The sequence below is a fragment of the Podarcis tiliguerta genome, assembly GCF_965153285.1.
Source record: "Podarcis tiliguerta genome assembly, chromosome: 16".
In the NCBI taxonomy this organism is placed as follows: Eukaryota; Metazoa; Chordata; class Lepidosauria; order Squamata; family Lacertidae; genus Podarcis; species Podarcis tiliguerta.
Genome location: NC_139549.1, coordinates 8675175 through 8815854, shown reverse-complemented (window position 1 = coordinate 8815854; position 140680 = coordinate 8675175). Strand labels below are relative to the sequence as shown.

At 48.7% G+C, this 140680-nt stretch overlaps 4 protein-coding genes and 1 long non-coding RNA gene across 23 annotated transcripts in view; 4 read left to right on the top strand and 1 right to left on the bottom strand.

Annotated features, from left to right (window-relative positions):
- TPM3 (tropomyosin 3) overlaps positions 1-57837 on the top strand; it is a gene marked incomplete at its 3' end in the record, with an annotated part of 76426 nt that extends 18589 nt beyond the window's left edge. For 2 of the 18 annotated variants that reach the window (XR_014505776.1, XR_014505780.1), the window contains 9 exons: positions 24278-24411; positions 25373-25490; positions 27583-27653; positions 32616-32691; positions 39549-39611; positions 39983-40052; positions 46508-46586; positions 53139-54397; positions 56324-57837. Coding sequence is in view for 10 of the 18 variants with exons in the window: in XM_083416790.1 (XP_083272916.1) it covers positions 24278-24411; positions 25373-25490; positions 27583-27653; positions 35066-35141; positions 39549-39611; positions 39983-40052; positions 46508-46586; positions 56324-56327 (615 nt within the window). Of the gene's footprint in view, positions 1-24277; positions 24412-25372; positions 25491-27582; positions 27654-32615; positions 32692-35065; positions 35142-39548; positions 39612-39982; positions 40053-46507; positions 46591-48483; positions 49033-53138; positions 54398-56323 lie in introns of those variants that run through there. The other 16 variants (XR_014505778.1, XR_014505782.1, XR_014505775.1 and 13 more) reach the window with 9 other exon arrangements.
- Positions 57838-60095: 2258 nt separating this feature from the next.
- Positions 60096-114446, top strand: NUP210L (nucleoporin 210 like). Of its 2 annotated transcripts, none has more exons than XM_083416409.1 (40): positions 60096-60343; positions 61623-61759; positions 62037-62168; positions 62930-63023; positions 63474-63624; positions 64504-64636; positions 66334-66489; positions 67939-68007; positions 69221-69327; positions 70704-70844; positions 71391-71528; positions 73931-74086; positions 75302-75500; positions 76384-76529; positions 77779-78000; positions 78858-79031; positions 79950-80142; positions 82343-82431; positions 86340-86444; positions 86654-86755; positions 87516-87644; positions 89796-89923; positions 91031-91163; positions 91545-91607; positions 94470-94649; positions 97554-97634; positions 98893-99024; positions 99908-100066; positions 100207-100298; positions 101464-101638; positions 102484-102659; positions 104189-104409; positions 108730-108866; positions 109179-109305; positions 110114-110263; positions 111680-111930; positions 112905-113109; positions 113225-113329; positions 113837-113911; positions 114296-114446. In XM_083416409.1, the coding sequence occupies exons 1-40, from the start codon at positions 60171-60173 to the stop codon at positions 114382-114384; spliced, it is 5625 nt and encodes a 1874-aa protein (XP_083272535.1). In that variant the 5' UTR covers positions 60096-60170; the 3' UTR covers positions 114385-114446. The 2 variants fall into 2 exon arrangements, with proteins under 2 accessions (XP_083272535.1, XP_083272536.1); XM_083416410.1 differs by lacking the exon at positions 60096-60343 and adding an exon at positions 60438-60545.
- Positions 71535-73040, top strand: LOC310666279. Its single transcript, XR_014505843.1, has 2 exons — positions 71535-72302; positions 72743-73040. It is a non-coding gene; the product is annotated as an uncharacterized lncRNA (long non-coding RNA).
- A 310-nt stretch (positions 114447-114756) lies between the features above and the next one.
- RPS27 (ribosomal protein S27) lies at positions 114757-119276 on the bottom strand. The gene is made up of 4 exons (XM_083416925.1): positions 119126-119276; positions 116925-117033; positions 115666-115776; positions 114757-115031 (listed from the first exon to the last, which is right to left on the bottom strand). The coding sequence occupies exons 1-4, from the start codon at positions 119129-119131 to the stop codon at positions 115003-115005; spliced, it is 255 nt and encodes an 84-aa protein (XP_083273051.1). The 5' UTR covers positions 119132-119276; the 3' UTR covers positions 114757-115002.
- Positions 119277-128718: 9442 nt separating this feature from the next.
- Positions 128719-140173, top strand: RAB13 (RAB13, member RAS oncogene family). Its single transcript, XM_083416843.1, has 9 exons — positions 128719-128872; positions 129002-129167; positions 132996-133056; positions 134079-134139; positions 134917-134994; positions 136157-136246; positions 137151-137216; positions 138303-138353; positions 139752-140173. Exons 2-9 carry the CDS (start codon positions 129044-129046, stop codon positions 139821-139823), a joined length of 603 nt encoding a protein of 200 aa, XP_083272969.1. The 5' UTR covers positions 128719-128872; positions 129002-129043; the 3' UTR covers positions 139824-140173.
- The last annotated feature ends 507 nt before the right edge of the window (positions 140174-140680 follow it).

Here is a 140680-nt window from a genome sequence, read left to right as displayed (position 1 = left end):
CACAAATGAATGGTGAAGGTGATGGCAACCGCCGCCCCCCCACATTGCTCATTTTCAGCCTTTTGGTGTTCGGAAATAAACTGCTTTTGAGCTTGGAGGTTCTGTATGGAGCTGTCCTGCCTCTTTCTTCCGGAAGAACCGTACTGGGTTAGGCCGAGGCTCCGTCCTGCCCAGCGTCTCGTTTCCTGCGATGGACGCTGGATAGATCCCTCCAGGCAATCCAGAGAAGGCCGCTGCCTTCCTTTTGTTTTGTTCCTGGTGCCTGATATTCAGGGGTAGACTGCCTCTGCACCTGGAGGTTCTGTTTTGCTGTAGGGCAGCTCTTTCCTCTCTGTCGCTCTGATGTATAGTGCAAAGGTATACTAGGAAGCCCCAAAGCAGGGCGTGGCAACAACATCCCCCTCTCATTCCCCCAAGCAAGGAACAATGAGCGCTCTTTTATTAAAAAGCTTGCGATATTACATCTTGTTGTGAACCCCGTGCCTTTTAATTATATCGTGCGTGAAGATCAGAGGCTGCAAAATGCCTAGGTTTGCAGGGGAGGAGTTGGGTGCTCTCGGCCAGATGGACAGAGCAGCTCCAGGAGAGAAGTGTGGGTGAATTCAGGCCAATGGTGCCCAGCGTCAACCTTGCTGAGCATAAGGGTGGGCCCACAACTTGGCAGCAGAGCTCTTGCTTTGCTCTTCCTCCATGGTATCTGAATACCAATTTCTGGAAACCACAAGAACGGGGAGGGCCCTTGTGCTCTGGTCTTGGCTGCAGGTTTCCCCACAAGCATCTAGGCAGCGTCTGCAAGAACAGGATGCTGAACTCAATGGGGCTTTGGCCCTGATCCAGCGGGCTCTTATGTGGTTGGAATCCTGGCGTTTCCAGTTGAAAAGCACTAGGTAGCAGAGGCTGGGGAAGACTTTGAGTGCGGGAAACCCCAGAGTGCTGTTGCAAGGCACCCAGTTCTATATAAGGCAGAGACTTTGAAACAAGAACATAAAGTCACCCCGTCCTTTCTTATTCTGGGAGCCTTGAATGGGCAGTAGATTATGGATGAGGAACCTCTGGCCTGTCCTCTTGGTGCTCCAGTGCCACGCCCCTGTCCAGTCTGATCTGGTGACCCTCCCTGGCTGCTTTGCCCTGCTGAAAATGTGTCCTTAAATGGCGATCGTTCTTATTGGCTTGGTTGGAGAGAGATGCATAGGTGCGTGTTTAGAAACCTCTCAATTTTGTGTGCAAAGCTGCCCATTTTGACCCGTTGCCCTGGCCACTACTGGTGTGTGGTCCCTGGAAGATCACCCATGTGGGGATATGGCCCTTGGGCTCAGAAATGCACCCCCCCTGCAAATAGGAACCAGAAGAGACCGCAAGTCCTATCCTTAGTGGGGCATAGGTTTGGTGGGGAATAATGTGTGGTGCAAACCAGTGAGGAATTCTGGGTAGATGCTGGGGTGTGTCTGTGTTTTTCCCATAGTGTGTGATCTTTCTTTTTGAGTGCCTAAATGCATTACTCGAGGTAGCTATCAATAATAGAATACAAGAAAGTACACCCCCCCCAAAAAACCCCTCAATTATTATCAGAGGGCTGTAGACCTATTGGAAAGAATGAGCTCTAGGTAGTCATGTTCATTCACTTGAATGGGTCTACTCTTAGTAGGGTTGGCATGGAATACAATCCATGGACACGTGGGGCAGATAAAAGGCCTCCCGTCTTTTTTCCTTCTTTAAACACCTTCCTGTTTATGCAGACATTTGATTTTAAGTTGGGTTTTTTTTAATCAAGCAACCCACACTACCCATAAATGGATATGAAAATACAGAGTGGAAAGAGACAAGCCGTTGCTTAGAGGCTTACACAGCAATGTCGAGGGATAGTCTTTGTTAAGTTCTGTATCAATATTTGCTTTCCTTCCCCATTCCTGAGTTTGCCTGCAGGGCAGAACATCAGTAGCCAGTTTGGGGGCGGGGAGGCAGGGGGTTGCAGGGGGAAATACTAGGGCTGGCCTAGGGCAAGGCTTCCTGATGGCACGATGTGGGAGGGTGGGCTGTAAATCAGGGCTGCTCCCCTTTTGTGCTTCAGCTCCGTGAGTCTTGGATAAAGGGCCTCTGAGAGTGAGGCCAAGGGGTCTCTCCACCATAGATCTCCTTTGAAAGGCGTTTCCCGGAAAGCCGCCTCCAAGAGGGATCTCCTGGACGCAGTGGGGTGGCCCTTCTGCTTCCTGCTCAGGAAATGAGGCAGTTTAGGCTGGTGCGGGGAGAGGCAGGCTTCGCCCACGGCCTGCCCTGCTGGAGGGAATTGTGATCGCTGGTAAAAGCTGGGCAGTGCGCGGGATATTGCAGAGATAGCTTATCCAGATCTGCGCCACCGCCCCGCCCCCTGCTCTGACATAGATTGATCCAGTCGCAGAACTCCCCCGTGGTGTGTAGTTCAGCCCTTCACCCAGCCTGGCACCCCTCCAGGCATTGTGGACTCCAACTCCCAGCAGCCCCAGCAGCAGCCATTATGGGCAGGGATGGCCAGAGCCATGGCTGATTCTTTTCTTCAGTTTCCTTGGATGCAAACCCTGCTAGGTTCAGTGGGTGCAGCCTGCTGCACCTCTAGATGTTTTGGACTTTGCCCTGGCCAGCATGGCTGTGCTGGCTGGGGCTGATGGGACTTGTAGTCCAAAACATGACAAGGGGCGTTAGGTTGGTGAAAGCTGCCATAATAGGCGGCTGAAGAATCAGGTTGCTTTTCTGGAGTGGGGTGCTTCTAGAACACAATATCAAGGCTGACCAGCTTTGTGTCCCTTGAATCCAAAAGCAAGGGGTCATCTTCCCCAGGCAATCTCTGCTTTGCCATTGTGATGGTGGGTGGAGGCTGCAATGGGTGAGTATTCTCTAGGGGGTCCCTCCACACTCAGGGGTGTGTGTATTGTGCAACTTGTCGTCGATGCTGCAGTAGTGCAATAGTGGTGGATTTACACTGAACCTCCCCAGAAGTCATTCTGCTGTATTGGTGGTCCTGCAATGCTTCCCCAATGTTGCCGTGTTCTTGTCATCTGGAGGGGTGCAAGAAAAGTGGGAATCTCCCCCCCCCGCAAAAAAAGTAATAGAATTGTAGAGTTGGAAGGGGTGTCTAGTCCAACGCCCCACAATCCCTGGAGCAGTCAGAATTTAGAGTTCAACGGATCATGACGCTCATTCAGTTCTTTGCAATGCAGGAATATTTAGCCCGATGTGGGGCTCGAACCCATGAGCCATACTAACAGAGCTATCCCAGTCCCAGCTGTGGCATGAAAAGTTATAGGGTTTCAGCAGGAAGCCATGGTACGTGTTCCGATTGGACATGAAGCAGTGCGTCTGCCCCTGAATTTTTGCGCATGCAAAACAGTATTGAAAGGCCCCTAGATATTTCATTGGGAGAAGAGGGGCTACAAACCCGACCCTAACTTAACTTGACCTGAGAAGCGAAAGAAGGCTCTGTGGGAGCTTCTGGTGGCTTTCCTTCCCTCTCCCCCTTTTTCTTGAGAATGTAGCTCACCCAAAGACGCAGATATTGGCTTGTCGGGATGAACTCGAGATAAATCATTGGGTGATCTGTGTAGTTTTGCACCACAGGCCGGGGAGCCTTGGTTTTGCTCTGGGCCACAGCTGGCTGCTTTTGTTGGCTGATAGGGCAGCAAATGGCTGTGCTGGCTGGTACCAAGGCCTGCCTTGTCTCTTTGTCAGGGCTGCTGTTCAGGAAACCAGATACTGCTCACAGCTGGTTTCTAACACCAGATTATCTTCAAGGGTGCTTAGGTATTGGATCTAAAGTGCATCTGTCTTGTAGCATGAGACTCTCTTAATTGCCTGCCCATCCCCTTTATCACAGGCAATAATTTTTCTTCATGCTGGCTGCTTCCCTGTTGAATTTATTCGTTCTTGCTTGCATGCTCACTTCCCTTTTTTTTAATAAGCTCAGATAAGTGCGAATGTATTTTGCAGAACCCAGTTTCCGCCTGCCTGGGAGCAATAAGGAAACAGATAGGGAACTGAATCTTTATCACTCTACTGTAAAAAAACTCCTTCTGAGGCATCGCTGGTCTGGCTTCAAAACACTGAGGGCAAGGAGCCTTGAGTTTAAAAAGTACCAATCTTGGTAGCTGATGGAATTCAGTCAGTGTATGCTTAGTGTGAAGAAATCTTTCTCTAGCTGACCCTTGTGACAAGAGGATGTCCTCCGTTTTGAAAATGTCGAAAGTCAGGCAAGGTCGGACATTTGTTGGCATGGGAGATAAGGTGATCTGTTAAGTGCTGCCATTGAAATGAACAGGCCCAGGTTAGTCACGTCCATCAGTTTCAATGGATCTGCTTGGAGTGTAATGCCGGACATGCAACCATGTCTTTAATAAAATCAACTCTAGTGACTGTTGCTATAGAAGGATATGCAGATGTTTATAGACAGCTGGATCTTAGTAACTCAAGACTCCAAGAAAGAGCTTAGGATCTCTGAAAGGAATTGACTGTATTTCTGTTGCCTGGAAGTGGCTCCTTTAGAGCATGCTTGGGTTGTATTTTAAATATTTTAATATCCCTAAATTGGGTGACACAAATGCTTTTCAAATTAGAATTGATAAAAGAATCCATTTCCGATTTGTGATATTAACATCTCAGCCCCTTTTCGCAGATAACTGTGTAGTGTATGTTGTTGTTGTTGTTTAGTCGTTTAGTCGTGTCCGACTCTTCGTAACGCCCTGGACCAGAGCACGCCAGGCACCTCTGTCCTCCACTGCCTCCCGCAGTTTGATCAAACTCATGCTGGTAACCTCGAAAACACTGTCCCACCATCTCGTCCTCTGTCGTCCCCTTCTCCTTGTGCCCTCCATCTTTCCCAACATCAGGGTCTTCTCCAGGGAGTCTTCTCTTCTCATGAGGTGGCCAAAGTACTGGAGCCTCAGCTTCACGATCTGTCCTTCCAGTGAGCACTCAGGGCTGATTTCCTTCAGGTGTAGTGTATATTGACGTGCAAATAAAAATCTGGGGTTTTTGGTGGGTTTTTAAAGGCTATCAATAGCTACTAGTCACGATGAATGTTTGCTGCTTCCAGGATTAAAGGCAGCATGACTCCAAATACCAGTTGCTGGGAAACGAAGGCAGGGGGGGGTTATTGCCTTTATATCCTGCTTTGTGGACTTCCTGAATAAATCAGGCCGCTCTGGGGGAGCCAGGATGCTGGAATAGATGGGCTTCCTGCCTCATTCCGAAGGGCCCCTTCCTATGTACTTCACATTCTTATGCGCCTTGGAACAGAAAGAATGAGGTTCTCAGGCTTGGTCCATTTTTTAAGGTAATAGAATATGGTCCCATCTGCACTGTACATTTAATTTATTTTGTAAAATCTATATACCACTTAATTGTAAAACAAAAAACAAAAACACCCTTAAAGCTATGCATTTTAAGCAGGATGATACCACTTTGAGCAGTCATGGCTTTCCCCAAAGAATGCAGGGAGTTTTGTAGTTTAAGGATGCTGAGAGTTGCTAGGAAAGGCTCCTTATTCCCCTCCCAGAGCTGCAATTCCCAGAGTGGTTTAACAGCCAAACCCTCTTCCCAGGGACTATGGGAAGTGTAGTTCTGTGATGTGAGCAGGGGGGATCCCCTATCAACTCTCAGCACACTTAAACTACGGTTCCCAGGATTCTTGGGGGGAAGCCACGGCCGTTTTAAAGCAGTATCACGCCACTTTATCGGGGCAGATGGAGTCTACGTCAGCAAGCTCAGTAAACATCTCGAGTCTTGCGTTGGCACCTTAGGCAAAATCCTGGGAGGTGGATGAGTAGCCACTTTTGAAATAAAAACGCGGCTGTTAGGTGGAGACTCCCGTTGACTTTCAGAAGCCCTTCGCTTCTCTAGTCGCTTTTCTGAGCCTCACGTGAAAACTCTTCCAAGTGCCCATAGGGACTAGAAACCTTAAAAAAAAAGTTTAAGTAGCGGCTGAGCTCATTTGGCATATTCTGCCCCTCTGTATATTTTTAGTGTTTCTGGGTGTGGGGTAGGTGGCAGCTGGAAACCAGATACCTTGCAAATGGATGCCGGGGCTTGGCTTTTCACCCAGGGCTACCTTAGAAACTGCTGCAGTAAGGCTGTTGTTGTTTTGGAATTGCAAGTCCCCTTTCCAGTTTGGAACAGGACTCTCAAGTTTCAAGCTCCTGCTTCAGTTGCTGTAACTGCAGCTTGTGTCGGCTGAGGCTTATAGGACTTGCAGTCCATAACATCTTATTTTTTGGGTGGGGGTGGCACCAGGCTGTCCAAGGCTGAGCTTCCGCCCTAAAATCTCCATCTCACCATCTGCTTGTATCCATGCGATGCCTCGTTAATCGACTCTTGATCCTTGGCTTGCTGGCTAATTCATTGCAAGGATTGCTGAGCTAACTGGTCTGGATTAACATCCGAGGCTTTAATACCCTTAAGAAAAAATCCTCCCTATAAGTTTTTTTACCTCCAAGTTCTTAACTTGCTGAAGCTGGCACAGAGGCCTTTCTGTTCTTAAGTTGACTTCCCTCTTAGCGGATAAAAGTGTGAAATCCCCCCCAAAAGGTAGCTTTTAAACCACTTGGCACCCTCCAAAAAAAACACTAGGTAGTAAATGCATATAATCCATCTCTTTTTCTCTTTCCCCCCACCTCCCACTGGCATCCTGGTCTGGGATGAGTCGCCTTGCTGGAAAAGTAACTTGTCAGCAGGTCTGTAGCCAAGAGTGAAGATTTATGGCATCTGAACAAGGGAGACAGCTAGTCTGGGGAAGGAGGCAGCTATTTGGCCATTTGAACCCCCACCCCCAGCCTTCCTTTCAAGCTAGCTGAGAGCAGCCGGGTTGCACAGCAGCCTGGTCACCGGGAGATGCCTAACTTTGGTGAAATGACCACAGGGAGAGCCAAGATTTGGCAGAAGAGCACATAAATCTCCCGCGGGGTACGATACGGCCTTGTTTATGAGTCTCCCCTTGTTTGTGGCTGCCAGTTCTGTTTGCAGGCCCAATTCAAGGTGCCCAATGTTAGTGTCTGGGGCCCCAAATATGTTAAGCTCTGCAAAGGGAACCCTCTTGGCGTTTCCGTGAACCTCAGAAGTTTGGGTGGTGGTGGTACAGTAGAGGGCCTTCACCGTGGCGGTCCCTAAGTTGTGGAATTCCCTCTTCCCTGTGGAACCAACTTTTGGCGAATGCTGAAGACGTACCTCTTTATCCTCATGTCTGAGATGTGTTTTCAGGGCCTTCCTGTGACTGTACTATGCTTTTAATTCAGTTTTTTAACTTTTTAAAAATGTGATTTTTAAATTGTTATAGCATGCCCTGGGACAGCTTGGTGAAGGGCAGGTAATAAATTTGATGATGATAGCACTCCAGAGCTGCAGAGGGAGTGGGGCATCCCTGACAGAACGTGGCAAGAACCCTGATGAATCAAAGCCACGGGTCCTTCTAGTCTCATATCCTCTGTTTCCAGGCCATCAGTGTTCGAAATTAGTCAGGCGCATTTTGCACCTAGCTATCCGCAACTTGCGACCAAGTGAAGATGCCTGGGCAGCAGAATGGCACCTGACATCTCCCCCATCTGGAGGTGCATCCCTGGGAATCACTGGATCTTGACTGTTTTTGCATGCTAGTAACACATCCTGCAGAATTCTATCAGTTATATTTTATTTGCACAATCAGAATGAATTTCAGGAACCAAAATGCTTTTTCTGTGCAGCCTAAGCAGGAGCAGTGAACAACCTAATCGTTAATTGTTGTCGCTTGTCTTCACCCCTCTGCCCTGCTTACGGTTGTGAAGAATATCCCTACGTTATGAATGGTCCGTGTCACCATTAAGAAAAAGAGGTCGGAATAGGCCTATATATTTGTGGACTGTCCCTGGGTCAAGGGGCTTTTCTTCTTCTAGTTCTCTAAGCTCTTAACCTAGCTCAAGGAGGTCATCTGAACTAGCCAGATGTTTAGCTGAGAATCAATCACAGTCAGTCAGTCATCTGAAGAACAAGGCTTTAGAGCCGTCTTACCCCAAAAATGGCAACTAGACACTCCATTTTGGCGACTGTAACCCTGGTTTAAGGAGCCATTTGGCACCAAGCTTATATATCTGAGTTTCTAACACTGCAGGCCTTCCATTCATGCTTTAAGAAAGGCCACAAACAGACCCAATAGCTTCCTATCATTCAGTGGTACACTTCCTTCTTCTGTGGAGGTTTTGTTTTGCTGTTGTGGCAGGCAAGCCATTCATGAGCTGGCCCGGTTCCCTCTTTGGAGAGGCAGCATCTCTCTCCATATCTTGCGACAGCGAACCAGTAACTTAGGTCTGCAAATGTGCTTATAGCTAGATCTATTTCCTTTGAATTTTATGCAGAACAGAAACTCAGATACATAAGATAATCTCCAAATGACACCTTAAACTTGGGTTACATGCACCACAACAGAATGTCCAGGCGCCATTTTATTTTTAAATGGAATTTAATATTATTTTTCATTTCTATACTGCTTTCTATTTTACTTCTCTAAGTGAGAAGTATGGGGTTCCCTAATCCTCCAGAGCGTCGATAAAAATCTCAAAGAAACGCTTGCCAAATAACGCTGTGCACACCCTCTTAATTGACCGCCAAGGAAGAGGAATCCTTTGAGGTGGGCGAGTGAGCAGAGGGGGCTGCTAGGTGACCCAGCTTTGTGGTGGATCCCAGATGGAAGCTGATGGGGTTTTTTTGGAGGGGGGGGGACCATGGAGTAGAGGGGGACAGCACATCGATGTGGGTGGGAAACTCTCAAGAATTTCCTTTGGCCCACCCAGATCACCCACGTTGTCGTTCCTCGGAGTTTCTGGCCTTCAGACGCAGCTGGGCGTCAGAGAGGCATCTGGTCTTGCGGCACTTGAAAGCTCTTCTGAATCTGATCGCAGGCAGTCCTGTTCTCAAGCAATCAGGTCCCGGGTTCTGCCTTCTCGCCCCCTCCTGCGTCGCTGAGGCTCGTGGGCATTGCACTGACCTGTGGCTGCATGCAGGCTTGTTGCGATAATAATCTGAAGAGCCCCAAGGCAGAACTGTCCTGTGTCTCCATTCTGGCCACTTGAAGCAAGCGCAGGGTGGTGCACAGATGTTGTGTGCTGGAAACTCAATAGCTGGGGCTGTTGCCCAAATGCTGAACTTTTGTTTTTTTAAACAATCTAAATTCCACAACTTAGGCTGCATACACTCCATAGAATGATTCTCCAATAGAATCCTGGGAACTGTAGTTCTTGGAGGATTCTGGGAATTGCAACCCTGTGAGGAGTAAACTACACTTCCCAAGATTCTTCAGAAGCACCCTGTGCCCTAAACATTTGATGTGTATGCAGCCCTGATTAAACCTAAGCTGCCTTTCATGAATGATCAGGTTTTTGCAAGGCCTCTCCCATAACCCGTTAGTTCAGCCTTTCTCAACCTGTGGGTCCCCAGATGTTGTTGAACTACAACTCCCATCACCCCTAGCTAGCAAGGCCAGAGCTCAGGGATGATGGGAGTTGTAGTCCAACAACATCTGGGGACCCACAGGTTGAGAACCGCTGCGTTAGTTGCTTTTATTCAACCTCCCTCTTGAACTGAGCACTTACTCCTTGAATATTTCCCCCACAGAATGTATCTGTGGTGCTGAGGGCTAGAAGCTCAATTACTGAAAACAGCCGCCGCTAACTTAAGTTCTGACACTCATGATAAGGCAGCCACATACCGTATTTTTCGCCCTATAGGACGCACTTTTCCCCCTCCAAAAATGAAGGGGAAATGCATGTGCGTCCTATGGGGCGAATGCAGGCTTTCGCTGAAGGCTTTCAGGAGAGCCGCAGCGCCAGCCCCACAAGATCGGGGGACAGAGGGAGGCGGAACGCTGCCATCCTACTGTCTCCCGATGTGGTTTGGAGGCTGACAGCGGGGAGACGCGTGCTTCTCCCCGCCGCCAACCCCGCAAGCTCCGGGGACAGCGGGGAGGCGCAGCGCGTCTTCCCGTTGTCCCCGGACCTGGTCTGCAGGCGGGAGGCGGGGAGAAGAGCGCTTCTCCCCACCGCCTGCCCCGCAAGCTCCGGGGACAGCTGGGAGGCTCAGCGCGTCTTCCCGTTGTCCCCTGACCTGGTCTGCAGGCGGGCGGTGGGGAGAAGAGCGCTTCTCCCCGCTGCCTGCCCTGCAAGCTCCGGGAACAGCGGGGAGGAGAGCGCTTCTCCCCACTGCCGGCCCCACAAGCGCCTGGGGGGGAAAATAATTTCCCCCCCTTTATTTCCCCCCCAAAAAACTTGGTGCGTCCTATGGGCCGGTGCGTCCTATGGGGCGAAAAATACGGTATGTCTAGGATGGGATTGAGAAACCTCAGCATCCCTGACAATTGGCCATTCTGGTTGAGGTGAGTTGAAGTTTCCCTTGGAGTGTGAAGCCCGGGCGGTACCCTAATCCTCCAGAGTCCATAAAGGAAGACCTCAAAGAAACGTTTCCCAAATAATGTTGTGCACTGCGCTCCTTGGTGACTGGAGGGCACATATAATTGACCGCCAGCAAAGAGGCAATCAGCAAGTCTTTCTTTATACTTCGGGATCTTGTCCTGGTCGCTTGCCTTTTGGGGCTGGGGATAGTGGGGAAGGGGGAGTCTTTATCTTGGTTTGATAACCACACTGCTATTGAGCACCCACAGACTGAGCTCGCTTTCTGCCTTGTGCGGTGAGCGAAACCGAGTGCAGTGCAGACATGTGGTGGAAGAGGCCTGAGTGGTGGAGGGTGAGAAAGTCAAAGCAGATCCCAGGGAGGGGGGTGGCATCGGAAGAGAACCCCCGAGTGACACAGCCCTGTGTCTGTGACTGGCACCCTGGTACAGAAGCGCTCGGGTGGACTGTGGGGCCCTGTTCGAACATCTGTGCCACTTTAAGTTCCTCCATGACCTCAGCTCAAAGCTATGTGCACCAAAATGGAGTCTCCTCGTCTAGGATTGAGATGTGGTTTGCACACCCTCTCTCCCACTGCTCTCTCTCCCGCTGCTCTCCCTTTCGCTTTGGTCTGTGACGCTCTGGGTTTTGTGGACACAGCCCGTCCATGTTAATCTCTCAAAACTCCTCCAGGCTACTCCATCTGAGGACACTCTGAAGATGAAAGCCTTTGGGTGAAGCCTGGGGAGAGGAGCACTCCTATGCACGGATATGCCGAGTGAACATATAGCAAATTTGCTGTGTGGATTGTGGGGGAAAACATTTCTTTCGTTGACTTTGCTGTTTGGGTTGCATTTTTGGGGGGTGGGGCGGGGGAAGAGAAGTTTTAACTTTGGTACCGAGAGTCCAGGGGTGTATAAATAGAACGCCATCTGCCGTTCCAAAATAGGGAGCGATCCGATTGATGGCAAATTAACGCTCCGAAACAAAGCAGGCATTCTGATCCAAGCTAGGGCTGTTGGGATGGTCGCCTGGGGCGCTCCTGCAAAATCTCTAGGCGACTACCTAAGGGAGTCCCCCCCTCCATTCCTGAAATTGGGGGCGCTTCTCTTTCAAGTCTGCAGATGCTTAGTACTTGTGTGTGTTTCTTCGCAATCATCCCCAAAACTATTAGGGAATGCAGGGGGTGGGGAATTTCGGGGCCTGGAGGCCAAATCTTCCCCTCCAGACTAGGACTGGGCAATATGTGGTTTTCAGCATCACGATATATCACCAGCTGAACATTACACTGATACATAACGATGTCAGAAATAAGGATGGATCTATGTAGAGGTGTTGGCTGGCTTTACAGTTTTTCCCACATTGTAATTTTTGCATAGCTCACATCCTGATTCACGCAATGTTGCCAGGTCAAAAACTATGTGACCAATACCGTGATATGGACAGTTTTGGACAATATATGGATATATCGCCCAGCCCTACTCCAGATCTCTGTCCCGTAGGACTCTCTCTCAGGCCACACCCCTTGCCAGCTCTGCTATGCAACTTTCTTGAGTATTTTTACCTTCCTGGAATGTGTCCCTGAGTGCTGATAATGCCTCTTCCTTTCCTGGATGGAGAATGAGAAAGGGGCGGGCGTAGAAGCCAGCCAGCTGTAGAAAGCTAAAGCCTTGGTTCCACTGCCCATGTTGGCCTCTGGCCTGGTTCACATGGCCCCTGGAAGGTGGCCTAGGACAGAATGTGGCCCTCGGTAAATGGATCCCCCAATTTGATCCCTTCCAGGTATTTATGGACTCCCAACTCCCCATCGCCTCTCACCTCAGCCGGCTCTGATGGGCCTTTTCCAGCATCATTTGGAGAACTCCAGAGTTTGGAGAGTTGTCTCCCTCTTGCCGTATGTCTTCCATTGATAACCCTACTTTTGTGAGTTGCCCTGGGCAGTGTACATGGTCTTCCCCTTCCATTTCATCTTCACAGTAGCCCTGTGGTGTAAGCCAGGCTGAGAGAGATCAGCTCCCCCAGCGAGATGTTTGTAGCAGAGTTTGGATTTTAATCCCTCCTAGGTTTGACATGGGACGCGGGTGGCGCTGTGGGTTAAACCACAGAGCCTAGGGCTTGCCAATCAGAAGGTTAGCGGTTCGAATCCCCGCGATGGTCCCTGCTCCTGCCAACCTAGCAGTTCGAAAGCACATCAAAGTGCAAGTAGATAAATAGGTACCATTCTGGCGGGAAGGTAAAACGGCGTTTCCGTGCACTGCTCTGGTTCGCCAGAAGCGGCTTAGTCATGCTGGCCGCATGACCCGGAAGCTGTATGCCGGCTCCCTCAGCCAATAAAGAGAGATGAGTGTGGCAACCCCAGAGTCGTCCGTGACTGGACCTAATGGTCAGGGGTCCCTTTACCTTTGGGTTTGACACTTTTTTAAAAAATGCTCCACAGTGCAAGGGAGGTTGGAGAGGATAATTGGGGAAGGGTCCTCTTGTCCTCAGGCACTGGACAAGACCACCCTGTCAAAACCTGGGGGAATGAGGATTGCATGGCGATGCAGCGGGAGGGATGGTGAAGAAGAGCAAGGCGTGGAGTCAAGCATTCCCCTCCCTGGCTCCGCAAACAGAAGGCCGCAGGGCATGAGCCTGCTTTCCTTTGTGCTGACAAGGGCTTGTTTGGCAGAAGGAGTTAGCTTTTCCTGATCTCTTGGCGCTGGGCCTCCTTGAGTGCCTTAAGCTCTCCTCCCCCTTTCTTGTTTGGCTCCAGGGCAGCCCTGGCCCTGTTCCCACGCCTGCCTGGCTGCCCAGGACACTTCTCTTCCCATCAGCTTCTTAATCTTCTGTCTGGCTCTTGTCCCCGGGATCCCGGGGGGGGGGGGCACTTGACAAAGGGGGCCTGGACGGGTCTGCAGGAAGTGACATCGCAGTTGCTGGCAGTGGGGGAGCTCCGTGGAGAATTCCTAGGTTTCCCGTCCAGCCCGCAAGGAGTGGTCCTAAATGCTGCCAGTACAGCATTGATTGTGGCTGCCCAATGCCTGGTGCATTGGGCTTGACGCCAGAGAGACGGGGCTCTTTAGTTTTGTGAAGAAGCGCTGGAAGAGCATGGTAGGGATATGCAAAAGAGAAGCTTTCCTCCCTCTGCCCCAATAAATTTGATAAATAATAAGATAAATAGTAATGCAGGCAACTCCCGATTTATATGGGGGTTATGTACTGAGGCCTCGGGCATTTAAGCGAAATTGCGTATGCAGTGGTACCTCTGGTTGCGAACGGGATCTGTTCCAGAGGCCCATTCGCAACCCGAAAAGAATGCAACCCACGTGCGTGGGTCATAGAATCATAGAACCATAGAATCATAGAGTTGGAAGAGACCACAAGGGCCATCGAGTCCAACCCCCTGCCAAGCAGGAACCACCATCAGAGCACTCCTGACATGTGGTTGTCAAGCCTCTGCTTAAAGACCTCCAAAGAAGGAGACTCCACCACACTCCTTGGCGGCAAATTCCACTGTCAAACAGCTCTTACTGTCAGGAAGTTCTTCCTAATGTTTAGGTGGAATCTTCTTTCTTGTAGTTTTGATCCATTGTCACGATTCGTCGCTTCTGCGTATGTGCATGACTTCATTTTGTGCGCCTGCGCATGTGCGAGCGGTGATACTCAGAAGTAACCCTTTCCGGTACTTCTGGGTCGCAACCTAAAAACGTGCAACCTGAAGCAAACGTAACGTGAGGTATGACTGTATTGAAACACTGTTGGAGAAGTCTGCAAATACCCTCTTAAACCTCCGGAAATCCTTGAAAACCCCTATTAAAAAACCTGCAGCACTTACCAGACCCCAAACTCCAACAGAGTCTTCCCCTCTCGGCCCCCTTCCTCAGACTCCAGCTTTCCACAGGCCTCAGTGGTTGGCGCAAGGGCTTCTGGGATTGCACTTGCAACGGCTCGCAGGATTGCCTTTTTGCCCTCCCTGTGCTCTTTTTGCTATTTTTAAAAGTCACTTAGGGTTTGGCGCGTGGTTGCGTTTCAATGGGAACGTGCGTAAATTAGTCGTTGCCTGCGCTAGAACTTGAGGTCATTCAAAGAAGCCGAACTCTGGAAGATTTGGGGACAGACAAAAAAGGAAGCATTTCTTTGCAGCGTGCTACGGGATTCCCTCGCGCAAGAGGTAGCAATCGCTGCCAACTTGGACAGCTTTTGAAAGAGGCTTAGATGAAATTCATGGCTGCCACGATGGCCTTGTTGAAAGCATTAAGCCTCTGAATACCAGTAGCTGGGAATCGCAAGCAGGGAAGTCGCTGCTGTTTTCAGGTCTGGTTTGGGGGAGGCTTCCTACAGATGGCAGGTTGGCCACGGTGAGAACATGATGCTGGCAAGGGGGTTGGGCTAGATGACCCTTCCGGGCCCCTTCCAACTCTACAATTCTATTATTCTATGACTAAGTGGGACAATGGTCTGAACCAGCAGGGCTCCTCTTATGTGCTTGTGGCAGCAGTAGAACGGCACTTGTGACGTTGCGCATAGGCTCAGGTCCAGTGGGGGACCAGCGGTGGTGCAGGGGTTAGGATAGGGGTCAGCAAACTTTTTCAGCAGGGGGCTGATCCACTGTGCCTCAGACCTTGTGGGGGGCGGACTATATTTTGGGGGGAAAAAATGAATGAATTCCTAGGCCCCACAAATAACCCAGAGGTGCATTTTAAATAGAAGCACACAGTCTACTCATGTAAAAACACGCTGATTCCGAGACTATCCACAGGCCGGATTTAGAAAGCGAATGGGCTGGATCCGGCCCCCGAGCCTTAGTTTGCCTACCCATGGGTTAGGAGCTGGGAGAGACAAGGGTTCAAATCCCCGCCTGGCTATGAAACTTTCTGGGTGACCTTGGGCCAGTCCCTCACTTCCAGCCTGATCTACCTCAACAGGGTTGTTACAAGGATCAAATGAGGAGGAAGAAAACTACATAGATTTCTTCTTACATACATTCTTACTTACATTCTTCATAGAATTGTAGGGCTGGAAGGGACCCTGAGGGCTGTCTGGTCCAACTTTCCCTGCCCCCCACCATTCAGCAATCTCGACTATAAAGCATTCATAACAGATGGTCATCCGACCTTGATCTTCTTGGAGAAAAGGCACCATATAAATGTGATACTTGAATAAGTGGCAGCCTGTTTAGTTCTGAGGACCAGTATTTCAGACTCCTGTCTTCCACTGCCAACTGCGGGTGGCAGTGGAAGACAGGAGTGCCTGGCATGCTCTGGTCCATGGGGTCACGAAGAGTCGGACATGACTGAACGACTAAACAACATTTCAGACCCTTTTCCTTTTGTGCTCCGCATCCCAAATCCCGACGGACCTGGCAAGTGAGAAAAAGCAAAGAGTCTCTTCGTTTATGTATTTTTGCAAAGTCAGGCATGTGCATTCTTGCTGCCAGATGCCTAGAATTCTTCAGTTCTGGAATAAGTTGTCAACGATGCAAACTTTGATAATTTTGACCGAGATAAGAAGAATGCCAGATATCCTTTGCTTGCAGATAAGGTCTTATTTTGCAGCACACAGTGACATTGCTGGATCTCCCTGGCCATCTCGCCTGTTCTGCCACCGCCCCTTGGATGAGACGTATAAGAACTTGGGAAGCTGCCTTATTTCGAGTCAGACTATATTAGCTCAGTATTACTACACTCCAGGACATTCCCAGCCCTACCTGTCCTGGAGATGTTGGGGATCAAACCAGGGGCTTTCTGTGACCTTTCCCCAGAGCAGCCAGGAAAGGCAGCTGCTGCCCAGATAAGCTCCTGCCATCTTGGTGGCCTTAACCCAGAGATTTCCAAACTTTCCATGTTGGTGACCCACTTTTTAGACATGCATCATTTCGCGACACAGTCACTCAGTTTTACTAGAAAACCGGAGGTTAAACTACCCCTTTGCAGCCCCGGGAGGAGCGTTCACGCAACACACCTACACACCGTAGCTGGAACACTAGCGTGTCTGCTTTAACCCTTGCCACAGACACACACACAAACACACAGACACTTAAATTAAGGTTACCAGATTTTTTTCAATGAATCCGGGGAGACTTTAAATCAATCAATAAATACTACACATTTGGGACGTTGATGCTGCAGCGATGGCGGTGGCAGAGGGGCAGCCTCCGCCTTGACCTTATCCGCCACGTTTCCCCTTCCTCCGAAGCCTCTATCTCCTTTCTCCATGAGCCTGGGCAGCCCCTGAGTTGTTGGTTCTTCAGTGGTGGTGGGGAAGCGGTGCGCGGTGGGTCAGGCATGGAAGGCGGAGAAGGAGGGCCGAGAGCGGTGGCTGCGGTGAGGCTTGGGCAGCGCGATGCCTCCCTTCCCATCGGAGCAGCCCCAATCCCGTTCCTACTTGCATTCAAGCAGGAGGGGGCAGGGATCCCTCAGCTGGGAAGAGAGGCTTCCTGTTGCCTAACTGAGAGATCCCTGCCCCCTCCTGCTTGCATGCAAGCTCTGATAGGCAGTGTGAAGCCTCCCTTCACAGCTGAGAGATCCCCACCCCATCCTGCTTGCACACAAGTAGGAGTTGGGAGGCTGCTCCGATAGGCAGCATGAAGCCTCCCTTCACAGCTTAGTTGCTGGGGTCAGGGAAGGTGGAGGCAGCCCGGAAGCTGCATCTTAGAGCCCCTGCACTACCATCATATGGGGACTTCCGAGTAGCTCCTGAAGCCAGCCAGAGCCAACTGCTCTGGGCTGCTGGGACTGCCGCTGCTGCGTTTCCCGGGGACATTAGATGAAATCCAGGGACGGAATTTGTCCGGGGACTTATTCGCAAACCCAGGGACTGTCCCTGGGAAATGGGGACGTCTGGTAACCCTAACTTACACCCCATTGGAAAAGGTGATTCCAAGCCTTTCTTGGATTAATGTCACACCTGTGGCGACAGATTGTCATGTAAGTTGCGGCGGCATGTTCTTTTTAAAGCTCCATATGGCATGGCATGATGCGTTGTCCTGCAGCTTGGATGAAGGGGTGATGCTTTCAGCTTTCTGTTGAGATGGAGCTGCGTGAGGAACGGGCGGGGTTCCCCTGGGCTCCCTTGCATTTGTGGAAGGGCTTTTTCTGTCCAGCGGCGTCCCTGGAGGTCTTTGCTGGGTGCTTACAAAGCCCCAACGCATTCACTACCCCCTTGGCCATGAAGCGATGCGGACAGTTGCCTCTAAAAAGGACGTAGAGCTGAAGCAGGAAGTTGGAAAGAGCGGCATAATTTCCCCACTTCCTATCTCAGGTCTGTGTTGTTTTTTGAGGCTCAGATCTGACTTTGACTCGAGTTCCTTGAAAAAAGCAGCCTTTGCCCAGATCCCTTGGATAAGTGACTTGTGTCTCTGTGGGGGGGGCTTTTTTACTGTCTTTGGGGTATAGTAAAGGTAAAGGGAACCCTGACCATTAGGTCCAGTCCTGGCTGACTGGGGTTGCGGCACTCATCTTGCTTTATTGGCCGAGGGAGCTGGTGTACAGCTTCCAGGTCATGTGGCCAGCATGACTAAGCCGCTTCTGGTAAACCAGAGCAGCGCACGGAAACGCCGTTTACCTTCCCGCCGGAGTGGTACCTATTTATCTACTTGCACTTTGACGTGCTTTCGAACTGCTAGGTTGGCAGGAGCTGGGACCGAGCAATGGGAGCTCACCCCGTTGCGGGGATTCGAACTGCCGACCTTCTGATCGGCAAGCCCTGGGCTCTGTGGTTTAACCCACAGCGCCACCCGCATCCCTCCTTTGGGGTATGGGGCGATGCTAATCTAGGTAATGGGGAGGAAAGTGAGTGTCGGACGTCAGCGGCACTTGCACAAGCCTCCAACTTCACCTATGGTCCTAAAATGGTTGGAGACCCCCTATGCTAACGGAAGAGGAGGGGGCGGCAATCTTTTTCCATTTCCCCTTTGCTTCTCACCTCTGCACGACTCCTTGGGATCTATTCTGGGCAAGACTTGCAGAGAGCCAGCAGTGTGTGTTCCTCAGGTCAGCATTCCCTATGGGGCTCCCTACCGCGGTGACGAGACGTTAATCTTGTATTGTCGCAGACTCCTCTAAAGAGGGATTAAGCCAGTTCACGAAAGAGGCTGATCTGACCTCTCTCTCCTGAGACTCGAACTTCCATGTCCGGAAGCAGTCTGCCCCAGAGCTCCAGGCTCCAGGGACAAACAGCAAAAGAACGGGAAGAGGGAGCTGGCTGATAGAGAGCCCATCTAGCGCAATGCCAGGGACAGCCAGTGTGGCACCCGGCTGTCGGACTCCAACTCCCGTCAGCCCCAACAGATAGCCAGCGGTCAGGGATGCTTGGAGTCATAGTCTACAGCCTTTGGAGGCTCACGCATATACTGGCTTGCTCTGGTCAGTGCTGGCCAGCCCCGGCTCCTCCGGGCTTTTTGCCTCTCATTGCCCTTGCTGTGACACTCCCTCTGGTTGTTTTTTTCTCTCGGAAGTTATATTTACAACATAACAAAAAAAAACCCCAATACAGAAATCCACCCTCATTAAAAGTGAACTTAACATACAATAAGCATAACATACAACAATACAAACAACCAAATAAAAAACTTCCTTTATCCTGTATCTGGCCTCCTTATTTACTTTTTATAAGCTGTTTCCTTTATGAATAATTATTAAGATTTTTCTAATTATAACTTAAACATCCACAAAGTCTCCTGCAGACATTAATCGAAACAAGTCCAAGTATGTATTTTAGGGCACTGTTTTGTGACGTATTCTCAGCATTTCCCCCATGCTTTTTGAAACTCTTGACTAGTGTGATCTCTAGTCAGTTCAATATACTCTATAACGGTTTGTCTTGCCATTCCCTTTTTGTTGGCACAATTTCTTTTTCCCAGTTTTTAGCAATTAGGATCCTTGCCGCTCCTGTGGCATAGAGGAATATTTTCTGATCTTCTCTTGCTATACCTGTGTCCGTTATCCCTAGTAGAAAAGCTTCGGTATTTTTCATAAAGTTAAACTTAAACATTGTTTTAAGCTCGTCATATACTATATTCCAGAAGCTTTTGATTTTTGCAGTGACACTCCCTCTGATGCAGCTGTGTCCAAGGCAGGGTGAGTCAGTGGCTCCCCCCACCCCTCTCTGGAGGCTGACTTCTGACCAGGGCGGAGCGTGCTGCTTTCCTCGCCGGTCCTCTTAAACCCTGGCAAGCACCCTGCTTTCCAAGCTTTTCCTACCTTATAATTTTGGGTCCTGCTTCCTCCTTTCGTCCCACTGCTACCGACCCTGCGTTTTGCAGTGGCTGGTCGAGGAGCGGTTGGCCCGTTCTGGTGGGCTGCGGTGGGTGGGTGGGTGTCAGGACAGGCTACACAAAGAAGGAGGGACCGCAACTGTGTGGGCAACAGGCTGAACCGGGTCAGGAGCATAAGAGCTGGTTGGTTCAGGGCCCATCAAGTTCAGCATCCTGAACTAAACCCGGACACTCCTTGCAGAGACAGGAATTGCATCCGAAATATGAAGGAGATCTGGGTGGTGGCTAAACCGTGTTTCCCAGTGCCTTGGGGCATTCCAGTGTTTTCATAGAATCATAGAGTTGGAAGAGACCACAAGGGCCATCGAGTCCAACCCCCTGCCAAGCAGGAAACACCATCAGAGCACTCCTGACATATGGTTGTCAAGCCTCTGCTTAAAGACCTCCAAAGAAGGAGACTCCACCACACTCCTTGGCAGCAAATTCCACTGTCAAACAGCTCTTACTGTCAGGAAGTTCTTCCTAATGTTTAGGTGGAATCTTCTTTCTTGTGGTTTGGATCCATTGCTCCGTGTCCGCTTCTCTGGAGCAGCAGAAAACAACCTTTCTCCCTCCTCTGTGTGACATCCTTTTATATATTTGAACATGGCTATCATATCACCCCTTAACCTCCTCTTCTCCAGGCTAAACATGCCCAGCTCCCTTAGCCGTTCCTCATAAGGCATCGTTTCCAGGCCTTTGACCATTTTGGTTGCCCTCCTCTGGACACGTTCCAGTTTGTCAGTGTCCTTCTTGAATTGTGGTGCCCAGAACTGGACACAGTACTCCAGGTGAGGTCTGACCAGAGCAGAATACAGTGGCACTATTACTTCCCTTGATCTAGATGCTATACTCCTATTGATGCAGCCCAGAATTGATGCAGTTTTGCGGTTGCTGCATCTTTCATGGAGAAAGGCTGTGGCTTTCTTAACTGCTACTTGGCAGGCAGAAATGGACTCAGCGTTGCCTTGCCCTAGCCACATCTCCCTGCTTGAAAACGACCTCTCAACAGAGATTTTTTCCTCCATGGAAACCCTCTCTCTAAATTGGGTTGACATCTGTGCATCACGTTGACTTGCTTTTTCCAGGAGCTAAAAGCAATTTGATTGAAGCATGGCGTTTTGGGGGAGAGGCGGGAACCTGAAAGTGTGGTTTAAACATTGCATTCATTCACAGGAAATTATGGGCTTAGGTTTAAAGTACTAAGTTGTACTCAAGAGTACACCCATGTAAATTAACAAGACTTTTAGACGGCTTCATCCATTAAATTCAACAGGTCTGCTCTTCGGTAAGAAGGCATGGCAGCTGAATAGCAATTTAAACGTTTGCTTTGGGTTTTTTGTGAAGTACTTAGAGGTTCGTTTCACAGCCAGGCGGTATACAGATTTCATTAAATAAAAACACCCTTCTGTACATGTCTTTTTTTTTTTAATGGGGGGCATGGAGAGGCAGCAGTAAACTTTTTTCTGGGGGTGTCCTGTCTATTTGGATTTGATATCCCGCTTTATCACTACCCGAAGGAGTCTCAAGGCGGCTACCATTCTCCTTTCCCTTCCTCCCCCACAACAAACACTCTGTGAGGTGAGTGGGGCTGAGAGACTTCAGAGAAGTGGGACTGGCCCAAAGTCACCCAGCAGCTGCAGGTGGAGGAGCAGGGAAGCGAACCCGGTTCACCAGATTACGAGTCCACCGCTCTTAACCACTATACCACACTGGCTCCCTTATTGCATTTTTATCCCACCTTTTTCTCTCCAAGGAAGCTCAAGGTGGCGTGCACTCTTCTCCCCCCCCTCATGTAATCCCACAACAACCCTGTGAGGTAGGCTAGGCTGCAAAGGCATTGACTGGCTTCCAGGTTCGCACCCAGTGAGCTTTGCTGCTGAACTGTGGTCTCCCAGGTCGCAGCTTGATGAGTCATAGGTGGGGATATAGGCGTGAATACAAATACCTGCATTTGCATCCTTCCTTTTATTTGTTTTGGCTGAGTAGTAAGTGATTGAATTTGGCGAGGTATTATACCAAGGCAGGAAATGTGGGTTATTTTATAACGCTTACTCAGAATTTTGTCGCTGGTCTGAGTCTGCCTGTGATCCTTGAGGAAAACTATATCTTACTGTGTATTTCGTACATGTTAATGCTTCCTTGCGTCAGTCACTAAAGAAAGCTAACTGCAACTTGAAGTGTTAGGTGAACTGAAGAAGGATTAGATGAATTGAGAAAAATGAAATTTGGATCGAATTAGTGGAGTCATTTGTTTTAATTATAGGTTATACTGCAGTGGTCAGCAAACTTTTTCAGCAGGGGGCCGGTCCACTGTCCCTCAGACCTTGTCGGGGGCTGGACTATATTTTGAAGAAAAAATTATGAACGAATTCCTGTGCCCCACAAATAACCCAGAGATGCATTTTAAATAAAAGCACACATGCTACTCATGTAAAAACACACTGATTCCTGGACCTCCCGCGGGCCGGATTTAGAAGGCGATTGGGCCAGATCTGGCCCCCGGGCCTTAGTTTGCCTACCCATGGGTTATAGAAAAAAATGTACAGGAAAAACTAATGTTAGATATTATAGTAGATCCAGTGTCTTGTTAAATAGGAGATTATTACCAGTAATCCTACTTGTGGAATGTCTTGTGTTTTAAAAGAAATGTAATCTGAATCCTGAAATACTCTTTTTGGGGGGAGAAATCTATGTTTATGCTTAAATGCATACCCTAATCAGTATTATTTTTGTAATGCAGTTTGGTTTGGAAAATAAAAACATGTTTTTAAAAAAACGTTATAAGCGACAACTTTGTGGAATGGCCACTTGGGCTGGCTTCATTGTTGATTTAATAAAAATAGGTAACGGTTCTGTCTTTGCTTTTTAAGCAGCAGCAGAAAATATCCTATTATGGAAAAGTTCTGCTGCAAGTCACTTCCTGCTGGAAAGCTTGCCTGTCTTGGGACTGTCAGCGGCGCTGAGCCTCTCAGTCCGCAAGAGCAGTGATAACCTTAAGCAATAGCAAGCCGTTTCACAGCAAAAATAAGAGCCTACTGGATTTTTGGACAAGGACAATGGGAGTTGTAGTCCAGCAGCATCTGGGTGGCCAGCAGTTCCCCACACCTGTCATTAAAAAAAACCACAGGTTGCAATATGCCATATATTCTGGCCGCATCCTAAAAATCAGAAAATTTTGGGAAGATGCAGCAAGGGAAATTACATTAGTAACAGGGTAAACTTTGCCTGCAAGACAGAACAGTTCCACCAGGCCTTTGGCCAGGGCACAGCCTGACTCCCTCCCTCGGCAATCTTCTTGGAGCTCTGGCCCAATGGTTGCCAGTGGCTTGAATTAATTAATTTTATAATGAATGATTTTAGAGTGTTGTTTGTGCTGTACATTTGTACTGTTTTATTGTTGTTAGCCGCCCTGAGCCCGGCTTCGGCTGGGGAGGGCGGGATATAAATAAAATTTATTATTATTATTATTATTATTATTATTATTATTATTATTATTATTGCCTACAGGGCCTCTTTACTTTCTGGATATGTTAAAGAAGCTGTACTACCAGAGGACAGGGAATTAATAACACCACATCCCTATCTGTCTGTGTGTGTTGGGGGGGGGGGATTAGAACACTATGCATGAGAGAATGGGTAACTAAGACCTGGGTCATAAAATGCAAATTTTAAGCTCGCACACATTTGGTTAGAACTGGAGAGGGTAGACAGCAAGAGAATCTACTCATGGAGAAAGGGGAGTCTTTTTTATAATGTGGTACAGGAACACGTAGGGACGCGGGTGGCGCTGTGGGTTAAACCACAGAGCCTAGGACTTGCCAATCAGAAGGTCGGCGGTTCGAATCCCCGCGACGGGGTGAGCTCCCGTTGCTCGGTCCCTGCTCCTGCCAACCTAGCAGCTCGAAAGCACATCAAAGTGCAAGTAGATAAATAGGTACCGCTCCAGCGGGAAGATAAACGGCATTTCCGTGCGCTGCTCTGGTTCGCCAGAAGCGGCTTAGTCATGCTGGCCGCATGACCCGGAAGCTGTACGCCGGCTCCCTCGGCCAATAAAGCGAGATGAGCGCCGCAACCCCAGAGTCGGCCACGACTGGACCTAATGGTCAGGGGTCCCTTTACCTTTACAGAAACACGTAAGCCTATTTCTGCTACTTGGAAGCCTGTAATATCAATCTGTTGTACTCGGTTTTGGTATGGAAATTTGTCCTGCTGTGATCACTACTATGTTCACTTCTAGAGATCCTTTTTTCCTCTTTTATATTTTTGGTGTGTGTTATTTTGTTAAGTTCCGTTAAAAATTATATTTAAAAAAAAAGATTGCAAGTGAAATGGGGGTGGGGAGATGTCTCTGCCTGGAGAGATGTTGCTGGTTGGATGTAGACAGTTCTGACTATAGCAGTGCAAAAGGTAGGTGCCTCCATCCCTACCACGCCCACTTTCGCACATGGCCCTGCCCGCCGCTATTGGAAGATTGCCTTCAGGCTGAAATTGGTTCTCCCAACCCTTGTCTTAAGCCCTATCGCTAAACACTGCATCTTAAGAAAGCCAGAGATGGTTTGAATGAGGTTCCAGCCGGCACAGCATTCTTAAGGGCTAGAAACTTGTGTTTGCTTAAATATATATTCCGATATATTCCAATGCCCACATTGGTGTTTTCCCCCTTCCTCTCCAGGCCGAGGCAGAAGTAGCATCCTTGAACCGCCGCATTCAGCTAGTGGAAGAGGAGCTGGACCGGGCCCAGGAGCGCCTTGCGACAGCCTTGCAGAAGTTGGAGGAAGCTGAGAAAGCTGCTGATGAGAGTGAAAGGTAGGTGGGCGCATTTGCAGGAGGAAGGGGCTCCTTAGAGCAGGCATTGCCAAACTCAGCCCTCCAGACGTTTTGGGACTACAACTCCCATCATCCCTAGCTAACAGGACCAGTGGTCAGGGATGATGGGAATTGTAGTCCCAAAACATCTTGAGGGCTGAGTTTGGGGGTGCATGCCTTAGAGCTTGTTCGCACTGAGCAAAGCTATGTATAAACTCTGTGTGGGTGGGTGGGTGTCATATACCGTATTTTTCGCTCCATAAGATGCACTTTTCCCCTCCTAAAAAGTAAGGGGAAATGTGTGTGCGTCTTATGGAGCGAATGCAGGGGGGAGGCAGGCAGGAAAAGCCCCCAAGAGCCGCACACAAGCTCCGCGCGGCTCTTGAGGGCTTTTCCCCAGGAGGGAGAAGGGACTGACGCGGCCAGTCAGTCCCTTCTTCCTCCTCGTAGAAAAGCCGGCAGGAGCCGCACGCTCCTTAAAGGGTGCATGGCTCCTGTGGGCTTTTGCGGGAGGTGGGGGTATTGCCATAGCCGCGCGCGGGTAAAGAGGAAGCTAAGACAGTGAGCGGGATCGATCCCGCTAGCTGTCTCTGGTTTTGCCATAGCTGCGTGCAGCCTCTCCCGGCTGAAGAGGTTGCACGTGGCTAAAGGGGAAGCCAAGACAGTGAGCTGTAGCCGTAAGATTTTTTTTCTTGATTTCCCCCTCTAAAAACTAGGTGCGCCTTATGGTCCGGTGCACCTTATGGAGCGAAAAATACGGTAACTGAATCACACCCCCTGGTGTGTGTAACCAGGCAGAAGGTTAGGCCTTTCTCTGGCGTTGCTATCCTTCTGTGTGCCAAAGATGTTCTTGTTTTGGAGAGGCCACATGTGTCCCCAAGCCCTTTCTGTGGACTGGGAGAGCAGAGGAATGTCGCGTCTTGGAGGCTGACGGTCCCTTCTCCCCCCCGTTCTCCCTCAGAGGCATGAAGGTAATTGAGAACAGAGCCCTGAAAGATGAAGAGAAGATGGAGCTGCAGGAGATCCAGCTGAAGGAGGCCAAGCACATCGCTGAGGAGGCCGACAGGAAGTACGAGGAGGTGAGAAGCCGCAGCGGATGCGCCTTGACCAAGCAGGGTTAAATTCCTCCCTCGTGACACACAGGGAGTTCAGTCCTGCTTTCTGCGGCTGCGCCACTCCCTGATCCACATTTGATTTCATATGCAGGCAACCCTGCCATTTTAATATTTTATTGGAAGCCGCCCAGAGTGGCTGGGGAAGCCCAGCTAGATGGGCGGGGTATAAATAAATTATTATTTTATTTACGTGCGTGCAGTATGCGCGCAGGCGTTTTCAATGGTGTTTTAAATACAGTGGTACCTTGGGTTACAAACACTTCGGGTTACAGACTCCGCTAACCCCGAAGTAGTACATCGGTTTAATAACTTTACCTCAGGATGAGAACAAATTGTGCGTCAGCTGCAGCAGGAGACCCCATTAGCTAAAGTGGTACCTCAGGTTAAGAATGGTTTCAGGTTAAGAACGGACCTCCAGAACGAATTAAGTTTGTAACCAGAGGTCCCACTGTATACTCAGTTTCACTTAAACATGCAGTGCTTCGAAACATAACTCCCACCTAAATTGAGGAGTTACCTGTATGATGTCATGTGTGGGGCAGGTGGTTTTGGGGGGAAACTGCTTTGTGGGCCGAATGTGGAAGCCTGGTGGTCTGACCAGGTTGGAGGGTTCCCCACCTTCTTTTTATTGATTTCAAATTACTGCTATTATTTATTAAATTCATTGCTTGCTTCTTCTTTTTTTAAGCAAGGTAACTTGAAGTAACTAACACTATATAAAAAACACTATATAAACAGACACATCCAGTAAAAATGGCATAAAAGAAATATATATATGTGTGTGTGTGTGTGTGTATATATATATATATATATATATATATGTGCTTTCGTAGATTTTCACGGGTACAGGAATGCAGGTTTTGGTGTCCTCGGGTGTCTTCCCGTGTAAAAGTTGGGGTGTCTAGGCGACGTTTCGACGAGGTCTCACTCGTCATCTTCAGGCTGGTGCTTTCGGCTTCTTGTTACTGGAACAGAGCAGGATCTCAGTGTTTGAGTTCCTATACATACTGTTGAGGAGGTGTGGTGTATAGCCTCCAATGTTCTGGGCAGAGAGGAGGTTCCCAGGCTAGTGTGCCTTTTCTTCTTTTGTTCCTTAATTACTTGAGGGATATCTTGAGTGATTTCTTGATATATATATGTGTGTATATATATATGTGTGTGTGTGTATACACACACACACACACACACAGTGGTGCCTCGCAAGACGAAAAGAACCCATTCCGCGAGTCTCTTCGTCTAGCAGTTTTTTCGTCTTGCGAAGCAAGCCCATTAGCGGATTAGCGCTATTAGCGGTTTAGCGGCTATTAGCGGCTATTAAAGGCTTAAGGGATTAGCGGATTAGCTGCTAAAAGGCTATTAGCAGCTTAGTGCCTTAGAAAAAGGGGGTGGGGAGCGAAAAAAAACGCAGGAACTCGCAAGACATTTTCGTCTTGCGAAGCAAGCCCATAGGAAATTCGTCCTGCGAAGCACCTCCAAAGCCCAAAACGGAAAACCCTTTCGTCTAGCGGGTTTTCCGTCTTGCGAGGCATTCGTCTTGCGGGGCACCACTGTATATATATATGAGAGAGAGAGAACCCTGCTTTTTAAAAGGCATGTTTAAGACATCTCACTCACTCAATGGGCCACCGATGATTCAGAACCAAAGGCCTGGCACAAAAGAACAATCGCAGGGTGTGGGTCGGTTTATATGGGAAGAGGCGGCCATTGAGGTATTGGTGTCCTGAGACATATAAATGATTTTAATCTTGTGCTTTTAAATGGTTGGAAACCTGCCCTGGGATCACGGTTAACGCTATTAGGTTCGTCAGCTGCCCTCCATCAGAAGGTCCCAGGGCAGGTTGCAGTAATATGAAATACAGCATTAAAAACTGTATAAAACAGCTAGAGTGAGCCCAGAGGCCAATTTACAGAGGCATAACTTCAGTGTACGATGATAAGCTGTGCAGTGAAGGTGCCAGGCGCACCTCTTTGGGGAGAGGAAATCCACCAATTCATGGCGAAGGGCAGGTAGCAAATCCAATTGACAATAATTTCTTCTTCCTCCTTTTCCTCCCAGGTTGCCCGGAAATTGGTCATCATCGAAGGTGATCTGGAGCGTACAGAGGAGAGAGCTGAGCTGGCAGAGTCGTGAGTGTTTTCTTCTTCTTCTCTCTCTCTCTCTCTCTTTCTCTCTTTGCATGAGGCACCCTGCTGCATGGAAGCTTTTAACACGAGCGAGCTCACCTTAAAACTCCCTGTTAGGCAAGACCCAGAGTGTGGGGCGAAGGTTAGAGGCAGCCGCTGCTGGCTAGAAGGAATTGTGGCTCTCCACTTTCCCATTCTCGCTCTCTTTTTAGTGGGAAATCTTAACTGGGTTTTTTGGCAGGGGAATATGGTATACAGACCAGTGGCTTTTAAAAAAACACACCTGTAGATTCTTTCCTGTGTAGAGAGGTGAGCATCTGTTAGTCCCTCTGCAGGGCGGTACTTAGGTTGACGGAGTTAGGCCTTCATTGCGGCCACATTCACACCATACATTGAAAGCAGTCCCATACCTCTTTGAGCAGTCATGGCTTCCTCCAAAAGAATTCCAGGAGCCGAGTTGTTAGGAGACCTCTGTATTCTTTGTGGAGAGCTACAGTTCCCAGATGGGACGCGGGTGGCGCTGTGGGTTAAACCACAGAGCTTAGGACTTGCCAGTCAGAAGGTCGGCGGTTCGAATCCCCGCGACGGGGTGAGCTCCCGTTGCTCGGTCCCTGCTCCTGCCAACTTAGCAGTCTGAAAGCACACCAGTGCAAGTAGATAAATAGGTACCACTCCGGCGGGAAGGTAAACGGCGTTTCCGTGTGTTGCTCTGGTTCGCCAGAGGCGGCTTAGTCATGCTGGCCACATGACCCGGAAGCTGTACGCCGGCTCCCTCGGCCAATAAAGCGAGATGAGCGCCGCAACCCCAGAGTCAGCCACGACTGGACCTAATGGTCAGGGTTCCCTTTACCTTTACAGTTCCCAGAGTTCCCTGAGAAGAGGGATTGATTGTTAAACCACTCTGGAAATTGTAGCTCTATGAGGGGAATGGGGAGGGGGGTTATTCTCCTAACAACTCCCAGGACCCTTAGCAGTCATGGCTTTCCTCTGCAAAACCCTGGGAACTATCGTATGATAAGTGTATGAAGGGTTGTTAGGAGAGTTCTCCCCTGCCCCGAGCTACAACAGAGATTAAAAATACATTAAAACACCAGTCATTAAACAACTTCCCTAAACAGGGCTGCCTTCAGATGTCTTCTAAACATCAGTTAGTTGTTTTTCTCTTTGACATCTGATGGGAGGGCATTCCACAGGGTGGTCGCCACTACCGAGAAGGCCCTCTGCCTAGTTCCCAGTAACTTGGCTTCTCGCAGTGAGGGAACCGCCAGAAGGCTGTCGGCGCTGGATCTCAGTGTCCGGGTAGGACAATGGGGGTAGAGATGCTCCTTCAGGTATACCTTAGCAAATGACAGCTCCCAGAATCCTTTGGGAGAAGCCCTGAGTGTTCAAAGTGGTATTGTAGCACTTTCAGTGTGTAGCGCGATTGTGGCCCGTGTTAGGAAAAAGTGGAACAAAGGTGATTTCATCATATTGGTGTGAGATACACACTCTGGCTCACAGTGAGATTAAAGAAAGGAAATAACAATAATTTAAAAGCAGCTTGGTGTCAGTCATGTCGGGCGCCATACCCAAGGTTAGCACAGAAGCACCAAAAATCCTGCGGCAAATACAGAACGCCAGACAGATCTCCCGCAGTAGGACATTCCAGTGTCGGGTCACAATAACAGGCCTTGTTCCTTTCCCCCCCACCGCACATATCTCTGAAACAGACAAGACTTGTGATGAGCCCACCCCCTGGTCCACTTGTTTAAGATCATTTGGGGTTCATTCATTGTATTCGAACATGGCTGGGCCACCCTGTTGCAGTCTTCCAGATGTGTGTCTGGGGCTCCATCTCATCTGCTTCACATCTGGGGTGCTGATGTGATGGATGGAGTGGCGGGGGGGCTAAGAGGAGGAAACGAGACAGTCTGCAAAAAATGCCAAGCATGCTTCTAGGTCCTGGCAAGGCCACATTTTGGGGGGAAAACACACATTGTGATACTCCCTGCCTCCAACAAGAGTTTTGCCCCTTGCCAAAAATGAGCGAATCTTCCGCAACTGCCTGATAAGGACAGGCCTGTCGTTTTTGCAAGACGACTGAAATATGTTCCCTGCAAGCTCTATTAATACCATATGTTGTTTTCCTTTGTCCCACAGTCCCTTAAAAAATATTAATTGGGAATCTGAGATCCCACTTCACAAGTTAGCTTCGGAGTGAATGTTGTTGTGGTAACTGTAAACCATTTACTTCAGAACTTGTGCTCTGCCTTTCTGTGAGGTGAAGTTCCCGCCAGTAGGTTTCCCCCTCTAAAATATAAACACACTGGGTGCACATCTAATGCCGTAAGATGGTATCTGCGACTAGTTTCCGTTGTTTCTTCTCACGGAAAGCTGTGTGTTTCTACGTCCCCATTTGCACCGCGCATTTAAAGCTCTTGAAGCAGCCCTGACTTCCCTCAAAGGATTCTGGGAACTCTAGTTGGTTAAGGGTGCCGAGCGTCGTTGCCCCTCGCAATTCCCAGAATTCCCTGGGAAGAAGAGGGATTGAACGCTAAACCTCTCTGGGAATTGGGGAGGGGTGTCTCTTAACAGCTCTCAGAACCCTTAACAAAACTACAGCTCCCAGAATCCTCTCCCAATTCCTGGCACCTTTTGCTGAACCAGAATTCCCAGCATCCTTTTATTGGGCCGAACTGACGCTAGTTTTGCCATATAGACGTGCACTCAGGGCTACACTCACTAAGTGTTGCACGCTTGTTCTTGCTGTGTGTAGATCTCTTGCACGGGGCCTGCACACCAGCCCTCTCCTCCTTTTCCTCACCGCCACCCCCCGGCCCACCCTCTCACTGTGGTTCTCACATCTTCGTTGCTGTGGGCCAGCCAGCCTGCCTTTCTCTCCTTCACCGACTACAGTTATGCAGAAGATCTTACACAGCTTCCCCATGTGGTTCCTGGTAGCAAGGGTGGGGAGGTTGTCCTCATCTTTATGGTTGAGCCCATCGCCATCGCCCTTCTCCAGCTGTGGCGCATGAGAAGCAGATGGGCTGGAGACGCATGGAAACAGCCTCCCCACGGAGCTAAAATGGGCTTCTGCATCAAGGTGGGGGGCCCTGTGGCCCAGATGTTAGTGGCCTCCTCCGCCTTCCATCATCCCAAGCCATTGGGCCATGCTGGCTGGGTGCTGATGGGAGTTGTAGTCCAGCAACACCCGGAGGACTACAATTCTATCCCCGCCCCCTGCAAAAAAACCCCTGCTCTACATTGTGAGCTTTTCATTAACTCCGGTGCAATTCCTGGCTGGAAATAATCCCCTCTCAGTTGGGACTGTGTGTATCCCACCTTAAAAAAACAAAACCAACCACCTAAAACTGCAAAATGCAAAACTATCTGAATTTGAAACCACATGCAACCCCCCCCCCCAAAAAAAACCCACACCAAGGTAGTGTGTGTCAGCATCACCCTTGAGCCAGTGCCACTAACTGGACTCATCCACTTCAGCCCCGACTGGGCTAGGCGAGCTGGGTAGCACTTCCAGAGACCACCTTCTGATAGGGAACAGGTCAAAGTGCTGTGGACTCACAGCTTAGAGTTGTGAGCACCGGATTCACTTCCACAAGTAGACAGGTGTCGCACAGCAGAGTACAGCAGAGTCTAGCAGAGTATATAAACAACTCGGAGAGCAGCTCTGTAGAATATTCTCTTTATTCTATAACTACAACTATTATACAACTATATACAGAGCTAAATAGGTCTAAGCATAAAGAATGCTGAACCGCACTGAGTGCCTGCAGCTGCTCTTAGCAGCAACCTTATCTATACACACGATCTCTAACACTCAGTCTCTCTCTCCAGACACACTGACTCACTCACTCACTGACCGACTCTTTGATGTGGTGCTGGAGCAGAATAAGTAGAGAGCAGAACACGCCTCCTCCTCTCTGCAGAATCAGCAGACTCCTCAGGAGATTCTTGGATATGGGAGGGGTGAAATCTCCTCAGTGTGTGTTTTTTTTTCTTGTGCAAAATGTTTGCATTTTGCCAGCTATGCAGGCTCCATACAGCCTTGTCTGGAACACAACGGAATATTATTTTGGGTGCTCTTGTGAAACCTCACACGTCATCATTTTCCCCTCTTACACCTGAGTTTCTCTGCAGCCTTAAGGGCAATAGGTTTTGATATTTAAGTTGTTTTCGCCCCTGTTGTGGCCTGGTAAGAACCGGCCTGCGCTCTCGCAGACCCCCTTGGCATGCACAGTTCCTGTCATTGGAAGGGAAGAGAGGGCCATTTGGGGCCCTTCTATGGGGCCTGCCTTATTATTATTAAATACTTATACCCACCCATCTGGCTGTGTTTGAGCCAGTTGCCCTCCTCCCTTTCAGCAGCTGGCAGCTGTCTTGTTCGCAGTCCCCTCACACAGAACCACTCCTTGCGCAGGAGCATAGCTGTCAACCTTCCCCTTTTTTGTGGGAAATTCCCATATTCCAGCGCCGTTTCCCGCTGCTTCCCGTTTCTATCCCGGGTTGTTAGATATCCCGTAGACTGTCCCCGGGACAGGTGAGGCCGCTGATCCCTTATTTTCGAGGCTGCTGATCCCTTATTTTCAAATCTGAAAGTTGACAGCTATGCGCAGGGACCTCAACCGACACTCGGAGGGCTGTCTGCGGAGGTGGCCAGGCTACCGCTTTATAACCTCACTTCACCATCACACTTCTGGGCCTGGTCTAACAGGTCTTCTCAGGAAATATTCCCTGCCTGGCATGAGGCCTGTAGAATTGTGCCATCTCTCTCTCCCCCTTTGTAAAACCTCTTTCCTTACCCCGCCAAGCCTGCATGTTGTGACAGACTTTTTTTTTTCTTCTCCCCCCCCCCTTTTTTATGGCTCTGCTTTGTGTGTGTGTGTCCTTTCCGTTGCTGCTCCTTTTGCCCCCAACCCAACCCAACACCCCGTCCGAACTTGTGCCTGCCGACGCCTTTCTAAACAGCCGTTGCCGGGACTTGGATGAGCAGATCCGGTTGATGGACCAAAACTTGAAGTTCCTTGCTCAGGCTGAAGAAAAGGTACTAACCCTTCCTGCCCGCCCCCTCCCAACCTCCGGCTCCATCGAACGCCCGTGCTGCTCCCCATTTCTTTCCCCCTGAAAAGAAAAGAAGAAAGTTCCTTTGAGCGCATTTCTCCCCTCGCTTCCTCAATACGCTTTGCTTGCTCTCTCTGTATTTTCTCTCTCTGTCTCTGACTTCAAGTGGTTTCATTTTACTTTTCCTGCCGAGCAGGTTGCGGCTGCTGGGGCCCTGCTCCGTGGCACAGCGGCTTCCTTCAGGATGGCAGTGAGGCCTAATGGATTCCAGGCAAGGTTTCCACCCTGGACCCAGAGCCTACGAGGCAGCTTTTCGCTGCAGCTTGCGGGCTGTGTAGTCGTGCTTGTGTGTGTGTGTGTGTATGCAAAAATCCCCGTTGTGCTAATGCTCCTGACGTTTTATGTACTGAACTTATTAGTAATACAGTGGTACCTCTGGATGCGAATGGGATCCGTTCCGGAGCCCCATTTGCATCCTGAGTAGAACGTAACATGCGACTGTGCATTCGCGGGTCGCGTTTTGCCGCTTCCGTGCATACACGTGACGTCATTTTGAGCGTCTGCGCTTGCGCGAGCGGCGAAACCCAAAAGTAACGCTTCCGTTACTTCTGGGTCGCCGCGGAGTGTAACCTGAAAACACTCAACCTGAAGCATATTTAACCCAAGGTAGGACCGTATTCTTTTACTGAACTTATTAGTTGCTTAAAAAAGAAAAAGTAACTCAAAGTATCTTAGAATGAACACATACATGAAAACCAGCATAAAAAAATCTGTAGGAAAATCTAAAACATATTCATAGTAGGGTTTTTTTAAAAGGCAAGATTTACCTCACATGCCCAAGGAAGCCACAGATAGTTAAAAGCCAGAGGCCTGGTAGAAAACAAACATTTTGGAAGGTGCCCAAAGCTGTTCAGTTGATGGCGCCAGTCGAGCCTCTCAGGGGAGAGCGTTCCGCCAGCAGGGAGCCACCACCGAAAAGCCCCTGTTCTCTTGTTGCCTCCCTCCAGACCTCCTGGTGGGAGTGAGAGCATGGAGGAGGGCCTTAGGTGGCCCCGGGGGTTGTGGACAATGGGTGTTGTAGTGCCGATTCATTCCATTCAATAATTTGTTATGTTTCTATGCCAATTTTCACTCACACAAGTCACAAAGCAGCTCACAAATAATAAATAACAACAATAGAATATCACAGTTGTAGAATAATTAACTAATCATCAGTCAATGACTTCTGGACTTCATGGACGATAGGTATTGTAGGCCCAATGACTGGCTACTCCGTTTTTTAAAAAAAGGCTTTACAGTGGACGCTCGGGTTGCGAACATGATCCGTGCGGGAGGCACGTTCGCAACCCGCAGCGCTGTACCTGTGCATGCGTGATCTGGAGGCACCATTAGGTGAAAATCCACCTAAATCTGTGGGGCAGAGACCTATTGCAACAACTAGACGCTACCATTCAATTAAATGAGTAAGCTTGCACTTCCCCTTAACTGGACATCCACCACCCCTGTGTGGGTGGAACAATGGCCCATAACCGGGGGAAAGCTGCTTGCTTTAAAGCAATTGGTGAATGAACAATTATTGGCAGACCATATAGAATTTTCAGCTAGCCCCTATAATACACCCATCTTCGTTATAAAAAAGAAGAGTGGGAAATGGAGATTTCTGCAGGATTTAAGGAAAATTAATGAAATCCTTGAACCCATGGGGCCTTTGCAGTGTGGTCTGCCCAATCCAAATATGATCCCACATTCCTATCAATTGGCTATTATAGATTTGCAAGATTGTTTCTTCTCCATCCCCTTACAGGAGAAGGATCGTAAATTCTTTGCTTTTACTGTTCTCGCTCATGTGTGAGCGCCCCAGAAGTAACCCGTTCTGGTACTTCCGGGTTTCGGCGCACCCGTAACCCGAAAACGCGCAACCTGAAGCGTCTTGAACCTCTGAGGTATGACTGTATAGGTCAGAGACAACACATTAAAACGTGCCCAAATCTGAAGTGGAAACCGGCACAGATGTCGCAAACAAAACACAAGAGCAGTTCACAAAGTGCAGTCGCCAGACTTCAAGCCTATAATACACACACACACAGAATTCCTACATGACCCGATTTACAGAGCCTGCAAGGTGCTGTGTCTGGCCGGTGCCTGGGTCCTCAAAACCTTTTGTCTCCCGTGGATGGGGAGCCATTGTTGGCCTTGTTAGGCCCCTCTCCTGAAGTCTCTTCGACCCATGGATTCACTCTCTTCTCTTTCTCTCCTGTCCTCCTTTTTCTCCCTTTCCCATCCATTATTTCCTCTCTCTCTCTCTCTGGCTTCCTCTCTTACTCCCTTCCCCGCCCTCCTCGGCAAACACACTGCAGCAAATGTTCGGAGCTGGAAGAGGAGCTGAAGAATGTCACCAACAACCTCAAGTCCCTTGAGGCTCAGGCTGAGAAGGTAGGGCTGGAGGAATAGTCTTCCCCTCCCACCCACCCCCTGATAATCCTTCCGTGTTTACTCAGTTGAAGCCTGGAAAGTATACAATGAAGACGTCAAGAGGCCCTGTATAGAATCGTAGAATTGAAAGGTGGGACCCCATAGGGTCATCTAGTCAAACCCCCTGCAATCACACCTGAAGCATCCATGACAGATGACCATCTGGGCTTGTACATGAGCCATTGGCCTGAACCAGCAGGGGCCAGTTTAAAACACTCACTTTATGGAAGTTCCTTACTTTTGAAGATAAGCCATTTACAGTTCAAAGTCTCCTGAATTCACTAGTAACACCATAATATACAGTGGTACCTCGGGTTAAGTACTTAATTCGTTCCGGAGGTCAGTTCTTAACCTGAAGCTGTTCTTAAGCTGAGGTACCACTTTAGCTAATGGGGCCTCGCGCTGCCGGAGCACGATTTCTGTTCTCATCCTGAAGCAAAGTTCTTAACCTGAAGCGCAATTTCTGGGTTAGCGGAGTTTGTAACCTGAAGCGTACGTAACTTGAAGCGTACGTAACCTGAGGTACCGCTGTATTTACTTCGTAGGGAGAGCTGGTGGTTCAAACTGGGCAGCGATCTGGGGGGTACGCAGCAGGGCAGAATCTCTCCTTTTCTGACTCGAGCAATGATCAGCTCTCCTGCTGGAAGGATATTAGATAAAGAAAGCTGCGTCAAGTGTCTCAAGGTCCCTCCAGCAGGGATAAGGTCCCTGCAATGGTCACTTTTTCATGGTGGTGTTTAAAAATAACTTTGTACAAAGACACTACTTTTTTGGACAGTGGAATTTGCTGCCAAGGAGTGTGGTGGAGTCTCCTTCTTTGGAGGTCTTTAAGCAGAGGCTTGACAACCATATGTCAGGAGTGCTCTGATGGTGTTTCCTGCTTGGCAGGGGGTTGGACTCGATGGCCCTTGTGGTCTCTTCCAACTCTATGATTCTATGAAAATTAAAATGGCTTGAAGCCCTGGAAAAAACAAAACAAAAACTGAAACACTCACAAGCGGCAGCAGGAAGCCGCAGTGAATGGCAATATTCCTGTTGTGTGCTGGCTGCTGAAACAAATGGCAAGCAGGCACCCCATTAAAATGTCTCTGGGGCTCCTCCTCCTCCTGAGAAAGCCTGGTCCTAGTAACCCGTCTGCCCGAGCCCAGGGCGGTCTGTGCAGAGCGACTCCTTCGTGGGCCAGGAGGCAGAGAAGCGCCAGCAGCGGAAGAAGAATCAGATCAGTGGAAGGCGTTGCTCGCAGAAGGGTCTTGGGTTCGATCCCCGGCTCCTCCAGTTAAAGGATCAAGTCACGGTGGTGGGGCAGTGACCCTAGGGAGCTGCTGCCAGTTGAGTAGAGATGGTACTGGGTTGGTGGGGGCAAGAGTTCTGGCTATAAGGCTGCTCCCTGTGTTCTGGAATCGAGGCATGTGGCTCTTTTGTGGGGTGTATTATTAAGCTATTGCTTTTATTTTTATTTTATATACTGTGATCTTTTTATGTGAACTGCCCTTAGACCTCCGGGTATAGGGCGGTGTATATAAATTCAATTAATAATAATAATAATAATAATAATAATAATAATAATAATAATAATAATACTTTATTATTTATACCCCGCCCATCTGGCCGAGTTTCCGCAGCCACTCTGGGCGGCTCCCAATCGAGTGTTAAAAACAATACAGCATTAAATATTAAAAACTTCCCTAGACAGGGCTGCCTTCAGATGTCTTTTAAAGATAAGATAGCTCCCTATTTCCTTGACATCTGATGGGAGGGCGTTCCACAGGGCGGGTGCCACTGCTGAGAAGGCCCTCTGCCTGGTTCCCTGTAACCTCACTTCTCGCAATGAGGGAACCGCCAGAAGGCCCTCGGCGCTGGACCTCAGCATCCGGGCAGAACAATGGGGGTGGAGACGCTCCTTCAGGTATATAGGACCGAGGCCGTTTAGGGCTTTAAAGGTCAGCACCAACACTTTGAATAAAATCTTAATAAAATAAAATAGTGTTGGGAAGTGGGCACTGCAAAGCCCCCTTGCATGTCTCTGCCACCCTTGGGCATTTAGCATATCACATAGAATCGGCCCCACAAGACTCTCTTAGTTAAACTATGGAACTGTCTGCCACAGGAGGCACTGATGACCACCAAGCTAGATAGCTTTAAAAGAGAATTGGGAGCAGATCCACGGAGGAGAGGTTTATCAATGGCTACTTGACACGGTGGCCGTGCTCTGGTCTCCACGGTCGGAGGAAGCAATGCTTCTGAATGCCAGTCGCTAGAAGCGGGGGGGGGGGGGAGTGCTCTTGTGCTCGGATCCTGCTTGCCAGTTTTCTGCAGGGATCTGGTGGGCCATTGTGAGAACAGGAAGCTGGAATGGATGGGACATTGGCTTGGTTCAGCAGACTCTTCTTACTTGGTAGTGGTGGTAATAATAATTATAATTATAATAATAATAATACATTTTATTTATACCCCGCCCTCCCTGGCCAGAGCCGGGCTCAGGGCGGCTAACACCAAAAATCAACTTGCTGTTGAAATGGAATACTCAGGATGAAACAGTTAAATCTGCTATGATTAAATGGGCACAAGATGTTGGACATAACATAATGATGGCTGAGTGGGAACAGTTATGGACCACTGGTATGAAATTCACGGCATGTAATGCCTTAAGAGAGAATATTATGAAAATGATATACAGATGGTACATGACACCAGTCAAGCTAGCAAAAATCTATAATTTGCCCGATAATAAATGTTGGAAGTGTAAAGAAACTGAAGGCACATTTTTTCACCTTTGGTGGACGTGCCCAAGGATTAAAACATAATGGGGGGTGGATTTAAAATACAGATTAAAATGCAAGTTAAAATGCAGCCTCATTTTAAAAGTAGCCGATAGCTCAAGACCATAAGGGGAGGGAAACATAAGGGTCAGACTGAGTCCAAACCAAAGGCCAGACGGAACAGCTCTGTCTTGCAGGCCCTGTGGAAAGATGTCAAGTCCTGCAGGGCCCTGGTCTCTTGGGACAGAGCGTTCCACCAGGTTGGGGCCAGTACTGAAAAGGCCCTGATCCTAGTTGAGACCAATCTAACCACTTTGCGACCTGGGACCTCCAAAATGTTAAGAGAGCAGTTGGGACCACAGCCACATTCCTCCCAGTAAGCGGCCACAACATTTCTGGGTGGAGCAGGGGAAGCTGTTCTGCGTACAGTCCTTTGCGATTGTGGAAATGGGGTTGGAATATAACTCAGAGGTAGGGAACCCCTGTCCGCCCAGCAGTTACAACTCCCCGTCCAGTGACCCTAGTGGCTGAGGCTGATGGGAGTTGTAGTGCAGCAACGCCTGGAAGGGCACACAGATTTTTTCACTTAGCCCTGGCACAACTTGCTTATTCTAGCCTCACCTCTTATAAATGGAACGAACGAATCGCTTCCTGTAAAATATACTTGTTAATATTTAACAAAGCAGTTTCATGTGCAAAGAGAAATAGACTTGGTTAAAAACCTCTGCTTTAAAGAACATGACCCTTTTGGCATTAGTATTATATCTAGAAGGGACGCGGGTGGCGCTCTGGGTAAAACCTCAGCGCCTAGGACTTGCCGATCGCATGGTCGGCGGTTCGAATCCCCGCGGTGGGGTGCGCTCCCGTCGTTCGGTCCCAGCGCCTGCCAACCTAGCAGTTCGAAAGCACCTCCAGGTGCAAGTAGATAAATAGGGACCACTTACCAGTGGGAAGGTAAACGGCGTTTCCGTGTGTGCTGCGCTGGCTCGCCAGATGCAGCTTTGTCACACTGGCCACGTGACCCAGAAGTGTCTGCGGACAGCGCTGGCCCCCGGCCTCTTGAGTGAGATGAGCGCACAACCCTAGAGTCTGGCAAGACTGGCCCGTACGGGCAGGGGTACCTTTACCTTTATTATATCTAGGAATGTCTTGGCTAACGATTATTCAAGATGTGGGTCCCTGGAAGCCCTAAGCAGTGCAAGTAGAATAAAAACCCTGTCTTAGGGCTGCTCTCCTCCTCTCCGTCTAAGAGCTGGAGGCATCTTCCTATCCTTACCCCTACTTATCCTCACAACAACCTTGTGGGGTAGGGCAGTCTGAAAGCCAGCGGCTGACCCAAACTCTCCCAGTAAGCTTAGTGGCCAAGCTGGGATTGAAGGCCTGGTTTCTCTCCCAGAATGAACGCAATGCTCTTAACAATTTCACCACGTTGGCTGTCATTTCTATTCTGCCTTCGCCCTCTCTATGGCAGGGGAAGGTCTGTTTCTTTAAGTTTTCCATTAAGCTTAAAGAAAGCTGTTGAGAGTGGGATCTGGCCTTTGCAGTGGGGTGCTGGTAGTGAGTCGCCTTGCTATGTCTGGACCCTGAGTTGTGTCTTCTCTCCCCCCAGTACTCTCAAAAAGAGGATAAATATGAAGAGGAGATCAAGATCTTGACCGACAAACTCAAGGAGGTGAGCGATGCCTTATGCAAAGGGTCAAGGTGGGTGGGTGTCCTTTCTTGGGCCGCTCCTTGGCAACATGGGGCAAAATGTTGCTGAACTACAACTCCCATCATCCCTGGCCATCAGCCTTGCTGGCCGGGGCTGATGGGAATTGTAGTCCCAACAACACCACACTGTCTGCCTTTGTAATAGACTTGACTAGTGTCCCCGGAGGCATGGCACATTGGGAAGAGTTTGGACATAATCAATGTGCAGCCCTGCTTGTAATGTAAACCCCGCTCCCCCCCCCCCCGCCAGGGGACAGACCAATGGAGGCAGGAGATCGAATAGATCAGACCTCCCCTTTCTGGACTGACAGTGATTCTTTCTCCCTTTCCCAGGCTGAGACCCGTGCCGAGTTTGCTGAGCGGTCAGTAGCCAAGCTGGAGAAGACCATTGATGACTTGGAAGGTAGGTGTGGGCAGGAAGGTGGCGCAGTTGGATAGGGCGAATCCAGCTAAACGGGAGCTTCTTCCTTGATAACGGCACATAGCATGCCGTGATTTTGTTGCAGATTCTTAACTCCCATCAGCCCCTGCTGGTGCTGGTCAAGGGGATGTTGGGAGTTGTAGGCCAGTGGCATCATATCAGCAACAGGGTTAGCAATCCTCTGCCTTTATTTCTCTCTCTTTTACCTTGACGTCAGGTGTGGTGTTTTGTACCTGTACACGCAGCTCTTGATTATTCTGGTCCTGTGTCTAGGAGCCCTAGAATACGTTTGTGTGTCAGTAGAATATGTGGCCTGTCTGTCTGTCTGCAGTGCAGTGTGGACTTTGAAAACTGCTTGGGGTGAGGCTAGGGGGAGTTAAGACCCCCTTCGACCCTGCTTTTTGTTTTGTTTGCCCTCCAGTGGTCTCTGCTTCTTGAAGGCCGGAGGGAGCCTAAGCCCAGCATTCTCCAACCTTGGGCCCCCAATATGATGTAGGACTACAACTCCCATCAGCCCCAGCTGGCATTGTCCCAGTGGTTGGGTGATGGGAGATGTAGTCCAAGCAACCTGAAGCCATCATTTACCTTCCCCCCCTCTGCTCCCCCATTTGTCCATTCTGGCAACTTCATTCTTTTTAAAGCCTTGTTCCCCACTGCAAGGTGGATGCATGAAATTGACCTTAAGTGTCTCTTTCCTGGTACATTTTGCACCTAGCTTGAGACAAGGCTTTTCCAAACTTGCGGACTCGTTGACCCCCTTTGCCAGCTTCTAAAAGTGCCATCGACTGCGACTCCAAATCCTTAGGAATGTAAATGAAAGGAAGTCAAGGAACATCAGTATAAAATCATCACTTGTTAATCATCCATCACCATTACCAGGAATCATAAAATGTAAAAAAAAAAAAAAAAGCAAGAATCTTACTCTGTGCAAAGGTTCTTCATTGGCAAAGGGAGTTGCACTCTGTACATGCCCCCGGGCTCTTTATTGCTGAGGCCCTTGGTCCTATCTTGAAAAGCAGTCCTTTCTGAATTGCCTTGATTTTACAATTGGGGGTATCGCGGCTGAGCTGCGGCCTAAGTAACATCTAGGCAGCCCTCCTTGCAGTAGAGCAGGCATAGGCAAACTCTGGCGCTCCAGATATTTTGGGACTACAATTCCCATCATCCCTGACCACTGGTCCTGCTAGCAAGGGATGATGGGAATTGTAGTCCCAAACATCTGGAGGGCCAGAGTTTGCCTATGCCTGCAGTAGAGGTTAGCAGCTAGAAGCCCCTGGGGCCTTGTCTAGCCTTCCCCTCCCTGGTGGAGGATTTGTCGACTACCACCAACCCAGAAGCAATGCACTTTGGACAGCATTTATTGGGGGTAGGGTGAGGGTTTGCCCCCCCACTCCACTCCTTGGAAGCCCACACAGAAAACCAGCTGTGTCTGAAATGTCTCCTGGAATTACCTGTAGCTGGATCGCTTTTAAAAGATCAGGCGAAAGTTAACTCGGCTCTGTGCTGATAAGGGAAGTGGAAATCTGTTTGTTCACCACAGGCCCGGCCCCATCTAAGAGCACCTTTGCAACACTGGAAATCCAGAAGGTGTTCACCTGCCCACTCTCACTGTTTAATCTGCTAGGAGTGAACAGGTGCGGCCGTGTTCCCAAGAGCTCTTTCCTGCCCAAGGGCGTCATCCTTTAGACCTTGGGGAGAAACAAAGAGCCCTCCTTTATTTCAATTATGCTCTCAAAAAAACCCAGTGGCTGTTCTTCAGGGAAAGGCATGCAGGTGAAAAACCTCCACGGGTGAAATTAAACCCGCGGGGGCCCTATTTTGACCTGCAAGGCCATTTCTCTCCGCCCCCCCCCCCCAGTCCTGCACACCAGATGTCAAATGCATTTGCAGTTGTTCCTGTGGAAACAGGATCCGCCTTTCGAAAGCAGTGGCAAATGCAAGCTTTTCCCCAGGTTGCTTCCGATCCCTGCTGCGAGCCCCGCTTTCGGCAGGGAAAGGGATGCCAGATTCTTCCTTTGCAGCCCTGGCTTTGCTAGAAAGGAAGGGAGTCTCGGACATGCTTTTGTGCGCTCCCAGTTCTAAGACACGACTGAAGGCGATTGACCGGTTGGGTGACTCTACCTCCCTGCCAAACATGGCCCACGGAGAGTAGGCCAGCTCTGGATCTGACTGGCAGAGGGTGGTCCACTTTTCTAACTCTCTTAGCATTTGAAACACCTTTTTTTTAAATAAAAAAAAAGACTAGGTTCTTATGTGTTTTAAACTCCCAAACGTGGAATTTACGGTTCGAATGCAAATGAGTGTGTTCAGGTTTTTTTAATTTAACAATGATGTTTTGTGTGCTGTCCTGAAACAAAGTTTTCTGGGCAGCTTGTAAGTATACACAGTGGGGGGGGGGGGAGGTATTTGATCCCCTGCTAAATTTGCCCGTTTGCCTTCCGACGAAGAAATGACCAGTCCCTAATTTTAATGGTAGGTTTATTGTAGCTGTGAGAGACAGAATAACAGAATAAAGTTAATTTAGGGTAAGTTTTAAGTTAACTTTTGTCTTCCGGGTTTCTGGGGTTTTTCCTGTTGTTGTTCTGTCACTCACAGCTACAATAAACCTACCATTAAAATTAGGGACTGGTCATTTCTTCGTCAGAGGGCAAACGACAAATTTAGCAGGGGATCAAATATTTCCCCCCCTCACTGTATAAACAACTCAAGCACAACATAAATACAAAATAAAAGATGAGGATGTTACCGTATTTTTTGCTCTATAAGACTCACTTTTTCCCTCCTAAAAAGCAAGGGGAAATGTGTGTGCGTCTTGTGGAGCGAATGCAGGCTGCGCAGCTATCCCAGAAGCCAGAACAGCAAGAGGGATTGCTGCTTTCACTGTGCAGCGATCCCTCTTGCTGTTCTGGCTTCTGAGATTCAGAATATTTTTTTTCTTGTTTTCCTCCTCCAAAAACTAGGTGCGTCTTGTGGTCTGGTGCGTCTTATAGAGCGAAAAATACGGTAATTAGAAGGGAACTTGACTAGCCCCTGCCCCCTCTGCAGCCCTCTGTGAATTCCCCCAAGCCTGTATGGAAGATGTGAGGGGTCTCCTGAAGGATATGGGTGTGTGTGTGTTTCCCAGGGTGTGTGTATTCAAGGACGGAAAGTGTTCCTTCCATTAACTCGGGTTAATTTAACAAGCCAAGCCCGTATCTCCAGCGGAATTCCAAGAGTATCCATTTCTTCTCCTGTTCCATTTCGCAAAAAGTCTGTAAAATTACTCCTCTGCCCAGATTTGAAATCTGAATTGCAAGATGTGGCTCAGATAGCTTGCTTTGCCTTGTCGTTCTTGTCTATCGTCCAGGGCGGACTTTGGTAATATGGTACCCCGAGTGAGGACAGAATTTGGCACCTTGCCCCATACATTATTTTCAAATTTTCTATTTTTAAAAAAATATTATTTTGCACCCTCTCAACTCGGCATCCTGTGCAGTGAAGCAGCTCCACCCTAAATCCAGTACTGGTATCATAGAGTGTTTTTTCCCTCTTACTGTTTTTTTAAAAAAATGCTTTCACTTCTTTGTTCGTCGAGCTGTTTGTGAGCTCATGGCCCCAATGTAAAGAAACTGATATGCAGCAGGCACTCAAAGCCCAAGTCAAGACACAATTGCAGTAGTTTGTGGCGTGACCCACAGGTCATAAGAGTCAACTTTCGGAAAAGGCCAAATAGCAACTCAGGAAACTCTTAGCAGTTGACTGGATGTTTCAGTGTCGGTTCTTTCTTAAAAGCTCAATAAGTGATACTTTCCCAGCATTTGCCGACTGCTCACTTAAGATTAGCAAGCCGTCTCTGGCAGAGCTTAACTTCTGGGGAATCTCAACTCATGGCACTACACCCTACATAATGCCATAGGGCAGTGACCCCAAAATGGGGCAACCATTCTGCTGTGGCTCCTCTTCTGTGGCATCACTTCTCCCCTTGCAAAATATGAGTGGCTGGGGTAACCCGGATGGGTGGGGCATAAATTATTATTATTATTATTATTATTATTATTACCGTATTTTTCGCCCTATAGGACGCACTTTTTCCCCTCCAAAAATGAAGGGGAAATGTGTGTGCGTCCTATGGGGCAAATGCAGGCTTTCGCTGAAGCCTGGAGAGCGAGAGGGGTCGGTGCGCACTGACCCCTCTCGCTCTCCAGGCTTCAGGAAGCTCTGCGCAACCCTCGGGAGACCGGCTCCAAGGGTTGCGCAGAGCTGCCTGCAGTCCCGGGCTCAGCGCAGCTCTGCGCGGCCATCGGGAGCGGGGCGCGACGCCCGGTTCCCGATGGCTGCGCAGAGCTGCCTCCAGTCCGGGGCTCAGCGCACTTCTCCCCATCGCCAGCCCCACAAGCTCGGGGGACAGCGGGGAGGCAGAGCGCGCCTTCCCACTGTTCCCCGACCTGGTTCTTCCAGCCCCGCACCTGGGGGGGAAAAATAATTCCCCCCCCTTTATTCCCCCCCCCCAAAAAAACTAGGTGCGTCCTATGGGCCGGTGCGTCCTATGGGGCACAAAATACGGTATTTATTATTTACAGCAACAACAAACCCACACAGCACAAAATGGTTACTGTTGTGCTGAAGGGTGCTCAGTCTAAGCAGCTGGTGACAGGCTGCCCATAACTCTGGACCCTGTTATGCTCTTGAAATAGAGTAAATTCTCTGTAGAGAGAAACAGCCCTGCAACACAGCTGCAGGCTGCAAACGGCCCTGAAAACGGCAGTCAGGGCCTTGAAACGCTTTTGCGGGGTTACCATCTGAGGAAGTTTGTCAAAACAGGACCTTGCCCACAGCTTCCCCATTCCCGACATAAAGGCTTTTTCAAAAAATTATTTATAATTTTCATTATTACCATTTCCAAAATCACATTCACTTTCAAATACACATTTCCACCGTTAATATCTTTCTTTTAATAAAGACATTCAGCGACTTCCCTCTCCCCCCTTCCCTGGTTCCTTTAATATTCCCACCATTCCTGCATATTATTATGCGTCCATTTAGATCACTTTCTCCCCTTATTCTTCCTTTATTATATATTATACCGTTGCATTTATCTTAATGCCGCTACCGTTTTCACTTTCTCTCACTTTCAGTCCGGTTACACTTCTAAATAAAGAAGCAGCTCATATTAACAATGGGTGTCTTCTCCCCCCAAAGAAAACCTCTAATAGGCATTCACCATCTTCAAAAGATGCATCTCCTACTATTGTGTACAATGGTGCCTCGCAAGACGAAATTAATTCGTTGTGCGAGTTTTTTCGTCTTGTGAGTTTTTTCATCTTGAGAAACACCAATGTGTATTGACGGTTTCCCATAGGAATGCATTGGCGGTTTTTAAAAAAAGGGCGCAAGACGTTTTCGTCTTGCGAAGCAAGCCCATAGGGAAATCCGTCTTGCGAAGCAACTCAGAAAACGAAAAACTCTTGTGAGTTTTTCGTCTTGCGAGGCATTCATCTTGCGAGGTACCACTGTACTTTTGTTTTATTTAAAATATATATTTCTTGCTTCTTACCATCTAGGTCTTACCATTGTTTTTAGCAAGCACCGAAAAAGAGTACATTGCAGGCACTTGCACGATATCGATAGGCAGGGACTTCCAAAGTGTAGGTGCCACTATGTTAAAAACAACAATTTCTTACCTATGCAGAACAGGTATTAGGTGGCACCTGTAACAGTGCTAATTCCGCAGATCAAAGTGGTTGAGCGGACATGTATGGGGAGGGGGGCAAAGGTGTTTTCACAGATCCCAAGCTGTTAAATAGCAACACCTTGAACTTGGCCCAGTAGCAAATTGGCACCCAGTACGGATCTCTGAGCACAGCAGGTATTATAGGCTGTCAAGGCCTCCCATCCCATCAGCAGTCTTGCTGAAAGATTCTGCACTCACTGCAGCTTCTGGATCAAGCACCATCCATGCACACACACACACACACACACTCGTACCTTGGATCTCAAATGCCTTGGCTCCCAAACAAATTGAAACACCAAAGTGACTGTTCCGTTTTTCGAACGTTCTTTTGGAAGCTGAACGCCCGGGGGGCTTCCGATTGGCTGCAGGAACTTCCTGCAGCCAATCAGAAGCCACACTTTGGTTTCCGAACGTTTTGGAAGTCAAACGGACTTCCTGAACGGATCCCGTTCGGCTCCCAAGATACGACTGTATAGCCCATCGCAGTAATCCAATCTTGAAGTAACCAGTGCATAAGCTAGGTCCATAGCTGTCAGAGGTTTCTCTGTGATCGGTTTGTCCGTTCGCCTTGGCCGCCGTTGGGGATCCATTCTCTGCTATGTGTATATCTGACCTCACTCTTTCCTCCTTCCCTCTGTAAACCCATCACTGGCTCCTCTTCCTCCTCCTGGCGGCCTGGACGACCTGCCTTCCCTCACTTCTCCTCATCCCCCTTTTCTTTAAATAGACGAGCTGTATGCCCAGAAACTGAAGTACAAAGCCATTAGCGAGGAACTGGACCACGCCCTCAATGACATGACTTCCATGTAAATACCGGCGCTTGGGCCTGTCGGGTGCGCGGGGTGGGGGCTTGTGTGTTCGCCTCCGCTTCAGCGTGCCTTGTGTGCTGTGGCAAGCGCGGTACTAACGCTGCTCCGGCGGTTGGGTTAGGCTGTCCAGATGTCGCTGGACTCGCGACTCCTGCCGCCGCCGACCACTATGCATGCTGGCCGGGGCTGGCGGGTGTTGCGAGTCCGGCCCACATCTGACGTGGCCCTACAGCTTCTCCACTCCCCGCTTCACGCCTCTGTAAGTGCATTTATTATTATGTGATCCCTGATTGGCTGGGACATGTGTGCAGGACAGGAGGCCAGGGACCTTGGCTCTCCAGGAGTTGCTGATTGACAGCTCCCATCATCCCTCACCACTGGCCATGCTTTTGGGGGCTGATGGGAGTTGGGGGACCAGCCGGTATCTGTAGGGCCACAAGCTTCCCCATGCCTGGCCCTAAACTTGCAGCAGGCGATCCCTAGCTAGACAGTCCAGCGGGCTGACTTCGTATAAAGCAGTATGCGTGATTTGCAAATTTGGTAAATTTCAGCAAGGATAACTCCCCTCCCATGGTGAAAGCAATCCCTCCCGTGTGTGTTTTCGGCACAGTGTGTCTAGCCAGCATGGTGGCTCACAGATAATTTTTTACTCCAGCGCCCGTCGTCAGGGTCAGCAAGGAGTTAGGAATCCACCAAATCTGGAAGGCCACAGGTTCACCAGCTGCTACTGAGCTGCTTGTTCGAACCCTCGCTTTCATTTGCAGTCGACAGACCCTTTAAACGATTAATAGCCATTTTATAACAATGGACAACAGCCTTTAAAAATGCATGTTGATGTGACTGAAAAACATAGGTTTTAATGCTAGAGGTTTTCATCAATTGATTATAAGCGATCTGAAACAGATACCCACATTTACAAACTTCGCCACTTTCTCTGCAGCTAACATTGGAGCCCTGGAGCAAAGTGAAACTCAGAACAGTGGCCAGGGATGGACTGTGTAATAGGATATATTAGGTCTTTCCAGCCCCTTGATAGAAACTACAGTGAAAAAGCACATGCAAGGATAGACTCCACAAAGGCAGCATCCCTTCTCATTGGGGTTTTGTTGTATCTGCCTTCCAATAAATTGGACCGGAGAACATTAAGCCCTACCAAAGTGAACCACTCCACCCCTCTCCCTCCCCCTTCCTCGATCTGCCTTTTGGTTGAATCAGGGTGGACCCTGTTTCCTGCACCCACGAAGGGCAAGGCCTTTCAATTCCTCTTTCCAGGTAACTACAGCTGGCTGCCCCGGAAGAAGGTTCCACACCCTGGTCCCCTTTGGGAGGAAAGGAGGGACAGAGTTTGCTTTAATAAATAAAAAAATATTGAGACTTGGGTGGATGAATTAACACCTCCCCCCCAACCCCAACCCCAACCCCCACACCCCACATTTTTTGCATTGGGTTGTTGGGGAGGCGTTGCAAGGAGCATTTGCGTGTGGCTACCTTGCTTCACTGACAGCATGAACCTTTCCCCTTCCCACTTCCATCTTCCTGATACCTCTTTGCATCCTGGCTGGGGGTGTGTTCAGGGGGTTGTATCAGGTCAGAGGCGCGGCGCGTATTAACCAGAAGTTGCTTGGCAACGGCTGGGCGTGTGTTTGCAGGGCGAACCGCTTGCATCTTACTTCCCTTTTTAAAAAACGAAAGTTTGGTTTGGTATAACCGGCTGCTTTTCGGCCTCTTGTGTGTGCGTGAGCTTGGTTTGCGGATTTGACGGGACGCTCCCTGTCCTTTCCCTTCCCCTAACCACGGAATGCGTTCCTCAAGTGTGCCGTACCCTCTCCGTTGTCCTCTTTCCATGCACCATGTTGCAACGGCCTTCTTTCCTTCCTTTCTCTCTCGCCTACAGATAAAATCTGTGATTCCAAAGCTCCACTTAGTGGCTTCTTCCCGCAGCTGCTTCTCTTTTTCCCCTTCCGGATTTCTTTTTTGGTCTCGTTTCCTCTCCCTCCGTTTGCTCCTGTCGGCTGATCTTTCCCCCCCTGCGATGTCGCCTCATCCCACACTGGCACCTTGGGGCATCCGTGGGAACAAGCCTCTTCCCTACGCTGGGATGTGCGTGACCTCACGAGCTGTCGGACTGCTGTCTCTCCCCCTCCCCGGCTGGGCCACTCCGCTGCACCCTTGGTCTGGAAAACAAAGCAGCCTTTGTGACGCCCGACGTGCCGGACTCTGCCCGGGCGTGGGGGAGCTGGGGGCGGGGTCCGGGATTCTTGGCCGCAGAGCTAATCGGAGCCTGGCTGGCTTGCAAGCAAGTGGGGTGACACTTCTGGGGTGTGTGTGTGTGTTTGTGTGCTCCTGGAGACCGTGCTGCTGTAGCGACTGTCACACTGCTGGCTTTTACGAAACAGATTTGTGTAACCGTCGGCGGAATGTAATATAGACATGATGCACTAGATGCTGGGCCGGGTCTGATTTCTGCACCACCTTTCCACGAAACAAAAAAAAGTCCTGTGGCTGTTGCACTGTGAATGGTTACTCTGGGTTCGCTAAACACATTTTGCAAAGGGTGTGACACACACTCACACGAGAACCGCTGCATGAGGCTTGGCATTGTCCACACAGCGACACCCTCGACACCATTTTATATTTGGGGAGTTGGGGAGGAACGATCTTGGGCGGGGATGAAAGGATCGTAAAACTGCAGGCCAAATGGTTTAAGCCCTTTTCTCTCTCCCCGCTTCATAAGCTGAGCAGTCAGCGTGGGTCCCCGCAATAGGAAATGTTTCACACAGTGCAAAGCAAAACTGGTAATTCGCCGCTGTGAGAATGTGATGTCGGTGGCGTCTTACTACACAATTCACCTTTTCTTAAATGGACATTGGAGAAACCTCTCTGGGTCAGTCTAAAGGCCCACATAGTCCAGGATCCTGTTCTTGCAGTGGCCAGATACTTTTTAAACCATTTAAAAAAAAATCTTCAGGCAGTGCAACCAATATATGAACATAAGTACAGCTCTGCTGACAGGGACGCGGGTGGCGCTGTGGGTTAAAGCCTCAGCGCCTAGGACTTGCCGATCGCATGGTCGGCGGTTCGAATCCCCGCGGCGGGGTGCGCTCCCGTCGTTCGGTCCCAGCACCTGCCAACCTAGCAGTTCGAAAGCACCCCCGGGTGCAAGTAGATAAATAGGGACAGCTTTATAGCGGGAAGGTAAACGGCGTTCCGTGTGCTGCGCTGGCTCGCCAGATGCAGCTTGTCACACTGGCCACGTGACCCGGAAGTGTCTCCGGACAGCGCTGGCTCCCGGCCTATAGAGTGAGATGAGCGCACAACCCTAGAGTCTGGCAAAACTGGCCCGAACGGGCAGGGGTACCTTTACCTTTACAGCTCTGCTGGATCAGGCCAAGGGCCCATGTAGTCCAGTATCCTGTTCTCTCAGTATTCCTCTGGGAAGCTCACAAGTAGCCTTATCCCCCACGAATTTGCCTAATCCACTTTTAAAGGCATCCGAGATGCTGGCCATCACACCTTGTGGGAGCGAATTCCAGAGTTGTAACTACTGTGCAGAGAAGTCCTTTCATTTTGTCTGTATTATGTCTGCGTGTTCAGAGGCTGCATACCTCTGACTCCCAGTTGCCAGGGGACATCCAGTGCCTGGCTTCCTGGAGACCCAGGGCAGACAAGCTGCTGTTCCCCCCAAGTAGGGCTGCCATATAAGATGCACCTCTGGTCCGATCCCACAAGGCGCAACTATCTCCAAGTAATGTTGTCATGACATTCTCATCAGGACCGCAGCTGCTAAATGCTGAAACAAACCCATCTTTGTGCTGCAGCAGGTGTGCCTCTTGGGAAAGGATGCAGCTCAGTGCCAGAGCCCCTGCTTTGCATGCTGAAGGTCCCAGGTTCGATCCCCGGTGTCTCTGGAAAGGGCTGGCTGCTCATCAGAAGCACACTGCTCTTCTGGCTCAGTTTCACTCGCTCCACCTCTTCCGCAACCCCTGCCCACCTTAAGACATGCCCATGTTTTATTGGATGCCAGGATTGGACGACCGCCCTCCTGTCCTTTCTGAACCCCAACCCCACCTGCCCCACTGCATCTAGGAGCAGCCAAAGGAATTGAGATTCTGGTGCATTTTGAACGAGGCGGGCGGCATCAAGGGATCTGGTCCAAGGGGAAGATGGGGCATAGCTGTCAACCTTCCCTTTTTTTGTGGGAAATTCCCTTATTCCAGCGCCGTTTCCCGCTGCTATCCCGGATTGTTAGATATCCCGTAGACTGTCCCTGGGACAGGTGAGGCTGCTGATCCCTTATTTTCGAGGCTGCTGATCCCTTGTTTTCAAATCTGAAAGTTGACAGCTATGAGACGGGGACATCAGGCCTGTCACCCGCATGGGAACAGGAAGTGCGGGGGATGCTTTGAAACACTCTAGCTCTATGATTAGAACCAACTCTACTTTTGCCACAGCTTCCCAGGCGCCACTTTGCTCACATAGGAGATCCAGCCGTTCAATGCTGCTCTTTTTTTCTCCTTCCTCCTGTGGGTGCTTTTTTTTTTTAAGGGTTTCATTTGCGTGGGGCTGTTTAGCATACCCAAAAGCTGCTTGGTCATGATGCCGCTCAGCTTGCCAGATCGCATCTTCAGACGTGTTATCCCAGGCCGCCCAGCTGTTTCCCCGTCTTCCTGGCCATGGAGCTTGCATATGGAAAGGGAGTGGGTGGCCCTCAAAGGGATGGGGCTCTGGCTGAGTCTCAGCGGCTCTGACTTCTTGCGCAGAAAGCACTGCAGGTTTAATTCCCTGGCACGTCCTTGTTAACAATCTCTGTGCCTGAGAACATGGGGGAGCTGCTGCCAGCCAGAGTTCTGGGCTAGATGGGCAGGTGGTGGACCCGCCCAGTGTGAGGCAGCCTCCAAGGAACATAAGAGCCCCGCTGGATCAGGCCAGAGACTCCTCTAGTCCAGTATCCTGTTCTGATAGGGGCCGACCAGGTCCCTGCAAGCAAGATTCCAGCACAAAAGAACCCTCTTCCCAACCCGCTGTTTGCAACAGCTGGAATCCAGAAGCCTCCAAAAACTACCAGTGACTCTCTAGGGCAGGTGGTCCACGACCTTTTTGGACCAGAGGGCACATTTGGAAATGTAGGAACAACAAAACAACCCATTTCACAGAACGAAAAACGGGCAGGGCTCAGAATGCCGACCCCTCTGAGCATGCAGAGCACTAGACACCCAAAACAAATAAAACTGGTAAACAAAGACCCACACACACATTTATTTTTTTAAAAAAATAAATAAGTAGCGAGGGGCAGGGGGCCTTGCTGAGCACTGGGGGCGGGTACCATTCTGGGATCTCCAGCTTCTAGGGTTTCTGTGCTCTTGCTGCAGGTGTTGTGGCTTCAACCCACACAAAAGCCGCTTTCCATGCACAGCCGGGATCTGTATAAAGTTGGAGCTGTGCTCAGCTAGTCTGCTTACCTGTTTGGTGGGCATTCTGCCCGCTACAGGTAGAAAAAGCATCCTTTCATATGGCTTCCCCCTGCCGCTGGCACAGGATAGGTTGCCGTGTGGTCCTCGTAAGGCGGTGCAAGGGAGGAGGTCGTGGCTGCAGCCGAGAGCCCATTTTTTGCCTATCCTTTGGGAGCAGGGCCGTAGCTGAGTGACGCAGCTTGCATGCAGAAGGTAACTGGTTTAATCCCAAGGTAAAAGAGGCAGTGGGGCTGCTTGCAGACAAGGACGCCTGTGCAGCCAGTGGCCACCCATCGGACGTTGTTTGCCGTCATCCCTGACCGTTGGCCATGCTTCGAGAGCAAGAACATGGTTGAACTACAACTCTCATCATCCCTGTCCACTGGCTATGCTGGCTGGGGGCTGGTGGGAGTCCAGCAACTTCTAGGCGGCCACCAATTCCCACCCCCCCTTTCTGTGTACGCAATACTGAGCTAGGTGGAGTTCTGGTCCGGCTCTGAAAGGCAGCGCCGTATCTGCCGTGCTGTATCTGTCTTGCGCTCATTCCCCCTTGGCCTGTGAGTGCTTTGCCAGCAGCCTTCCTCTCTCACCGCCCTTCTGCTCCGCCCGATACCCCCATGTTCACCAACATTGCTCCGAGGTGGGACAACGCACCATAGGCATCCCTCTTTAAAACAGCAGGAAACTTCCATTTTTTTCCTTAAAGTAGTGTGAGATGGGGAGCCGTTCCTGCTCCTTTGCAGCATGCACTGGCTAAATTATGATCCTGGGAGCCGATCCCACTCTCATTTCTTAGGCTGTTCTAAAACATGAAGCCTCTTCTTGATTGATTTCTCTTATTCTCTTCCCCCACCCTCAGCCAGCGTTGTTCTGGCAAACCTCTCCCTGACCCCCTTTTTTTAATTTTGCTTGAAACCAGCTGGGTTGGCATGGCATTAACTGAGGCGGGGGACGTGCCCCATCTCTTGGTACTCAACTAACCTTCCTTTTTCTTTTTTTGTCCTCTTTCTCTTCTCTCTCTCTCTCCCTCTCTCATTTTGTTTTTCCTTCTCCTAATCTCCTCCTCCTCTTCCTCCTCCTTCCTCTTGCCTCTGCACAGAGCGTCTATACAGCCAGCTTGAGAAAAACCGGCTGCTGGCTAATGAGCTGAAGTTAACCCTGCATGATCTGTGTGACTGAGAAGGGGGTCTCTCCTCTGATCCTGTTTAAAGCCAGCTTTATTTGGCAAGGCGCTGGGGGCGGGGAGCCTGCTGGACGCAGACTTGAAACCGGAGCGCACACTCTCCCCCTTTTTTTTCTTTTTAAAGACTGGCTGACTTAGGACACTTATTGCAGTTTAATTGGAGCACTTGACGCTTAGCCTTCCTAATGTACTTATTTTTCTAAGCTTTTGTTTTTCTACAAAAGCTGGGTATTACTCACCGCCTGCTTTCTTGGCGCAGTAGCTTGCTAGCGCAGGCCTGGTGGAGTGTTCATCAGCCTTGGGTGTCCCCAAAGCTGGTTTTGGACTACAAAACCCATCATCCACAGCCAGCTTAGCCCATGGCGGAGGTTGATGGGCCTTGTAGTCCAGCCACATGCGGGAACCCAAGGTTGAGAGTAGTAGCTTCTTCCTGTAGATGCAGGCTGGGGAATCTGCAGCCCTCTTGGACTCCAAGCTTCTCGCTCCCAAGACATCCCAGATGGTTGATTGAAGCTGGTGTGAATTGGGGGTGCTCCACATCACCTGGAGGCCCACAGCTTCCTCAGCCCTGCTGTAGACGACTAGCATAGCAGTGGGGTGTTTTCTTGGCGTGGGGCGGCTCTAGATTTCCCTCCCCACCAGGCAATGCTCCTGTAGCTACTTCTGTCGGCACTCCTTTCTATGACGCGGGTCTTCTGTAGCTCGACGTTCTTTCCTCCTACTCTCCCTGCTCCCTTTTAGACCCCTCTTGCATGGATTGGCTGACTTGGTTATTTCCAAAAAGTTATCATTTTCTTGTACCAATAAAACCACTGGCCCACTTGGTTTCGTGCCTGGCGTGTTTCCTGGCGTGTTTCCCTGCCTGTGCTGTTTCTTTTGTTGGATAAATGTTGCTGTCTGGCAGGTATTTTTTTAAAAAGGTGTGTGTGTGTTTGTGTGTGTGTGTATGTACGTACGTTTTGTTCCACGGAGGAGATTGGGTAGGTATCAACCTCTGGAGCGACGCCTGGACAGAAGGGGGCACCCTGTCGCTACGGGAACAGTGGCCAGAATGGTGTAACCGCGCCGGAAGTGATTGGGACCCTGTTCCACCGTTCAGGGGGAACCCTTTGATGCTTGGTCAAACGGGACACCTGCCTCTGCCATCTCGGGACTCAACCAGCCAGCCTCAAAAGGCAATCGCCTACTTCATTTATTCTTCTGGCTCTTCCCAACCCTCCGTTCTGAAGCTTGGGAATGCATGGCAGCTGCCCACTTGCCTTCCAAAACTGCCAGAAGAGCAGAACTTAAACTTGACTCATCTCAGAATTGCACACTTTCATGTACGGGTTGCACTGTGGCGATAGGTCTGCCTTCTGCCTGCTGTTCGGTTTTTCGAGATGCCGCGCCCGCCATTGCCACTCTGCTTGCCGGCGTCTCGATCCCGCTGCCCCTACGCAAAAGGGGCCGTGGCTTCCTTGCGGACGGGGCGGTATCTAGGGAAGCATTCACGTTCCTCCTCGAAATGGGCGCGGGGGAGCTTTCAAAAAGTCACGAGGCTCCACAGTGTCACCTCTGCATGTCGTCCATGGCTGCGTCTGTTGGTTTTTTTCCAAAAGGTCTTTTTTAGCTTTGCAGCCCAAGGCATGACAAACGAGGCAATTGCTTGAGCTTGGTTGGAATTTCATATGTAGGTCTCTGCGTGTGAGTGAATACTCATTTTCCCGTCAAGTAAAAAAAAGCCCACGTTCTAAAGTTGCACAGGTACGGAAAAAGCCACAGGGTGGAGCACTGGGTGCACCATCCGATTTTGGGAGCATCTTGGCTTTAATAATAACACAAATAAATAAACCCCCAAGCTGCTCATCCTTAGTGCAGCACTACCAAGATGCATTTGAAAGTTTGGTGCTGTAAATCTCAGGAGGGGCTGGCACACAGGACGACCCTCTACATGTTCATTTGGGAGATAGCCCCACCACCCTGCTTACACCCTGGGTGAGCGAGGTTCCGTTTACACCTCCAGTCCCTGTGCTGCACCCCCACAGCCAGAGGCAGGAAGCCCCCGAATGCTGTTTACTTGGAACTGCAGGTGGTGGAAATGTGGTTGAACTAGAGTCCTGCTTGTGGTCCTCCCAGAAGATGCATCTGGTTGGTGAGAAGAGGGTGATGGGCTAGAAACGCCTTTGGCCTGATCCAGCGGAGCTGTTCTTACAAGTAGCAGTCGTGGGGAGGTAGGGGGGTCCCTTGCCTTCATGCCCAGCCTCTGCGGGCTTCCTGGAGGAATCTGATTGGCTGCTGTGAGAACAAGATGTTGGACTCCTTGCGTTCCTAGCATTTAAGCAGCAAGGTTTTGGCATACCCTGTTCTGCCTTCTCTGCTGTTAACTCAGTCTGGATCAAAAGGGGTCACAAAAACGAGCAGCTAAGCGGAGGGTGGCGCTAAGGGTTAAACCACAGAGCCTAGGACTTGCCGATCAGAAGGTCGGCGGTTCGAATCCCCGCGATGGAGTGAGCTCCCGTTGCTCGGTCCCTGCTCCTGCCAACCTAGCAGTTCAAAAGCACAAAGTGCAAGTAGATAAATAGGTACCACTCTGGCAGGAAGGTAAATGGTGTTTCCGTCTGTTGCTCTGGTTTGCCAGAAGCGGCTTAGTCCTGCTGGCCACATGACCCGGAAGCTGTACGCCGGCTCCCTCGGCCAATAAAGCGAGATGAGCGCCGCAACCTCAGAGTCGGTCACAATTGGACCTAATGGTCAGGGGTCCCTTTACCTTTAAGCCAAAGTTTGGGTGGGGTGGGTGCGTCAAACTGGCTGCATTTTTTCCGGCACGGGGCACACAACAGCTCTGAAAATCCGCAGGCCCTGCTGGATGACAACCAAGCACCTCTGCATGTGGATGGCGGAAGCATAAAATGGAAGCATGAGTGTGGATGGGGTGGGGAGACCTAGCGTTCCGGCTTGGTTGGGGGGCAAACAGAATCAAAAGCTTTTGCGTGGCTGCGTTTGCTGTGAAGGGCACTGCGTTGCTGGAGGGGGGGGGAATGCACCTTTCTGGGAGGGCACGAGCTCCCTCTAGGCGCTCCCTCCTGACCCGGCCGCTCACGGTCTCTGCTCTTCCTTTCCAGATAAGCTGAAATGCACCAAAGAAGAGCACCTTTGCACGCAACGGATGTTGGACCAGACTCTGCTTGACCTGAACGACATGTAAAAGACCCTGCCCGCCCGCCCACCGGCCTCACCCTGGCTCCCCCACCCACCCACCCCACTGCCTTTTTTTAGCCAATCCAGCGGGCAGCTTCCTGCTGGGCCCGGCTCTTGTCTTAAAAAAAGAACGAAAGAAAAGTTGACCTCTAACCCTTGAAGGGTCAAAGGTTAACCTTCCCGCTCTCGTTGCCAACTTAACCAAAAGCCTCTGCCAATCCACCTCCCCTCTATCTTCTCTCCAGTCCCTCTGCAACCCCCAATGATTATGGGGTCATCAGACTGGGCAGTTGCCAGCAGCATCACGAAGCGAAAACCCAGCACGGCAACACAATATTCGGTGTGTGTCTGAGATGTACATTCCTTTGCAGTCGTGGGGGGAGAGGATAATTGTTTTGGAATGGGGAAGTAAAACGCCCCTTGCGAGGAACGTCATGTAATTCCTAGGGCTCACAAGCCTGTGGGCTTTTAGAGGTTTGCGGTTTCACCTCCTTGACCTGCCCTTTTTTTTTTTCTCTTGCTGGTTTTTTTTTGGGGGGGGGGCGGGGTTTTGTTGGAATGGGACATTTCTGCAGCCTGTGGAAAGTTTGCAAATGTCCCGCCTGAGCCAGATAAATGAAAAAGCCTCATGAAATTTATTGAGGGGGACGGAAACGTGGCCTCTGTACAAAGAAATTTTTTTGATGGGGGTGGGGGAGTACCTAGAACTTCTTTGCTTCTGGCAGAGGTGTCCGTGTGTGTGTGTGTGTGTTTTGCCAAAATGGTGCAGTCTTAACACACTCTCTTGTGCTTTATAGCTATTTCTAGTTTGGGGAACACAACTATATCAAAATATATCAGGTTTCATGATCCATTTCGCTCTCTAAACATGCACCTAACTCTTTTCCTCGAGCACCTTGGCCTTCTCCCCTCCTTCAAGCTTCTTACACCTGGTTACTAAGACCAGGCTGCTCCCCAGTCTCCTGTAACCAAGAAATCTCTCTTCCCCAGCTAGGCTTAGCTTGCTCTGTGCTTTTTTGAGTAAAAAAGCTTTTGTAGCTTCTGTGTATGGGTGTGTGAGCATGAGGAGAGGAGCTCTCTTTTTATCCTAGTGCTCTTCCGGACGCAAGGGGTTGGTTCCCTCCCCTTCTTGAGCCGCGGGATCTTACTGTACTGTCTTAAAACAAAAAAAAAACTGGATACCAACCGCCACAAGGCCCTTTGCTGTTTGGAGACTTGATTTATCAAGGTGTGTGGGGTTTATTTTTGCCTTTGTGTAAAAAAAAGGAGGGGAAGGAGAGAGGAAAAAGTGTCCATGGTGTGGCGGTCTTTTTTTTTTTTTTTTTTAGCGGCCAGTGTGGAAAAAATGAGGAACCATATCAAGTATTTTGATACTAAAAAAACTTGTCTTTTATTGTCTGATTTTTTTGGGAAATAATAAACAGAAGCATTCCCTCCACTGTTGCCATTTTCTTCTTGTATTTCACAAGGGCCTTGTTAATTTGTTGATATTAATGCGAGGAGGAATTACCAGGAGGGGGAAGAGATGGCTTTACAGGTACAGTGGTACCTTGATTCTCAAACTTAATCCGTTCCGGAAGTCTGTTCCAAAACCACGACGCGCTTTCCCATAGAAAGTAATGCAAAAAGGATTAATCCGTTCCAGACTTTTAAAAACAACCCCTAAAACAGAAATTTAACATGAATTTTGCTACCTCTACAGTTGTCAGGGGACGCAGGTGGCGCTGTGGGTTAAACCACAGAGCCTAGGGCTTGCCAATCGGAAGTTCGGTGGTTCGAATCCCCACAACGGGGTGAGCTCCCGTTGCTCGGTCCCAGCTCTTGCCAACCTAGCAGTTCGAAAGCACGTCAAAGCTCAAGTAGATAAATAGGTACCACTCCGGCAAGTAGGTAAATGGCGTTTCTGTGCACTGCTCTGGTTCGCCAGAAGCAGCTTAGGTCATGCTGGCCACATGTACGCCGGCTCCATCGGCCAGTGAAGCGAGATGAGCGCTGCAACCCCAGAGCCGTCCGCAACTGGACCTAACGGTCAGGGGTCCCTTTACCTTACAGTTGTTCTCTTAATGGTTTTCTTGCCTTTGCTGCTTTTATCCATTTAAGCAATCACACAATCAGTAGCTGAACTGGGTTCCACACAGTCACAAAAATAAGTCACAAGCCACAGTCACGAAAATGAGAAATCCACACAAGCACATATGCAAAAGGAAAAACAAAAGCACCAAATATAAGCTACAAATATCACCTCCGTGTTTCATGGGTGCTCGGGACTCAACAGCCGACAGAAGTTCTCTCATGCCGCCTCCAAAGAACAGGAAAGTATGTGGCATTATTCTCATACCATACACTAGAGGTTTTCAACCTTCGGTCTACAGCTCCCTTCACCAACTACATTCTTTGCAGCACCCCAATGGGGCTCAGGAGCCCAGTTACGCCTGCACAGCCAACAGCCTCTCACCCTTTTTTGAACACCCTCCCTTGTGGAGTCTTTCTCCAGCCTCCTTTCCGCTCCCCTCTCCTCGGGAGTTCTCTGGACATTCGTTGCCGCCACCCCTGGTCTATGAGCTGCTCCCCACCCCAAAGAGAGGTGCCTCCTCACTGCTCCAGAGGGGCCTGGGAAGCAATCCCCCCCCATCAGCCCCAGACGCACCATTCGTTGCGGAGCTTGTAGCCAGGGCTGCTGCAACAAACAGCTGTGCAAGCCTTTGGGAGGCAGAGACAGGAGAGGGCATCAGAGAAGGAAGAGAACAGAGGCCAGTGTTGCCCGCGGCAACCCTGACCATCATTCAAGGCACCCCAGGGTGCCACGCCACACTGGTTGAAAACCACTCCCATATACGCCTTTAATCCTCACAGCCACGTTGTGGAGGTCAGGCTAAGGGAGAAAGTGACTGGCAGAAGTCTGTAACCATCTTATCCCTCCAGGGACCATGCATGGTAAGTTAAGAACGGAGTGACAGGCCTAAACAATATTCCACCCATTAAAAAAAATAAATCTTTGCAGCAGCCCTGTCCTGTGAAAAACAGGCCAGCCGGCCAGCTTCAAGTCCCCATATGTTGTTGGACTACAGCTCCCATCATCCCTGAACACTGGTCCTGCTAGCTAGGGATGATGGGAGTTGTAGTCCAAAAACAGCTGGAGACCCAAGCTAACACTGGGTTAGTGCAAGCCCTCCTGCCCTCCTACATCGATTAAACATGCATGGCCAAACTTGGCCCTCCAGCTGTTTTGGGACTACAACTCCCATCATCCCTAGCTAACAGGAGCAGTGGTCAGGGATGATGGGAATTGTAGCCCCAAAACAGCTATAGGGCCAAGTTTGGCCATGCCTGGATTAAGAGATGACCTCCTTGCAAGCAATGCAGACCTCATGATGCCTTGGCTCAATTAAGGCTGCAGCCATCAGAAGCACCTAAATTAGGAACAATGCAAAAATCCTAGCACAGGCTTCGAGTCAAACCCGTAGACCTCTGATACCGGGCTGCGCATGCGCGCAGGCAAGCCCTTTCCCTAGCTAAACAGCAAAACCAGCCACGAGGTGAGACGGAGCATGCGCAGACCGAGACCGGTGGAGAGGCGGGAAAGGGCAGAGACCAAGCGCACGTAATCGAAGGTGTGGGAAAGGTGAGAGCGCGCATGCGCAAGGACAGAACGTCCAGCGTGCCAACAAGGTTCCTAAGCGCCGACGCATGCGCAGAACTAGGGCTCGTGCGAGGCAGAAGGGATCCCGCGGCCATTTTGAGCCGCGGCGGCTTGGGGCTTTTCTTCCGACGATGGGGCTGGGCTGGGCCCCTCCAGGAAGGCCGGCCCTTTTCCTGTTCGGCTTGGCGCTTTTGGCGGGGCCGGCCGGCGCCTATAAGCTGAACACGCCGAAGGTGCTGCTGCCCTTCAGCCGGGACAAGCGCGTCCCCTTCGTGCTGGGCGCTGAGGGCGGTTGCTACTCCTGGTGAGGGGCGGGGCCTTGCGGGAGGGGCGAGGCTTGGGCGGAGAAAACGTGAGCGTGACAGTGACGTCATGGTGGGCGGGGCCAAGGGTGGTTCCAGATTCAACATTTCATTAATCCCAGAAGGACTTTCTTGGCCGATTGCAGTCTAATAGCCTGACAAGCTTCGCAGAGTTGCTTTGAAGATAAAATGCTCCGTGTTGGGGTAGGCAGGGGAGAAGGGGAACCATGCTAAGCCGCTTCAAGATCCAGAAAAATAGGAATGTACTTGCAGTGTTTTATTTGTTTACCTCCTGCCTTTTTCTCCACAAGGAGTTCTGTGAGGTTAATCTAGGTAAAAGGTAAAGGGACCCCTGACCATTAGGTCCAGTCGCGGACGATTCTGGGGTTGCGGTGCTCATCTCGCTTTATTGGCCGAGGGAGCCGGCGTACAGCTTCCGGGTCATGTGGCTAGCATGCCTAAGCCGCTTCTGGCGAACCAGAGCAGCGCACTTGAATGCTGTTTACCTTACCGCCAGAGCGGTACCTATTTATCTACTTGCACTTTGACGTGCTTTCGAACTGCTAGGTTGGCAGGAGCAGGGACCGAGCAACGGGAGCTCACCCCGTTGTGGGGATTCGAACCGCCGACCTTCTGATCGGCAAGTCCTAGGCTCTGTGGTTTAGACCACAGCGCCACCTGCGTCCCTTGAGGTTAATCTAAGCCTCGATTATTGCTCATTGAAAACTCTCCATTTTATCCTCCCAACAACCCTGCGAGGTAGGTTAAGCCGAAAGAGGTATCGACACCTAGTCAGCTCCATGGCTGAGTGGGGTGATTTGAACCCAGGTCTCTTAGCTCCTAGTGCAACACACTAACTACTGCACCACCAGTGGCTCTCCTTCCCATGCACCTCATGCTGTAGCAAATGGCAGTGACATGAAAACATAGAACTGATGAGCAAATGATAAATAGTGAGATTGATATATTTGCCTTCCCACAAAAGCACTCAAATTGATGTACCTTTAAAAAAAATTACTGCTTACAAAAGGCACCATCCAACAAATGAGAGGAGGGAGAGGGAGCTGAGCAAATTTGGGTACTAGTTCTTACATAACTGCTCAAAGGACCCGGTGGAATTGGTGCTGATGGAGACGAAGGGGAGGAGCCAAGTGGCAGGTGGTCCTTGCCACCAAGAAGATGGAGGGTTCCTTGCTGCCTCAGTTCCACATTTGCATCTCTCTCCTCTTCCTTGAGAGGGGGCCACAGGAGAGTGCAAGCCGTGTCTCATCTGCTCTGCAGGTACTCCACACGCCATGACACAGTCACCATTGATCCAATGTACGAGAATGGGACGGCTTGCTCTCAGAAAGCTTTGTTGACCACCTGCTCTACACAGGCCACAAAGCTGGCCAGCGTTATTTTAGCAGAGGAGACAGGTGAGCAAAAGAAGGGGAATTTTGAAATTGATTTGTTTCTATAGGGGATAGGGGTCTAGGATGCCATGCAAACCTGGGGAATGAAGAACCCCAAACGCTGAGCATGTGCAGAGTGTGCCTTCCCTTTATCACTGAATGAGCAATTTGGGGGCTCAGAAAAGTTTCCCAGGCAAGCAGGGATTGTCCACATCCACCCTTATTCTTCCCCTGTTATGAAACACAGATACAGGATTACATGTGGTGGGTGGGCGACACCCACTTTTGTTCCTCCTCCCAGTGACAGGTCATCTGCTGCGTTGCGATGTCATTGTGGATCTGATAGACCATGTTGAGATCATCTCCCGAACTCGAGAGATCTATGTGGAAGACTCCCCACTCGAGCTGAGTGTGAGAGCTCTGGATGCTGAAGGTAATCAGCCTGTGACACTTGGAACACCTGCTATATATTTTGGAAAGGTATCTGTATGCTCTGCACTTGCAAACCTCTTAAAATATTGTAACCAAATTTTGGACACCGTTTTGAATCAAGACAGCAAACTGCACCTTTCAAAACTGCATTGATTTTTGTTTTGTTTCTTAGAATTCACAAGCAATGCTGGGTATGAGGCAGCCAGTCACTTATAAGCCCAGTTCTGCATATCACTCTGTCTACATTATTGTTATTATTCTTAATTACTTTTCTCTCTGGGGTTGATACACCCTTTTGACCTGCTAGTGGGACTCTGTTTTCTCCCTTTTGACATGACAAGATAGGTCACAGTGCTCTGTTAACTCTTTATTTATGGTGTACGCCTAAAGTTAGCAAGGAGGTGGCCTATTTTATCCACAACAACATAATTTGCATTCTTCTCTGTATTTCAACTGATGCTTTGGCTCATCTTCACACTCACATAGTTTTGGAACAAGACCTGTTAGCATCTTCCTCTCTGTTGCCAGCAAGGATCTCAAGGTGAGATAGCTTTGGAGCAAAAGCCAGATCAGGACCATAGCATGGTCAGAGGGTTCAAGCCCTCACCCCTCATGCTATGGTTATGATCCTCCCTCCCCTCCCCCGTGTGACTTAAAACAAAAAACAGTCACACAAAGCTAAGCCACATGACAGACATCATCACATCACATCACATCTCCTTTGGCCCTGAGCCTGGGCTCGTTTTTGGATCCTGCCTGCAGGGAACACATTCAGCAGCTTGGAGGGGTTGGAATTTGAGTGGAGCATCGCCAAGGACGATGAGTTGGAAAACGTGGAGCTCTCGAGCAAAATTAGGTAAGACGAAACCCCAAATGGCCAAGTGTGATTAATAAAATCCTAAACGACACGGGAGGTTACGTGTGTGCTCCACTGGGTAGACTGTTGAAGTTGATAGATTTCATTCTATTGCATCCTTGCTTTGAACTCATTACTTCCGTCTAAGGAGAGGTGCTCACTGTTGTTAAGTCCTCAGATGCATAAATGTGAGAGTCCCATATAGCTCATGTCCCCTTCCCTATCTCCTGTAAGAGGGGCATCTCACCTGTTGCTAGATTGCAGTGGCCGCCACCACCACCACTCGTCTACTGGCCATGCTGGCTGGGGCTGATGGGTTTGGGGGGGGGGTCTTAACAGCGGCTGCAGGTTTTTCACCCACCCTATACATTTCACCCTGCTTGTTTATTTACTCTTAAAGCAGTGACAGACCTTTGTTCCTTCAGTAAAAGCCCAGTTTGGTTTCTTTAGGATTTTAAAATACTCTGAGGCAGAATATTCTCCGCCCGACTACGTAGTTGAGATGGAAAGAGAGGAGAAACAAGGAGATAGGATTCTGGTGTCAGGGATCAAAACGGGCGCAGCTGTCGTAAAGGTCCGGATACAGGAGCCTGTTTACAAGGTGAGTACTCGCTGTGCCCTCCCAGAGGGATCCCAGCAGCGCAAGGCAAGGTCAGGGCCTACCAAAGCTATAGAGGTGACATCCACACCATACATTCAGAGTGCTCTTTGCCACTTTAACAGTCACGGCTTCCCCCAAAGAATCTGGGAAACTGTCATTTGTTAAATAGAGCTATTAGAATCATAGAGTTGGAAGAGACCACAAGGGCCATCGAGTCCAACCCCCTGCCAAGCAGGAAACACCATCAGAGCACTCCTGACATATGGTTGTCAAGCCTCTGCTTAAAGACCTCCAAAGAAGGAGACTCCACCACACTCCTTGGCAGCAAATTCCACTGTCTCTTACAGCTCTTACTGTCAGGAAGTTCTTCCTAATGTTTAGGTGGAATCTTCTTTCTTGTAGGAGATCATTCGCTGAGCTACGGTTCCCAGAGTGGTTTAACAAGCTGGGAACTCTGGAAATAGCAGCTGTGTAAGAGGAGCAGAGGTCCTGCTAACAACTGCCATCATCCTTTGCAAACCAATTCCTAGGGGAATTGCAGTGGGGTTGGACTAGATGACCCTTCGAGTCCTTTCCAACTCATTCTGTGATTTTAAGAGTGCTTTAAATGTATGGAATGGAGGTGACAGGTGGCAGTTTTAAACGAGCAGAAAGTGTTCTGGTGGAGCCATCGTCGCTCCTGCACCCTGTGGAGATTAAACCGAAGCAACTATCTTGAATGCCAACCAGGAGGGGGCATAGAATGTGATGGAATCACTCAGTCCTTTTTTTAGTTTTGAAAGAGTCTTACAAGTAAAATGACTGCAAAGCATAATATATATTTCTTTATGTGTACCTTTCTCTCTGCGTGCCCCTGGTGGTGGTTTCTCAATCTTCCAGAAAGTTGCTGCTGCCCTGGTGCGCCTGCTGGTTTTGGAGAACATATTCTTAATCCCGTCCTATGATGTCTACTTGCTGGTCGGAGCCTACATTAAGTACAAAGTTGGCAAAATAGTTCAGGGAAAGATCACAGGTACATTCCTAATCTCCTGGGTGACTCGATGCATAATTTAGTCTCCTGGCTGAGAAATTCTACACATGCTTACCAGTGTTAGAAACTCTCACTATTCTAGACACATTTTGCGGCAGGGAATTCATTAGCGCGAGCAGTTTCTGAGCTGTGAGTGCAGTACTGAGCCTAAGATTTCAGATTAAAACTGCACAGTGGAAGGAAAGGAGGACCTTTTTCTGCCTCCTCACTTCCAGCTACTCTCTGAAGACTGGAGAAGAATATTAGGGGGGTGAGCAGGGGCAGGACTAGACCATGTGAAAAATGAACATAATATTTTAGCTGCAGTTCATTCATTTTCAGCTTTGCATTCTTGTTATAAAAATAGCACGCCTAGGCATTCCGTTGTTGCACTAATAATAATAATAATAATAATAATAATTTATTATTTATACCCCGCCCATCTGGCTGAGTTTCCCCAGCCACTCTAGGCAGCTCCCAATCAAGTGTTAAAAACAGTACAGCATTAAATATTAAAAACTTCCCTGAACAGGGCTGCCTTCAGATGTCTTTTAAAGATAGGGAGGGTGTTCCACAGGGTGAGCGCCAACACCGAGAAGGCCCTCTGCCTGGTTCCCTGTAACCTCACTTCTCACAATGAGGGAACCGCCAGAAGGCCCTCGGCACCGGATCTCAGTGTTTGGGCTGAATGATGGGGGTGGAGACACTCCTTAAGGTATACTGGACCAAGGCCATTTAGAGCTTTGAACGTCAGCACCAACACTTTGAATTGTGCTCGGAAATGTACTGGGAGCCAATGTAGGTCTTTCAAGACCGGTGTTACATGGTCTCGGTGGCCGCCCCCAGTCACCAGTCTAGCTGCCGCATTCTGGATTAATTGCAGTTTCCGGGTCACCTTCAAAGGTAGCCCCACGTAGAGCGCATTGCAGTAGTCCAAGCGGGAGATAACTAGAGCATGCACCACTCTGGCGAGACATAACCTAGGTTTAAAGTGCCATTTAGCTCCTAGCTTTCACACCTCAGTTTCTAACACTGATGCTTACTCAGAAGTGTGCCCCACAGTGTTCGGTGAAGCTCAATCACTAGTAAGGGTGGTTTGGTTGAAGGATACGTACCAGCAGTGGCGTAGCGTGGGTTGTCAGCACCTGGGGCAAGGCAAGTAATTTGCGCCCCCCGCTGCACTGTCCCTCCCCCAGATAGTCCCTCGCTCTCTCTCCGCACCGCACCGCATACCTGGCACCCCCCCCTCCACAGTGGGTGGCGACCCGGCAGCTCGGAACGGATTCGCACAGCCAGCACTGCAGTGAGAGAGAGTGAGTGAGCCAGGTAGGGGCAGAGAGCTGCGAGCGCGCCCCCCCCCCCCAATGTTGCCGGCCCCCCCTGCACCCCCCACGCTACGCCACTGCGTACCAGTGGTGGCAGATCTGCCATCCTCCAGACTTTATTGGACTACGGCTCCTATATCTAACTATTAGTTTTGGCCTATAATGCCTTTCCCAGCTTCAGTGCTTTTATTGAGTTGGAAAATTGAATCATACTTACTATGAATAGCACTGAAGCCAAAGGCAATACTTGATCACTGCTCTGACATCCCTGCTGGGTTGGGGTGGGAGAGGGAGGCTGTGTAAAGAACACACCTGAGCGCAGCAGCTATGGCTGGGCATAACTGACTGAGCTTGGCCGGCCCTTTATCTCCGCAGAGGTGCAATTGCCTCTTGAGCACTACGAGCTGGAGCTACAAGATGCAGTGAAGGCACCTAACGCTTCTGGCCTCCCCGTGGCCAAACTGGATGCAAAGACAGCTACCATCACCGCCATTCAGCTGGGACAGGTTAACCTGGTCTTAGTCCATAAAAGTATCCTTAAAGAACTTAGACCGGGCTGCAGCTAGCTGTTTCTTTTCTTTTAATTTATCATTTTCCAGTTTTGCAACAAACAAATTATTTAACGAAACAAAAAATGCACATCAGAATCACTTCCCCTCACCCCCATCTGTGGTTCCTTTCATTTTATCTTTACTACTGCATATCTAAATTAATTCCTTTATTGTTTATTCCTCTAAAAAAAAAATCCTTTATTTGCCTTTACTTCTCGTTCTATATAAACCCCGCTATCGTTTTAAGTTGCTTACAATAATTTTTCAAATGTTCAACAGACTTTCCCCAGTCTTTGTTAAGGGTTCTTTCTTCCTGGTTCTTTATTCTTCTGCAAGTTTACCCATCTCAGACTGCTCCCATCAGTTTTATCTGCCAGACCTCCTTGGTTGGAGATGCTTCTTCTTTCCATTTCTGTGCATAAATCATCTGGGCAGCCGTTGTTGCAAACACAAATATCCCCCCCCCCCGCCCCAGTCTTTGGGTACCTCCTCACCTATTATTCCTAAGCAACTAGCTGTTTCGGTCTTCCCTGACGCATGACCCCTGAAATCCTGAGGCATCCCTGAATAGCTTCCAGGAGGCTAAGCACACCCACTTTTCATTGTTGCACAAGGGCTCATGCACTAGCAGGGTGTGTGTGTGTTAAATGTTGTGCAACAGAGGAATCCCAACACAACAGCTGCACCAGCAGAAACTCATCGTGCAAGAATTATAGGAGCTATAGTTCGTTGAGTGTGCTAAGAGTTGTTAAGAGATCCCCTCCCCTTATTCCTCCCACAGAGCTATAATTCTCCCAAGTTCCCTGTGAAAGAGGGATTGAGTGTTAAACCACTTGGGGGATTGTAGCTCTGTGGCGGGAATAGAGGCCTCCTAACAACTCTCAGCTGCCCTAATAAAAGACAACTCCCAGAATTTTTGGGAGAAGCCGCCATGACTGTCAAAAGTAGTATAATGGGGCTTTAAATGCACGGTGTGAATGTGACCAGCGTTGTCGGCAACCTGCTAATACATTCTCTCACGCAACAGTGTGGTGTAGTGGTTAAGAGCGGTGGACTCGTAATCTGGGGAACCAGGTTCGATTCCCCGCTCCTCCACATGCAGCTGCTGGGTGACCTTGGGCCAGTCACACTTCTCTGAAGTCTCTCAGCCCCACTCACCTCACAGAGTGTTTGTTGTGGGGGAGGAAGGCAAAGGAGAATGTTAGCCGCTTTGAGACTCCTTCGGGTAGTGATAAAGCGGGATATCAAATCCAAACAATATTCTGCTGGGGCAAAACATTTCACCAGCAGAACAAGCATACCGCTAAGTGGTTTCAGTTTAGCGCCATACCGGATCCAACCCCATGTTTAATGCGAAATATCCTCTGCCCCTTTCATCCTTCTCCTCTCAATTTACGACGAGGCTGAATTCCTTACCGAAAAGATTAAGACATCCACATGCGAGCCTCTTCTGGACTTCCCAACTGCAGCATATACGTTGTGGAGCCTGGATATTTAGGTAAACGGTCCCTCCTGCATCTCCGTGCAGAGTTTTGACTATATAGGCACTTGGGCTTTTTCCTAAGGAAGAGGGTGATACGGGTTGCAGTGGCGATGTGCATCTGGCCTCACCTCCAAAGCTGGGGGTGGAAGAGATGGGGCACACAGCTTGGGCTGTGCGCACACTGTTCCTTTAAAACACATTAATTCCCCCAGAGAATCCTGGGAGCTGCGGTTTAACCTTCACAGAGCTACAATTCCCAGCACCCTGAATGAACCACAATTCCCAGGATGTGCTTTAAAGGTATGGTTGCTGTGCAGCCTGTAACTCCCTTTGCAGCCATCCTGTTGGGGAATTTACCATATTTTTCGCTCTATAAGTCGCACCTGACCATAAGATACACCTAAAAAAAATATTCTCTCCCTCTCTGCGCAGCATCCCTTCAGTGAAGCGGCAGGAGAAACGGAGCCCCTTCCATTTTTCCTCCCGCTTGGCTGAAGGGGCACTGCGCAGAGAGGGAAAGCTGTGCAGTGCCTCTCCAGCGAAGCGAAGCCAGGAGAGCAAGAGGGATTGGGGCGCACCAGCCCCTCTTGCTCTCCTGGCTTCAGCGAAAGCAACACAGAACTTCCACTGGGCTCCGGAGGCTTTGTGTTGCTTTCGCTGAAGCCATGGAGCCTGCATTCGCTCCATAAGACACACTCACATTTCCCCTTTTTAGGAGGGGGAAAGTGCGTGTTATAGAGCGAAAAATACGGTATCTCTTGTACCTTTTCTGGTCAGCACGGAGCTGGATTCTATCACTCTGAGAACTTAGAAGAGGTCCAGCCTCAGCAGCAGTGAAGGCTGGTGCCCGTTGCCACTGGTAGGACTCGAGGCAGAGACCTATAATAGGTGGAGACAGAGCAAATGATAGGTGAAGCCAACTAGCCTCTTGTTTTGCCCCCATCATCCTCTTCCTTGCTGAAAAGGGAAGGGCAAAGCCCAGGCTAAGGGGGAAGAGGAAGCCAACAACCCCCTGGGCTAGCCGTAAGAAAGACGACTGAGTTGTCCAAGGTTGAGGTTCTCAGGAAGAGAAGGCCAACAAGGGAGCCAAGTATGGGCAACGTCCAGTGAACACGATGCCGGCTGCCCCAGCCGCTAAATGTAAAACTTAGCACCATGCAGTTTGTTTCCTTTGCCTCATCTTACAGAAATGCTTTTCGTTTGGCTTCCGTTGTGCAACTGATTGCAGGTTTCACTGTCCAGCCCGGCAACAGGTGGATCCTAGAAGTGAAGCGAGAGTATACCATCACGGTCGAAGTGTACGACAAATCGAGCACCAAGATCTACCCGTCCGATGTGAGTAGGTGTCAGCTTGGGAAAGAAGCTCAAAGATCTCTCTCAAATGCCAGCATTAACTTGCAATGAGATCCTGTGCATGTTATGTCTGAAATCACACCCACCCCAAATTCCAGAGTAAAAGTTCACAGGATTGCAGCCTTAACGTGTCATCCAGTATAGACATATTTGGGGTAAGCCCCACGAAATTCAGTGGGACTTAATTCTGAGGAACACGCATAGGACTGAGGGGTTTCGTGGCACATAGTGAAACTATGGAACTCACTCCCATTGGAGTTCATTTGCTCCCAGTCCATTTCCGAGCACAATTCAAAGTCTTGGTGCTGACCTTTAAAGCCCTAAATGGCCTCGGTTCTGTATACCTGAAGGAGCGTCTCCATCCCCATTGTACCGACTGGACACTGAGGTCCAGTGCCGAGGGCCTTCTGGCAGTTCCCTCACTGTGAGAAGTGAGGTTATAGGGAACCAGGCAGAGGGCCTTCTCGGTAGTGGTGTCTGCCCTGTGGAACACCCTCCCAGCAGATGTCAAGGCAATAAGCAACTATTTTACTTTTAAAAGTCAACTGAGGGTGGCCCTGTTTAGGGAAGTTTTTAATGTTTGATGCTGTATTGTTTTTAATATTTGGTTGGAAGCCGCCCAGAGTGGCTGGGGAAAGCCAGCCAGATGGGTGGGGTATAAATAATAAATAATAATAATTAGCTAGATGACTTTAAAAGAGGCTGTCAATGGGTGCTTGGCCAGTGTGGTGTAGTGGTTAAGAGCGGTAGTCTCGTAATCTGGGGAACCGGGTTCGATTCCCTGCTCCTCCACATGCAGCTGCTGGGTGACCTTGGGCCAGTCACACTTCTCTGAAGTCTCTCAGCCTCACAACTCACAGAGTGTTTGTTGTGGGGGAGGAAGGGAAAGGAGAATGTTAGCTACTCCTTCGGGTAGTGATAAAGCGGGATATCAAATTCAAACTCTTCTTCTTGGCATGATGGCTGTGCTGTGCCTCTGCAGTCAGGGGGATTAATGCTTCTGAATCCCAGTTGCTAAAAACTGCAAGAGCGAAGAGAATGCTTTTGTGGCCAATCCTGCTTGTGGAGTTCACACTGAGGCATCTGGTTGGCCACTGTGAGAACAGGATGTTGGATTAGATGGGCCACTGGCCTGTCTGTGTTGGGTCTACTAAAAACAACAAGAGTCTTTAAAAATTGGATACAGGCACTGAAGAATTTGAAAACACCTTTCCAGCCTCGTAGGTTTCCTTGGAGTCAACTCCAAGGACACAATTATTCTGTCGATCTGTGACCTTTTCGCTGTGCTTCTGATAAAGTGTTTGATATCACACTGTCCCTCCTTCTGACAACATTTCTCCCCACCCCTTGATTTCCAGAATCTTCGAATAACTCACCAGTTTCCCCAAGAATACTTTCAAGAGTTTATATCTTCAGTGAACGGCTCCTACCACGTAGTTCGGGTTTTGAAGGATGGCGTCACCGTCATTGAAGCCGCGCTGGTGTCTGTTCTCCTCCAGGTAAAAGAAAAGCTCCTTCGTCGTAGTAGCATATGGATATTCTCTGGCCTGGATTCATGGGTTTGCAATAATATAATAATAGTAGGTCTCAACATTGGAAGGCTAGGAATTTGAGTACTCCAGGTGAGGTCTGACCAGAGCAGAATACAGTGGCACTATTACTTCCCTTGATCTAGATGCTATACTCCTATTGATGCAGCCCAGAATTGCATTGGCTTTTTTAGCTGCCGCATCACACTGTTGGCTCATGTCAAGTTTGTGGTCAACCAAGACTCCTAGATCCTTTTCACATGTACTGCTCTCAAGCCAGGTGTCACCCATCTTGTATTTGTGCCTCTTGGTTTTTTTGCCCAAGTGCAATACTCTGGCCTGGATTTATGGGTTTGCAATAATATAATAACAGTAGGTCTCAACATTGGAAGGCTAAGAATTTGAGATATTTTGCTAGCCCTGCAGGCTTCAGTATTTATTCCTTGTTATGTACATCTTTTTTGTTTTTCCTGTAAGAGTGAAAGTTCAGGTCAATCATTCCTCCCTTTTCTTCAGAGTGGTTCAGAAGATTTATTAAAGCCGCCCATCAGCCACAAGCAGGAAGTGAAGATTTACCTTCCCATCACGCTGACGCCCTCCTTCTTGGCATTCCCACACCACCCACTGGATGTCTTGTACCGGTACAGAGTTCAGGTGAAGTTGTCCAAGACCTGGGGAGATAAATCCCCTAGAATGCCCTTTATTCATTTCTCAGTGCGGTACAAATGTTTGCAACCATCTGCCACGGGAAATATGGCACCCATTCCCTCCACCATTTTGACCTACTTATGCCTTCAGAGCTTCCAGCGACAAAACCCTAAAGCAATGGGTTGTGTATGACAACAGAGCTTCCCTTCGCTCTCCTTCCGAGCATCTAACACAACACAGAAGGGTTGTTAAGAGCCAAATGAAACATGATCATTTTGACAACGTCTGGTTCCCTCATATCAGCTGCGTAAACAGAAGTGAAGTCACTGTCAGATTTGCAGCCACTCACGCTTACTTATGGAGAAGCTGTGTCATGGATAGTTTGAAGCCTTGCTGATGCACTTAATGATTTGGTTATCTGACAGTCTCGCTGCTCAGTTTTCCTTCTTATCTGTGGCTGAGTACACTACAGGGTTTTTTAAAGACAGCCCTCTATCAAAATTATATCTTATCCTTTATTTCACACAAAGGAGAGTGAACCTTCCCAGCTCTCACCTGGGAACTTCCCCCTCTTCCCCCAGTTTCCCACCCTAGGAGATCCCACCCACAGAGTTTTCCTTTCAATTTTTTCCCTAATGATCCATGGAATGGAATTTGCCTGTTTCAAGGCAGCTGGGTTGACGTCTTCATTGAGCTATCCATTACAACCCCAAGGTCTCGTTCCTGTTCGCTCACTTCCAGTTCAGACCCCATGAGCGTATATGTGAAATTCACAGTTGGGTACTGTAATGGTTCTAGGGATTGCTCGTGCGTAAGTTGCCTTTACTCCTGGCTAGGTTGCATGGTTGAACCCTTTCTGTCAGGACAGCCTCAAGTTCCGTGGCTGCCTCAGTCGCTGGCAGAATCCGTCAGTGGGCGTTTCTTAAACCGCTTCCAGCATAGAAGCTGTTTGACGCCCAGTCTCCTCCCCCGTTACCTGCGCGAAAGTTTTCTGCGCAAGGTGGATGTGGGCAACGGAGTACTCGTACCCTCTCCGCTGGTCTCCTGCGAAGAGTCCTGGAGCCACCTCTCCGATTCCTCCATCTCCTCCCCTTTCCCACTGGTGTTACGCTGATTACCTTCCCCAGCGGAAGGGCTATCCCTCTTTCTACTAGGACCCTCTCCACCATCCTCCGGGAGCCTCCTCTCTGCCTCCCGCTCCAATGGCAGTTCCCTGACAGGTACCTGCAGCAGAGATCGTAGAAATTTTGCCTGAAAGCCATCTAGCTTTGGCAGGTCCCCTTGCTTTGAACTCATTACTTCCGTCTAAGGAAAGTTGCTCACTGATGTTAAGTCCTCAGATGCATAAACTAAACGTAAGCAAGAGTCCCATATAGCTCATGTCCCCTTCCCTATCTCCTGTAAGAGGGGCATCTAACCTGTTGCTAGATTCCAGTGGCTGCTGCCACCACCCGTGTATTGCTTTGTAACGATTTGTTGGGTCTCTGGACCATAATAAAGATTGTTGTATATGTGAAATTCACGTATTTTTGCCCCAACATGCATCACTTTACACTTGTTTACTTACATTGAATTGCATTTGCCACTTTGCCACCCATTCACTTGGGTGGAGAGCTCCTTTTCATCAATGTCCTTTTATTATAAAATATTCTACAAAAAAATTAAACAGGCCACCCGGAAGCAACCCATGAGAATCTCTGCTAATACCAGATGAAATAAAAGTGTTAGCCTCTCTGTCTACAAGAGGAGGCTGGTGGAAAAACACCCTGACATCCTGCTGAAGAAGACCTACTGCAGAAAACATAGATGACCACCTGACCTCCCTAGCAGAAGGGACCTGAGGTTGGGCCTCCTCACTTGTTCAGGCCACTGCTACATTGAGATTTCTATTCCTGCAGTCCCCTTTCATTGGCCACGTGAGTCCATGCTTGCATTTTCACCAACGGAGGCCACTGTTTCTGATCCAGTGACACATGCTCTCTCCAGCACCCAGGTCATAGAATCATAGAATCATAGAGTTGGAAGAGACCACAAGGGCCATCGAGTCCAACCCCCTGCCAAGCAGGAAACACCATCAGAGCACTCCTGACATATGGTTGTCAAGCCTCTGCTTAAAGACCTCCAAAGAAGGAGACTCCACCACACTCCTTGGCAGCAAATTCCACTGTCGAACAGCTCTTACTGTCAGGAAGTTCTTCCTAATGTTTAGGTGGAATCTTCTTTCTTGTAGTTTGGATCCATTGTTCCGTGTCCGCTTCTCTGGAGCAGCAGAAAACAAGAGAAGCGGACACGGAGCAATGGATCCAAACTACAAGAGAAGAACATCATCATCTTACTCTGTTCTGGGGGTGCAGGCTTAACTGTGCATTTCGTATCCCCCCCCCCCCCCCGGTTCTGCTCTCCCACAGGTGGAGGGAGGCAGCGGCAACTTCACGTGGACCTCTTCCAATCAGACAGTGGCCACCGTCACGGTGAAAGGGGTGGTCACAGCGGGGCTGGTTGAGGGCCAAACCGCCATACAGGCCAGAGATGTGCAGAACCCTTTCCACTTTGGGGAAATACAGGCAAGTCTTTCTGCGGCATTGGCGCAAGTCGAATTGCTTGCTGGGTCAAACCCCCGCCCTACAGGCTTCAAACTCAGTCTGTATAATTCAGGAATGTTGGGAGATGGTGGAATGAATTCATATGACTTTAGTTGAAATACGATAAGGATTTAAGATTTTAGGATTTAAGGGTATAAGATTTAAGATTCTTTTTCTCTCTTTACTAGATTGGAGTATAGATAATTTTTCAGATGTCGATGGGAGGGTAAGGTTTAAATGGATTGAGATAATTAAGTGATAGTAAGCAGTGAAAGATGGAAAGAATTTGCTGACTTAATTATTAACTGGAATACAAAAAGGGAGGTGGGAGGAGGTCGAGGAAACAAGTCACAGAAGGATGGAATTGTGAAAAACGGAAGGGTTTTTTTATTTAAATGTTTTTGTCTTTTTTTGTTGGTGGGGTGGAGGTGTGGTTTTATGTATTTTTTAATTTTTCCTCTATTCTTATTTCTCTCCTTTTTTATTGTATTTTGTTTGTCTCTACTTCTTCTGTATCTGTTAAAATCTTAATAAATATCATTTAAAACAAAAAACAAAAAACAAACTCAGTCTGAAGAGAGGCCTTGGGGCGTTCTGTATCCCTAGAGAGCCGATTCTTCCCTCCTAGGTGCTCTTCGTTGTTGTTGTTTTGTTGTTGTTTTTTAATAACTTTTTAATTCAAAATTAAAACAAAACATATTATCCAGAAACATATCATCCTTATTTCCCCTTCCCCATTTTTCCTCCCTCCCTCCCCCCACCCTCCCACACAACCCCACCCCCACCCCACCCCCCGACTTCCCTCAGTTCCAGTCTTTGGTTTCTCTAAAAATGCTGTTTTCTGCATGTTACACAGTTGTATAGATCCTCAAACTATTTAGCTGATTATTATCAATAAAAAGTTTGTGAATGTTTATTCAAAGCCAGCCAAGGAGTCCAGTTCGCTTTGTTGCATCTTCAACTACATTGTAAAGGGTTCCCGTTCATCTTTAAAGTCACAGTTATCCTTGTCCCGTAGCTTGTATGTCAGTTTTGCCAGTTCTGCGTAGTCCCTCAATTTTTCTTGCCATGATTCTTTAGTTGGGGTTTCTTCAGTCTTCCATCCTTGTGCTATTAAAACTCTGGCGGCCGTTGTCACATACATGGAGATGTTTTCATGTGCTCTTTGACTCTTCCCCCCCCCCTGCCCCCACTCAGGTGTATGTGCTCAAGCTCTCAAAGATGGAGTTCTTGCCGTTCCATGCAGACACTGAGATTGGACAGACCTTGGAAGTCCCACTCAGGATGTACCACGTTGAGAAAGAGACGGGGGAGACCATCGCTTTCACCGACTGCTCACTCTTACCCCTGGACGTCGGCATGGATAAGCAAGGAGTGTTCGCCCTGGATGAAGCGGGTAAGAGGGCAGCTCTCTTCACTTGTTCCCTAACATAAATGGGCAGCCGGTCCTCTCCTGGCCTCCTGTTTTAGGCCTCATCTTCACTAGGCGTTTAAAGCAGTACTGCGCCACGTTAAACAGTCATGGCTTCCCCCAAAGAATCCTGGGAGCCTGTGCCATCGTGTGGGTGGGGCCACAGGGGCAGTTGCCCTGGGCGCAAAATTCTTAAGGGTGCAAAATTTCAAAAGAAAAAGAAAGTAGTAATGAAATCCACTCTCGACTCCTAGTATATTTCACTGAAATATACTCGGAGTCGAGAGTGGATTTCATGCTCTTTCTTCAGCTCATAGTGGTGAGGAGGAAATGGAAGTTCCCCCAGCATGTCCGCTTTATATACATTATTTACACAATGGGCCCCACGTGATTGGCTAATTCCAAGATTCTCCTGTAGGCCAATCAGGTTGCAGATTCACTTCCACCTGGAGCTGGATTGGATGGCTCCTGTGGGCCAATCAGACTGCTGCATTCTGGGTCCTATTGTTCTAGGACCAATCAGACTACAGCATTTTGGATCCTATTCAACTCAGTACATAACACCTAATAATAAATGAAAAATAGCACACCCTCCCCTTCACAAATATCCCAATGTTTGCATGGGCAGACTGAGGAGCAGATTCGGGGGATGGCTGTTTGCTAGGGTGGCCTCCCCACAGGCTTTAGAAGGACACCCACTCTTGACCAATGCCCCGTTGTGCTCTCCACCGTACTCCACAATCACGGGGCACTGCAATTGCCACTTGGGTGAGTTGCCAAGCTCCTTCGTTGCAGTTCCAGAGTTGGTTGACAGATCAATTGCTCTTCCTGTGCTTGTAGAAAGAGCAGTTGTGCTCTTGTTTGTTAGGTAAGCAGAAAGCTGGGCCACAGTTCTGCTCCACCATCCATCTAGCAGCCAAGTCTCTCGGCCATACACTGGTGACAGCCAGCGCCACCATCTACGAGGAGTATTTTGACACGAGTGCCACCTTTGCTGCTTATGAACCGCTCAAGGTGAGGAGGCGCCAACTCTATGGTAGTAATGGGTGGAGGGTGGTGCTACACCCTCCATCGTTCTGCCCGGAAACTGAGGTCCAGCGCCGAGGGCCTTCTGGCGGTTCCCTTGCTGCGAGAAGCCAAGTTACAGGGAACCAGGCAGAGGGCCTTCTCGGTAGTGGCACCCGCCCTCTGGAACGCCTTCCCACCAGATGTCAAAGAGAAAAACAACTACCAAACTTTTAGAAGACATCTGAAGGCAGCCCTGTTTAGGGAAGCTTTTAATGTTTAATAGGTTATTGTATTTTAGTGTTTTGTTGGAAGCCGCCCAGAGTAGCTGGGGAAACCCAGCCAGATGGGCGGGGTATAAATAAATAATAATAATTATTGTTGTTGTTATTATTATTATTGTTATTATTATTATGGTTCTAGGGGTTGCTCGTGCGTAAGTTGCCACCACTCCTGGCTAGGTTACCTGGTTGAACCCTTTCTGTCTGGACAGCCTCAAGTTTCGTGGCTGCCTCAGTCGCTGGCAGAATCCGTCAGTGGGCGTTTCTTGAACCTCTTCCAGCATAAAAGCTGTTTGACGCCCAGTCTTCTCCTACTCTCCCTGCGCAGGGAGGGTGTGGGCAGCGGAGTGCCCGTACTCTCTCCGCTGGTCTCCGGCGAGGAGTCCTGGAGCCACCTCTCCGATTCCCCCACCTGCCCCCCTTCTCCACTGGTGTTACGCTGATTTCTTTCCCCAGCGGATGGGCTGCCTCTCTCCCTACTGGGACCCTCTCCGGCATCCCTCTGGAGCCTTCTCTCCGCCTCCAGCTCCGATGGCAGTTCCCTGACAATTATTATTACAGTTTATTTCTGTTCTCTCTTTTGAATTCCTTTTGCATTGTTGAGGGAAGGGCCACAGCTCAAGGGAAGAGCATTTCCTTTGCTTGCAGAAGGTCCTAGATTACGATCCACAGCAGCAGCATCTCCAGGTTGGGCAGGGTCTCTCCCCTGCAGAGCCACTGCCAGTCAGTGTGTAGACAATACTGAGTTAAATGGTCTAGTTCAGTATAAAACCGAGTCCTTCATTTTGATGTTCTTTGTCTGCAACCTGATCTATCATCTTACTACCGTAGTTTCCCTGGAACTAGGGATGTGAATGGTGGTTAGAAAGCACAGGCCTCCCTATTGGAAGAAATACAGGTGGGGAACCGGGGGGGGGGGTCCTTGGGTCAATTCTTTGCAGGCCAAGGCAGTGTTAACTCCTTTATATAATGACTAGGCTGTGAACCCTGTGGAGGTGGCTTTGGTGACCTGGCATTCTGTGAAGGAGATGGTGTTTGAGGGAGGGCCCAGCCCATGGGTGTTGGAGCCATCCCGCTTCTTCTTGGAGCTCAGAGTGGAGCATAAGGACAAAGTCCATGTGGTGGAGGTTCGTTTGCCGGCCAAGAGGAAGCAAAACCAGTACATTTATCGGATCACATGCCTGGAGCTGGGGGAACAGGTAGGAGGAAGGTGTGTGCGTATTCTCTCCCCCCTGCCCAAGACGTTAACAGGCAGCTAGATTGGTGATTGGGTGCAGCTGCCGAGACCACATAACACCGGTCTTGAAAGACCTACATTGGGTCCCAGTACGTTTCCGAGCACAATTCAAAGTGTTGGTGCTGACCTTTAAAGCCCTAAACGGCCTCGGTCCAGTATACCTGAAGGAGCGTCTCCATCCCCATCGTTCTACCCGGACACTGAGGTCCAGCACCGAGGGCCTTCTGGCGGTTCCCTCACTGCGAGAAGCCAAGTTGCAGGGAACCAGGCAGAGGGCCTTCTCGGTAGTGGCACCGGCCCTGTGGAATGCCCTCCCACCAGATGTCAAAGAGAACAACTACCAGACTTTTAGAAGACATCTGAAGGCAGCCCTCTTTAGGGAAGCTTTTAATGTTTGATGTATTACGGTATTTTAATATTTTTTTGGACGCCACCCAGAGTGGCTGGGGAAGCCCAGCCAGATGGGCGGGGTATAAATAATAAATGGTTGTGATGATGATGATGATGATAATGATGATGAAACGTAATGGCCGATAAGGAAAGGCACAGCCTCCATAGTGCTGGCGCATCTTACAGAAAGCGGTGCTATGATAGCTACATCTGTGCTTGGCTTATTCTCCCTTCTAGCTGTGTGCAGCATCCACAGTGATGCCCCCTTTCCAGATTCAGTAGTTAGGAGATTTCAGCGTTTGTCTCTCTCAGTCTAACGCTTTAAACTGACCCTGTCCAAAGGCTCTGGTTGCATCTAAACTTGATGCTTGGCTACATTTGCAAAGCCTGCTGGCTGACAACCACTCTTCCTTTGCTGCTTCCCCAAAGGTGTTTACGTTCCAGGTGGGCAATCATCCAGGTGTGCTAAACCCCAGTCCCGCTGTGGAGATGGTGCAAGTGAGGTTCATTTGTGCCCACCCTGCCAGCATGGCCGTGACACCTGTGTATAAGCTGGCGGCTGGCACTCCGCCTTGCCCTTTGCCTCAGCACCACAAGCAGCTGGTAAGTGTTCTGGGAAAAGCTAGAAGTGCCTCAATGCGCTCCGTTTGTTTGGGAATCCTGGGGGAGATGTTGGACGGTCTTTTTTTGTTTTTTAGCCAGAAATTGGGCTCAGAAAGTTTGCCACAACTGCAAGGAAAGTCCTTGTAGGGAAAATAGATGATAGATAGATAGATAGATAGATGATAGATAGACTTTAAACAGTGCTTTTTCTGGGAGCACTCAAGGGTACGCCGTGCCAGCACCACTTTGCCTAGAAGAAAAGCCCTGGATTTTAATATATATCTTTTAAATACAGTTGTACCTTGGATCTTGAACACCTTGCGACTCAAATGTTTTGGCTCCTGAATGCCATGAACCCAGAAGTGAGTGTTCTGGTTTGTAAATGTTTTTTGGAAGCCAGACGTCTAACGCAGCTTCCACGGTTTCTGATTGAGTTCAGGAAGCTCCTGCAGCCAATCGAAAGCCGTGCCTTGGTTTTTGAACATTTTCGGAAGTCAAACGAACTTCTGGAACGGTTCCGTTCGAGAACCAAGGTACGACTGTATATTCATATTTTGTTGGGAGCCGCTCAGAGCCGCTGGGTGGGGCAACCCAGTCAGATGGGCGACATATTATTATTATTATTATTATTATTATTATTATTATTATATTTGTTGCCAGCCTTTGTTATCAGGGTTTTATCTTTCTTTAGTAGACCAAAGCTTTTAAAACAGAATCAGTCCAACGGACCGATCAGTTAAACATGGTATGTAATCTTCCAAGGTGTCGCCATCGGTGCCTTTCAAGTTCTTCTGCCCTTGCTTTGCAGGGCTTCTGTGCTTTGGCACCGTAGATCACAAAGATGTGGTCCTTTCCCAGGTGCTTCTCGCATGCCGTTAAATGCAGGCTGCCGCCGGTGTCTTTTGGGATGCCTTGCAGGTCCCCGTGTCCAGTTTGAGGAACACCGTTTTGGAGCTAGCTCTCTTCGACCAGCACCGGCGGAAGTTTGATAACTTCACCTCCCTAATCCTGGAATGGATATCGGCCAATCAAAGCCTCGCTCACTTCGCTCTGCCGAGGTCCATGCAGATGGTACCGAAGGATGATGGGACTGGACAGACCAGGCTCCACGGTACGACTCGGCGCTGCGCTTCAGCAGAGAAACCAGTGGCTACTAATCAGAATGCCTATGTTCTTCCTCCGCTCCCGGAAGCAGTAATACGCCTCCGAAATAATACCTGTTGCTGGGAATTGCGCATGGGGAGGGTGGTGGTGTTCTTGAAGTCCTGCTTGCGGGTTTCTCATTGGGGCATCTGGTTAGCGACTGTGAGAACTGATGCTGGATTAGACGGGCCACTGCTTTGATCCAGCAGCCTCTTCTTATGTTCCCAGGCCCTTTAATGAGGAGACCATCCATGCCCCTGTAGCTAGAACTGCCACAATCAGTGCTTTTTTATTATCTCAGTCCTGCTTCCGCCGCGCAACCACAGGAAAGGAGAGTTTCTGTTATTCTCACACCTTGCTTGCGGGTTTCCCACCTGGACATCTGGTTGGCTGCTGTGAGAACAGGATGCCAGACTAGATGAGCCACTGGCCTGAGCCACAGGGCTTTTTTTTACATCTTTAAATGGGTTATTAATTACCGTATTTTTCACTCTATAGGACGCATGTTTTCCCCTCCAAAAATTAAAGGGAAATGTGTGTGCGTCCTATGGAGCGAATGCAGGCTCCTTGGCTTCAGCGATAGCAACGCGAAGCCTCCGAAGCGCAGTGGGAGCACTCCCTCCACGCTCCGGAGGCTTCGCGTTGCTTTCGCAGAAGCCTGGAGAGCAAGAAGGGTCAGTGCGCACTGACCCCCCTCGCTCTCCAGGCTTCAGGGATAGCCACCTGAAGCCTTCGGAGCGCAGCGTGAGTTCCCGCTGCACTCCGCAGGCTTAGGGTTCCTTTTGCTGAAGCCGGGAGAGCAAGACTCTCCCGGCTTCAGCAGAGAGGGAGAGCTGTGCAGCACCCCTTCAGCCAAGCAGGACAAGAAATGGAAGGGGCTCCATTTCTCCTGCTGCTTTGCTGAAGGGGCGCTGAGCAGAGAGGGGAAGAATTTTTTTTTCTTATTCTCCCCCTCTAAAACAAGGTGCGTCCTATGGTCGGGTGCGTCCTATAGAGCAAAAAATACGTTTTGTTTATTGCACTTACGTCACACCTTTTTCTTCAAGGAGCTCAAGGTGGCCTTGCATGGTTTCCCCCCATTGCTTTTCTTGAGCCAGTGTGGTGTAGTAGTTAAGAGCGGTAGTCTCGTAATCTGGTGAACCGGGTTCGATTCCCGCTCCTCCACATGCAGCTGCTGGGTGACCTTGGGCCAGTCACACTTCTCTGAAGTCTCTCAGCCTCACTCACCTCACAGAGTGTTTGTTGTGGGGGAGGAAGGGAAAGGAGAATGTTAGCCGCTTTGAGACACCTTAGGTGATAAAGCGGGATATCAAATCCAAACCCTTCTTCTTCTTCTAGAAAAAAAGGTGCCGGTACTCACCATTTAGTAGTAGTTACTCCCCAAAACAACAACCCTGTAGGGCAGGTTTGGCTGAGGGGCAGTGAGCTTCATGGCCAAGTCGGGATTTGAACCCTGGACTTTCATGTCTTAATCCAGCACTCTAACCTCTACAATGCACAGTAGCACTATCTCAGCTGCAGAAGCATCTGTCCTGCTGCAGCTTACTGGGATGAATTGGGGGGGTTGGCATGGTGCAAACACATCGGCAGGTGTGCTGGATTGGCTCCATGGGTGTGTTTGCACCACGCTGGCCTCCCTGCCACTTCTCTCCTCTCCCTCACAGTAAGCAACTGCCAGGATGTTAGTGTTGTTATGAGCCAGTGTGGTGTAGTGATTAAGAGCGATGGGCTCGTAATCTGGTGAACCGGGTTCGCTTCCCCGCTCCTCCGCATGCAGCTGCCAGGTGACCTTAGGCTATTCACACTTCTCTCTGAAGTCTCTCAGCCCCACTCACCTCACAGAGTGTTTGTTGTGGGGGAGGAAGGGAAAGGAGAACGTTAGCTGCTTTGAGACTCCTTCGGGTAGTGATAAAGCGGGATATCAAATCCAAACTCTTCTTCTTCTTCTTCTTGTGGCTCCGCCCCACCTGGCAAGTCCCCTTTTGCTCATCCCTGTAATTTTTTTAAAAATAAAACTTACTGTATCTCACGTGCAAGAATGCAGTCTCCCTCACACCTCCCTTCCTATGTAAGAATGGCAGTTTTAAAATACATTTGTTTCAATTTCTGCTTCCTTTTTTCTCCCTCCCTCCCTCCCGATGCCGTGTCTGCATCTATTGTGGTCCCAGGACACCAGCTCCTTGAGGTGCGGCAGATCAAAGGGACAGTGTTGATCTCCGTCAACTTTGTGAAATATTCCGAGAGAGGGAGCCCAAGAGTGAGTGGAGGGAAAGATGGTTCCATGGAGAGGGCGTTGTTGTGCTCGGGTCCTTGCTTGGAGGTTCTTAAGCAGAGGTTGGGTGACCTGGATGCTTTAGCACTGCAGGGAGGTTGAACTAGGTGACACTCAGGGTCCCTTCCAACTATACCATTCTATAAGCATGGTATACCGTATTTTTCGCCCTATAGGACACACTGTCCCATAAGGCGCACCTAGTTTTTTGGGGGGGAAATAAAGGGGGGGGAATTATTTCCCCCCCAGGCGCGGGGTTGGGGCGGGGGAAGCCCGAGCTTCCCCCAACCCTAGCCCCCAAACAGGCAGCTCTCTGCAAGTTGTGGGAGCCCAGCGCTGGCTCCCGCTGCTTGCTGAGAGGTCCGCGAAGCCTGGACGCGCTGAGCTCAGCGCGGGCAGGCTTCAGCATGCACGCAACTCTCCGCAAGCAGCGGGAGCCCAGCGCTGGGCTCCCGCTGCTTACGGAGAGGTGCGCGAAGCCTGCATTCGCCCCATAGGACGCACACACATTTCCCCTTCATTTTTGGAGGGGGGAAAGTGCGTCCTATAGGGCGAAAAATATGGTACATATGTAAGAACTGCACTGGCTGCCTGTTTCCTACAAGGCCAAGTTCAGGGTGTTACTGATACAGTGGAACCTCAGCTTTTGAACGTAATCTGTTCCGGAAGACCGTTTGACTTCCGAAACGTTCGAAAACCGAAAACTGAAAGCGGAAGCTTCAGTACAATAGGGAAACTCAGAACAGAAGCTGCCTATCACATTCAGCTTCCAAAAATCGTTCTAAAACCAGAGCTACTTCTGGGTTTTCGGTGTTCGGGAACAGAAATGTATGACAATGGAGGTGTTTGACAACCAAGGCTCCACTGTAGTATATAAAGCCCTTAACAATTTACCTATCAGATCACCCTTCCCCATATATGCCCACTTAACTGCTCTAATTTGCAAACAGGCACTGTTACAGATGCCATGTATTATTATTATTATTATTATTATTATTATTATTATTATTACAGTGGTGCCTCGCAAGACGAAATTAATTCGTTCCGCGAGTCTCTTCATCTAGCAGTTTTTTCGTCTTGCGAAGCAACCCTATTAGCGGATTAGCGCTATTAGCGGTTTAGCGGCTATTAGCGGCTATTAAAGGCTTAGCGGATTAGCGGATTAGCTGCTAAAAGGCTATTAGCGGTTTAGCGGCTTAGAAAAAGGGGGTGGGGAGCGGGGAAAAACCTCCAGACTCGCAAGACATTTTCGTCTTGCGAAGCAAGCCCATAGGGAAATTCGTCCTGCAAAGCGCATCGAAAAACGGAAAACCCTTTCGTCTAGCGGGTTTTCCGTCTTGCGAGGCATTCGTCTTGCGGGGCACCACTGTATTATTATTATTATTCCCTGACAGGAACTCAAGGCAGCTTATAGAAAAAAATTGCCTGGTCTGGTCTTGAAAACAGCAAAAAGCCATGGAAGCAGGGGACCAGGGGCCGTAGAGTGCCAACGCCCCAGTCAAGACCAGAAAAGAAACAATTGCCCTCTCCCACATCTCACAATATGATTGTCTCATCAGAATCACCACCCCCCTCAAAAAACAACAACACCCCAGTTTCCCTGAGAAAGGAGAGAACACCTTACTGCCTAAGCTCCTCAAGACATTTTGCAATGGAATAGGGAGAAAACTGCAGCTGGGCTCTCTATCCTATCAGCTTTGGCGCCATGAGAAGGGATACCTAACGTGCCAGATTAGCTGCCCCATCTGAGTCCCCCTGGGTGGCAAGTATGTGTAGGGGAGGTAGGCACCAGAACTCATCCAGTATCACATGCAGTTACCGTATTTTTTGCTCTATAAGACTCACTTTTTCAATACTAAAAAGTAAGGGGAAATGTGTGTGCGTCTTATGGAGCGAATGCAGGCTGCGCAGCTATCACAGAAGCCAGAACAGCAAGAGGGATTGCTGCTTTCACTGTGAAGCAATCCCTCTTGCTGTTCTGGCTTCTGAGATTCAGAATATTTTTTTTCTTGTTTTCCTCCTCCAAAAACTAGGTGCGTCTTGTGGTCTGGTTAGTCTTATAGAGCAAAAAATACGGTAGTTACCTGCTGCTAGATTTAATAAATACTTGTAATACCTGTCCCACATTTGTAAGAAATTTATCTTTTAGTGCAGCAGCACTCAAACTTTGGAACTCCCTGCCTCTTGACATCGATCAGGCACCTTCACTGTGCTCTTCCCCAGCGGCTGCTCAAAACACTTTTGTTTAGGCAAGCCTACCCAGAACGTGGCACTGTGGGTTAAACCACAGAGCCTAGGACTTGCCGATCAGAAGCTCGGCGGTTCGATCCCCGCAACGGGGTGAGCTCCCGTTGTTTGGTCCCTGCTCCTGCCAACCTAGCAGTTCAAAAGCACATCAAATGCAACTAGATAAATAGGTACTACTCTGGCAGGAAGGTAAACGGCGTTTCCGTGCACTGCTCTGGTTCGCCAGAAGCAGCTTAGTCCTGCTGGCCACATGACCCGGAAGCTGTGCGCCGGCTCCCTCGGCCCGTAAAGCGAGATGTGCGCCGCAACCCCAGAGTCGCCCGCGATTAGACCTAATGGTCAGGGGTCCCTTTACCTTTACCCAGAACGTTGACATGTGTTTTAATGAGGTTTTAAGCTTATTGTTCATTTTTATTGTTTTTGAAGGTTTAAATGGTTTTTAACACACACACACACCAATAATGTCGTCGTTCTATTATTTTTCGTAAATCCCTCTTGAGCTTTTCCCCTACCGTCGAGCGGCATAGGAATTTCATTAAATAAATACCGTATTTTTCGCTCTATAAGACGCACCAGACCACAAGACGCACCTAGTTTTTGGAGGAGGAAAACAAGAAAAAAAATATTCTGAATCTCAGAAGCCAGAAGAGCAAGAGTGATCGCTGTGCTGTGAAAGCAGCAATCCCACTTGCTGTTCTGGCTTCTGGGATAGCTGTGCAGCCTGCATTCGCTCCATAACACACACACACATTTCCCCTTACTTTTTAGGAGGGAAAAAGTGAGTCTTATAGAGCAAAAAATACGGTAAATACAAAATGGTGTCGAGAAAGTGGGCAGAGAGGTGTTTTTTTCTCCTTCATTGTACCCCAAAACCTGGGATCATCCAACGAAGCTGACCGTCGGGACATTTAGGAGAGAGGAAAAGGGACGCCGCGAGGCGGTCAGCTTAAAGCGGCTTTAGAAGGGGCTTAGACAGATCCACGGAGGATAAGATGTATCAGTGGCTCCTAATCAGTATGGCTGTATCAGAGGCCTGCGTCTTGCTCACGGGCTTCCCATCCACATCTGGCTGGGCCACCCGGAGAGCAGTGTGCTGGACTCAATAGGCCATTGGGTCTGTCCCAGCAGGGCTTTTCCTTGGTTCTTCTTGGGTGTGCACAGATCTGTTTCCTGCAGGAAAAGAAAGAAGGGCACAGGTTTCCTTGGCGTTGGCCTGCCTTCTGCGGAAACACCCTGAGGCAGCATTTCTTGTTTTTTTTTTCCATATAATATTTATTAAGTTTTCATAATATAGTATAGGCAAAACAAAAAAAAAACAAGAGAAAAAATACAAAGAAAAAACAGCAACATATAAAAACAAACACACAAAATAACAACAATTAAAAACAACTTCATCTTTCAAAACAAATCTTGCTTTAGCTTATTTCTTGGACTTCCCCACACCTCCCTCCTTTGTATTCCAATACCATTGTTCGTTCAGCAAATCCTTTCCCTCATTTACCTTCATCTCAATTTTCTCTTAATATTTTGGCTTTCCCTTTCCCTCTCTTTAACACCATTTTCCCATAAACTTCATAAACTTCATAACTTTGTTACTATAAGCCACTTAACTTTTCTTTAACATTTCTTGCCCTTTCTGCACACAGGAGGTCTCTAACTCCCCTGCCTCTGCCGCCGTGGAACTCATGCTGGTCGAGGACGTGACTGTGGTTCCGGATAACATCACCGTGTACAACCATCCCGATGTCAAGGTAGGGGCCAAGGAGCTGGGTGTGGGTCAGGTGGTGGGGAACCCTGCTCAGACCAGGGGCTCTTCGTGGAGAACTTTGGCAGAGGCAACTCTGACCTTTGAGTAAAACAGAGCAATCCCAGGTAAGCCAGTGCTCTGTGTGGCAACATTGAAAGAGTGGTTTTGTGGTGCTGGTGTGGATATCCCCCCCCCCCTTTCTGCTTTGCCTAGGAAGTGTTTGCGCTGGTGGAAGGGTCCGGTTACTTCCTTGTCAACAGCAGTGCACAGGAGATGGTGAACATCACTTACCTGGAAACAGAGAGCGCCATACAGGTGAGTGTCAAAGTGTGTTGCTCTGTGAGCCTTTATGAGGAGAGAAAGCTAGGGCTTCATGATCTCCTGCCAGCTATTCTTCCCCTTCTCTGAATTTGATAATATATAGGTTCATCTTCCATATTATTGCGATTGTTAATTATTTTTCTTATTATTACTATTACATTGTGAACTGCCCTGACATCTATGGATACAGATTTAATAAACAAACCAAAAATAGTAAATATTATTAGGCAAGCCTACCCAGGCATATGCTTTCATTGTGTATACTTGTATTTACATCTTACCCATCGTATCAGTTGTTGCTTTTGAACGATAGATATTTTACACTGTTTTGTGTAATCTACTTAGACAGCTCTTTCTTTCTTTCTTTCTTTCTTTCTTTCTTTCTTTCTTCCCTTCCCCTTCCCTTTTCCTTTTCCTTTTCCTTTTCGTTTAAGCGGTCTATATATTTTGTAAAGCAAAGTATTACCCCTGTTCTCCAGCCGAAAAATAGCTCTCGGGGGACTTGCAAGCATCAGTGGTAAGACAGCCTCAGGCTTCTGGTTTAAGAGACAAGACACAAAAGGAAAAGGGACTCGGAGGGAGGAGGCAAAAAGAAAAAAATCCAGCTCTGGCACAATTTCTTACTTTACAGAGTTCCTGTAGTAACCAAATTTATTTCAAAAGCCAAAGGGTCGGGGCCCTGCCATCTCATACAGCCTGACAAGTGATGTCGCCTTTACCCTGCGAGCGACTGCTCCTGTCACTTTCCTTGCAGGTGGTTCCTGTCCTTCCTGGCTCTTTGACCTTGGAGATCTACGACCTGTGCCTGGCCTTCCTGGGACCTGCTACAGCCTACCTTCGCATCTCCAATATGTACGAGTTGGAAGTGGATCTTGTTGATAAGGTATGATGAGTATGCGTAAGCTGGCCGGAGGGGTGTCAGAGGGCATGAGTGACCGCTGGCTGCAGGATTTGCAGAGATTTGTGAGAGTGGGTTTCCCTTTGCACAGGGCCGCTACAAAGGGAACACATACATCACCTGGCAGATAGATAAGATAAGATAAAACTTTACAGTGGTACCTCGGGTTACATACGTTTCAGGTTATATACGCTTCAGGTTACAGACTCCGCTAACCCAGAAATAGTATCTTGGGTTAAGAACTTTGCTGCAGGATGAGAACAGAAATCGTGCTTTGGCGGCGCGTCGGCAGCAGGAGGCCCCAGCAGCTAAAGTGGTGCCCCAGTTTCAGGTTAAGAACGGACCTCTGGAACGAATTAAGTTCTTAACCCGAGGTAGCACTGTATTCGCATGAGCCAATGGCCATAGCAACAGTAAAACATTACAGTATACGCAGAAAAGGAAATTTGATATAAGAGCACAATTTAAAGTCCTGAATTGGCAGTCAGTTAGTGGCCCTTATTCTGATTGCCCCAGCTACAAACCTAGCAACCTTTGCTGTTATCTGCTCATCGCCTGGCAGTGGGATGGGTAGAAACCCTGTAGCCTTGGGGAGCGCGGTCCCTGTGCCACATGCACTGAAGGCCTGGAAACGATGCCTTATGAGGAACGGCTAAGGGAGCTGGGCATGTTTAGCCTGGAGAAGAGGAAGTTAAGGGGTGATATGATAGCCATGTTCAAATATATAAAAGGATGTCACATAGAGGAGGGAGAAAGGTTGTTTTCTGCTGCTCCAGAGAAGCGGACACGGAGCAATGGATCCAAACTACAAGAAAGAAGATTCCACCTAAACATTAGGAAGAACTTCCTGACAGTAAGAGCTGTAAGAGACAGTGGAATTTGCTGCCAAGGAGTGTGGTGGAGTCTCCTTCTTTGGAGGTCTTTAAGCAGAGGCTTGGCCACCATATGTCAGGAGTGCTCTGATGGTGTTTCCTGCTTGGCAGGGGGTTGGACTCGATGGCCCTTGTGGTCTCTTCCAACTCTATGATTCTATGAATGTTACTTTGTCTGACTCCGCATCTCAGTCCTCTTGCTTTTCCGCTGGAGGGGGCTGGAGTCCCAACAAAATCTGCAGGGGTACTGGGTTATGTGTGAGAAGAACCGCGGCTCAGTGGTTGAGCATCGGCTTTGCCCGCAGAAGGCCCCTGGTCCCATCCCCAGTGGCAGCTCTGGGTAGGGCCAGGTGGCTGCTCTGCCTGAAACCCCTAGAGAGCTACTGCCAGTCAGTCTACTGAGCTAGATGGACCAGTGGTCTGACATGGACTAAGGCAGCTTCTGATATGCCTGCTGCATGAAGAAGATAAGAAGGGTCCTGCTGGATCAGACCGTCTTGGTCTCACAGCGACCAATCAGATTCCTCTAGGAAGCCCCCAGGCCTGTTAAACGGGACGCGGGTGGCGCTGTGGGTAAAAGCCTCAGCGCCTAGGGCTTGCCGATCGAAAGGTCGGCGGTTCGAATCCCCGCAGCAGGGTGCGCTCCCGTTGTTCGGTCCCAGCGCCTGCCAACCTAGCAGTTCAAAAGCACTCCCGGGTGCAAGTAGATAAATAGGGACCGCTTACTAGCGGGAAGGTAAATGGCGTTTCCGTGTGCGGCTCTGGCTCACCAGAGCAGCGATGTCACGCTGGCCATGTGACCCGGAAGTGTCTGCGGACAGCGCTGGCCCTTGGCCTCTTTGAGTGAGATGGGCGCACAACCCTAGAGTCTGTCAAGACTGGCCTGTATGGGCAGGGGTACCTTTACCTTTACCTTTAGTCTGTTAAACATTAAAAGCTTCCCTAAAGAGGGCTGCCTTCAGATGTCTTCTAAACGTCTGGTAGTTGTTCTTCTTTTTGACATCTGGTGGGAGGGCGTTCCACAGGGTGGGTGCCGCTACCGAGAAGGCTCTCTGCCAAGCTCAAGAATCCAAGCGCAAGGGCCCTCTCCTGCAGTTTCCAGCAGCTGGTATTCAGAAGCATCGCTGCCTCCAACCACTGGAGGCAGAGCGTCGCCATCATGGCTAGTAACCCTCGACAGCCTTCTCCCCCATGAATTTATCTAATCCTCCATCGAAGCCATCCAAGTTGAGGACACCCTGGAACCCTCTGCCTTCTTCCCCAGATTGAGGTCGGAAAATCGGTGCTGGTCTCCGTACGCGTCCTGGGACATCACCGGTACCCTTTCCGGAGTAAATACTTTGTCTACATGCGGCTCCAGCTGAAGGCAGCCTCCCCCATTGTCACACTGACGTAAGTGCCCTGCGTCTCCTGTGCTTTGACTTCTGCTTCTTAAGAGATCATCTTTGCGATTGCAAGGCATTCTTCTTCCCTGCTCTCACACTCCACCCAAAAAGTTGAAACCCACAAAACTGACCAAGTCCACAGTGTCAAAACTTGTGGTCAAAACTGCAAGGGCCGTAGCTCAGTCTGCCTTTTTTGAAAGTTAAATCCCCAATTGCATCTCCCGGCCGGGCTGGGAACGTCCCCTGCCTGAAACCTTAGAGATTCCCTGCCAATCATTGTAGGCAATACAGTGGTACCTCGGGTTACAGATGCTTCAGGTTACAGACACTTCAGGTTACAGACTCCGCTAACCCAGAAATAGTACCTCGGGTTAAGAACTTTGCTTCAGGATGAGAACAGAAATCGTTCTCCGGCGGCACGGCAGCAGCGGGAGGCGCCATTAACTAAAGTGGTGCTTCGGGTTAAGAACAGTTTCAGGTTAAGAACGGACCTCTGGAACGAATTAAGTTCTTAACCAGAGGTACCACTGTAGTAAGTGAGACAAACTGATTCCATATGTGGCATATTCCAATGTTCCTTTTTAATCCAGCTCTTTATTCAGAATTGTGAGGGATCTTACTTGATTTGCAGGAAGTCAGGCTAGGCATGTCTTCCGTCTGAAACTCCTGAGAACTGCTGCCGGCCTGTGTAGAAAACACTGCACTAGATGGAAGAGGGGTCCTTTTAAAATCAGGTCATTATTCAAAGCCATGAGGTCTGGAACCTTGCCTTATTCTTTAAGAGAGGAGCATAGCTCAGATGCAGTGCAGAAGGTCCCAGGTTCTACCCCCGGTGTCTCTGGGATGGCTGTTGCACGTTTGATAAGCTCTTCCCATGGCAGCCACACTGAAAATGGCAGAGCTGATCCCAGTCAGGGAAACTCTTGTTGTCACACAGCTGATCTTTCTTCTTTGTGAGCTCCGTCATTTGGCTAGTGTCATGCCCAGGACAGTAGCTGTTTGGCAATGTGAAGATGGGTGCCAGAGACCAGCCTGAAAATCTGCTTGGCTTGTCCTGGTCCACTCCCTTGCCCAGGTTGGACAAAATGCAACCGTACCAAACCTCTCCTTGCAGGCTAATGGAGGAAGTGGGTGACTATTCCGAAGTCTACGTCCTCCGAGCCATGGCTGTGGGGCAGACAAGTTTAGTGGCCGTGGCCTGGGACAAAATGGGAATCAAATTCACCTCGGCGCCTCGGAAAGTGGAGGTAAGGAATTGCAGCCGCTGGGCTGTCAAAAAACCCAGGCACACGGGGAAAACGGTTTGCCACAAACGTCTCCTATGGTTTTAGAACCAGAGGTGTTAAGAACTTCATGCGCAAGTTCTGTGAAATGTTCCTTTGGCCCTGGCTGCAGATTTGAATGAAAAGATAATGGACTCTCTGGCACAACCTTCTCCCAGCCTGGTGCATGATAGTTGTTCTTGACTACAACTCCCAGTATCCCTGATCACTGGCCCTCCTGGCTGAGGCTGATGGCAATTAAAGTTCAGCAACGACAGATTGGGGAAGGCTGGTCCTGTGTGTGTGTGTTTAAAGACAGCCTCAATTCCCACGTGGCCAAATTTGACTGCTGTTGTGTTTTGCCAGGTCTTCCCACCATTCAAGCTCATCCCAGAGAAAATAACCCTCATTCCACACAACATGATGCAGGTAAGTTCAGAGTATCAGTTGGATGAAACCATCCTATTGTTAGAAAAATGTTGGAAGGGAATTATATGGCTTTAGTAGAAATGTTTTAAGGAATTAAGTATAAATAAGTATTATAGTATTAATGGAGAATAAGGTTAAAATATGTTAAGACAATCATATGACAGAAAATAGAGAAAGATAGAAAGGATTTGCTGAAATAATTAATAGAAATGGAATACAAAAAGGGAGGTGAGAGGAGGTCGATGAAACAAGGGAATGAAAGAGAGGATATTGAGATAGTATGATGTGTGTTTCTTGAACTGTTTTTGCTTTTGTTTTGTTTAATGTGTTAATGTTGTGTTGTGTATTGTTTATATATTGTACTGTATTGTTTTTTTCTTTAGCTTTTTCTTCTTCTTTTTTCCTCTCTTCTTTTTTTTCTTTTCTCCTTTTTATAAGGTTTAAAAGTAATAAATATTTTTTTTTAAAAAAAAGAAGCCATCCTATTGGCTATCTCCCTCCCTCCCTCCCTCCCTCCCTCCCTCCCTTCCTTCCTTCCTTCCTTCCTTCTTTCCATGGCATAGGTTACCCTGAGATGAGTCACTGCACCTACAGGACCATGTCAGTTGATGCAATTCATGTTTCCACTGGAGGAGAGCAGAGCCAGGCTCCATCTGTACTATATATTTAAAGAAGTATTATACTCCTTAAAACAGCTCCAAACAGCATTTTGGATACTGTGGTTTGTTAAGAGTGCTGAGAGTTGTTAGGCAACCCCCTGTTCTCCCTCACAGAGCTGCAACCCCCAAAGTTCCCTGAGTTAAGGGTTTGTTTGGTAAATCACTCTGGAAATTGTAGCTCTGGGAGGGGAAGAGGGCAATCTCCTAACAACTTTCAGCACCCTTAACAAATGACAGTTCCCAAGATTTTTTTTGAGTAAGCCATGGCTGTTTAAAGTACTATGGTACTACTATAAATGTATAGTGTAGACCGGACTACATTTTCAGACCTGTCTTCTTCCCAGTACCAAAGGTTTTACCTCGGGGAGCTATCCAAGGTCCTGGAGAGCCTCCTCTTTGCCCCTAATCCTTGCTACTGGGTAATGAGCTTGATCCAGTGCCACCTCCCTTCCTTGGGAGCTCTCCCAGGTCCTGAAATGCCTCCTATACAGCGCTGCTACCACAAACAGGGATGGGGAGAACAGTGACCCTCCAGATGCTGTTGGACTCCAACTCCTAACAGTCCCAGCCATTGGGGGCCGGAGTCCAACATCATTTATGAAGAGCCACATACTCCCTGTCCCTGCCTTACCTAGAACTTTCGCTCCTCCTTTCTGCTTGTAAAGCAGTTTTTCCTGCCCTTTCATCACAGATTTAGATAACGTCACAGGGAGGGCAGGTCAGCTTGTTCTATCAGTTAATTCAGTTACAAATTCATTAGCAAACTGCCTAGAATTGATTTTGCATGATTAATCAGTTTCTCTGTTTAAAAATTGACCACTTTTATCACCCCTTCCTAGCCTCCTGTCCTATCTGCAGCAAATAATAGGGATTCTAGTACACAACATACATTAAAGGCACATTAACTCCCACAAAGAAAGTTTGGGACAGTAGTTTATTAAGGGTGCTGGAAATTGTATGACATGGAGGGCTAAACTACCATTTCCAGGACACTTTGGGGGAAGCCATGTTTCTTAAACATATGGTGTGGGGTCTAATTGCCTCTTACACCTGGCTTTGATTGGTAGGTTGTGGGATCCTAAGTAAAGTAGACCCCTCAAATCTGAGGTTTCCCCACTCCTTTTTTAAAAAAAATACCGTATTTTTTGCCCTATAGGACGCACTTTTTCCCCTCCAAAAATGAAGGGGAAATGTGTGTGCGTCCTATGGGGCGAATGAAGGCTTTCGCTGAAGCCTGGAGAGCAAGAGGGGTCGGTGCGCACCACCAGCCCCACAAGCTCCGGGGACAGTGGGGAGGCGCAGCGCGTCTTTCCACTGTCCCCGGACCTGATCTGAAGGTGGGCGGCGGGGAGAAGAGCGCTTCTCCCCGCTGCCTGCCCCGCAAGCGCCTGGGGGGGGGAAAATAATTTTTTCCCCTTTATTTCCCCCCCAAAAATCTTGGTGCGTCCTATGGGGCGAAAAATATGGTAACTTGTTTATTCAAAATTAAAACAAAGCATATTATTCAGAAACATATCATCCTTATTTCCCCCCATTTTTCCTCCCTCCCCCCACTCTCCCACACAAAACCCACCCCCATCCCCGACTTCCCTCAGTTCCAGTCTTTGATTTCTCTAAAAATGCTGTTTTCTGCATGTTACACAGTTATATAGATCCTCGAACCATTTAGCTGATTATTATCAAATAAAAGTTTGTGAATGTTTATTCAAAACCAGCCAAGGAGTCCAGTTCGCTTTGTTGCGTCTTCAAATACTTTGTAAAGGGTTCCCGTTCATCTTTAAAGTCACAGTTATCCTTGTCCCGTAGCTTGTATGTCAGTTTTGCCAGTTCTGCATAGTCCATCAATTTTTCTTGCCATGATTCTTTAGTTGGGGTTTCTTCAGTCTTCCATCCTTGTGCTGTTAAAACTCTCGCGGCCATTGTCACATACATGAAGATGTTTTTTGGCTTTTTTGGCAGATCTTTCCCTACAATCCCCAACAAAAATGCCTCGGGTTTTTAAAAAAAAAAATGTTAAATGGAACATTTTCTTCAATTCGTTGTATATCATTTCCCAAAATTTTTCAATTACCTTACAATCCCACCGCAGGTTTCCCCACTCCAGGATCCTCTCTGTGATAGACTGGAGGGGGGGCATTGTTCCCAGCTGGTGGCAGAGTGATGTCAGGATATGCTTCTTCCTTGTTCTTCCAATCCGCTGCAGGTGATGTCAGAGGGCGGCCCACAGCCCCAGTCCCTCATTCACTTCTCCATCAGCAACCAGTCTGTGGCCACAGTTAACGGAGTGGGGCAGGTCCTGGCCAAGGCTGTGGGCACAGCCACAATCCTTGGGACCATTCGGGCTGTCAACGAAGACACAGGAAAAGTCATTGTCTTTTCACAGGTACTTCCTCCTCCTTGTCGAGGTCAAATGCTCACTTGCTGCTCTGTAATCTGAAACCTTTGGCTGCTTTCACCATTTGTTTCCCCTCCCCTTGAAACCATGAGGGCTAGCACCTCCTCCAGTCTCTCTTTTTTTTTAATAAAAATTTATTAGATATTTTATACTTATAAAAGAAAAACAGTAAAAGAAAAACAATACACAAATTCAACAAACAATACAACAACAACAAAAATAAAAAAAGAAAAGAAAAAAAATACAACAATGCAACATAAGAAAAAAAAATACAAAAAACACAAATCCAAATTTTTGTATCCAGATCTTTCATTAGCTTATTTCCTCGACTTCCTCGCACCTCCCTTTTTTGTATTCTGGTTCAAATTATCTGGTTCAACAAATCCTTTCCCTCTTCTTCAATTTAGTCTGTAACTTATCATAACACAATTTAACTTTCAGTTTCCCAATTTAACACATTAACACGCAATGTTCATATAATTCTTAATAACCCTTCTGCTAAAACCATATAACTTCATTCCTGCATTCTTCTAACATTCATTAATTTTGCAGTATTTCTGTAAATATACTTTAAATTTTTTCCAATCTTCTTCCATCGACTCTTCTCCCTGGTCTCGGATTCTGCCGGACATTTCCGCCATTTCCATGTAGTCCATCAGTTTCATCTGCCATTCTTCCCGAGTGGGTAGTTCTTGTGTCTTCCAGTACTTTGCGATAAGTATTCTTGCTGCTGTTGTAGCATACATAAAAAAGGTTCTATCTTTCTTTAACACCACTGGTGGGACCTATTGAGACTGGAGGAGGCACCTCCTCCAGTCTCCATAGGTCCCACCAGTGCCAAATTTAGGTTTGATGAGGCCCTAAGCTACTGAAGGTAATGGGGCCCTTTATATGCCCAGCTGCCCTTTGTCAACAACAAATTGTCGCTGTTTTTTGTGTTGGGTATAGTGGGGCCCTAAGCTATAGCTTGTTTAGTTTATACGTAAATCCAGCACTGGGTCCCACCCTGGGTCCTGTTCCTGGACCACACATGACGCTGAGAATCGGGCTGGCCTGAGTCTGGCTGCCTTGATTGTTGGGAATAAGCAGTCAGTGCCTTAAGGAATTGTGAACATTTCATGACTGTGGGTGGTCTCCTGAGTGAGCTGTTCATTTGCCGAATGGTGTGGGGTCTGACGTTATTGCTGTGCTGAGGTGAGTGTGTGAGAAACAGCAGCTTGGAGCTTGAATTATTATTATTATTATTATTATTATTATTATTATACTTCTTTTGCCTTAGCAACCCAAGCGACTTACAATATTTTAAGCAAAAACAAACGCGTACATAAAACAAAACCAGCATTAAAAAATCCAAAAGGCAGTTCTATTTTTTTTTAACAAACTACTTCGTTAAAACATCTCTCCCACGCAAAAAGAAAGGGATGTGAAACCTTTTCTTTATTGGTAACTTCCTGGGGACTGTATTTCAGTAGGAGGTGGGACCAGAAGCAAAAGCGGGAATAACAATGAACGCAAATTACAGTGGTACCTCAGGTTATGAACTTAATTCGTCCCGGAGGTCCGTTCTTAACCCGAAACCGTTTTTAACCTGAGGCACGCTTTCTCTAATGGGGCCTCCCGCTGCCGCTGCTCCACCGGCATGTGATTACCGTTCTCATCCTGGGGCAAAGTTCTTAACCCGAGGTACTACTTCCAGGTTAGCGGGGTTTGTAACCCAAAGTGTCTGTAACCCGAAGCGTTTGTAACCCGAGGTACCACTGTACATCTTTTTGTACAGTAGGCTAGTTCTACACACACATACCTTGACAGATTAGAGAACTGGGCCAAAACAAACAAGATGAACTTGGGCAAAAAAAAATGAGAGACACAAATACAAGACGGGTGACACCTGGCTTGAGAGCAGTACATGTGAAAAGGATCTAGGAGTCTTGGTTGACCACAAACTTGACATGAGCCAACAGTGTGACGCGGCAGCTAAAAAAGCCAATGCAATTCTGGGCTGCATCAATAGGAGTATAGCATCTAGATCAAGGGAAGTAATAGTGCCACTGTATTCTGCTCTGGTCAGACCTCACCTGGAGTACTGTGTCCAGTTCTGGGCACCACAGTTCAAGAAGGACACTGACAAACTGGAACGAGTCCAGAGGAGGGCAACCAAAATGGTCAAAGGCCTGGAAACGATGCCTTATGAGGAACGGCTAAGGGAGCTGGGCATGTTTAGCCTGGAGAAGAGGAGGTTAAGGGGTGATATGATAGCCATGTTCAAATATATAAAAGGATGTCACATAGAGGAGGGAGAAAGGTTGTTTTCTGCTGCTCCAGAGAAGCGGACACGGAGCAATGGATCCAAACTACAAGGAAGAAGATTCCACCTAAACATTAGGAAGAACTTCCTGACAGTAAGAGCTGTTTGACAGTGGAATTTGCTGCCAAGGAGTGTGGTGGAGTCTCCTTCTTTGGAGGCCTTTAAGCAGAGGCTTGACAACCATATGTCAGGAGTGCTCTGATGGTGTTTCCTGCTTGGCAGGGGGTTGGACTCGATGACCCTTGTGGTCTCTTCCAACTCTATGATTCTATGATTCTATTCTATGATTCCTATTGGTTGCTCCATCCGGTGTTGCTTCTGGCTCTGCCCAGCGCTGCCACAAGGTCCCCAGAAGGTTGCCGTCAGACTGAAGAAGCATCTGATTTGGCCAGACGCTCCATAGCGCTTTTTGTTTGTTGCTCCTGGAACTTCACAGGTCCCAGGTGTGGGGCAGACATGCCCCCCCCCAGCGGCTGCCAGTCCACTTGGCAGCCTGCTGCAGAGGAGCCCCACCCCCACCCCCAAGCTGGGTAATCTTGGGCAAACTGTGCCTTTTCTTCTGGTCTCTCTTCTGCGTTTCCCCACAGGACCAAGTAGACCTGGAAGTTGTTCAGCTGAAAGCGATAAGAATCCACGCTCCTGCCACCAGGCTCATTACGGGGACCAAGGTAGCCCTGCCCTATAATCACCAATGGACATCTTCTCTGTGGATATATAAGGTTGTAGCCAACTAAGTTCGACTCAGAATCACGTCTCTTAATGTCAGTGGCCCTCCCTGGCGTAGGACACGCATTGCATGCAACCGAGAGACAGGCGGGGCTGACTTCTCCCTGCTGAACTGAACCCATGTTAAGGATCCCACCCCAATTTGTTTTATTTCACTTCAACAAATTGCATATTGCAAATTGTAGTCTCTAAGCAGTGTACCCAATACATTTTTTTTAAAAGAGTTTAAACTGTAAAATCAGAATTCAGTTAAAAAGCTTGCTGGAATTAAGTTAAACAAGGGGGCGCAGAAAAGGCTGATCTCCTGGAACGAGAGCTCACCGCTTCCAGAGTTATCCTGTTCCACGTCATACGTCTCTTGTGTGTTAGGACAGTCTTCCTAATGTTTATTTCATTTATTTCAACTACCTGCCACTTAATTGCAACCATCTATAGGTGTCGTACAGGTAAAACAACAATACAACTAAAAAAAAAAAAGTTTCATTAAAATGCCTGCTGTTTGTTCAAAAGAAAAAAAAAAGATTTGGGTGGGTGCTGGAAGCTCAACAGAGGAGGAGGCCTGTCTGAGTTGCCTCTCAGCTGAGAGGGAATTCCAGAGAATTGGGTTCCACAATACAGTGGTGCCCCGCAAGACGAATGCCTCGCAAGACGGAAAACCCGCTAGACGAAAGGGTTTTCCATTTTGGAGGTGCTTCGCAGGACGAATTTCTCTATGGGCTTGCTTCGCAAGACGAAAATGTCTTGCGATTCCTGGGGTTTTTTCCCGCTCCCCACCCCCTTTTTCTAAGGCACTAAGCTGCTAATAGCCTTTTAGCAGCTAATCCGCTAATCCCTTAAGCCTTTAATAGCCGCTAATAGCCGCTAAATCGCTAATAGCGCTAATCCACTAATCCGCTAATGGGCTTGCTTCGCAAGACGAAAAAACCGCTAGACGAAGAGACTCGCGGAACGGATTCTTTTCGTCTTGTGAGGCACCACTGTACTGGATGCAAGGCTGCTGGTGGATATGAGCTTGTGCATCTGACCCATGCGGGGACCATAATAGTGACTCCGCCCAAAGAGCTCTGTGATTGGGCAGGGATATAAGGGACCAGGCATCCCTTGAGGCAGCATACATGTCTTGGTCTCCATGGTAGGGACATGTCTCTTGCCTGAGAGGACCAAAAGCTGGGGAGTAACGAGTGACGCTTTCCTTTGTAGATGCCTGTTTATGTTGTTGGCCTGACCAGCACTTTGACTCCGTTCTCCTTTGGGAATGCCGACCCAGCACTGACGTTCCACTGGGCGATGAGCAAGCGGGATGTCCTGGACCTCCTTCCCAGACACTCGGAGGTATGGATCTGTCCCTCAGGGCGCACTTCAACTCTCAGCCACTGTGGGCTGCATCCAGTGTTGGTCCTCCTGAACCTCAGCCAGTGAATACAGGGGGCGGGTGCTCTCCCTGGCAGCTTCCTCCTCCTCCTCCGTCTCATTGTTTGTTTGTTTTTTAAATAATTTTTATTAATTTACAACTAAAAACAAAACAAAACATACATTGTTTTCACATTCATATTTCCCAAATCTTTCTTTTTTGAACTTCCTTCAGCTTTTCCGCAAATCTTTCGTAGTTATTATTAATTTACGCATTTCCTTTGTTTATATTGTCATTATTTAAATCTTTTTCTTCTATTCCCTTTTAACAATACCTCTCACGTTTTCACAGTGCTCTTTTAAAACCCTCTAGCGTTATTTGACCCTCACTTATACTCTCCAGATATTCAACGAATTTTCCCCAGTCTTCTGTAAACTTTTGGTCTCTTAAATATCTAATCTTCCCAGTCATCTTATCCAATTCGGCATAGTCTAACAACTTCAATCTCCAGTCTTCTATTGTCGGTATTTCCTGTTGTTTCCATTTCTGAGCCAGCAACACCCTTGCAGCCGTCACTGCATATTGGAAAAACTTGCTATCCTTTCTCTTAATCTCCTTTCCTAGAATACCTAACAGAAAGGCCTCCTCCGTCTCATTGTTGCCCTTGTAGAATTCAACAGAGAGGAGGGCGGAGGACAAAACTAGAATGAGTTGGTGCTGCCTCTCATTTCCTCCAGCGCCACCTACTGGTCAGCTCTTTGCCTTCCACCCCACCATTCTCAAGGGGCACTGGGCACTGGGCACTGCTGGATCCTCCCATCCCTTCTCTCCGGGAAGCCTGCAGCTCCTTCCCTTCTCTCCCAGGTTTCCCTGCAGCTTATTCCGGAAAGTAACTTTGCCATGGTCCTGCACACGAAGGCCGCTGGGCGGACGAGCATCCAAGTCACGGTTCAGGCTTCGGACCCGGATGCTGGGCAGTTTGAAGGACACCTCTCCGAGCTCTCGGATGAAGTGCAGATACTAGTAAGCGCCCCCTTCAGGCAGCCTCTTTCGCTGCTGCCAGTCCTCTGCTGCGTCTGGCCATGCCAGCCGTTCACATTAAAAGCAGGGGCGCCTCCCAGCCCTTCCTTCTGCCTGCAGGATCCTTGCTCTGTCCCTTACAGGTCTTTGATAAACTGCAGCTCTTCTCCCCGGAGTGCTCTGCAGAGCAGATTCTCATGTCCATGAACTCGCAGCTCAAGTTACTCACAAACAGGTAGGGCAGGGAAAGGGGGGAAGTGGCGGGTGGGTGGTAGCGATGATGATGGGGAGCAAAGACAAAGACTCCACTATTAACTTGAAGAAGTAGAAGCACCACAGAGATGCTAATTTGCAGCAAATCTTCTGCTTTCAAAATGTCTCCAGTCTGGGGGGTCGCTCAGTCGATACTCCATCAGTTTTTTGCTTGCCTTAAGGCAGGGGGTGCGGGACACCTCCCTCCTCCACCTGCAGGCGAGATATAGCCCCAGCGTGATGTTATCCACCCCTCTCAGCGATCCTGGCACACGCTGTCTCTCTCTCTCTGCTGGGTAAATAATCCCACCTTCCAGCTAGGATTGAGTAAGATGATTTCAGTTGGTTGGTTGGTTGGTTGGTTGGTTGCCTTCCACATGTATATCTGAAGGTGGTGTGCAAAACACAATAAGCACAGCCGAAAAACTGGACAGCAGCAGATAGATTTAAAAGCAGTACAAAGTAGACACCCCATGTCAGGGAACTGCCATCGGAGCTGGAGGCGGAGAGGAGGCTCCAGAGGGATGGCGGAGAGGGTCCCAGTAGGGAGAGAGGTAGCCCATCCGCTGGGGAAGGAAATCAGCGTAACACCAGTGGAGAAGGGGGGGAGATGGGGGAATCGGAGAGGTGGCTCCAGGACTCTTCGCCGGAGACCAGCGGAGAGGGCACGAGTACTCCGCTGCCCACACCCACTGTGCGCAGAAGACTTCCGCGCAGGCAGAGTAGGAGGAGACTGGGCGTCAAACAGCTTCTATGCTGGGAGAGGTTCAAGAAACGCCCACTGACGGATTCTGCCAGCGACTGAGGCAGCCACAGAACTTGGGGCTGTCCAGACAGAAAGGGTTCAACCAGGCAACCTAGCCAGGAGTAACGGCAACTTACGCACGAACAACCCCTAGAACCATTACACCCCATGCCAATCCAGTTGGCAAAGCTTGTCAGAACAAAATGTCTCCCAGTCGCTTCTGGAAAGTGCAGATAATGGGATGCCTGCCGAAATTGCGTAGTCCACCCTAAATTTGGCAGCCCCTCCATCCTTTGTGGCAGTTGCCTTCTAGCCTGTGCACCCACCTTGGGCTATAAAACATAACTGGTCCAACCCCCTCAGCCCAAACAGAAGGGATGGTGACTCTTCTTTTCTCTCTTAGGGACGGGGCGGCCTTTGTGAGCGCTCAGATCCTGCAGTGCTTCCCCAACTCCTCTGTCATTGAGGAGAACAGGCATGGCCTCCTCAAGGCAGGAGCTGTCACAGGCACTGCGGTGCTGGAGGTGACAGCCCTGGAGCTCTTCGGCGTCAACCAGACTGTCATCACGGGAGTGCGGGTAAGGGAGGCTCTGGGAAGAAGTAGTAGTGGCTGCTGTGGATTCCACGAATGCTCCAAGGTAGGAGGTCCCTGAACGCCATGGGCAGGGGCTGAAAGACTGAAGGGGAGAATGCAGTGCTGGATAAGGACGGTTGCTAAGTTGTGGACTGCCAACCACAATGGCTATGCTATGCTCTACCTCCACATTTGGAGGTGGAATTTCTGAATGACAGTTGTTGAAAAATGCAGGAAGAGAGAGTTGCTCGTGTGTTCGGGTTCTGCTTTAAGGGCTGGACTATAGATGGGCCATTGGCCCAATCCGGCATGCGCTCATCTTATATTATAAAGTTGCCAGGGAGTGAAGCAGATGGCAAGACAAGGTACACGTCTTGCGAAAAGAATGTCGCACTAAAGCACTGGAGCATCTGTCAGCTTGCTTAAAGAGGACCGCTTACATCTGGGACAGGGAGCTTGCAACCTCCAGATGTTGGTAGGTAGGACAACAGATGGAATAGTAAAGAGTGCTGTTTGTCTCCAGTTCAATCCTCAGTGATATGGAGAAGATCTTTTCTCTGGTTCGGATCGGTCTGCAGTGCTTAATGTAGCTAAATTCGCAGTGAAGGCTGCTCAGCTTAGACAAGACAGTGTGGCCTCCCTTGAGATTCTGCTTTTTCATTGTATTGGTCAAACTTCTGTTTTTATGAGCAGTTCTTATGTATATTTTTATGTCCACATCTATCGGTTCGGCTACACCTGGCATTTGCTTTCCTTACAAGTGTATTTGAGATGAATCAGCTTGAAGTCTCCAGGTGTGGTGACTGAAAAGGAAAAAACCTATGCATCCTTTCCTTCCTCCCCTCCCAGGTGGCCCCGGTGTCCTACCTGCGCTTGAGCAGCGCCCCCAAGCTCTACACGGCCAGCCGGGTGCCCCTGCGTGCGTTTCCCCTGGGCATGTCCCTCACCCTCGCCGTTGAGTTCTACGACAGTACCGGGGAGAAGTTCCACGCCCAGAGCACTCAGCTTCACCTGGCCTTGAACAGGTGCAGCTCAGGAAGGCACGCTTGGGAAAGGCTTGCTTGGGAAACTGCCACTCTCCATCTTGTGGAAAGTCCTTTTGGGAACTTGAACACTGGCCACTTCTGTGGTCCAGGGTGTGTTCATGCAACAAAGTACGCAGGGGCAGTCATCACAATGGTCTGGATAAATGTCGGGATGACATCTTAAGTCATATCCAGCCTATATGACCAGGGCTTCATCTGCTCAGTACATTTAAAGGAAACTGTCATGACTTCCCCCAAAGAATCCTGGGAGATGTAGTTTGTTTAGGATGCTGAGAGATGTTAGGAGACCCTGCAAACACACACACATTTCCCTCCCAGAGTGGTTTAACAGTCGGTCCCTCTGATCAGGGAACTTTGCGAACTGTAGCTCTGTGAGGGGAATAGGGGTCTCCTAGCAGCATCATTGCCCTACAGTTCAATAATAATAATAATAATAATAATAATAATAATAATAATAATTTTAAACAATTTATTATTTATACCCCGCCCATCTGGCTGGGCTTCCCCAGCCACTCTGGGCAGCTTCCAACAAAATATTAAAATACCGTAATGCATCTAACATTAAAAGCTTCCCTAAACAGGGCTGCCTTCAGATGTCTCAAAATCCTTTGGGAGAAACCATGACTGTTTAAAGTGGCACCATAGTGCTTTAAATGTATGGCACGAATGTGGCCCAACTGAGGCGACTTTTAAGTACAGGATACAACCACTTTTAAGTTGAGCTGTCCTGCTGTGCGGTCATTTAATAAACCGCGTTCTTACTGGATCTCTTCTTGGGCTTGGTATTTCTCTTGGTTCCGTGTTTTATTTCAAACACGTTCCCTCACCTGGGTAAACAAACAAGCGGTGTAGAAGTAAATCCTTGCCGCAATAATGACCACGCTCACACCATACATTTAAAGCGCAATGGTGCAACTTTAAACACCCACAGCTTTCCCCCAAAGAATCCTGGGGCCTGGAGCTAAGGGTGCTGAGAAGTGTGAGGAGAGCCCCCTATTTGCCCCGCAGAGCTCCAGTTCCCACGGTGGTTTAAAAGTCAGTCCCTCTTCCCAGGGAACTGTACTCTGTAGGCAGCCCTATAGAAAGTACATTTTAGCGTTCCAACTGAACAACTTGTGGCTAGACAACCCAGGAACATCTGCAGCTTGTGAACTAGCCGGAGGTGTGATAAAGTCCTTTGCGCCACTGAGCCCACCTGTTCCTACTGGGAATGATAAATCCTTGTCAGAATACTTCATATCTCTTGGATATACAAGAGTAGGCCCTGATCTGTCCCCACCCTGCTTTAGAACATACTCATTTAAAAAAAAAATTAATGTACCACTCTAGCGTATTCATTCAAAGTCCCAGCCCACACAGGCTCCATCAAATTCCTAGCTGATCTCTTGGTGGTCCACAGAGCAGAAGGCACCACTGACCGTGTTGGCCAAGTTTGGGGAACCCTACCCTGCAGTATCCCTGCTTGGCACACTCCTCACGGGGTCAATTTTTTTGCTTTGTTCCCCCAGAGATGACCTGCTGCTCATCCGACCTAGCAACAAGAATTACACCTACGTCGCCCAGGCTGTGAACAGGGGGGTGACCCTGGTGGGCATTTGGGACGAGAAGCACCCGGGCATGGCGGATTATATCCCTGTCCCGGTGGAGCACGCCATCGAGCCGAACCTTTCCGAGCCGCTTGCCATGGGAGACGTCGTATGTTTCAGCACGCCTCTCGTCAACCAAGAAGGTCAGTGGGCTGGTCTCCAGCCACCGTGGCTGCCTCCTGGAAGTTAAAGAGAATCATAGAATCATAGAGTTGGAAGAGACCACAAGGGCCATCGAGTCCAACCCCCTGCCAAGCAGGAAACACCATCAGAGCACTCCTGACATATGGTTGTCAAGCCTCTGCTTAAAGACCTCCAAAGAAGGAGACTCCACCACACTCCTTGGCAGCAAATTCCACTGTCAAACAGCTCTTACTGTCAGGAAGTTCTTCCTAATGTTTAGGTGGAATCTTCTTTCTTGTAGTTTGGATCCATTGCTCCGTGTCCGCTTCTCTGGAGCAGCAGAAAACAACCTTTCTCCCTCCTCTATGTGACATCCTTTTATATATTTGAACATGGCTATCATATCACCCCTTAACCTCCTCTTCTCCAGGCTAAACATGCCCAGCTCCCTTAGCCGTTCCTCATAAGGCATCGTTTCCAGGCCTTTGACCATTTTGGTTGCCCTCCTCTGGACACGTTCCAGTTTGTCAGTGTCCTTCTTGAACTGTGGTGCCCAAAATGCGTATCAGTCGGAGAAATTAGCACTAAAATGATAGTGGATTTGCATGAGGACTTTTCCCCCCAATTGTGGGGAACTGAACTTCAAGATTGGAAAGATAAAGAGGAACTGAAATGGATGGATTAGCCCACCCCTGCCTGGCACCTAGCGGGGTCCCCTTGGCCGTGTCTCAAAAGAAGCCTCATCTCACCACCCCCAGTCCTGCTCCCCCATGCTGATTCCCACCACAGTGCTTTACTGCTTTCCCATCTATGCTTCGCAATGGGGCCAGGGCAGCCAGGCTGGGGGCGGGGGGGGGGGCAGTTCCTTTTCTTCCTGCTGCTCTTAAAAGGCCTTGATGCATAATGGAGGCAGCCTCTGGTTCATCGGCTGCTGTTTTATGGCCGCCGTGCCTTCAGCAAAGCACCGCAAATTAAGCCTCAGTCACGTCTTCAGGACAAAAGAGTAACCCAGAGAGCATCTTCTGGAATGCCAAGCATCCTATAAAAACACACACCCAGCCTGGACTCTCTCTCTCTCTCTCTCTCTCCTCGGTGACCCTCACAACGGCCCCGTGCGAACTTCGGAAGGGGCTGCTCTCAGTGAAGAAACACAAGCTGCATTCTTTGCGAGGTTGTGCGTAAAATGGCTTAAATATAAAGCACCCTTCAGTCCCGTGGGTTTGTCCTCAATCTGAAGAAGGAGAAATCTGCCTGCACCCATCTCTGTCAACTGTTGTAAATAAAAATATGCCCTTTTCCCTTATGGGGTATCCAAGAGCCCATATAGAGTCCTTACATAGGTTCCCTATTGGTAGGAGAAAATAACAGAGGCCAACCAGAGAATATTGAGAAGCAAAGCAGCTAGTAAGCTTGATCTTTATTGATCTGTTGCAACAGGGTACTCCCCTCACACGCAGGAGAGGAAGAGGACCCCCAAAATTGCCCTGCAAGGGCTTATAAAGACTTTTGAAATTCCCATTCTCTAGATCAAGACCACCCCCAGAAACATTATGCATACATCACAGAAGGAGTGTAACCTAAGACCACCCCTCAGATATATCCCACCTACATCACAGAAATTTAAATGTTGTTTTTCTCCTGTCACAGTTTATTTCCTGTCTGGCAAGTTACTTGATTGGATTGCCTGGGGAGCCTGGCCATTCTTTTGTAGTGGTAAAATACTTATTTGCTGGGCCAGGTCACAGGCTCACACCTTATTCAAACAGACATATCCTTGAGACAGGATTTGTGAGGAAAGAGACAATGGGGAGGCTTTTCCAGTTTAACCTTGCAGAGAAATGATTTGGTCAGTTTAGGAATCAAAATGGTTCCAGGTTGGTCTTCCTGTGTTGATCTATGTATGTGCAGTTATGAACATTACCATATATCTAAGACCATAAAATTTCTATCACACAACCCAGCACTTATCTAAACACAGTGTCAAGGCAGTCCTTCCAGTGGTGGCTTCAACCACAGAAAGCCATGTGTGAGGAGATCCCACATGAGGAAGCCAAGAGAAGAATTGTGATGCCCGGGACTGGTCTATCAGGGCTCCTTGCCAGTAGCAAGCGATCCAGGGATCCTAGCTTCCGGCACAGAGTAACTTGTCAGTTTGCATCTTCCTTTTAGCACTGTATTTGGTGATGGTGAGAAACATTGCCCTATAAATTAACGCATGGTGGCTTCATCCATCTTTCCTATAATAGAACGCATTTTTTTACATCCCATGGCTTGGGAAATTAAAGCTATTGTAGCTCATTTGATGGCAGCTGTCTTCGCTTTTATCCGCTGTGTAAAATATTAGAGGACAGCTTGCTTGCATTTTAGTTGGTAGAGCGTGAGACTCTTATTTTTTTTCCCAATATAATTTTTATTCAGTTTACAAATAAAACAAATTAATACAATTCATACAGTTTTTTAAATCCATTCTCTTTTTTTTACTTCCGTCAACTTGGCTGGTACTCCTTCCCTTCTTAATTTCCTACACATTTCTGAAATCTCATCTAATTGTTTATAAATTAAATCTTGTTTCACTCCAATTCTAACCTTTCTTTTTTACAGAGCTTCATTAAAGGTTACAAGCGTTATTTGTTTTTCACTTAAATTATGCATATATTCTGAAAACTTTTCCCATTCTTCAGTAAATCTCTGATCTCACCGATTTCAAATTCTTCCTGTCAGTCTATCAAGTTCTGCAAAGTCCGTCATCTTCATTCTCCATTCTTCCAATGTCGGTAACTCTTCTTGCTTCCATTTCTGAGCTATCAATATTCTCGCTGCTGTTACTGCATATAAGAATAATTTCCTATCTTTATTATTTATCTCATTCCCTACGATACCAAGTAGGAGTGCTTCTGGTTTCTTAACAAAGGTATATTTAAACATTTTTTTCAATTCATTATATATCATTTCCCAATAACTTTTTACCTTCTTGCACTCCCACCACATATGGTAAAATTTACCTTCTTTATCTTTACATTTCCAACGTTTGTTACATCCCTTGTACATCTTTGCTAATTTCATGGGTGTTAAATACCATCGATACATCATTTTCATCACATTTTCTAGAGCATGAGACTCTTAATCTCAGGTTCACGTGTTCAAGCCCCACGTTGAGAGAAAGATTCCTGCATTTCAGGGTTTAGACTAGACGCTAGTATTCCTTCCAACTCCACAGTTCCTCCAGGCCATTAACACCATTTGCTTTTGAAACAAAATGAAGACTCGACCAACCCAGAGTAAATTAAATACAGCGCTCAGCGCAGAACTGCTCCCTAAGAAACAGTGTCCGAGTTTCTTTTCCTCTTCCCTCCCAGTCATTTTTTCCTTTGGTGTCATGGCTTTTAGTTTGTATGCCCAGGCATGCAAAGAAGTGTTTTCCTTGAGAGAGTAAAAGTTATTTAATTTGACCTTTCTCGTGTCCATCTTCCACTGCCTCCGCTCGCTGCTTCATATTCTGCCTCATGTTTTTATTTCTTTCTGGGATGGATGAAAAAAAAAATAAAGCAGGTTTGTAGGTTTGGAAGAAGTTTTGTGAGGTGAATAATTTGAATTGGATAAAGAGGAGGATTGTTGGTTAAGATAATTAAAGGCAATATGAATTTAAGAAATGCAGAAGAAGTGATAAAAATGGTGGATCATCAGAGGTGCTGATGGAAGTCCAAAAAAATTGTATAAGACGTGAAGTTTTGTGGTACCTATGATAATTAATATGTTCAAAAATTAATATAAAAATATTTTAAAAAATAAAAATAAAGCATTAGCTTGGAGCCCTGACCAACTGGGCCAACATGCCTTATTCTTCTCTGTTGGGTTGAAATAAACGACAGACGAGTGACAAGTGTCATATTGGAGGCATCTCTCGAGCATGTCTCGGAGAGTCCCTTTTATTGAATATTACAGCATTGCCACATATGTGCTTGTTGCTGATTGGTTGACACAAATCATACGCAAGGGTTGCATATAGGCATTAATCATCAATAGATTAAAGGTTGGGAAAGAGAACACAGAATTGGACAGGTATGAAAACCTCCTTATTAAACTATTACTAGTGATTGATATAGCAAAACCTAAAAGAGCATAACCATAGCATTCCATAGATGTGGCCAACCATGCATTAAGAACAGGTCAGGGTACGATGTTTCATGAACTCAATGTGAACTAAACATTCTAGGGTGGGTGAGGAAGAAATGCTTCAGCTCAGAGCGGTTTGTCAGACTCATGTGCAGAAGCAAAACCTCCCATCACTTCCCACGGAATCTTTGAACACAGATGCAACAGCATTTTTTCCCTTTCTTTAGGGGAACCCGGGACATGGCAAATCACTCCAAGCGACCTCCTTGAGATGGACACGCTGAGCGGAGCAGCCTTCGCAAAGCACACTGGGAAGGCCACCGTCTTCCACGATATCCCAGGGATAGTGAAAACTTACCGAGAGGTAAGGACCAGAAAAACAAGGCAGCGCCAGCATGCAGGCATCATGGAAGGCGTTTCTAGCCAGGAGAGTAAGCGTGGGAAGGGGAAATGGAGTCATTTCAGGGAATAAAAGACCTTCTCGGAGCATGGACTTAAAAACTGAGAAACCATTGATTTGCCACTCGAGTTGATTGACAACATGCACTGCCCAACTGCTGCTTTTTGAAAAATCAAAGTTAGGCCCAAGCCACGCCATCCTGCTTGGGCAGTGAATTCTCGCTAGCAAACAGCCGCTTCCGAAACCCTTCTGCAGTCACCCTTTTGCTCTTTCCAGGTTGTCATCAGCGGCTCCTCCAGACTCAGCCTTCACCTCGGTCCCAAACAGTACCTGACCAACACTCCAAACTCCTCCGAGTTCCGGGTTTTCGTCAGCACAAGCGGCACTAAAACAACCCTCCGAGGTAGGGCGGAAGGCGCAGCCGCCCCCACCCAGTGTTAATGGGGCGCACGCTGGGAAGGGCAAATGCCCGGTCTAAGTAGAAAAATAAATCTGTCCACGCTGGCTGGATTAGAGGTGACGTTGCGAGGAGAAACCGCTTGTCCCCTCAGCCGCCAATCATTCTCGCTTTTGAAAGTGCCGGTTTCTTCCCTCTTTAAGGGGTGGTTTGCTGGGTGCCCAGAGGAATGTCCTGTTACAGGATAAGCAAATTCCTCCGACAGCGGAGGGGGAACACGACCATCGCGGCGGCCAGCAGTGGTTGGCACCATTAACCTCCATGGCCGTTGTCTCGTCCTGTCTTGAAACTGTCCAGCCGTTTCTTCTTGTGGAAGCAACTCCCATAGTTTTCACTGCGTGCTGTGTGGAAAGGATCTTGCTTTTGTCTTTCCTGATCTTCCAGCATTCAGCTTCATTGGACGGCCCCCAAATTCTAGTATGATGAGGGAGAAAAGCTTTTCTAGCTAGTTACAATTTTGTAAGCCTCTTCCTCTCTTGGGGGTCCCCCTCCCGCTTCAGAAAGTAGCAAAGGCATGGCTTGTCCTCCTTTTCCAGTACTGCTTAGGCAATAAAAGGAAGAACAGATCTCCCCTTTCCAATTTTTAGGTTTTTGCTTCCTTCAGTTGGGCTCATCTTCATCAAGTCTGGTTTCATGCCAAATTCTGCATGGTTCTAGCTTCTATTTCCTGACCACCAGCAGCCTGAGGACAATTTACAGGGCATCATGTCCCTTTATTCCATCATCACACCCTTGTCTCCTTTTATCCCTTCAGGTCCTTGCAGTTCCGTCCAGCTTCGTGCCATCACAGACCTGCTTTCCCCAGAATCTCACCTGACCTGTCAGGTGGAGTTCAGCATGATTTTCCCGGACATCCCAGCGCAGAGGATCTTTCATGCCCAGTCTGCGTTCTACACCGATAAAGGTAGCCGAGGAAGCGTCAGAGGCACGGCATATCCTCTGGCAGTAACCCGGCCAACGTTATTATCTCGCCACTTAAAACCTTTTCAGCTTTAACAGCCTTGCACACACCCACCCCTGTCCCATAAGCTCTCACAGCGAGGTGAGGAAGCTGCGGCCCTAGAGATGCTCCCATCACCCCCAGCAGGCATGGCCAGTGATCAGGGGTTATGATGATGGCAGCTGGAGTCCTGCAGCATCTGGTGGACCAAAGATTTCCTAGGTAAAGGGACCCCTGACCATTAGGTCCAGTCATGGCTGACTCTCGAGGTTGCGGCACTCATCTCGCTTTATTGGCCGAGGGAGCCGGCGTACAGCTTCCGGGTCATGTGGCCAGCATGACTAAGCCGCTTCTGGCGAACCAGAGCAGCGCACGGAAACGCCGTTTACCTTCCCGCCAGAGCACTACCTATTTATCTACTTGCACTTTGACGTGCTTTCGAACTGCTAGGTTGGCAGGAGCAGGGACCGAGCAACGGGAGCTCACCCCGTCGCGGGGATTCGAACCGCCGAGCTTCTGATCAGCAAATGCTAGGCTCTGTGGTTTAACCCACAGCGCCACCCATGTCCCAAAGATTCCCTACCCCACTGTAAAGTCAATCAGTATTATCCCCCCCCCCCCATATTTCAGATGTCATGGGAGACTGAGAGTTGCTTACCCAGGGCCCTGTAGTGATAATTTATGCCCCAGATTTGCACCAGGGACTTCTCAATCCTAGCTCACTGCCATCGCCTCTAACTCTGTTTTGCCCATAGGAATGTATCTTAAGTTACAAACATTCCCAGGCATGCTATAGCTCAGTGCTCTGCATGTGCTTTGCATGTAGAAGGCCACAGATTCAATCCCTAATGGGATCTCTAAGTAGGGCTGGGAAAGAACCCTTGTCTGAAATAGCCTGACTCAGTATGTAAAAGGTAAAGGGACCCCTGACCATTAGGTCCAGTTGTGGCCGACTCTGGGGCTGCGGCGCTCATCTCGCTTTATTGGCCGAGGGAGCCAGCGTACAGCTTCCGGGTCATGTGGTCAGCATGACTAAGCCACTTCTGGAGAACCAGAGCAGCACACGGAAACGCCGTTTACCTTCCCACCAGAGTGGTACCTCTTTATCTACTTGCACTTTGACGTGCTTTCGAACTGCTAGGTTGGCAAGAGCAGGAGTAGCAGACTAGTGGGGGTGGGGATCTGTAGTGCTCCAAATGTTGCTGAACTACGACTCCCATCACCCCTGGCCACTGAGCCAATCTTGCAGGGGCTGATGGGAATCGTAGTTCAGACCAAGGTTCCCCATGCCTGGGGTAGACAATGCTGAGCGAGGTGGACCAGCATCCTGAGTCAATACAGGGCAGCTCCCTATCTGGTTTCCCTCTTCCCAAACTCAAGGTCTCTACGCCTGCATCATCACCGTGAAAGACCAGCCGGAAGCCGACCTGCTGGCGCTGAGCACCGCTGGGGGCTCGGTGCACGTGACGGCCTCCCTCCTCAGCGATCAGAGCCCAGAGGGGACACAGAGGCTCTCGGTGCCCTTTCTGCCTGCCTTTTACATGAACCAGTCCGAAGTGGTCTTCAGCAGCACAGAGCTGAGCAGGGAAATCGTGGTGCTGGGGGCAAGGCGAGTGACTGAAGAAACAGAGGCAAGTCAAAGGCTCAGGATGCGGCAGCCACATAAAAGCCCTGCTCCAGATGACTGCAGCACTGGCTTCTGAGATCTCTAGGATGTGCCGAAGAGGCTCTCCCATAGACTGCAGCCATCTGCTGGGTGTATAAGGGATGCTTATAGCCTTATAGCATTGGTCCACATTATAACAAGCCTTTGAATTTGGGGTTCATTTCGGGATGATAAGGTCTACATGTATGGTTATGAAGAGCAAGGAGTTGCATGCATCATTTCAATCATCTCAGGCCCTACGAGCCAGCAGGAAACTGCCCAGTTAACCCTGACCCATTACAGGGCCTTATTACTGGTGGCTCTCCCTGGTGAGGCATGTCAGTCTACCTCACTTTTTAACGTTCAGGAGGAAGTTAAAAACACTCCTGTTTACCTAGGCATCTGGTGGCTGAAATATACTGTTCCCGGCAGCCTTGAAATCAATAGTTGGGAGTTTATGTGACCCTTTCAAAACATTTCTAGATGTTCTTAATTCTGTTTAAAGGGTGTTTTATATTTAATTCTGTTTGCCACCATGCGCTCCTCGGGGAGGAAGCGGCAGAATAGAAATTGGGAAGATGGATTCAACTTGTAGCAGTGATATATGGGCTGGTATCCAGCTAAGTTCTATGCAATTAAAGACTTAAGTCTCAGGACACCTTAGAGACAAGCAGATCCATCCCAGCTTTGATTTTTATCAGTAGACAAGCAGTATTATAATAACCTCCTCCACTGAGGGAGAATGCAAGATATGCAGAGACACCTTGCCAAGTGAGAACAAGGGTCCTTGCGGCTGCTTAAGGCAGATCTAGTCCACAAAAGCTAATCCTGCATAGATCCTGGTCTGTCTCTTAAGGTGCCACAAGCCACTGTTGTTGCTGCGACAGAGCAACAGACCCCTTTGGATTGCAGCTGTTATTTTCCTAACGACTCAACTTTCCCTTCGTCCTTCCTGCCAAGGCCCAGCCCAGTTCTCCAGTGATCCAAGTGGGACGCCCCTTCCATCTGGTGGACATGCCCGGGCTTGTCGTCTTCCCAGTCAGCGTGGTCAACCTCACATCCCTCCAGCAGATGGCAGCACCCGTCTTCGTCAACCTCTCCTGCACCCTTACAGGCCAGAGGGCTGCCGTGTTAATGCGGGCACTGCCAGACAGGCATCTGTTTGGTAAGGACCATAGCAGTCAAGCCATGAACGGAGGCCTCTGCCTTCATCTGGATGGTCACAGGGGGATAATATCCTGCGCCAGCCCAGAGCAGACAGGTCTTGTCTCTCCTCCTAGATCAGTGTGCTGAAGCAGGCCTTGTCAAGCAGCTTGTGGGCTCCTACCAAGTCCTCCTCTTCACCATCTTCGCTGTTTTAGCATCCACCATGGTCATCTTTCTCAGTAAGTGGATTTGCAAAGGCAGGCACAATATACCCTGGAGGAACCAGGCCTTTCTGAAAGAGCAAGTGGAGAACCAGCAAGCCCACAGGCTGCCCAACCCTTCTCTCCCCCCCCCCCTTGCAGAAATACTGGCCTGCCTCACAGCTTGATGGGAAGGATTACATAGATACACAAGGGAAAGCAGAGACATGCTAAGGTGGTTGTGGGCTCTTCTTTGGAGGTTTTTAAGCAGAGGCTGGATGGCCATCGTTCACGGATACTTTAGTTGAGTTTCCTGCATGGCTGCATGGGGTTGGACTGGATGACCCTTGGAGTGCCTTGCAACACTATTACTGGACTCTGTGCTAGTGACCACCTTTGTATGCATTTCTTCACTTGAACTCCCAAGTGGAATAGCCCACAAACCATAAGCGGAGTCAGCTAAATTATGTGAAGGGTGTTGCTGCCAGTGGTTCAGAAAAGGGCAAGGGTGGAACTAACCTTGGTGTGATGCTTCGACCCCCACAGCCTACAATGCCTTCCTGAGCAGAGTACAGGCAGTCCCCGTCGTGTACGTTCCCACATCAGGCATGGTACAGACAGGTGAGTTGAAAAGAAGTTTCCCCCAATACTTCCTGCATTCATATCAAATGTTGCTTATTCGAAAGTATGTTTAGGGTGTGGTGGGGTGACCTTTGGAATTATCTTCGGGTGGTTAGGTCACCAGAATGTGGACTCTGGACAAAACATTTCCAGAGCCCGCCCTTGCATTGCCTGGCTTATCAGACCTCTGATTTGTCATCTTTGGGTTTCTTAGTCCCGCTGTGCAGCCACCCAGAGGGTTCACTTGCGGCAATCAACATGGCATTTCACAACATGGTATTCAAACAGCCACACACAGCAGCTGGGTAGTCTTTCAACTGGCAAACCATTTCTGAGCATATCAAACAGCTCTTTCTCTTCCCACCCACCCCATTTTATTTCCAGGGTACCTCTCTTCTCCACCCAGCATGCAAAATCACTATTCCAGTGTCAGGAACAGGACTCAGGCCTGGCTTTGGAGCGTTCGAAGATGACCATCGCTGGACGCGGAGGCGCCTATAAGCCATGTGTTAAAAAGTAAACTGGTGGAAACTTGTGGCAGCTGTCTTCATTAAATAGGAAGGGCAGACATAGTTGGAAGAACTTGGAAAATAACATGGCAATCTGTTCTAAAGACCCTTTGGCCTTTTTACTTGGGACAGAAGCCCCTTTCAGGCAGCGGAATGCAGAGAAGCTGCATTGTTGCATATCTGCTACCCATTTCCACATTTTACAACAAGGTAAAGCTATTAATCTGTAGAGTCTGTTCTATTTTAACCCTGTAGCTAGATCCAGAGAATCTCAGGCAGCTACACTGGCAACCAACTCCCAGCCCCCAACACACGCACACACTACAGAAAACACGATTCTGTCTTTATATCCAAAATTTATTGAGTCAGATGGGTGAGGCTACAAGGACAGTGCGAAAGCCATCTTTTGCTCTCCTTATTCCAGAGGCAGCAGCAACAGCTGAAATCCTCAAGAGCCACACAGTTGCAGCTCACATCTCACTTGTGTCGGGACTCCCACCGTCCATGCTCTTGAGATCCTCCGCACCGGAGCCGACGACTGTGCACATAGCCCCACCCATCCCGGACAAACTTCTGCTTAATTTAGTGCTGCTTTCGCCTGAAGGAGCATCCTGCAAAGAGGGTGGGGTGGAAGGCCACACAGTGAACAAAAAGAAAAGAAAACACAACAGCTCTTATTCACACATGACTTCTCGACCTCCTGAGCACAGCATCCGGGAGAGTTGAAATTCATCATGGCTCATTTAAAGAAAGTCTTACAGAAGGCTACTCCGATTATGTCACGATTAAAAGCAAAAAAACAGAGCCACCCTTCACTCCCCCAAGACTCTATCCACAATACCCAAAATCTTAATTACTGGAGGCATGTCCCCGCACCCAAAGTGGTTGCTGCAAAAAGTGATAGCTCCAGACCTTCCCTTTTGTTATCTGAACCCTAGTGGGTTTTGTTACAAAGCCTGACATAATAGTTACCTAACTTGTGAATTTTAAAAGCAAAAGAAAACCGGCAGACTGCCTTAGGGCAGGTTAAAAAACCAACCACCCACTTCCAGATTCCACCTGCTCTAAGCAGCTTTAACCATCCACCTCTACAGAAGGTTACATAATAACAGGGAAGGGGTGAAATTAAACACACACTGCTTACATGCCGCAATAGAAAATGGCAAAGAAACAGAGGAGATAAGGCAGAAGTGATTTGCTCTAAGAGCAGGTCTTTAAAAACAGCCAATTAAGCTGCCTGCTTACCTTCTGTCAACCTTGCCTTTCCCCCAGTGGGCTGGCACAGCACAGTTGAACAGCCGACACACAGAACCACTGTTTGAGCGTGACTGAACACAGTGGTGATTTTGTAGCAACCTGAGAGAGGGAAAAGAAAAAACATCACTTTGGATCCACTTCAAAGAAATGCAAGAGGACCCTCTCCAAAATGTATAATGCCAAGAAAATCGGGAAATTTAACCAGAAAAAGTGCTAAACGGGATAATTGCTAGAATAGCGTTTCAACCTTGGAGACAAACCTACACCACGCCATCTCCTTTCAATCACCTGTATTGCCTCAAATCCTTTATGTGGGCTAAAACTGCAAGATGCAGGTAAACCTGTGATTTGTTTTTCTATTTTTTCTATTTGTACATAACCAAAACACCTTAGCTTAAGTAAGGTCTTTACCAACTATTTGGGAAGGACGTAGCTCAGTGGACAGAGCATCTTGCTTCATGTGCAGCATGTACCAGGTTCAATTCCTGGCATCTCCAGGAAAGGCTGGGAATGTCCCCTGCCTGCAACCCTGGAGAGCCGCTGCCAGTCAGTGTTGACAACACCAAACCAGATGGACCAATAATCTGACTCGATGTAAGGCAGATGTTCCTGAAGATGGAAAGGGGAACGCCCAATCTCAGTGCCACCAGCATGAAGGCACTTTACTTGCCTGCAGTTACACATGTGGGTATAGCCTTTCCAAGGCCAGGTATTTTACCATAGGAGCAACAATTTCCAAGGTAACCGTAGTGCTCTGACATTTCTTCTTCTGTAACCCCAACACAAGAGGCCTCATTTCCTACATAGACACCTTCTGCCAATTCACAGGCCTGAGCAAATAGCAAAGGTTTCCCCCCTCCCCGTATGAGCTCCCAGCAATGCAAAGCAGCCAACTACAATGGAGTGTGAGAAAAAACGTAGAACTATGTGACTAACAGCATACGTGATCCAGCCCCTTGCCCAAAACAAGTACAGTGGTACCTCGGTTTTCGAACACCTCTGCAGTTGAATGTTTTGGAACTCGAACGCCAAAAACCTGGAAACGCGCCTCAGAAGTCAAACAGGAAAATTCAGCTTCAGTTTTGAGATTTCTGTATTGAGGCTTCCGCTTTCAGTTTTCGAACACTTCAGAACTCGAATGGACTTCCGGAATCGATTGTGTTCGAAAACAGAGGCACCACTGTATATACAAGTTGCAGGACATAAAAACACGACCAGCCTTGTTTTAACACACTCCTCCTCCCTACCTGGACATTTCACATCCATGAAGTAAGAGTTAGGACTCTGGACCAGGCGCTTCTTCTTATGTTTCCGCTTCTCCTCCTCAGGGGAGGGATGCAAGAGATCCTTTGCGAGCTGCAGGGAATGCCCATAAACCAAGAATTTAAGAATGAAGAACAAATCTCTCAATCCCCACCACACATTTAACTCCCAAACCCCTAACAAAGTACTTGTGTACATATTCATGTTAAGTAGCTAGCAATTTGGTTAGGAAAACCTGGTTGAGGGGGTCCATGCCTACCAGACCTAAAAAAAAGTAGCACTGCCCCCTTAGCCCCCTTCCTCAAACCCCCATTTTCCATGAAGCACAGTCTTTTATTATTGGTGAATTTATTCATTCTTAAAGAAAAACATCTTTAAGAACAATTCTAGTACAGATGCAGACTAGGGAAGATCTCCGTTGAAAAGGTCTGCTGAAAGAGGAAAGTCTTCTCATAAGTCTATTAAAGGGGAAAGAACTCTAAAGGCCCAAATACTATATTTTAAGATCCTCTGGTAGTTTTCAAGTGCCATGAACGCTTTTTTTTTTAGGCTTTCCCCCCTGCCAAACAAATCTAGAAATATCTTTCTGCCACTTCTTGAAACAATCCATCTTATCCAAAATTTGCAATGTTTGGAACAAAAACAGCATCCTTGGCAACACATTCATTTTTATCACAGCAATTCGGCCTAACAATGATAACTTCAACTTTGACCATATTTCTAGATCCTTTTTCACTTCAATCCAACATTTTTCATAATTGTCCTTAAATAAATTCACATTTTTGGCAGTCATATTAACCCCTAAATATTTCACTTTCTTAACCAATGTTAATCCTGTCTCCTCCTGAAACTTTTCCCTCTCATTCGGGGTTAATTTTTTTCTCTAAGACCTTGGTTTTCACCTTATTCAACTTAAAACCTGCTACCTGTCCAAATTCTTGAATCAGTTCCAATACCTTTTTAGTACTGGCTCCTGTAAGGTCAATACTAAATCGACAGCAAATACTATATTCTAAGATCCTCTGGTAGTTTTCAAGTGCCATGAACGCTTAGCTAGCATACAAACAACAACTATGTTTATTATGTGGGTGAGGAACCAGTGACCCTCCATCTGGAACTCCCATAACCCCAAACCATGAGCAGTGCTTTGCTGGCAGGGAGAACAACCACCTCTAGAGCGCCAGTTTAGCAGCAGTTGTTCCTCAAACCCCCAATTCAAATATTACCAAGTGGCCTCAGACCACCCTTGCAACTGAGGGCACTGGCCAACGTTGCCCCCTGCCTGCCTATTAACTAACCAGGACTGTTGCAAGATTTCACGGAAATATAGTCTCCACAAACTTGCTTTGTTTTTGAAATCTCCAAAGCCATAAATACGTATCTAAGTATACATGGATTAAGAGAAAACTTTGCAAGGTAGAGAGCTACTGTGGTGTATGGTCAGAGTGTCAGGCTAGGACCTGGGAGAGACCAGAGTTCAAATCCCTGAATCGTGAAGCTCACACGCTGCCTCTCAGCCTAACCTACCTCGTAGGGTTGTTGTGGGGCATTAAAAAAAAATAATATTTTTTTTTTGGGGGGGGGGGAAGAATCATGTACGCCACCTTGAGCTCCTTGGAGAATAAGGCAGGATACAAATGCTACACACAAATATATATATATATATACACACACATATACACGTGTATACACACACACACACACACACACACATATATACACGTGTATACACACACACACACACCCCGACTCAAATAGGCTCACTTTTAAACAAAATAACGCAGCGAGACCAGATGACCCTCAGCTGGGAAAAGTGGTTTCGCTGGCACCCGCCTCCCAGGCTGCTCTGCTCCTCCTTTCCCTTCAAAACCAAGTTACTATTCATATAAATCTCTTATTAACGGAGAACATTTTTAAAAAGAAGGGAGAGGGGAGGAGTCAGAGAAGTAAATATCTCCCCTCCCTCCCCAGGCCGCCATTTTGAGCCTCCCATCCCCGACCAGGGAGGTGTGAGGGAAGGGAAGGGAGGGCGACGGGGCGCCTGGAGCGGGGTGGGAGCCCAAGGCGACGACCACGAGCGACCCCCTTTCCCCAACCTATCGGGGCCCGAAAGACCGAGCCGGGGAGGGACGGGGCACCAAGGCCTCGCCGCTCCGCTGGCCCCCAGACCCAGCAAAGGACTCACAGGCATGTTCGCGTGGAGGCAGCTACGGCCGAAAAGGAGCCAGACCGGAAAGAGAGGGCGCTATATCCGCTCCGGGGTTTCCCCGCACGGGCAGAAGCCGAGCCAAAGGGGGCGTGGCCACCTCGACCTTTCACCCAGCCTGCGCGCTCTTCCTACGACGACGTCAGGCTCTGGAGGAGGGGGGTGCTCCTCTCAGCCGCCATTTTGGAAAGGGGATGGGGATGGGGCGGGAACGGAAGTGCCCCTGGTTGGAAGCGGATTGCGGGAGGGAGGGCCGCCATGATGGGAAGGTCGCGGTGAGGCGAAGAGAGGGACTGGCGAGGCGGCCTTCTTGAGAAGGGCAGCCGTGTCGCCAGGCCGCCATTTTGAGAGGGTTTCATGAAAACAAGATAAATGAGCCAAGTAATAGAGGGATATAAAGGTCTTTTTCTCTATTCCCGGCATATTATTATTATTATTAATTAATCAATTAATCAGTTAATTATAATGACCTGCCGTTCACCTTCAGGCCTCAGGGCGGGTCACAACATGAAAACACACTTTGAAAATATTTGAAAAACAACTTTGAATCAGTTTTAAGCAACGTACAATTTACAGCTTAAAACCATTCACAATGGCATTTAATCATGCCTCGCTTTTCCTCCCAAGTTGCTCAGGGTAGTGTAGACATGCCTCGTTTTAGCTTCACAACAACCCTGTGAGGTAAGCTAAAAAAGGTAAAGGGACCCCTGACCATTAGGTCCAGTCGTGACCGACTCTGGGGTTGCAGCGCTCATCTCGCTTTATGGGCCAAGGGAGCCGGCGTACAGCTTCTGGGTCATGTGGCCAGCATGACTAGGCCGCTTCTGGCGAACCAGAGCAGCGCACGAAAATGCCATTTACCTTCCCGCCGGAGCGGTACCTATTTATCTACTTGCACTTTGACGTGCTTTCGAACTGCTAGGTGGGCAGGAGCAGGGACCGAGCAACGGGAGCTCACCCCGTCACGGGGATTCGAACCGCCGACCTTCTGATCGGCAAGTCCTAGGCTCTGTGGCTTAACCCTATGAGGTAAGCTAGGCTGGCTCAAATTCACCCAGTGAGCTTCATGGCTGGGTGGGGATTTGAACCCAGGTCTAAACTCACCCTGCACCTTCAAATACACCAGAGTGGCTCTTCACATTAGACGTCGCATCCTGCCAGCCCCATCTGTGGTGTGGTTTGTTATTTGTTTTTCGCTAAGAGCTCAAGGTGACCTGCATGGTTCTCTCCTCATCTCCTCCCCACAACAACTCTGTGAAGTCGGTTTGGCTAAGGGGCAGTGACAGGCCGAAGGTCACCCAGTGAGCATCATGGCTGAGACAGCATTTGAACCCGGGTCTCCCAGATCCTAGTCTGACATGGCAGCCCCACCACTGGCTCTTGGACTAGGACAAGGGAACCCAGGTTTCAAATCCCCAGGATACCTGAAGGAGCGTCTCCACCCCCATCTTTCAGCCTTGACACTGAGATCCAGCTCCGAGGGCCTTTTGGCAGTTCCCTCCCTGCGAGAAGTGAAGTTACAGGGAAACAAGCAGAGGGCTTTCTTGGTGGTGGCGCCCGCCCTGTGGAACGCCCTCACATCAGATGTCAAGGAGATAAACAACTATCTGACGTTTAGAAGACATCTGAAGGCAACCCTGTTTAGGGAAGTTTTTAATGTTTGAAGCTTTATTCTGTTTTTAGTCCTCTGTTGGGAGCTGCCCAGAGTAGCCAGATGGGCTGGGTATAAATAATAAAAATATTACTATTAGGCCCTTGTCAGCCTGATCTACCTTACAGGGCTGTTAGAAGTATAAAATGGGAAGAGAGGCACAGAGACTGCTCTGAGTTCCTTGAAGTAAGATTTGACTAGTAGTAGCAGCAGTAGCAGCTGTAGTATTTGTAATAAAACAATAAATTATGCTGCTGTGGGCTGAAGTTTCACTCCGATGAAGCATTCAGACATCGCTGTTGGTTTTCCTGAACCCACCTCTATACATGGAGATGTTGAGGTGGCCACAAAGGGCATCAGTCACCTTAGGCTGCTTCACCAGCGCCAGCCTTGTCTAGAAAAAAGAGGCCTCTCCTCAAATTGCACACATGTTGGTCATTTCTGGGTTGCACTACTGTAATGCTTTCTACAGGGGGCTCCGCTTGGAGACTGCTGCCAAACCCCGACCCAGTGGCGTAGCGTGGGGGGTGCAGGGGGGGGCGGCCGCACCGGGCGCAACATCTGGGGGTTAGTGTTAGGGGGCGCAAATCCACAGGTTAGGGGGCACAAATTACTTGCCTTGCCCCGGGTGCTGACAACCCACGCTACGCCACTGACCCGACCTACATGTTTCGCCTCTTGCTGCACTGACTCAGGTTATCTCCTGATTTCTGGGCTCCCATTCAAATGTGGGTATTCACAAGTAAAACCAAAATGGTTTCGGTCCCAGCTATTTGAAGGGCCACTTGCACATCTAGGAACATGCCTGGGTTCCCATATCCACCTCAAAAGCTGGTGAGTACCAGGGACAGAATATTTTTTTAGTGATGGCCCATCCTCTCTGGAACTGCCCTCCTGTTTCTTGTGGTTTTCAAACCACCACCACCAAGCATTTCATTGAACTTATTGTCAACTTGTCTAATTTTGATAGGACTCCGTTAGGGTTTTTTTTTTAAAAAAAATAATATTGTCATGTTTTAAGCCTGGTTCCTTTTTTGTAAACTGCCTTGTGATCCCTAAAAGGCAGGGATCAAAATAACTTGATAAATGAATGAATGAAAAACCCCACGTGGGGAATGGAGTGACATCATCCTGGTATGACATCATCCTGGTGTGAACCAGCTCTTCCATAGGCACTCTGGGCTATGGAGGCAGGTGATGTCATGGCAAGGGTGATGATGATGATGATGCCAGCGCCATAACTCTCTCTGATGTTACATAGCCCATTCCAAAATGGGCTCCTGCCTTAAATCTGTGTCCCACCGCAAATTGCAAGCCTTAGAACCACCAGTGAAAGCTGTGGCCTTCGCCTGCTGCCAAGTGGTTTTCGGGTGCAAGATTTACTTCTTTATTTCCGTTTTATTCATTGGCTATATTTCTGCCGTGGCTCGTTAGCCAAGATGAGAATGAGGAATGTTGGATCAAGCAATCCCATAGATACTTACTCAAAATTAAATCCTGTGAGCACAACTGGATTTGCTCCCACATGAAATGAGTACAGTGGTACCTCGGGTTAAGTACTTAACTCGTTCTGAAGGTCTGTTCTTAACCTGAAACTGTTCTTAACCTGAAGCACCATTTTAGCTAATGGGGCCTCCTGCTGCTGCCTCGCTGCTGGAGCACGATTTCTGTTCTCATCCTGAAGCAAAGTTCTTAACCTGAGGCACTATTTCTGGGTTAGCGGAGTCTGTAACCTGAAGCGTATGTAACCCGAGGTACCACTGTATAGTATTCCAACATTATTTTTATTTTATTTTTAATCCAGAGGAAGCTAATAATTGCCACTGCCTATAAGTCTTGCTTTTAAATCAGCTGAGAACTCCAATCCATTGCAAGAGGCAAACATTGCTTATTAACGGTGCAGACCACACAGCGGTAGAGGCTCCCACCTTAGAATCATAGAGTTGGAAGAGACCACAAGGGCCATCGAGTCCAACCCCCTGCCAAGCAGGAAACACCATCAGAGCACTCCTGACATATGGTTGTCAAGCCTCTGCTTAAAGACCTCCAAAGAAGGAGACTCCACCACACTCCTTGGCAGCAAATTCCACTGTCGAACAGCTCTTACTGTCAGGAAGTTCTTCCTAATGTTTAGGTGGAATCTTCTTTCTTGTAGTTTGGATCCATTGCTCCGTGTCCGCTTCTCTGGAGCAGCAGAAAACAACCTTTCTCCCTCCTCTGGGTGACATCCTTTTATATATTTGAACATGGCTATCATATCACCCCTTCACCTCCTCTTCTCCAGGCTAAACATGCCCAGCTCCCTTAGCCGTTCCTCATAAGGCATCGTTTCCAGGCCTTTGACCATTTTGGTTGCCCTCCTCTGGACACGCTCCAGTTTGTCAGTGTCCTTCTTGAACTGTGGTGCCCAGAACTGGACACAGTACTCCAGGTGAGGTCTGACCAGAGCAGAATACAGTGGCACTATTACTTCCCTTGATCTGGATGCTATACTCCTATTGATGCAGCCCAGAATTGCATTGGCTTTTTTAGCTGCCGCGTCACACTGTTGGCTCATGTCAAGTTTGTGGTGAACCAAGACTCCTAGATCCTTTTCACATGTACTGCTCTCAAGCCAGGTGTCACCCATCTTGTATTTGTGACTCTCAATTTTTTTGCCCAAGTGCAATACTTTACATTTCTCCCTGTTAAAGTTCACCTTGTGGGAGAGTGTTTGATTTGCATGCAAGAAAGCCGCAGGTTCCGTTCCTGCCAGCATTTCCAGTTGGGCTGGGAAAGGGACCTCCCTGCAAAGCCTTGGGAAACTGCTGCCAGTTGGTGTAGACAATACTGAGGGTTCTGTTTGGTTATAATAGGTACTTCCACCCCAGGAACATAAGAAGCTGCCATATATTGGGCTGGAATCCTTGGTCCATCTTGGCTCAGCACTGCTCGCACTGACTAGCAGCAGCAGTCCAGGGGTCTGCGCAGAGGTCTCTCTCCCAGCCCTACCTGAAGATGCCATTGAGGATTGAAGCTGGGACCTCCTTGCAAGGCAGATTAAGCTCTACCCAGTGGCGTAGCGTGGGTTGTCAGCATCCGGGGCAAGGCAAGTAATTTGCGCCCCCCCCCCCGCTGCACTGTCCCTCCCCCAGATAGTCCCTTGCTCTCTCGCCGCACCGCACCGCACGCCTGGCACCCTCCCCTCCACAGTGGGCGGCGACCCGGCGGCTTGGATCGGATTCGCACAGCCAGCACTGCAGTGAGAGAGAGTGAGTGAGCCAGGTAGGGGCAGAGAGCTGCGAGTGCGAGCGCGCCCCCCCAGATGTTGCGCCCGGTGCAGCCGGGCCCCCCTGCACCCCCCACGCTACGCCACTGGCTCTACCCATTGAGCTAGGACTCTTCCTCTAGCCTAGATCTATCCCCTTCCTCCCTGCATGTATCTCATCTGACTATTCATCATCATCATCATCACCATCACCATCACCATCAAGAAAGCAGAATCTGCAACAAAATATTGCTGCATGGGAAGCTGCTGCTCTGGCTGCCATCCACCCATGCTGTTTTCCAGGATATTCCATTCCAGTCTGACTGCATCCCATCCCAGATTACAATTCCCTCACCTGAACAATCAGAACTTTCTGCATCGTTAGCCTATTCAGTCCTCATTGTGCTATAATAGTGGTGCTGGAGGAGGGTCCCATGGGCTGCAAGAAGATCAAACTGATCCATTCTTCAGGAAATCAGCCCTGAGTGCTCACCGGAAGGACAGATCCTGAAGCTGAGGCTCCAATATTTGGCCACCTCATGAGAAGAGAAGACTCCCTGGAAAAGACCCTGATGTTGGGAAAGATGGAGGGCACAAGGAGAAGGGGAGGACAGAGGACGAGATGGTGGGACAGTGTTCTCAAAGCTACCAGCATGAGTTTGACCAAACTGCGGGAGGCAGTGGAAGACAGAAGTGCCTGGCGTGCTCTGGTCCATGGGGTCACGAAGAGTCGGACATGACGAAACGACTAAACAACAACAAAGTGTCTATCTGTTGTTGTTGTTTTCTAAACAGCCATCCTAATGGATTTCACCCAACCCCAAACACACACACTATTGCAAACATTGGAATTCCTCTCTTCATATTTATTTCTTCTTTATTTTACACATTTATAAACCGCTTCAAAGCCTGAAGCCATCCAAGTTGTGTATGACAATATAAAATATGATAAAATACAAAAAAAAGAGACTACAATTTCCAAAAGCAATAACTGTAAAACCATTCCCACAGACTATAAAAATCAGTGAATTCTGCATCACTGGTGCAGTTTCTCAGAGAACTGAACCGCTATCAGTACATTATAGGGTTCTTTTTATTTAGGAAATGTATAATATTTCTTTACAATAATCCCTGAGCAGTAAACAGATTAAATTCTATATAAAACATGAAATACACAGACCAATTAAAAACAAAAATTATTTTTTTATTTATTTAAAGTTTTTTATTTATACAACAAGAAAAACAAACAAACAAAAAACACATATACCAAATTATACACAAATTACAAAAATAACCATAGAAACATAATATTCTTAGCAAACAATAAAACATCTATTGGTCTTAACACTAAAGACCCAACCTCCCGTCTATTCCATACTTCAAATTCATATTACTTATTGCCAATACACATTTTTTAAATAATTAAACTTATTCTCATTAAATCTAATTTCTTATATCTACCTTACAACTATTACTGAAGTTCCTCGAATGCTGCAACAGAATTTAAACTACTATATTTATTTTTCAGATATTCTTTAAAAACCTCCCATTTAGAAACAAATTCCTGTTTTGATTTATTCTTTATTTTTTCTTTATTTATTTAAAATTAAAAGCATCACTAAAAACAATTTAAAAGAATTAAACACATTTAAAACAAATAACTAAATGATGTGTTTCTGGAGAGGGTTGCTGAAACAATCATGTTTTCAGCTGGCATCTAGAATGGTATTGTGATTCAGTACAATCAGCATTGTTAATGGCACCCTAAAGAATCATACGGGTAAAAAATAGATCCCTGCCCTCAAGGAGTTTACAGTCTTAATAAAAAAAAATTAAAAAAGAAAACACAAAAATCACATCTAACAGTGTAGGTGGTGACCTTGAAAGCCCTAAACAGTCTCGGCCCAGTATACCTGAAGGAGCATCTCCACCCCCATCGTCCAGCCTGGACCTGAGGTCCAGGTCCCAGGGCCTTCTGGCGGTTCCCTTCCTGCGAGAAGTGAGGTTACAGGGAACCAGGCAGAGGTGCCCACCAGATGTCAAGGAAATAAACAACCATTTGTGAAATATACTCAAAGTCGCAAAGTGATTTCATGCTCTTTATTCAGCTCATAGTGGTGAGGAGGAATGAATGAAAGTCCCCGCAAAGTATCTGCTTTATATACATTATTTACACAATGGGCTGCACATGATTGGCTAATTCCGGAATTCTACTGTAAGCCAATCAGGTTGTGGATTCACTTCTATCTGGAGCATGATTGGGTGGTTCCTGCCAACCAATCATACCGCTGCATTGTTCTAGGACCAATCAGACTGCTGCATTCTGAATCCTATTGTTCTAGGACCAATCAGACTGCTGCATTTTGGATCCTATTGTTCTAGGACCAATCAGACTGCTGCATTCTGAATCCTGTTGTTCTAGGACCAATCAGACTGCTTCAGTTTGGATCCTATTCAACTCAGTACATAACAATTTGACTTAGAAGACATCTGAAGGCAGCCCTGTTTAGGGAACTTTTTAATGTTTGATGTTTTATCACATGATGATGATGATGATGGGAGCTGCCCAGAGTGGCTGGGGAAACCCAGCCAGATGGGTGGGGTATACATTCATTCTTCTTCCTCCTCCTCTTCCTCCTCCTCCTCTTCTTCTTCTCCTCAGTGCTATGCCTTGCAGTGCAAGAAAATAAAACACTAAATCGATCCTACAGACCTTCACCATATGTATAATCAATTCCTGTTTCTGACATTCCACGTTCTCTCATTCTGTGATCCAAGCATGTCTTACAAGCCAGGATCCAAATATGCATTTGGTGGGCCATTTATTAACTTTTTACCATGTATTTTTGGGACGCGGGTGGCGCTGTGGGTAAAAGCCTCAGCGCCTAGGGCTTGCCGATCGAAAGGTCGGCGGTTCGAATCCCCGCGGCGGGGTGCGCTCCTGTTGTTTGGTCCCAGCGCCTGCCAACCTAGCAGTTCGAAAGCACTCCCGGGTGCAAGTAGATAAATAGGGACCGCTTACTAGCGGGAAGGTAAACGGCATTTCCGTGTGCGGCTCTGGCTCGTCAGAGCAGCGATGTCACGCTGGCCACGTGACCCGGAAGTGTCTCCGGACAGCGCTGGCCCCCGGCCTCTTGAGTGAGATGGGCGCACAACCCTAGAGTCTGTCAAGACTGGCCCGTACGGGCAGGGGTACCTTTACCTTTACCATGTATTTTCACGGTGGTAGTGCTTCTATTTCCACTCTCCTTGGATCAGGCTCTCACCCACTGAGGGCTCCCAACCTACCAGTTGAAGTCCGTCCGATATTTACTGGATGTAGCCAGAATACTGCAGTCAGTGCCGGCAGTGTCGTTTTTGGTGATTTCCCTTCAAAAATTGTTCGACGACTTTTGTGTCTGGATTTTCACTTTTTTAAAAAATATGGCAACTAAAAGTTTATTTATTCTTTATTATTCTGATTTCTTCTGCAACTCCCTGATCGACCCCAGGAGTTTTATACAGTCTAAAAATATCTAAGCCAATTGACCGTTTGCCGGAATCCCCTGCTGTTAACTCTACATGGTGCGATTGAAGTCAGTGGATGGGAGTAAACGGATACAGACAGGCCATTGTTTCCTCAAATCGGGATGCAGGATCACACCCTCTTTTCCTGGTGTGCTTAGCAGACCAAAATCCTGCGCCTTTCCTCCGCTAGAAAACAAGAAACGAAATGGAGGCCTTTCCTGGCGTAAAGAAGAAATGGAGGGGAGCGTTTCGCATGTTGAACCTCTGCCTGTTTCTCCAGCAACTCCCTGCCCATTACAGATAATAAAAGATGGAAACCTTTGGGTTTTTGTTTTTTTAATATAGTAGGTTAATGTTGTGAACCTCTTTGGGAACTGTAGTTTGATAAGGGTGCTGGGAACTGTAGTTCTGTGAGAAGCAAACAACAGTTCTTAGGAATCCCTGGAGTGCAAGCATGTACGGTACTTTAAAGTATGGGGCATACGCCAGCTTAACACGTGCGCATGTGCGTGAGGTGTGATGGTCGCTATGCAGCAACTCAAGGAAAGTAGTAATATATAATAATAATTTATTGCTTATACCCCGCCCATCTGGCTGGGCTTCCCCAGCCACTCTGGACGGCTTCCAACAAAATATTAAAATACAGTAATGCACCAAACATTAAAAGCTTCCCTAAAGAGGGCTGCCTTCAGATGTCTTCTAAAAGTCTGGTAGTTGTTGTTCTCTTTGACATCTCCGTTCCACAGGGCTGGTGCCACTACCGAGAAGGCCCTTTGGTACTTTGCACATGCTCAAGGACACCCTCAGCGGTCAGGCGCCTTGCGAATGGCTCTTATTTAGTTCTGTATCCCGTTTCTATCCCACTTTTTAGTGCTGAAAAAAGGTGGAATCTCCCATCCCCCTTACAACAACCCTGTAAGGTAGGAGAGACGGGCAACTGGCTCAAGGACACAAGCTTCATGGTGGCCTGAGCAGGACATTACAAACCCTGCTCTCTCCCCGGTCCCGGAACTCTAACCGCTGCGCCGCACTCCCCCAGGCGTCAGGTCTCCCTTTGGGGGCATGAATGAGCAGCAGCGCCAAGTTCATTCATGCTGCCCGGGGCGCGCGGGGGCGGGGGAAGAAGAGCCCATTGAAGAAATCCGCTCCTCCCGGGGCTGAGTCAGCTCAGACATTTCAGCCCTGCTGGCTTAACCCCTCCCTGCCCGAAGGGGGGGGGGAGCAAGCGGCTTTTCTCCCTGGCCTTCCAGCGAGGAGGAATGGGGGAGTGGTCTGAGCCTCCCGCTGGCTGGGAAGAAGGAGGAAGAGGAGGAAAAAAAAGGTTACTGGGCGAGAGGAGGAGTTTGGGTTCCACCTCGCAACTTCTCATCCCTTCCCCCCCTTTAAACTTTTCTGATTTTTCTTTCTTTCTCTTTCCCCCTTCTATTTTCTTTCTTTTCTTTCTTCCCAGGAAAGAGGGGAAAAACCCCAAGTTTGCAACTCTCCGGGGGCCATGGCCAAATCTTACGATCACCTCTTCAAGCTGCTCCTGATCGGAGACAGTGGAGTGGGGAAGACGTGCCTGATCATCCGCTTTGCAGAAGACAACTTCAGCGGGACCTATATCAGTACCATCGGTGAGAGGGGTTGGGGGGCGGTGAGGGGGGGGGTCCAGGGGAATGGGGTGGGCGGTTCTGGGGAGATCTGGGGAAAGGAAGGGATTCTGTCACCCCCTTGCACCTCTATCTTCAAGGCTTCGCATCCTCCTTTTCCCAGTCCGAATCCCCCAAGACATTTGTTTATCCATCAAACGCAGTGGCGTAGCGTGGGGGTGGGGGGTGCAGGGGGGGCCGGCCGCACCGGGCGCAACATCTGGGGGTTAGGGTTAGGGGGCGCAAATCCACGGGTTAGGGGGCGCAAATCCACGGGTTAGGGGGTGCAAATTACTTGCCTTGCCCCGGGTGTTGACAACCCACGCTATGCCACTGATCAAACGTATTGATATCCCACCTTTTGACGCAAGGGCATGATTCTCTCCCTCCACATTTAAACGCCACAACAACCCTGAGAGGTAGTCATAGAAAAACGCAGTCATAGAATCATAGAGTTGGAAGAGACCACAAGGGCCATCAGGTTAGGCGGAGAGGCCAAGTGAGATTTGGGCTGAGTGGGGATTGGAATAAGGTTACCAGATTTTTTTCAATGAATCCGGGGACAGTTTCCTACTAAATAGATGGGGACTGATTTGTAAATCCGGGGACTCTCCCCGGGAAACGGGGACGTCTGATAACCATAGATTGGAATCCTGGTCTCTCCCAGATTGGAGTTTGACACCCTGACCCATGAGTAGGCAAACTAGGGCCTGTGGGCCGGATCCAGCCCAATCGCCTTCTAAATCCGGCCCACAGACGGTCCAGGAATCAGCGTGTTTTTACATGAGTAGAATGTGCCCTTTTATTTATAATGCATCTCTGGGTTATTTGTGGGGCCTGCCTGGTGTTTTTACATGAGTAGAATGTGTGATTTTATTTAAAATGCATCTCTGGGTTATGTGTGGGGCATAGGAATTCGTTCTTTTTTTTCTTTTCCAAAATATAGTCCGGCCCCCCACAAGGTCTGAGGGACAGTGGACCGGCCCCCTGCTGAAAAAGTTTGCTGACCCCTGCATTACACTGCCAGGAGGAATGGGCACCCCCTGCCAGCGGCAGAGCTGCACTGTGCATTTAAAGCGCATTTGATGCACATTTGTTATTATTTATGAAATTTATAGGCCGCCCTTCGTCAAAAGACAGCTGGTCAGTTTGCAGCGCAGAATGCCTAACATTGACAAGGCAGGTTAAAAATCAAACACAGTTATATTTTATTTATTCCATAAAATTTATACGCCGTCTAATTATTAAAAAACCCTAAACAAAATGCAAAGAGGTTTACAGAAAGAATTAAACATCATATCGAGGCAGGTTAAAAAATCAAAACAGCAATATACAAACACAGTTATATTTTATTTATTCCATAGAATTTAGACGTCATCTGATGATACAAACCCAAACGAAACTCAAAGCGGTTTACAGAATAAAACTGCAAAATCATTGGTGAAAAAAACAGTTAAGAGCAGCTGTTTTAAAACATTCCAAGAAATAATTGAAAGCTTAAAACTAGATTTTAAAAATTGTTCGATGAGTTTGGATGGGCTTGCCTAAACAAAGAAGATTTTGGCAGGTGCTGAAAAGCGTGTGGCAAAGGTGCCTGCCTGATATCAATGGGCAGCGAGTTCCAAAGTGCATGTGCTTCCATGCTAAAAGATTTTGAGTTCTGACAAATGCGGAAGAGGTATTATTACAGGTACAGTGGTGCCCCGCAAGACGAATGCCTCGGAAGACGAAAAACTCGCAAGACGAAAGAGTTTTTCGTTTTCTGAGCTGCTTCGCAAGACGGATTTCCCTATGGGCTCGCTTCGCAAGACGAAACGTCTTGCGCCTTTTTTTAAAAACGCCAATGCATTCCTATGGGAAACCGTCAATACACAGTGGTGCTTCGCAAGACGAAAAAACTCGTAGAACGAAAAAACTCGCAGAACGAATTAATTTCGTCTTGCAGGGCACCGCTGTACCTGTAACGGTGTCAGTTCCGTTGATTGAAGCGGTCAATGGGGCATGCATGGGGCAAGGTGATCTTGCTGGTAAACTAATAAGATAAAGCGGTTAAGGGCCTCATGTACTAATAAGTAACAGTGTGAACTAGTCTTGTAGAAGAAACACACAATAAAGTACGTATTAGACGTACAAGTATACCTGGAGCGTCTCCACACCCATCATTCAGCCCAGACACCGAGGTCCAGTGCCGGGGCCGTCTGGCGGTTCCCCCATTGCAAGAAGAGAAGTTACAGGGAACCAGGCGGAGGGCCTTCTCGGTAGTGGCACCCGGCCTGTGGAATGCCCTCCCAGCAGATGTCAAGGAAATAAACAACTATCTGACGTTTAGAAGACATCTGAAGGCAGCCGTGTTTAGGGAAGCTTTTTAAGGTTTAATGTTTCACTATGTTTTTATATATATACTGGAAGCCACTCAGAGTGGCTGGGGCAACCCAGTCAAATGGGTTGGTTTTTTTACAAATAAATTATTATTATTATTATTATTATTATTATTATTATGCATAACAACAACAGCATAAAACATACAGAGGGAGAAAACGAGCAGCATTGTATCTAAAAGCACAGCCCACCCAAAGGAACAGATACAAAATCTTTCTCTCTGTCCAAACGTCAGGCATAATCTTGGCCACCACAGAAAATGGCAGACCTTCCCAGCTTCTCTTTCCTCTGCCTGTCTCCCACCCTAGGAGATCTTCACCTCCCTGCTTCTCATCCAGGGTCCTTCCACCCCCCACTTGAAAGCACATTATTTCCTTCAAAGTATCTTGGGAACTGTAGTGTGCGGAAGGCGCTGGGGATCGTAGCTCCTTGAGGTGGGAACTCCAGTTCTTGGGGTGCTTATTATGAGATGGGTGTTCCTTGGGTGTGCAGATCTTTGGCAGAATCCATGCGACAGGGCGCTTGTTTGCCGAGGTATGGGCTTCTCTTAAAAATAGTTTTAAGATTCCAGTCCTCATGGAACTGAATAAACTGGAACTTGGGAAGTAGCCTTTAGTCTTCTTTCTTCTTCGTTGGCCATCACTCGTAGCTGAGTAAGACTGTCTTCTATAAACACGGTTTTAACAATGAGTCCGTAAGTCACTGTGGAGGCCAATTCTGGACCCACACATCCTTCCACAGCGGGGACATTGGTTTCCGGGCGCGAGTTGATCACAGTGTGGATTTGCCAAGTGTGCCTTCCTCTTAGCACGTTTCTCCCTTGTGTCCTGAGTTCGAGTGTCTTCAAAGCCCATGACACCTTTGGTAAAGGCTGTTCTCCAACTGGAGCACTCGCAGGCCAGTGTTTCCCAGTTGTCTGTGTTTATACTATCTAGTACAGCGGTACCACGGGTTACATACGCTTCAGGTTACATACGCTTCAGGTTACAGACTCCGCTAACCCAGAAATATTACCTCGGCTTAAGAACTTTGCTTCTGGATGAGAACAGAAATCATGCTCCGGCAGCGTAGCGGCAGCAGGAGGCCCCATTAACTAAAGTGCTGCTTCAGGTTAAGAACAGTTTCAGGTTAAGAACGGACCTCCGGAATGAATTAAGTACCTAACCAGAGGTACCACTGTACAGTACTGTCCACACTGACTGGCAGCAGCTCTGCAAGGTTTCAGGGAGAGGTCTCTCCAGGTAGGGCTGGGCTGTGTCCTGTGTTCCTAAGGGATGGATGGCCACCTGTCATGGATGCTTTAGCTGAGATTCCGGCATTTCAGAGGGTTGGACTAGATGACTTTCGGGGTCCCTTCCAATTCTATGATTCCGTTAGAGTGAGGGCCTATATATGTGTGTGTGAGTAGCTTGACTCCATCTTCCCCCTATCTAGGGATCGACTTCAAAATCCGGACAGTGGACATTGAAGGGAAGAGGATCAAGCTTCAGGTTTGGTACGTGCTTACGGTTCAGCGCAAACCTTTCATGAGTCTCTGCCCCCAAGGCGCTTGCAAATCTACATTTTGACAGCAGAGCAGGAGACAGGCAGGAGTCTCCAAATGAGCAGAGGCAGGGAACTCTGTGCTTTTGGATTATTTCAGTCAGGAGATAAAGGACTGGGGAGTTTGGGCTTCGGGGGGAAAGTTGAGTTTCAGACGGAGGCATTTGAAGAAAGGAGGTCTGAAAAAAGAAAGGAAGAAGAAAAGGGCTAGAATGAGGACAGGATAGAGCATGGGTAGGCAAACTAAGGCCCGGGGTTTGGATCCAGCCCAATCACCTTCTAAATCCGGCCCACAGACAGTCCGGGAATCAGCGTGTTTTTACATGAGTAGAATGTGTCCTTTTATTTAAAATGCACCTCTGGGTTATTTGTGGGGCCTGCCTGGTGTTTTTACATGAGTAGAATATGTGATTTTCTTTAAAATGCATCTCTGGGTTATTTGTGGGGCATAGGAATTTGTTCATCCCCTCCCCCAATATAGTCTGGCCCCCCACAAGGTCTGAGGGACAGTGGACCGGCCCCCTACTGAAAACATTTACTGACCCCTGGGATAGAGCTTTATAATGCAATGTGTGGTGTTGGAAAAGTAGAAAGTACAGTGGTACCTTGGTTTAAGAACAGCTTAGTTTATGAACAACTTGGATTAAGAACGCTGCAAACCCGGAAGTAGGTATTCTGGTTTGTGAACTTTGCTTTGGAAGCAGAACATGTTTCGCTTCCTGTTGAGTGAGTTCCATTTGTAAATTGGGTTCCCCCACTGCTATGGGAAAGCACGCCTTGGTTTAAGAACACCTTGGTTTAAGAACGGACTTCCGGAACGGATTAAGTTCATAAACCAAGGTACCACTGTATTTTTAAAAAATTTTTCTCTCAAAATGTTCATTTCATCCAAATGAAATTGATCACCTGCAGATGGGAGGAGGTTTCAGATAACGGTCTCCGCCTCTTGCGATTTTGGACTTCTTTCTCTTGTAGGGACACGGCCGGCCAGGAGCGGTTCAAGACCATCACCACAGCGTATTACCGGGGAGCCATGGTATGGAATTCCAATACCCAGCACCCCCTAGCTTCTTGGCCAGGCTGGAATGTCATTATGCGATTGGTGTCAGAAGTGGGATCTTTGTAGCCGGGGGGGGGGGGGGGGGCTAACATATGGTCAAAAGGGCCAAGATGCAACAAGGCCACCAAGGAAGGATTTTGCCATTGGGGAGAAGCTTACGGCCAGTAAGTGTGTGTGTGTGTGTGTGTGTCTGTGTCTGTGAGTGTGTGTTTTAATTGGAATTCTGGGATAAATATACAAACAGCAGGTTTCTTTATTTTTTTTGAATTTGCCTTTTATTTATTTGTTAACATTCGTATATTACATCGGTAAACGTCATTTTACATTACAGGACTTACTATAATTTCCAACATGTATACAAAAATTATATACAAATTTTATATACCTAGAAAGAAAATGAAACAAACAAACAAAAAAAGAACAAAGAGAAAAAACAAAAACGACCCCCCCCAAATCATATACATACCAACACACTAGACTTCCTGTCTTTCCCATTGCATATTCCTTTTTTACAAATGAATGTACTCTTATTATTGTATATTTCTTTACATATTATCTAATACATTCCTATATTAATATGTGCTCTTAGTCTTATTTCTCAACTCAGTCTCACTCCAACGTCAATCAAATGCTAGCAGGTTTCTGCAACTTGATCTTTATGTCCGATGGGTAGATTTTTAAATGCGTTTGCTTGCTGTGTTGCCGTTCGTTCTGTAAAATGCAAGCCAGTATTAACACCCGGTTCCTTCCCAGGGGATTATCCTTGTGTACGACATCACGGACGAGAAATCCTTTGAGAACATCCAAAACTGGATGAAGAGCATAAAGGAAGTGAGTGAGCATGAGGAAAAGAGTGGGGTGGGATGGAGAGGGTCTGTGGCTGGCATGTGCCCACCCTGTTTTCTCGTCCGCCCTCTTGCCCACTGCCCTTCTTCCCCGGTACGGATCCGACATCGCCTTGCGGTAGACGGGGGGGAAGGCAGGAGGGCTATGGCACTGTGGGCACGATGACTGTTCTCCCTCCATGGCTGCAGGCAGTGAGGTTGCTGGGAATTGCAAGGAGGGGCAGAGTGTTGGGTTGTATCCTGGGAGACGGGGGCAACTGGCAAGCCCCAAGCTGGCTGCAGCCCACTAGCCGGCAGCCGGGCGAACTCCGGTTCTCAGAACAGTATCAAAATTGCGGCTTGAGCCTCAGAAGCCTTAGAGACTGAGCACCCAAGCCAGCAGAGATAAGAACTCTTTGCAACGGAAGGGTGGACAGAGGCATAGGTAAAGGTAAAGGGACCCCTGACCAATAGTTCCTGTCGTGACCGACGCTGGAGCTGCGGTGCTCATCTCGCTTTATTGGCCGAGGGAGCCGGCGTACAGCTTGACTAGGCTGCTTCTGGTGAACTGAGCAGTGCATGGAAACACTGTTTACTTTCCCGCCGGAGCGGTACCTATTTATCCACTTGCACTTTGATGTGCTTTCGAACTGCTAGGTTGGCAGGAGCTGGGACCAAAGAACGGGATTCGAACCGCCAACCTTCTGATCAGCAAGCCCTAGGCTCTGTAGTTTAACCCACAGCGCCACCCGCGTCCCTATGTAAGCATATTTAGAAGCATTTTATTAAGCATCAGGACAAAGGAAAAACATGTCTGCTCCTCTTCGTGTCCAAGCAAAAGCATAAGTGAAAGCTATACACAACGGAAGTTCCCAGCAAACTATGCTGGAAGTAGACATGTGACATACAACAATCCACACATCTGTTTTAAGGTGGAACGGAACATCATAATCCTAACAGAGAGTAGGTCTTGCGCCCGGATCCTGCTGGTGGACTTCCCATTGGGGCAACCCCATTGGCCACTGGGAAAGCAGGATTCTGGACTAGATGGGCTACTGGTCTGATCCCGCAAGGTTTTTCTGATGGTACAGGTGGAGGATCGGGGTGGGAAAGCCTAAAACCAGCCTGGTAGATGTCTGGATCTCTCTGCCTCCCCCCTTCTTCTGCAGAATGCTTCGGCCGGCGTAGAGCGCCTCCTGCTGGGGAACAAGTGCGACATGGAAGGCAAACGCAAAGTGCCCCGGGACCGAGCAGAGAAGGTATCTGATGCAGCCGGAGCGACAAACTCAGGCGGGGCAGAGAGGATGGGGTGTGGCGGGGAGGAAATGCCACAAGGGGACGGGCGCTTGAAGGTTTGAGTGCAGAGCTGAGCGGTTTTCTGGAGCGCCTCACCCCCTCAGTTAAACCTTCCTGCACTTGGATTTAATGGTGAGGTTGGGGAGCTCTTCACAGTGATTTGCTCTGTGAAGCACCTAAACAGTTTGCCTGGGCTGCCTGCCATCCTGCGTTGGTGCTGCCACCTCTTGGTGGTCACATAAACTGCAGCGTGATGACAGCCTTAAATTTTTATGTATATAGGTGTGTATCTCCACACCCACACCTATATACATAAAAAAGTAAGGTTGTCAGCACGCTGCTCTCTCTCTCTCTCTCTCTCTCTGTGTGTCTGTCTGTCTGTCTGTCTATCTATCTATCTATCTATCTATCTATCTATCTATCTATCATCTGGGTGGGTGTAAGTTTTTCAAAGATGAAACAATAACCAAATTAACCATTAAGAGGGTCATATATAAGCATGTATGTAAAGAAGTATCAGGAAACCCAAGTTATGATGTGATCATCCAGGAAGGAATATTAAAAGTCACATTTATTCACCCAAGATAATCTTTCCATCAGTTCCTCTGATTCCTTCCTGCTCTTGCTCTTGAGCAGCTGTTTCAGGTTTTGTAACAAACTGTGTGTGACAGAGGGAAGGTTTATGAATACCCTTTCCTTGCTGTCAGTCAACCAAGCAAGTCTGATGCCTGCCCACCCCTCTTCTATGGGGTGAGGGGAAGACTGAGAAGCGTTGTGGGGTGGATGCAGCAACGGTTGCCAAAGAGTTGGCGTTAGGACAGGTTCCCCGCCCCCCTCATTCCAAGTATCCCATTTCTTTCCCAACAGCTATCCAAGGAGCACGGGATCAGGTTTTTTGAGACGAGTGCGAAATCCAGCTTGAACGTAGAGGAGGTGAGTGGCGAGAAACTCTCATTTATTTCAGCGTTTTGCTGCTGCGTTTCAGGGCTACGTCACTGCAGCTTCGGCATAAAAGAAGTGTGTGTGGCGTCTATAGAGTCGGTAGCAGGAAATGGGGATCCTTGAGGTCCTCTAGGTGTGGTTGGACTCCAGCTCCCATCATTCCTGACCACTGGGCCATGCTGGCTGGGGATGATGGGAGCTGTAGTCTTAACAACATCTAAAGGCACCCGTTTTCTGCATCCCTGCTTTGTTATCTCTGTAAGTGCATTTGGTGCGTGGTCCCTGATTGGCTGGGATGTGATTGGACCCAGGGCACAAGGGAAGGAACCTAGATCCCTGCAGCTGTTTCTAGTGGATCGCAGCTCCCATAATCTTTGACCGTTGACTGCGCTGGGGGCCACCCCACACTCTCAGAAACACAACACAAACATCTATATGTGCTGCATTCATAAGGCACCTGGTTCTTCAGGGGCACAGTTCCCTCATTCAGGACCAGGGAGTCCTCCATACCTGCCTGCCCCATCCCCCAAAATCAGTACTTCTGTCTTGTCAGGATTCAACCTCAATCTGTTAGTCGCTATCCATCCTCCAACTGCCTCCAGGCACTCACACAGGACCTTCACCGCCTTCACTGGTTCCGATTTGAAAGAGAGGTAGAGCTGGGCATCATCCGCATATTGATGGACACCCAGCCCAACCCCCCTGATGATCTCTCCCAGCGGCTTCATGTAGATGTTGAAAAGCATGGGGGAGAGGACGCAACCCTGAGGTACCCCACAAGTGAGGGCCCAGGGGTCTGAACACTCACCCCCCAACACCACTTTCTGAACACGGCCCAGGAGGAAGGAGCGGAACCACTGTATGACAGTACCCCCAGCCCCTCTAGACGGTCCAGAAGGATGTTATAGTCAATGGAGGGCTGCCCTCCTCCCAAAGAGTGACGGGCTGTTTAAATGGGAGCAAAGGAAAGCCTACCTCACAGGGGTGTTGTGAAGGCAAACAATTTTTTGCATGTTAAAATAATAAATGAATGTGACAGAGGTCAGATGGAGACTCATCTCTGTTTCTCCCCTCCAGGCTTTCAGCACGTTGGCCCGCGACATACTTCTGAAATCAAGCAAAAAATCGGTGAGGAGTCTGTGAGAAAGAGGCTGGGGTTTTTTTTGGGGGGGGGGACTTCCCTGAGCATGGGTGTGATGGTTCAGGGTTTGGACAGCTAGCCTGAGGAAGGAGGGGAAGAGTGGATGAGAAATCTGAAGTCACTGCGTGGCTGGGGCCTATCAGAGCCAGTGGTGGACTTGGGTAATAGATTAGGGTTACCAGATGTCCCCGGATTTGCAAATCTGTCCCTGGGAAACGTGGGAGCGGCAGCCTCAGCAGCCCGGAGTCAGCCTGGTAGTGCAGTTGGCTCTGGCTGGCTCCAGGAGCTGCTTGCTGCCATGGCACCTGCCATGTTTCCTTGCCGAAACTTCTGGCGAGGCAAAATGGCGGGCGGCACGGCAGCGAGCAGCTCCTGGAGGCAGCCAGAGCCAACTGTGCTACCAGGCTGGGTCCGGGCTGCTGAGGCTGCTGCTGCCACTGCCGAAGGGGAACCGGGGACGTCTGGCGGTACAGATCTCCTACCCCCTTTGTTTTGACTTATTGGGGGAGGCTCAGGAGTTGCGGGCGGGTGGCCGTTGCCCACTTTTTAAAAAACTCTGTGCATTTTATGTTTCACAAGGTGCAAAAGAAGGGCTTTGCACCTTTATACAATATGCATGTGTGCTTGGGCCCAGGGTCTTTTGCCTCACCATCCCCACTACAGTGGTACCTCGGGTTAAGTACTTGATTCGTTCCAGAGGTCCATACTTAACCTGAAACTGTTCGTAAGCTGAAGCACCACTTTAGCTAATGGGGCCTCCTGCTGCCGCTGCGCTGTTGGAGCCCGATTTCTGTTCTCATCCTGAAGCAAAGTTCTTAACCTGAAGCACTATTTCTGGCTTAGTGGAGTGTGTAACCTGAAGCGTATGTAACCTAAAGCGTCTGTAACCCGAGGTACCACTGTACTGACTCCCTGTTGCTACTCAGCTTCAAAAAAAAAAAAAGTGTCCACGGATTCAAGGAAAAAAAACCAGTAACCATATAGATGCCAAAATTTGACGCCCCACCTTATGTGACCTTCCCAAAGCCAGCTAAGAGAGGCACCAGACTTTGGGAAAGAGGAACGAGGGTCTGGCAGGGTCCTAGAGCCCACCTACCTTCTTCCCAAAGCTGGGGAAATGCTAACTAGGCTTTGAGAAGGAGCAAACAGGACAGTAGGACCCTGTCAGAGCCTCGCGCCTCCTTCCCAAAAACCATGGAGGGCAGAGTGCAGCCATTGTGGCTAGCAGCTGTTGATAGCTTTTTCCTCCTCCTCCTGTGGATTTGTCCATTGCCATCCAAGCTGGTGGCTGCCCCCATTTCCAGTGGCAGCGAGTTCCACAGTTCAACGATGTGCTCTGTGTAATAGTACTTCTTACCCTATTGTCCGTCTCTCCTCTCCTCCAGGCTCAGCACGTCAAGGGCCCTTTGGAGCTGAAAGCATCACAGAAAAGCAGCAGCAAATGTTTGGTGGTGTAGCGACAACTGTCCCTTCGCTCCTCTGCCTTGTCGCAGGACGTACCCCTTTCGCCATTTACGCTCCAAACACCTCCGCTTTCTTCCACGAAGCTCAGAAACCCTTCCGGGCGGGAACCCGGGAGTGGGGGCTGATGGCAGGTGGGGCTCGCAGGCCGAGACCTCCCTCTCTTCCCCCTTTTGTGTCCCCACATTCCTTAGCCGTAAGGAATATTGACCACTTTGAAGGGATCTCGTCCGAGGGATGTGGGTCTAGGGTTGCCAGAACTCCTCTGGGGGTGACCCCAATTCTCCAGGGTTGCCTGGGCCCCTTCCAGGCAGCAGAGAAGGCCTTAGATGGGCGATAGTGCCTTTTTTTAAAAAAAGCTATTTTTTAATCCAGAAAACTACATGTGCAGCTTCCAAGTTTCAGCTTGGCAGGAGCCAGCTGCAGATAATTGCATATTGCTCCCAATTAACCTCCGTCTCCAGGACTCAGTGGTGGAAGCGCAGAGGAAGAATCCCCAGGGCCTCTCCCTTGGTCTCAGGTTTAGACCCTGAAATATTAGGGTCTGGGATGCCCCCAGTGGCGTAGCGTGGGTTGTCAGCACCCGGGGCAAGGCAAGTAATTTGCGCCCCCCCCACTGCACTGTCCCTCCCCCAGATAGTCCCTCGCTCTCTCTCCGCACCGCACCGCACGCCTGGCACCCTCCCCTCCACAGTGGGCGGCGACCCGGCGGCTCGGATCGGATTCACACAGCCAGCACTGCAGTGAGAGAGAGTGAGTGAGCCAGGTAGGGGCAGAGAGCGGCGAGTGCGAGCGCCCCCCCCCCAGATGTTGCGCCCGGTCCCCCTGCACCCCCCACGCTACACCACTGGAT

What these genes read in the sequence shown, in the direction of transcription:
- NUP210L (XM_083416409.1), top strand. Translation starts at nt 60,171, where the DNA reads ATGGGGCTGGGCTGGGCCCCTCCAGGAAGGCCGGCCCTTTTCCTGTTC. An exon ending in TCCACTTTGGGGAAATACAG is followed by an intron (nt 74,087 to 75,301) that starts GCAAGTCTTTCT and finishes GCCCCCACTCAG; the next exon opens with GTGTATGTGCTCAAGCTCTC. An exon ending in CTCAGCACCACAAGCAGCTG is followed by an intron (nt 79,032 to 79,949) that starts GTAAGTGTTCTG and finishes GATGCCTTGCAG; the next exon opens with GTCCCCGTGTCCAGTTTGAG.
- RPS27 (XM_083416925.1), bottom strand. An exon ending in CATGGATGTGAAATGTCCAG is followed by an intron (nt 115,777 to 116,924) that starts GTAGGGAGGAGG and finishes TCCCTCTCTCAG; the next exon opens with GTTGCTACAAAATCACCACT. An exon ending in AAAGGCAAGGTTGACAGAAG is followed by an intron (nt 115,032 to 115,665) that starts GTAAGCAGGCAG and finishes CCCTCTTTGCAG; the next exon opens with GATGCTCCTTCAGGCGAAAG.
- RAB13 (XM_083416843.1), top strand. Translation starts at nt 129,044, where the DNA reads ATGGCCAAATCTTACGATCACCTCTTCAAGCTGCTCCTGATCGGAGAC. An exon ending in CGTATTACCGGGGAGCCATG is followed by an intron (nt 134,140 to 134,916) that starts GTATGGAATTCC and finishes GTTCCTTCCCAG; the next exon opens with GGGATTATCCTTGTGTACGA. An exon ending in TGAAATCAAGCAAAAAATCG is followed by an intron (nt 138,354 to 139,751) that starts GTGAGGAGTCTG and finishes CCTCTCCTCCAG; the next exon opens with GCTCAGCACGTCAAGGGCCC.